The 143,427-nt window shown below is 49.0% G+C and overlaps 1 protein-coding gene across 3 annotated transcripts; it reads left to right on the forward strand.

The window, feature by feature from the left end:
• Positions 1-11,339: 11,339 nt before the first annotated feature.
• Positions 11,340-119,415, forward strand: GRIK3 (glutamate ionotropic receptor kainate type subunit 3). 3 transcript variants are annotated; one of them, XM_058856649.1, is made up of 16 exons: positions 11,340-11,723; positions 70,193-70,369; positions 71,125-71,382; positions 72,940-73,121; positions 76,938-76,991; positions 80,770-80,943; positions 82,721-82,864; positions 86,100-86,207; positions 89,804-89,917; positions 93,531-93,734; positions 102,010-102,233; positions 107,271-107,389; positions 109,235-109,452; positions 116,712-116,934; positions 117,142-117,392; positions 118,714-119,415. In XM_058856649.1, the coding sequence occupies exons 1-16, from the start codon at positions 11,609-11,611 to the stop codon at positions 118,906-118,908; spliced, it is 2,760 nt and encodes a 919-aa protein (XP_058712632.1). In that variant the 5' UTR covers positions 11,340-11,608; the 3' UTR covers positions 118,909-119,415. The 3 variants fall into 3 exon arrangements, with proteins under 3 accessions (XP_058712632.1, XP_058712634.1, XP_058712635.1); XM_058856652.1 differs by lacking the exon at positions 11,340-11,723 and adding an exon at positions 21,151-21,218; XM_058856651.1 differs by lacking the exon at positions 76,938-76,991 and having other exon boundaries at positions 11,341-11,723.
• The last annotated feature ends 24,012 nt before the right edge of the window (positions 119,416-143,427 follow it).

Genomic DNA, 143,427 nt, shown 5'->3' on the forward strand with positions numbered 1-143,427 from the left:
ACCATGCCCAAAGCGAGGAGAACGCTTCCCTTCTATTCCCTCTGGTCTGCAGCACAGCACCCCAAGTGCCTCCCATGGGCTGGGTTTCCTCAGGGTGTACAAAAAGAGATGAGGATTTGGAGAACAGGACGTGGTGGCTGCTGCTGGACAGAGGGGAAGCGCTGGTGGGACTTTGCTCAAGTGCTTTGTAATTTCCAATAATTGCCAAAAAGTGAGAGGTGAGGCCTTGGCCACTGTGCTTTGCCAGGTGGAAAAAATAAATTCTTGATGTGAATAAGGGAGGACGAGTAGAGCCCTCGAGGCTGCCTGCAGGCACCTGTGCACTCAGAGGAACCTGAGTTAGGAACAGCACAAACAAGATTACTGCAAGTTAAAGGAAGCAGGAAGGATTCCTCACCGAGGCAGGACATGGAAAGCCATGGCCGTAAGGAGAAGAAGAGCACGGATGCTGTGGGACAAAGCTCCTGCACCAGAAGCCAACCAAATCACTTCTTGGATGTGAGTCATCCTGGCACCCAAAGAAGACCACGTATGTGCAGCCAGTCCTGCCCTGCTCCAACAGCAGAGAGGATGAAGTGCTTAGGAAAGTAACACAGCCCTTCTTGGGAGAGGGGAAACAAGAGCATCAGTGCTTTTGCTTATTAATGGCTTGTGATCTGGAGCATGTGATGTGTGCATGCAATGGTGGCCTGGAGAAGGAATGAGAGAGAGAAATTCCCTGAAGCCATTTCTGCTTGTCCTCCTCCTTGCTTTTGGAGCATCCTCAGGGATTGCCCTTCTCACAGAGGAGTAGCTTTGGAGGGGAAAGAGGGTGACACATTCTCAAGGAGCTTATTTACAAGTGCTCTTTTCTAAAGATCAATGTGTTGAGCCTGGTGAAGAATGATTTCAATTTTGCCTTGAAAACTTGGATCAAACACTGCTGACGATGCAAACTTCCCTGCCATCCAGAGATTAAACTTGTTCTGCTGTTTTTAATGGGGGCCTGAGTGCTTTGCCTGCCAGCGGCTCTCAGCACCGTGCTCCCTCTTGGAGCAGATTCTGCGAGCACCCTGCAGAAATAATCCAGTTGTGTCTGCGTGTTGCTCAGGAGGCGCCTGATGCGTCAGCACCGAGCTGGAGCCGGGAGCTCCCCACAGGACACGACGGAAAAGCATTCAGAAAACTGGGAAAACTGTGTGCAAAGACAAGACAAAAAATGCAGCAGTCAAACAAATTTGATTTAATTCTAGATCACTACGGGCTCTCCTTATGACCTTGAAGAACAGACAGTGATTGAGAGCACGATGGCAGAGCGAGGACACAAGTGTCCTGTGCAGTGCCTGAGTTTACAAGAGGTCTATATTCAAACATCCAAAGCAATTTATAGACAGAGGTACCCTTGGCACACAACATCTCCTGGGAGCTGACTGTCTGGCTGAGGCTGATCACCCTTGACTTCACCTCGAGCTGCTCACTCCCTGAGCCAGCAATCAATCCCGCAGGCTGCTGGCCCCGGAGGCTCGGCTGCTGGAAGCTAGCGCACAGGAAAAGCAAGAGGCTGCTGCTGGGAGTACATGACCTGTCTTACCTCATGGCACTGCAGCTGCCCTGAAAGGTCCATCTCCCACCAGGGTAACATGTGATTCCCAAGCTGTGCCCAGTGCAGACCTGTCTGGCATCACACCTGGGGATGTCCCTTCACGCCTGCTCCAAAGCCCAGCACTAAAAGGACGGCTACGCCTCAGACAAGTCCTGCACTAACAAACCTGAGTATTGCAAAGAAAATACATCTCAGTGTCTTCCTCCCTCTCGGTGGCTCTGAGCCCTGGGCAGGGGCTGTCTGCCCTAGGATGGTTCAGGGTAGTCACTGCTCCTCACTGCAGCACAAAGAATCAGCCAGCAAAGCTCTGAGCTTTGTCCCTAAATCCCAGATGCCCTCGGCATTCCTCTCCTCCATGCAGGAGGCCCAGCCCAAGCCCGGTGCCTACATGACGGTGATGTCTCTTTTGGGTTACCTAAAAACAGAGGCCAGACAGAATTCAGGGAATAAAAAGCAGTTCTATTTATTGAAAGGCCTCCAGGAACATTTCAGGCAGACAAAGCCCCCCAGGAGCTGCACCCAAAATGGACCACGGGTCACGGGTTTCACACTTTTATAAGTTTGGGCCATTTGCATATTGGGGTTAATCTCCCAATTCCAGCTTCAGGTAATGAAGTCATTTACCCCAAGTTTGCTGCCCCAACTCAAAAAACAACTTTTGTTTCAATCTCTGGGGGCCTGAGGCAGTGAGGTGTCCTTGATTGCCAGGCCTGGAGAGGAATTGCTGTGTCTGACCCAAATGGGAAAGCAGCAGCTCACACTGTGTGTGGAGTTTGGAGTTACACACTAAAGAACTGCAGGGGTACAAATATATCTGAAGAATACAAAAAATATGAAAATTATAAAAGCTAAAATTCCTAAGGTATTGTGGGGAGCCCTGGGGGTCACAATGCCCACCCCCCAATCCCTTCCTGAGTCCCTCTCCACCACCTTCAGCCAGTGGGTGTGCTGCTCTCTCTTTGCTTGCTCTTCATTCAGCCTCTCAAATGTAAAGCGTTATTAAACTTGTCCTCAGTCCCTCCAGAGTGGCAGACGAGGTTGCCACGCTCCGCCAGCTGCTGATTTATTAGTCAGTTCTGCAAGACTTTAATCTACTCAGAGGGTTTTTCCTTCTCTTTTCTCAATTCATAAATGGGTATCTTTATATTTAATCTCTAGTCAAACTGCTCTGTACTTGATCTTTAAACTGCCACATGAAGGTGTGTAATTGCCTCTCTCCAGGCCACATCTGCCCGCAGGAAGTGGCTGAACCCCAGGAGGGCAGAGCTGGGATATTTTGCTCACCTCCACTTTCAGGCTCACTGAAATATGAGAATTGTGATGGCTTTCCTGGAAAGACATATTTTTGCTTCCAGTCCATGCAGAAAGGCACCTGACTCCCCTGGTGTCTTAGCTGGGATGTAGAAATAAGTGCTAAGGGATGAATTATATGAGATTTTACCCTTCATTTATTAAAAAATGGCTACTCAGCCCAGTCCAGCATCAACCTCCCCCTGTCCTGGACAGAGTGGGCATCACACCCCCAGTCGAGTCCTGGATACACTGAAATGCCTTGGGGATAAAAAAATAAAATTAAAATTGTGCTGAACACATATAATTTTGGCAAGACCTTTCTCTCCCTTCCCCCAGGGAATGCTTATAAACCAAAAATAGTTATGCAAAATTGTGCTTTTTTTCTTTTTTCTTTTATACTGTAAAAAGCCAACACAAAGTGCTTCTCTGTGTACAAATACTTTAAATATTGGATGCTTACTGGACACAAATCTGACTTTTCCTTTACATTTGAAAAAAACCAAACGCCTCTCATGGAAAAATTATGGAAATAAACTAGGAAGAGCGGCTCGTTATTTTTCCAAAGGATTTTCACGCCAAGTTTCAGTATGCAAGTCACACTCCCACCACGGAAGGCTGTGCACAGATACAATCTAGTGAAGATTTTGTGTACACTGTGTAAAATAAAGCCACATCAGCTTCATTTTGCTTGCGCTGAGAGCCGCTTAAATGTATTATTCTTCTACCTCATCACCAAACAGAAACAACACATAGGAACAGCAGCAAAAAATTAAGGGATTTAGCTTCCAATTTAGAGCCACGAGAAGAAAATGTCCTGTATGAGGCCTCCAGAGCCTCTGCTGGGGGATCTTTGAGCCCTGCATCTGCTGCACTGCCATAAGGAACCGTCTGGAAATGGTTTCCAAAAAAAGCCACCCTCAGCTTGCCCTGAGGCACATCATCTTCCAGCCTCTACTCCGTGGGGATGTCAGCAGCTGCCCAGGGTGCTCAGTGGCAGTGTTGGAGGGAAAGGTGTCTCCCTTCAGCAGCAGCCATCCCTGGCAGCATGTCAATCCCCAGATCACTGCTGTGACTTGGGAGAAGCAGGAAAAGCAGAGTGCAGCACATTTTTACAAACTGGTTTGTTTTCCATCTCTTGAAATTAATTTTCTCTGTTTTCGTACCACCATTAAAATGCCAAATAAACATCAGATTAAAAATAAAATTAAAACCAGCATTATTTTTATTCCTGTGAATTGTAATACACATGGGAAGCCTCCCACACTCCCCTTTCAATCTACAAATCCCCACATGCTGCACAATCTCCTTCCCATGGGAAAGGACGTGAACATGTTCATTGCTTGCTAAGCTGAAAAACACCAAAATTAACCTGGTGCCCAGACGCTGGCAACTGGGAATAAAAGAGATTTAACTGATACAATGGTCTGATTTAGGAGTCTCACAGCAGCTTAAAACAAGGCCACTGGAAATCCACGCTCCAGAGGCTCCTCACATCGCATGATCTGAGCGGGGAGGGAAGCGCTGGTGGTGCTGCCCGATGGAGAGGTTCTCCCTCCATGCAGGCATGCTGCCAGAGTGGCCCCATGCGTTCACTGGACACAGTTTGGCCATGAACAAGCCTTGAAAAAGCAAGCAGGGATTTATTTGAGGGTGGTTTTCTGCACTGCCCCCAGGCCTGCCGGCACCGGGCTCGTCCCTGCCCACTGCAGCAGGGAGCAGGGCACAGCCAGGAGCTGTGAACCTGTGAACCTGTGAACTGCTCTGCCCTTACCCAGGCAGGACAGCAGGCAAAGTGGGCTTTGCAAACCTTACAGAGACTGGGGTTTGGGGCTGAGATTGTGGGAGATGCTTGGGGGTGGTTTCAGATAACGACACGGAGCAGGAGCCAGATGAACACAAGGACAATCCCAGCCCCCTGTGTCACCTCAGGGCAGGACACGGCTCCCCCTCCTGCTCTCCCACACCCCTGCCCAAAGATGGGATCCCTCCTTAGCTCAGGGTCAGGTCATTTTCCTCCAGCAAACACGTAATTTTTGCCTCCACACGTTTAACACTCCTCAGGCTTGCACAGCATCCCCTGTAGCCAGCACCCACTGCCACAGGAGAAATGCTCTCTGCAGACCCCCACTCCCATCCCCAGGCAGGGATCCCCCTTGTCCCTGCACATCAGGCTGGATTTTGTTCCCAGTAGGTACACCCAGATCCACCCCCAGCTTCTCACCCAACACTTAAACTTCCTTTGAATGTGCTGGAACAACCAAGAAATTTGCTGTGAATAGGACACATGCCAGAATTCACAGGGATTGGGCAAAACAACTGGCTGCAGCTGGCCAAATTAATTCCCAGCATAATTCCACTGAAGTGGAATTTATCAGGCATTTGAAATAATGTGATCTTTTCTTGCCCTTTGCATGTGCAGAAGGGAAAAAAAAAAAGAAAAAAAAAAAAGATATTAACAGCTCACTCCCAGTCTTTGCATGGGTAATTAGCCATGTGGGGAGCAAAGAGCCCTGTGCACTCCCGGGCTGGCAGGTGCCCAACCTTCTGCTCTGCCAGTTGGTACCTTTGTTGACGAGAAAAAGGAGCTGCCCTGGCTGGATCCCTACAATGGACCACAGGCTGAGGCTGACAGGTCACAAACATGTCACGTGAGAGTTGAGCAGAGCCCCATGGAGCGTACCAAGTTTCTTTGTAAACTGGTTCCATGCAAAGATAATAGCGAGCAGAGGCTAATTCTGCAGTCTCTAATTTTCTTGTCTGACTAAGCAGGCATAATTTACACCCATCAGTTGCAAATGGCTTCTCCCACCAATCCTAAAGATAGAGGACTTTTCTTTTTTTTTAAGGGGAAAAAAAAAGAAAAAAGATGATTTCCTACCTCTGCAGAAAGAGGATGAAAAACACATGTAAAGGCTGTCTGACACAAATATGTATTTTCACGCAGCTAGTTCAAAGAGATCATCTTGCAGCCCAGAAAAAGTAGACCATGATGGAACAACTGGCCAAAACAGTTTTTTCTGTCAGATATGAACACAGGGGGTGATAAAGACAATAATTTTAACTGGTCTTACTTAGTCATTTGCTCCCTGTTGCCCTTTTCAGCCCGTATGACACACTGCAATTGTACAAATTCAGCTGCTGCTGCACGAGGCTGACAATCAGCTGGGATGCACATGGCTCTATTCCACAATCCCAGGGGTCTGTCACCTCTCAGGTGCCAGGACAAGCTCCATCCCTGCTCACAGCCACCACATCACATCCAAAAAGTCCGGGCAGGTCTCTGCATCCTGCCATATTCACCTTCCTGGCGTGACTCTTTCCATTGGGAAGTGTCTGCTCCGGACTCCTGGAGCACCAGCCCATCTCCAGGTCCAGACCAGGATCCCTTTGAAGGAAGGACCTGACCAAAGGGGCCCTGCCAGGGGTGCCCAGGGCTCCACAGGATCTGTGCAAGAGCTGGCAGGGATGGAGCTGCCCTAGTGCCAGAGCCAGGGTGGCTGAACCATCTCCACAAAGTCCCACCTCCCTGCACAACCCAAGGGCCCCACGTCCCCACTGTGTCCTGCCAGGCGGGAGCAGCAGGGTCTGACATCCCTGGTGGCAAGTGTGTTACACTCTGAGCTTGCAGGGCACCCCCGGGCAGCGCAAACTGCTGCGTGACTGATTAAAAATAATAACAAGATTCACACCCTTCATTATCGTCTCCTTCAGAGAGGCTCCACGAGCCTCAGCAGCTCCAGGCAGGAAGGTCTGGTAAACCTCTCCAGGCGCTGTTTGAAGGGTCGCGTACTCCCAGCACAGTCCTTGTCTCACCCCCACGTCTGCTCAGCCAGAAAGGGGCAGTGGAAAAAATTGGTGCTGCAAATACCACGGTGGGGAGGAAGAGCCAATTCACATCTCCTGCCTGTCTCAAAGCCTCGTCCCTGGACCCGCCAGGTCCCAGCTCCCGCTGCTGCGGGCGGGGTGATGCCAGCTGCTCCCGAGAGCAGCACCAGCCCTTCTGATGTGCTCGGGCTCCGATCGAGCTCCCCGCAGCCAGCCCGGGCAGCGCAGCGCTCGCTCCCGGTCCCTTCCCTCCCTCCCGCTTCCTGCGAGGCATCGCCGCTCCCGGTTTGACAGGAGCTCGCGTTCTCCCATCCTGACTCGCACAATAATATATTCAGCAGAACTGGATACATTTCAAACCAGCTATTATACCACAGTATGTTCCAACACAAATATATGCGGTGTAGTGCAGCAACAATTCTTCCGCGAGAATCTCAGATTGCAGAAACCTCGCATTTCCCTGCCCCGGACAGAGCAGCCACGCCGTCACAGCGGGAATTAATTAGAGAATTAACATAGTAAAAATCTAAGTGGGAAACCTCCCCAGTTTCAAATCAGTTACAACGCCTCTCCCTTCCACATGGAATGCCGAGGGGAAATTTCTCCTCTTCCCCCCGCCCCACAGCAAGCAAAATGTAACACAAATTGCAGTGGGTTTGAGGGGGGAAATGCAGATAGCTGGGGTTTGCTTTTGCAAGAGCTGCTGGAGCGCGGCGGCAGCATCACCTCATCCCGGCTGTTGTTCGGAATTAGTGGGAGTTAATAGGAATTAATGGGAGTTGATGGGAATTAATGCGTCTCCCGGGAAAAGGCATCGAGCAGACCCCAAACTCCTCGGGCAAAGCCGGCTTCTCCCTGCAGCACTGCCGTGCCCAGCCCTCGATGCCATCGCAGCTCCCAGATGATTACAGCCAAAGGAACGCTCCTTACAGTAGCTAAACCTGCCATTAAACCCGGGAAATCTGCTGGGGCAGAGCTGCAGGAGCCAGAATTAACCCGACTGTTGGAGTGCGGAATGAGACCGGGGAGGACGAAAAGGAGGGATCCTTCATAATGGATCTGTGAATCGCAGGCTTCAATTCAATTTAGCAACCCATCAATCAAGTTGTGGGTGTCAGGGAAGGGCCGGAGCCGGGACGGTTTCAGTAGAGGGCACTCAAGCCCCAGAAATCTGCATTTCCCAGGTATATTCCCTCTGATGTTTTAGGAGCCGACTTCGGCACATGAATCTCCGTAATGCGAGCACTGAGCCTCATAACTCAGATTGATGGTGGTTCTATTAGACCTGATGCATATAAATCTAAACAAAACACATGTGGATGGAGCTAATTCGAACGAACCAGTTTAGATACCATTACAGAAATAAAGAGAAGCCTCTTTTTCTTCATTAGTATTGAAAAATGCTATAGCTATAGAAATGCATATGTCTCTTTCTGCCAGGTTCATAGTTCTGCTGCTGCTCTAAAGCATTGGTCTGATTTGAAAATGTCCTTCAATCAGCATTTTCCTCTAGATATTAATAATCTCAACACTATTTTCCATTTTTGCAAGTGATTCCCTTTCATATTCAAAAATAAGAAGCCTTACATCAGTGACATGAGAACACCCGTAAACCTACAGCTTTATTTGTAGGTGAGAGGTCCGAAATTTTTATGCCTATAAAACCCCCATAAGATGTACACAATTTCGAATCTGACCTGTGTAATACCTGGAGCTCTAAATACCACACATATTCATGGCAGCACAAAAAAATAACATCCAAATATATTCACAACAAACTCAAAATAAGAAATCGACTTCTCCTCACTGGTACACTATGTTCACAAGTTATAAATACACCAGAGTTTGCATTAATTGATACACTCTTAAATGATGAATTACCACATTAAAGCTATTTTCACAGCACTTATGGACTGGGCAAATATCTTGTATTTTTAGCATCACTGTAACAAGTTGTCCAAAACCAAAGCCCTTCTGCTACCTTTGATCATCCTTCAAGGCACAGCCAAAGGATCCTGAGGAAAGTCCTGACTCAGCCTGGTATAAATCCCACTCCCAAGGCCCAGCACCCCACTAGGCAGCACTCACCTGTGCAGCAGCACTGAGCCAGAGCTCTGGGCCCAGCAGGAGCTCTATCAGCCTTCCAGGTACTTCTTTCTCTTGTGCAGCCATCCTGTGCATGCTGTAGTTATCCCTCACGACCTGACTGCTGCTGCACTGGGCAGCTGAAGGTCACTGCTCACAGGTCTGGCCTCATGCAGCCCCTCCATGGGCATCAGGTAAAACTGAGTCTTTGTAGGGGGCAAAAAAGCCCCAAGCGGCTATGGTGCAGCACCTAAGAGAAGTTTTCAACTTCAATTTGTAATCCTGCCACAGAGCAGCCCTGGGATCCCCAGGGTGCAGCCCAGAGAGAAGAGCATTGCCAAGCTAAACGTGAGAGATGGGTTGGGGACAGTGTGGGAATCTGGGAGTACAAAAGAAGGGAGACACAGCCATGGTGGGCAGTTCTGCTGAACACCCTCAGCTTGCTTTGGGAAGTAGAAGCCATGCAAAGCTGGAGTGCTCCTCTGCCTGTGCCCAAGCTCGACTGCTGTGGTAATTTCTGCTACAGGACTTTTCCTGTCCTTCCTTTCTGACCTACATATATGGGATGAGGATTGTCCATGACCTCCGTACACCCATCTGTCACCAATCAAATAATTTAATACAAAATAAACTATTTCTGCTGGCCCTGCGGTAGGATACAGTGGCTGAAGCTGAGGTTAGAGCCTAATCAGTTCCTGGTACTGACAGAAAGGCAGGAAGCCACATCCCAAACTAACAGAATATTTCCTCCCAGCTACAGTTTAATTTCAACACTCTACAAAATCAGACCTCTTCTCCATGTGCTGGAGTCTGCAAAGAACAGCCACAGCCAAAACGGCCCTTTTTACCTGCTCCCTCCCAATAGCTTTGTGGGGCTTTTTTATCTCCAGGAGCAAAGAGTCCCCAGGTTGTGACATTTAATTTTATAACAAGTTCATAGAAACAGCTGTCCCTCGCTTAAGCAATATGTAAAGAAATTTTCTTCCATGCCCTTTTGCTAAATCTTATCCATTTTGGTGTCAGGAGGGATAAAAATATCCCTAACAGGAGCCTCTCTTTTCTGTAACCATCTTTGGCACAGGCAGGAGCCGGAGCCTTGGCCCTGCCCACAATCAACACCAACAACCTCCTCCTGTGAGACCGAGCCTGTGCGCGGCTCTTGGGGGAGGCTGAGCCACCTCGGCCTGTGTGACTCGATGCTGAGCTGGGAATGAGCCGTCCCCTCCACCATGGCACAGTGCTGAGACCCCAGGGCGCCTCAGGGCGCCTTCCCAGCGAGCCACCACGGCCCAGGGAGGCACCGCAACATCTCTGCGAGGGGCTGCTCCTGCCCCTGGCGTGTCGATCTGCCATAGAGAGTTCCAGCTTTTCCTTGATTCCGTGTTGATGACGGCTGTCACATTCCCCGGCCAATCGCCCACTGCTGCTGCTGTACAAACAGCGAGAGCCCAGCAGTGGGCACGCAGGGAATCCCCCTCGTGTCTCTCTGCAGCGGTCCCGCACTCGCTTCCTGCGACACCCAGCAACTTCTCTTTGAGTTGTACATCAATAATGACTCGCAGCGTTCCTCCTCCAGTCCATACCCCCCGGCTGCTCCGGGATGGGTCTCTGGAACAGGGTGCAGGACGGCGATCAGCATTTCTCCCAGCACGGAGCACGCCGAGCTTGCTGCTGGGGAAAGCGACGGGCAAGGAAAATTAAAAAGATGAACCGATACAGAGTAATAGTATGTTTGTAAGAAAATTAAATATCTGCTCTTCAGCTGTTCCAGGCTGGATTTAGCAGACAGCTGGCAAATGGGAACGATTGGAAATGATGGAATAGATCAAATTATATAAATGAGGAAAAAAAGGGAATTAGCCCTAGCCTGGCCCAGCACGTTGACAAAGCAGCTCCCGGTCCGCGGCACGGGCAGCCCTTTGTCTCTGTCACCGAGGTCATTAAACTCCCGGCTGTGGAGTGCGGGCCGGGCGCGGTTCCGCCGCTGCAGCGGCCCCGGCCCCAAACCCCCCCGCCCCAAACCCCCTGCCCCAGAACCCCTTTCCCCAACCTCCCCTGCCCCAGAACCCCCTTGCCCCAAACCCCCCTGCCCCAAACCCTCCTGTCCCGCCTCTCCCGGCGCCCGGTGGCGACACCGGGACCCCCGGGGTGATACGGGACCCCCGAGAGCTTGGGGGACACCGGGAACGCCGCGATCTGCGGGACAAGGGCCCATCGGGGGCAGAGGGAACAGGAACATCCAGCGCTGTCGGGACCCCCGGGACCCCTGCGCCATCTCCCCCGCCCCGCGGTGCCCTCCGAGGGTCCCCTTGGCGTCCCGCCCCGCGCCCGCCGCCGGCGCTGCCCCGGCCCCGGGGGAGCGGGCGGGTGCCGGTGAGTGCCGGGCTGCTTGTCGGGGTGTCGGCGGTGTGTTAGTGTGTCGGGGTGTGTGTCGGGGGTGTGTGTCAGGGGGTGTGAGCGTGTCGGTGTGTGCACGCTCCACTCCGGGGCTTTGCGCGAGCAGCGCATCAGCGGTAGGAGGGGACAGAGCCGCTCCTGGGGCGCACCGGCAGCCCCGGCTCTGCAGGTGCCGCCCGACCGGCACCGGCACCGCACGGCTCGGCCCGGAGCGGAACGGCCCGGCTCGGCTCGGCTCGGCGCGGAAGGGAGCGGCCGGAGCTGTGGCTGCCGCGGGACGGGCCGGAGCGGCCGCTCTAAGATGTGCCATGAGCCGCCCGGCCCCGGCGCCGAGCGGCCGCTCCGCCTGAGCCCCGGGCAGCAGCCGCCCGAGTCCCCGCTGCCCCTGGGGCCCTAGGGCCGCGCCGGCCCGCGCCCTCCCCAACGATGCCCCATCTCTGGCCGGCGCTCCGCCGCGTCCTCTGGGAATACTGGGCAGCGCTCCTGGTCGGCGGCTTCTGGGGACAGAGCTCGCACGGGATGCCGCATGTCATCCGGATCGGTAAGGGCCGCCGGCGGCGGCAGAACTTCGGCGCCGGGGCGGAGAACGCGCTGCCCGGGGCCGCGGCGGGGGATGCGGTACCCGGGGCCGCGGGATGCGCTGTCCGATGCCGGGGCGGAGGTTCCCCCGGCGGAGAGTGCCCTGGCCGGGGTTGGGGACGCGCTCCTGCTGCCGGGGCGGAAGGTGCCGGCGGGGCGGTGAGGCGGGGGCTGTGTCCCGGAACGGAGCGGGCAGCGCTCTCGGTGAGAGCAGCCGCCCCGGGCGAGGTGCGATGGGGGTGCCGGGCACCTTGCGAGGAGGAGAAGAGAATGCTGTCCCTCTGGGGAGTGGGGTGCTGATTCCCCGGGGGAGGGGAACGTTTTGCTCTCGGAGAGGACGAATGCTTTGCCTGTGGAGAGGGAGGATGCTGAGCCCCCAAAGACGGGGGTTGCCGAGCACCCAGACAGGGGGGATGTTGATTCCCTGGAGAAGGAGGATTTTTGCTCACAGAGATGGGGGATGCCGAGCCCCCGGAGAGGAGGGATGCGTTGTGACGACGAGGGCTTCGGTGCCCGGTGCGAGGAGGGCTGTGGAGCCTGCGGCAATGGGGTGCTGTGCAGAGGTGCTTTGACCCAGGGCTGGATGTGCCCAGCACAAGGGACAGACAGCCCAGGGGGGCCCGCGGCACCGAGTCCCGCTGCCTGGAGGATGCCAGTGGGCTGGCTCTGCTGCAGCTGCTGCTGAGGACCAGGCTTGTTTCATTAAATTGCTGAGGTTCTGGGGAAAATTAATTTTTAATAATGTTACATAAAGTAATTGCACAGATAACATCCTGGGAATGAGTCTGCGATCTTTCTTTTTCTAATTAAACGAGATACTTGTTTTAATCATGTCATGTAAAAACGGCGCTGATTTCTGTTACATCCCATGCACTTTGCCATTGGTACATATTCCTAGGGATTTGCTGTCTGCCCACTAAAAATTACAAGGACGGGTTTACCTGCCTTTTAAGGGTTCAAATTTTTACTCAGAGAAACCAGTGAAAACTGAATAGATTTGTGAATAATTTTAGCTGGAAAAAAAATTGGTCTTACTTATACCAGTGCAACTGCACAGCAGAAATATGAAAGCCAGAAAGAGAAACATGCTGGTCTTGAGGGACAGGTGATTTTTGAAGTGAGACACTGTCACCTCCAGCAGGGCTTGGAGTGGCTGCATGGCCCAGATCGTCTCATGGACAAGGGCTTGATTCCTGCAGGGTGAGCATCTGGTCTCCCCCAGACTTCTGTGAATGGGGCGCTCCACGCAGATGTTATCCCGTGCACATTGTAGTGCCAGAAATATTGGTGGAAAAGGTTAATGGGTCTGCCTCCGGGGCCTGGGGCCCTGGCGGCTGCTGAACTTTCAGCAGAGCCAAGCTGCTTAGTATGCTCAGCCTCCGCCCGGAACAGCTGGAAATGTTTTGTGCCAAACAAACCCACTCCCAGGAAGGATCCGTTGCTGCTGACAGGACACGCTGGGCTCCGCCAGTCCCACTGCAGGAGCTGGGAGGAGGCGTCCTGCTGGTGTGAGCCCCCCCGGCTGTCAGCAGCCTGTGCCCACCGAGAGCACCGCAGTGTCGTGGTGGAGTTTCCCTCCCCGACGGGTCCCAGGGCTCGGATCCCCTTTGGGACCGGCGGCCGTGTGCGGAGGTGCTGTCGCAGCTGGGCTGCCGGGCTGGCAGCTCCTCCTGCCTTCGGCTTGGCAGCAGCGGGCCTGATTCTTGGTGGCCAGAGCCGGCTGCTGCCAGGCTGCCGCTCCGAGGAGACGGGCGAGGGGCAGCCGCAGCTGTGGCAGATGCTCGTGGGGAGCTGAGGCCGCTGGGGATGGCGGGTGCTGAAACTCCAGGGAATACTCGCCTGGCTCATGGGGGATATTCAGGCTCAGGAGTATCCCTGGGGGCTCTGTGGAGATGTTTAGTCTCGACTCTCAGTGCCTCAGTTGTCCTGAAAACGGATTTTCTAGGCTCAAAGCAATTGCGCAAAAGGACAGAGGAGGTTTCAATGCAGAGACTGCTGCCGGCCCTCCACGAAAGCATTTGGGTCTGCTGCAGCTCTGCTCCCCTTCACCGGGCAGGCAGGGAGGCAGGAAGACAGGGATGGAGACAGGGAGGCAGGCAGGAAGGCAGGGATGGAGGCAGGAAGGAAGTGATGGAGGCAGGGATGGAGGCAGGGATGGAGGCAGGCAGGGAAGGATGGAGGCAGGCGGGCAGGAAGGGAGCACAGCTGTGCCACTGCCTGCACTGCCGTGCCTTCCATAGGAACAATCCCTCTTTACCTGCTGAGAAATCCCACTACAGTCAGCCCCTCATCAAGCCACTTTTTTGATCAGTAAAATAAGAAACTGAAAAGATCAGAAAAAGGCTTTAATCGGGGCTGCAGGGAGATCTATGTTTACTTTCTCTCTCAGCTAAAACTGGCATCATTTTGTGACCTCTTTTTCAGCCCACTGGAAAGCTGCAGCTTCTTGCCCTGCATTAATTTGTGCAAAGCTGCCCTGGCTTTCAAGTAATTATTTTAATTATTAGGTTATGCCAAGAAGTGGAGAACACCTAAGTAACTATTGGTTTAGCACTGAAAATCAAACCAGAGAGAAAGCAGGTAACTTCTGAAAGCTCTCTTTTATCCCTGTGAAGCTGACTCTTAAAATAAATACAGAGAGAGACACTTAAGAAAGGAAAGGAAAAGCCAAAAGCACCCTTTTTCTCGCCAGTAAAATATAAATATTTAATCTACACATCTAAACATAATCTATACATGCACCCGTACAAAGAAAATCCATGCCTTGTTACTGGATGGGTTTTTTGAAGCAGGAGTTTCTATCTGAAGCTTATTCAACATCTGCTTGGTTATTACGCAATCTGTTAAATATTTGAAAATGCCGTATCAGAAAACACCATCCGGAGCTGCTCCAAGTGCTCAGTTGAGCTCTGAGTGACTCTGGAGTGGAGACAGAGAAGGGTGGCGGTGTGAGGAGCTGCCCCGAGTTTAGCCACGGTGAGGGATGCTGAGCTGCTGCCAGCCCTCACTGCGGCTGAGCTGGAGATCCCACCTGGCACCCAGAGCTGCACGGGGCTCCTGCGGCTTTGCAGCACCGTGCCCGTTGTAGCTAAAAGGAGCGAGAGCTCGCTGGTCAAGGTACCGTAGAGATCCCATTTGTCTAACCTTTCACTTGGATTAAAAAGCAGTTTGACGCGCCAGGCGAGCACTCGATGCCATTTTAGAACATGATGATGATGATGGCACCAGCGCTGACAAAGCCGGGCGGGATGAGCGAAATGGGTGGCGCAGGTGAAGCAGGACTGGAGGCTCCAGCACACCCGTTCCAGCCTGCTTTGCTGAAGCATCATCAGAAATTCCTCAGAGCGATTATTTTGAGGGATGATGTGTTGGTGAGACACACGTGTGGGTCAGATGCCAAAGGGATTGGTAAATTGTAAAGAACAGAGCCCCCAGCACTGGGCAGGCAGCGGGAGCTGCATCTGGGGATTCCTGAGTGGGTTTGCACCCTGGTGCTGCTGAGAAGGTGACACTGTAACCATCACTGTCCTCGGCCACCCTGCTCCTGCCAGGAGTGCCCTGCCCAGGGGGACAGGCAGGGTCCCAGCCCACCCTGCCCTTGGGTCACCCCAACCCCAGCTGTGTGCTCACCCTGCCCCTCTGCAGGACGAGGTAATTTTCCCATGAGCCAGGGAATGGGGTCATTTTTCTTGCTACTTTTTAAAAGGCATTACCTCCACTTCTGGGTCCTCACTCTTTTTTTTTTTTTTTGCCAGATTTTTCACTAAGGTTCTATTCCTGCTGATATTTGTGGCAATAATCCCACCTCAAGCATGTCTGACAGTCCCAGTCCTGTATCTCTGAAGTGGCTGTGAGCAGGATCAATCTCCAGCAAAGCTTTTAAACAAACAACCCCGCATGAGGAATTTATCGGATTTTATTTCTTGTAGTGTCTTTCTAAGCTGTGTTTGCATAGAGAAGGGGTCAGGGCATTGATTGTTTGTATGATTTGCAAGTTATACAGAAAATACAATCAAACTGGAGCCCATGTGAGAAAAATATCATTGATTATTTTATACAAATACATAGAAAACAAGTTCTGTGGATAATTATCCTGCTCTGTGTGATTGGCTTTTCTGAGGCTTATTATGCCTGTCAGGAATTTTATTTTGAAACCACCTTCCCACACTCTGCAAATGAAGTTGTATTTTTAAAAATAAAGGCAGAAACAGGCTTTTCCAGGCTGAAACAGCAGCGCCCGAGGGCTGGGAGCTGCACAATCATGGGGGACATGAATGCTGGAGTGGAGTCCTCAGAAAGGCAGCTTGAGGGTTTTTCTGCTCAGCTTGTGTCTGGTGACCAGAGTGGCCAGTGTTCTTTGGTGATGCTGGCAGGGGATGGCACCAGGGTGTTTTTCAATCACTGTTTCCTTTGTGGCTTCTCCTGCATTCCCTTGGGCACTGCTGTGACTGTGCACCCACTGCTCAAGCATTTAATGGTTGATAAAGTTATTTCAGGTCATGAGATGCTTTGTGTGTCAGATAACACATTCTGGTAATTTCAGCAGGATAGGAGGGCGGCAGTGTAAATTGTTTGGTGGTAAATGAATTCTGAATACATTTGAATAACAATGTTAACTCTTTATCGCAAAATAGTGTAATTATTTGATCTTGGCATTCTCTCGAGAACTTCATACAGGAAATTAAGATCAAACCACATACCAGAAAAGAATAGACTCCCATTTATCACAAGGCAGAAGAGACACCAAAGCAGACAGCTCAGTGCTGGGCTGCTGCCTCGGGGCACTTGGACAGGCTCGGGCTGGAGGCAGCAGGGGGTGGAAGAGCCTTGTGTGGGCACAGAGAGAGGTGGATGCACATAACCTGACACCGGTTCACACAGACACACCCCGGGACACACTGACACACACCCCGGGACACATCCTAGGACACACTGACACACCCCGGGACACACTGAAACACCCTGGGACACACAGACGCACTCCAGGACACACTGACACACCCCGGGACACACAGACACGCGCCTGTGGCATGACAGCTGCCTCTCGTGCTGCAGTGTCACGTCTGGATTTATCAGCGGCCGGTGCAAACCCGCCCCCTCTGAATCCATCTCACCTGTGCTGTGTTTATTGATGACAGGCAGGGATAGAGACAGGCATTGATTGACAGGCTTATTTATGACAGGCAGCGATAGACAGGCATTTATTGACAGGTTTATTGATGACAGGTAGAGGCTGCTGTTAGCAGAAGCTTCCCGTGAAGCCCGCACGGCGCAGCCACGCACGGAGCGACTTTAGAGTCGTTCTGTCTCGGGCAAAGCCGGCTCCCTTTTCCCCGGGGACACGAAGCGCTCCTGGGGTACGGAGCAGCAGTTCCAGGGAGTTAGCACTCCTAAAGGAAGCCAGCTCCCCGCCTGTCCAGATATGCCCCGCATCGGCAGAGGGCACTGCCCGGCCGCGGCTCCCGCAGCCTCCAGCACGGAGCTCCCGGCGCTGGCTCGGAGCCGCCGCGGTGCTGGAGCCTCTCGTGGGGGAGACACGGCATCAAAGGCAGCACGAAGCCTCCTAATCCCGTGCAATGTGCGTCTCCACCAGTTTCGCCATCTCCTTCCCCTCCTCTTGGCTGCAGCTTTAGCGCGACGCTGCCTGGGCGGCTTTTCCCTCTGCACAGCAGAGGACGGGCGGGGAAGTCTCTGGGAAAGGCAGATAGCGAGTTGAAAGCACCAGAAGCACGGGCGAGGATGGATAGAGGCAAATGTTGAGATGAACCGAGGGCTGAACGGAAGGATAAGAGCTGCTGGAGGGAATAGGAGTGGAACGGGAGAGATGTGCCCCTTAGAGAATCCAGCCTGGTTCGCCAGGCAGGGATTGGCGCAGTACGGGCCGATGCAGAGTGGATTCATTTGGGATGGGGGTTGATTCGTTGACACGCTGATTCGTGTTATAAACAGCGAAAACAGGGATGATGTGCTGCTATTTACCACTTGTAATAACGACTGAAATAGATGCAGGTCCTTAGCACAAGAGAGAGCTCTTAAAGCAGGTGGAGGGCTCAGCTCATTGCTTTGTCTTTGCTCCTGCACCAGCTTTTCTTTGTGGTTGCATTTGTTAACCCTTTGTGGCTCCTCTCACCCCCTGTTGCTGGGCTGCCCCCGGGGAATCCACAGCTTCAGTTCTCGGGTTTGCACTGCGAGGCTCTCACCACGCCAGCGTTACCTGGCTCCTCGTGCCTTCAGTCTGCAGCGAGACACAGAGCATAAACACACAGATACGGGTGTGACTGCTCTGTTATTTCTGGCAGGAGAACTTGGTTCAGCTGCGAGCGGCTGAGGAGAGCGTGGGGTACCCCTGCGTCAGAGGCAACCCCAGCGCTGCTCTGAGCTTCCCCCACGCTGCTCAGCTCTGCAGCACTGGCAGGAGGAGAGGGAAGCAGACACCAGCCTCGGCCACCACACTGTATCTGTATAATTTAATAATTTAATACTTTAGTCCAGGGACCTTGTTAGACTTCAGCTTTTTTTGATGTGCCCCAGCCAATAGGCAGCACAGCCCTGCGTGGGGTCAGATTCATAGAATAAAAATCAAAATTGGGAAGTAGTAAGGGAACAGCTGGCACATTCTATATCAGCTCGTTGTGCCTGGGACATTCAGCACAGCAGTGTGACCTGGAAAGCAGCAGGAAGGATTTGGCTTCCAAAGGCACGGACCATGTGGGTACGTTTGGAGAAGTTTTTAAACAGACAGATAAACTAGCTAATGCCAAAGGCACAAACCAAAGACTTAAAGTTACGTAAATGTTCAGATGAATTCTTGAATTTGGGCCTTGCCCTTTGCTCATTGCTCTGTAAACTGGGCACTGGAGATCCCCTCTAAGGGGTACCCAGCTCCCTGGGACTGGAGCACTCAGTGTTACACAGGCTTTTGAGACAGATTCCAATTTCATCCTGCAAGCAGCAGCTTCAGGAGCACCAGTGGTGCCCCTGCAACAGCTGGGTGGAAATGGTGGTTCCCACCTCCAGAAAGGACTGGGATGAGGCCACTGACTGCTCTGACAGAGGCCACTGGGCATTCATTAGCTAGCAATGCCATCTGATGGCTACGGCATGTCCTTTGTTCACACTGGGGACTTGGAGGTGAACAGACCAGATCACTGAACTCACCAGCTCCCAGGTGAGTAGGAACGTACGTCATTCCTAAAATAACAGAGCTGGTACTGCAGAATCCAAACTTGATTAGAGCCATAGAAGAGTACGGGGAGAGAACCAGCGTTGCCGTGGGCGGCTTCCCCCCACTCTAATGAATAGACGGCTGTCAGCTCGCACTTTTCTCCCAGGATGAAACAGTAAATAAAATCTGGTATAACCCACAAATTTAGCTGAGTTACGGCTGTCTATTGGGACTGAAGTGTTAGACTTGTTGGTTAGTTTTCCAGTGAATTCAGAGCACTCTGAGGGAAGTCACTGCAGTGATTTTAAATTCCACCCTCTGTGAGATACCATGCCTGCCCAGGCACATGGGCTGAGGGGGCTTTTTCCTGGCTGCAGAAGAAGTTCTGTGTTGGGAACAGGGTGGATTTTGTTCTGAATGGAACAAACAGCCACAGCACCTGCTCAGCAGAGGATATAAGGCTGGATGTCATAGAATCTCAGAGTGGTTTGGGTTGGAAGGGACATCAAAGCTCATCTCATTCCACCCCTCCTGTCACAAGCAGGGACAACTTCCACTAACCCAGGTTGCTCCAAGCCCTGTCCAACCTGGCCTTGAACACTCTCAGGGATGGGGCTGCTGTAGCCTGGGGACTCTGTCAGGTCTCCCTGCCCGCTGCTGGCATGCAGGAACAGCCCCTCAGCCACTCCAGGGGGGGGACAGACACCAGTCCTTTAGCAGTGCACAACTCCAAGGTGTTCTTTTATCAGATGTGCAGCAAAAGGTACATCATGATTAACCTTAAAAGCTTAAGCTTTTTCTTTGCCTGTATGAGACAGATTTATAATATTTTCTCTTTCTTTTTTAACACTAGATTCTTAGTGCAGACAGTGATTTATTGAATAATCAATTTCCTTCTCTACGTAACACATTCAGGTGATCCATCAGTGCCAGGTAATCAATCCAGCTCAGAATTTTAAGTGTATATATGTATACTTGTATATATATTTTCCTCCTGTACTGTTGTCAGGCCAAGTAACATCTCCCTTTCTTTGCTCCTTTCCCAGTGACTTTTGTTTATGGTGTGTAAAAGAAACCCCCGACATTATATTACACCTTGTAAGTTTTACGGTACTTGAGAGGTTTATGTGCTATGAATGTAAAGGGCAATGCAATAACGCAAAGGGCAGTGAGACATTTTTAAGCGCAGAAGGATATACACGGAGCTGAGGAGATAAATCTGGGCGGATAATCATCCCACTGTGTCTTTCCTATTTATGAGAGGAAAAGACATTCATTGCAAATCATGCTTCAGGTCACTCGTGCCCTGGTCTCTGCTCCGTGCTGCATTATTGGCTGCTTTAACTGCTCTTAATCTGCTTTGGGATCCCTGTCCTGGTTTGGAGCCGTGGCTGGGCCCAACAGAGCGGGCTCAGCCCAGGTGGGATGTGATTCCCCATCACTGGGGTGGTACATTGGTCCTGTGCAACTCAAGGACTGCGCTAGATGGAATTTGACGTGTCTGTCGGTGAGTTGGGAAAGGGCTTAGCTAGGGAATGAACCGTAGGAGGAAGTAAGAGGAATCACAGTTGCCAAGTCTGAAGCTTGTGGGTGGTTGAGCTGGGAAAGAGGAGGCTGGGTTCAGCCTCCCACAGACTGGGTGTTTGCTGCTGGAGTTTGGGCTGGGCAGGAAACTGTTCTGAGAATAGGTCTGGGAACTTCAGCAAACGCTTCATATGTGGAGAGAAACTTCTTGGGGGCACTCAGATTTCTGAAACAATCAAGCCATGAATCCTTCTCAAATGTGAATATTCAGAATTCAGCATTTGCAATTAGCAGTAGAATTGGAGACAAAATGCCATTACTTTCAGAGGTCAGGATAAGTTGTATACAAAGGTCATTGTTCCATGTGCTTCGTTCAAAATCCAATTTGTTTTGTGGGCTTATGATGGCAGAAACTCTGATGATTTTGCTATTGCCACATGTTAGGTACTTTATGTGCAGGAAAAGATTTTCCCTTAATTACTTTCAGATTTAACTGTCTGGCACAAAGACTGGATTCTCCTGATTTGAACCATCTCATCAAAAGTTGAGAACTTAACTGGGACTGAAAACCTCGTGATGTGGCAGAGCCCCATGGATTTCCCAGGAGCAGGAGCTGATGGCCAGAGTCCTGCTTCCCATCGTGACAGCAGCTCTCCAGAATATCCCTGGGATGGGAGGAGGGGAGAAGAAGCTGCAGGAGAATCCTCTGAATCCATGTCCCTCCCATCCAAACAGTTCTGCAGAGCCCAGCACCTCCTACAGCTCCAGGTGCCATTTGTTTCAGCAGTAATGCCATTACCATTTTAAGCTGAACCAGGGACTTGTAAAAAGGAGGTTCTTGGTTTAAATCTCTGATCCATAAAATCTTAAGGACTTGCTCTTTCTTTATAGGGAAAGAAAACCATTTTCTTCCTCATTTTATGCACTTCTTGCAAATTCTTATTTCTGCAAAAGCAGTTTTTGTCCTCTTTGCTTAGACAAATTCAAAGCAAGACCCTGGATGTTTTGCTTCAGGGTGGTGTCTCAGCTTGGCTCATAATATTTGAATGGAAAGAGGATCTGTAGTTTTCTTTCCTATTCATCTACATCACGGCAAAAGGGTTGTCCAGAGCAGGTGTTGCAAGATCTTAGATGAAGCTGATAATATTTTTTAAAATGTAGGTCTTGTTCCTGCACAGTTTATCAAATTCCCTTTAGGTTAAAGTTACAAATGAAGTGTTGAATATGAGAAATGCTCAGTTCTTTGAGCAGCTACCTTCTACCCTGTGGTGTATTCCAATAGCCAGAACTGACTTTGGATGTGTGCCTATAAAGGATCTGTAAAAAAAAATAGTTAGAGCCATCTTTACTTAATTTTTTAGACATTAATGCAGTGGTTTCTATTTGAGTGGTTTTCTTTCCTGCAGTGTAACTTCATCTATGAAATGTGGCAATTTCAGCTGCCGGTTCCATTTCCTCCAGGGAAGGGAGAGCAATGGCACCCAGAATCCAGCCTGAGCTGCAGATCCCCCTCTTTACACTTTGGATTTGCATTTATTCTAGAATTTTTCAGAGGCAATTCTCACCTAGTTGACTGTCACTCTCTTTCCTTCTCTCTCTTACTCCAAGGATAACACACTTGGTGTGAAGAAACAGCTCATCCTTATGGATGAGCCACAGCCAAAGCCCGTGATCCTTCCCCAGGACTGATCCTGGCAGCTGTGACCTGCCCTGGGCTCCTGCCCAAACCCCAGCCCCTGCCACTGCCACTCCCTCTGTGACTTTCATCTCAAATGCTGAACTCCCCTCCTCATCCCCAGGGATCTTCCCATCCAAAGGGAGGGAAGAGATGAACAGAGTTGAAATCCTGAACAAGCTGTACTTCCTGGTATTTTAAGAAAATGCTGAATTTTAAGAAAATTCAGAGTTTCCTCAGCAGCTGGATGGGATTTTTGTTTATCCCCAGTGCTTGGGAGCAGAACTCTCAGAATGTTCCTGGCTTCCTAAAGATCCTGTAGGTTCCACACTGACCTCACCACCACATGAGTTAAATGGAAGATTCCCCCCAACCTGGTGACCATCGATATTTAGTGTTGGCCCAGGCACCTGGTCTCTATATTCTGTGTTACTAAGGTCATTCTGTGGGGTTACACGACTCTTTGTGCTTTGTGAATGTTTGTGGGGAAACCAATTTCCATATGAATTATGGAAGTTGATACCAACAGAGCTGTAATTCGTAAATTGTTCTGACAGCAACATTTTGTAACAGAACACAGAGAAACCAGGGTAATAAAACTTGCCATTAAGGGAGTGGACTTGTGAGTCCTAGAAAGAAATCTTGTCCAAAGATTATTTATGATCATTGCACACCAAAATGTGCTTTTTGCATTTTTATTGCTAGCAAATTACTTGTAAACCCACCAGGGAGCTAATGATTTTTCCTCTGAGGCCATGCAACTTCGTTTTGGTTTATATGTATCCATTTCTGCGACCAGTTAAGCTGTCACTTTTGATTTATATTAACAATAATTATTTCAAACCAGCCTGGGTGGTAAAGGGTTACCTGTCCTTTGCCTCCAGCTGACAAAATCCACAGGACAGTGATTCCAAAGGAGAACAGAGGTGCCTGGGCAGGTTTTCCCTGGATCATTGTAGTGGTGCTAACTACCTCTAATGGGGAGCACGGATTATTTATGTTCTTCTGCAGCTTCTCATTAATTTTTCAGAGCACTTGCTTGAAGAGTTCCGACTTCTTGGCTCCTTCATTAGTGTTACCTGTTCAACAGTGTGGAGCACTGGAGGTGACACTTCAGAATGGAGCATTTCAGTTCAGGCTTCTTTACAGGGGGACAAGAGGAGCCAAGTAGCTGCTGGCTTGGCTGCAGCCTGAGTGATTGGGGTAGCTGCTGATTTATCTCCCCGCCCCCCTGCCTCTATCTACAGTATCCAGCTATGTGTGATAAGCATATGCCAGGGCCCGGCTTATTGCAATGATCTTCTCTTTAGAGTCATCATGGCACTTCTCTTTCAGGTATTTCCCCACCTCAACTGGGTTCTGAATTTGTTCACATGAAAATTCCCATGCTGGGGGATCAGAAAATTCCTTCAGGGTCCAGCCCATTGTCTCCCATTCTCCACACGATTCAGGATTTTCCACACTTGGGTCTACTCCTGGGTCAGGGGGCTCATCAGCTCCTCTGGACATCTCAGCCCTCACTCCAGAGAAGCTGCAGACCATAGAGAGGAATTACCAGATTAAATACCAGGGTGGTGGTATTTAATTCAGGGGAAACTGAACATTCTCCAAAAGTGACATAGCAGGGTCGAAGGAGGAGAAGGAAAGGAAAGGCTGAAAAGCCTCATCCCCTGCTTCTCCCCTGACAAACTGTATGCAATTACCAATAAACCCCCAAAACACGCTACTGGGACTGGGATGCAGGGTAGGACGAAGAAACTATAAACCAAACATGCCTGGCACAAACTCAAGAGCAGGGAGCTCTGGACAAGAAGATGGGATCAGGGGCAAGATTTTAGTGAGGTTTTCATCTCCCAGCAAGGCTAGCTGGCTCAGGGACTAAGAGGCCCGAGCCTGCCCGGCAGCTCCCATTGCCCAGGGCTGGTTGCCCATGCTGAGCCACCCAGGACACCCTCCAGGGCAGTGCAGCTGTCCTAGCCCTGCATACGGTGGCTTTTCTAGCATCACTGAGGGGTCCCTGTGCCCAGAGCCTGGGTGCAGCCATCCTCCTCCTACCCTGTCAGCTGGACTGAGTTCAGCTGTGCCCCCAAATGGCACGAGGGCCTCTGTGCTACTCTGCAGGACAGCAGCTCTTGGCCACTCGCTCCTCAGGATACTGCAGTCATTCACAGCAGAAACACCCCGGCTGCAGGGAGCAGCAGGGAGCTCCAGACCAGCCGTACAAAGGTTAAGGGAGCACTAAATTATTCCTTGCCATGTCTCCCAGGGTGATGGCACCTCTTTTTTTGTGATTTGCAACCTTGGATAAATTTTCCTGGTGCAACAGAGGCAAGAGCTGTCTCCAGGCATCACTCAGTGGTGCCCATCCACTGTTGTCAGTCCAGCTGGCGTTCCCTGGGCAAAAGCAGCTAATGGATGGAGATGTTTGTTAGGTTCTGGGGGTCATGGGACATTTGTACATTCATTACCAAAATCAGTAATGACTAATTGCGGTTTTGAACGTAACAGAACATTTTGTTAGAGCCGCATTTCCTTTATGGATTTTCAAAGCCTTATTTTTAGAGAAATATTTTTTGATCTGTTGTTGGCTCCTGTTCTGCTCTATTACAGACTCCCTGCATGGCTTTGAACAAATGACTTTGCTCTTCTGTGCCTTAATTCTGTACTTGTAAAATAGGGCTGAGCACACTACCAGCTCCTCTGGGCTGTGGGAATGGGAAAGGTTTAAAGCTTGCAGATGTCAGTAGCCAAGCTTGCCACACCCAGCAGGATCTTTGAGGCAGAACAAACAGATATGAGCAGGCACAACCCTATTACCAGTGAAATACTGAGATTATAACCCAGGACTCTCTGGCTGGAGCAATTCTGGGGAAAAAAAAAGAGAGTATCCTAAATACACTTAACTGCTTATTTAATGTAGATTTTAAAAGTTATTTATCAAAATTTAGCAACTATTTACTCAATCCAGGACTGGAAAGCCTTTAAAACATACTCTTAATAATCCCTTCATATTTAACTAATGTACAATAGTGTGTGCTATTACATCGCAATTACATCCTATTTGAGACACTTAATTAAAAGGGAGGCTGTAATAAGCTCCCAATTGTTTGGCTCCTCAGCCAGACCCACACGATGGAGGATTCTGCCTGTCAGCGGGTGCCAAGCACATCCTGGAATGACACAGTGGCAGTGTGGGGGGGTCCATGTGGGGCTGGGTCTGTGTGGGGCTGGGTCTGTGTGGGGCTGGTCTTTGTGGGGCTCGGTTCATGTGGGGCTGGGTCTGTGTGGGGCTGGGTCTGTGTGGGGCTCGGTTCATGTGGGGCTGGGTCTGTGTGGGGCTGGGTCTTTGTGGGGCTGTGTCTGTGTGGGGCTGGGTTCATGTGGGGCTGGGTCTGTGTGGGGCTGGGTTCATGTGGGGCTGGGTTCATGTGGGGCTGGGTTCATGTGGGACTGGGTCCACGTGGGGCTGGATGTGTTTGAGGCTGGGACTGGGTCAGGCTCTGTCTGGGGCTGGGTTCATATGGGGCTTGGTCTGTGTGGGGCTGGGTCTGTATGAAGCTGGGTCTGTGTGGGGCTGTTCCATGTGTGGGGCTGATCCATGTGTGGGGCTGTTCCATGTGTGGGGCTGGTCCATGTGTGGAGCTGGGTCTGTGTGGGGCTGGTCCATGTGTGGAGCTGGGTCTGTGTGGGGCTGGCCCATGTGTGGGGCTGGGTCTGTGTGGGGCTGGTCCATGTGTGGGGCTGATCCATGTGTGGGGCTGGGCCTGTGTGGAGCTGGGCCTGTGTGGAGCTGGTCCATGTGTGGGTCTGTGTGGGGCTGGGTCTGTGTGGGGCTGGTCCATGTGTGGGTCTGTGTGGGGCTGGGTCTGTGTGGGGCTGGTCCATGTGTGGGGCTGGGTCTGTGTGGGGCTGGTCCATGTGTGGAGCTGGCCCATGTGTGGGTCTGTGTGGGGCTGGATCAGCTGGGCCATGACCCCGCAGGGCTCTCAGGCCTTGGGGGTTGTTCCCACTCTGCACGGGATGGCTGCAATCCCGGGGTGCTCGGGGATTGGAACACAGCTGCTTTGTGCTCCTGTATCCAGAGCTGAATGTCACAGGTCAGAGGTGCTCTTCAGGAGCCCCATCACAGCAGCTCTGGCTTCCTCACTGCCCCGGGACTCAGCACCAGCCCCTTCCCTGCAGGAGCACCTCCAGCTTTGCCCAGAAGTCCTGGTGTGGAAAAGCAGCCTCGGGAGGTGCACCAAGGCCAAAATGCCGTGTGGTGTTCGTGGGAACCTTGGGAACCCTGCTCTGCCGCCTCCCTGCTGGGTGCCTGAGCAGCCCACGGTCCATCCTGCTCTCCCCTGGCCTCTCCCACAGCTGGGATCATAAATCCGGCACACAGACCCGGTGGGGTTACCCTGTGCCAGGCTGTCACAGGCAGGCTCCCTGGAAGAGCTCTCAGACATCTGTCTGCAGCCAGCTGCTTGCCATCCCACCAAGTGTCTGCTCTGCTTCTCTCAAATAAAAAATAATAATCCAAGCCCCCTTTAATTCAAGCCTGATTGAAATCAGAAGTGACAACAGCTTTGTGCTCGCTCCATGGCAGGATATTAAGTTAATTCGTGTAAGTGATTCTTTTGCTTTTAATTTATCAGCCTGAGATTCAAAACTGAGGAACACAGGGACCCCACGAGCCATGCCTGAATCTTTCAGGAGTGGAGCTTGTTTATTCAAGTGCTTAAATATAGCTCTTAATTGTGTGGCTGATCCAACAGCATAGTGCAAGGAAGGCAGGATAAGAGATCCCTCTGCTCCCTGGGTCACTGTCCAGGCCCTCACTGTGGCGCCTGTGCAGCCACTTGGGGTCAAACATAAACCCCAGAGTGAACCAAACACTTCTACAGAGAACTGATAAAACAGGTACAGAGGGATCTGTGTGTGGCAGCTCTTTGGGTTTTGTAGGGGATTTCGAGGCCAGCCTGGGTTTATGAGCTGCTCACGAGCCCAGTGCACACTGTCTCATAAAAATCCTTTTTCCCCCTCTCAGCTCTGCAGTTTTATTGTGTTTTCAGTCCAAATCTAATAAGAGGATCAACGGAGGTTTTGGGAATGGTCCCAGTCCAGGGAGTGGTGACTGATGCAGCCGCGTCTTGGAAATCCAGGGTAGCAGCACTTCCCTCCCAGGCATGAGCTGGAGGAAGCTGTTCCCTGGGATTCTGGTTAGGAAAGGAAGGATGCTTCAAAGTGAAAGGGAAACAGAAACCTCCAGGTGTTTTTTGTTGTTCCAAGTGCTTTAAAATGATGTTTAGATTTCATGTATCGGTAATTACATATACTTGGGTGGTATTTAATGCCAGCCACTGATGGATGCTCTGTAATCCCATAGAGAGAGAACACATTTGTTTTATGGGGCTAACTGCACACAATCTGTTATTGTGTGGTGTTGAATACTTTGAGGGTTGGTGCCTTTCAGCATTGAGCATAAAAGCCAGGCCTCCCCGACAATAACCTCCATTAATGAGGCTTCCCCAGTCCGCAAACCTCGGAGACTGCAATGTCTTCTTTGTAAGCCAAAGCTTGCCAGGATTCCACAGTGAAAAACCTCCCACCGATCTCCCACTCTTTCATTTTTTTCTTTATTTGGTTTAAACGGGAAAATAGCCGCCCAGTACAGCTCCCACTGCTTTAGCTGCATCTCCACACATTTCTTTTAAACTAACCGACAGCTTATGGTGGGAAGGAGAAGCAGCTGCAACTTGCTCGGAGAGGGGGAACTTCACTTCCAGAGGATTCAGCTCCTTTTGTTTTCCACAAGAGCTGTTGAGTGCTGGGAGCTTAAAAAAATACAGCCACTCATTCAGGCTCCTGAAATGTGGATTCAGGGGAGGTGTTCTGCAGGCTCTCCGGAGAGCTGGAAGCAGGAATGAAGATCTCCCAGAGCCCCACTGGTTGCTGTGCTTGGCTACACTTCCACTAACTGCAGCGGCGACGGAAAGGCCGGAGCACCGCGACTTCTCTAGAGAAGCAGCCCTGAAAAGGGCTGGGCCGGAGCGCGTGTGAGCGGCTTCGGGCAGGCGAGTGATTCCAGCTCAGCTCAGCGGCGGCGTACAGGCGACACGGGAAGCAGGGATGAGAAAGCTGGTCCAGCGTTCTGCTAAGCACAAACCTTTATTCAGGCAGAGCTTTGGTGAAGGGAGCCAACAACACCTAATCTCTCGAACAGGGGAAAACCCGGGATATTTATAGGGGAGGAGAGGGGCGGGGGGGAGCCCGAGATACCTGTATTGGGGTGGGACAGCAGGGGGGAACACCAATGAAGCACAACAGTTTAACATAACTAACTCAAAGACCCCTGGGAGCGATACATCTTCTCTCTCTTACAGAGAAGTATCTTGTCTCCAGGGGAGAGCCAGGATCTCAGGCTCGCCGGGCTCCTTCGCACCCACAACTAACTCCCATGGGAACTGAAATTCTGGTGCTTCAGCTCAAGTTTTCATCACTGTTGGAGTCCTCAGTTGTGCTGTTGATATGTCCCAGAGTCCTCGGCTCCTCTGAGTGGATGGGAATGACAGAGGGAGAGGACACAGTCTTAATCTGCACCAAGGGAAGTTTAGGTTGGAAAAAAATTCTTCTCTGAAAGAGCAATTGGGCAATGGAATTGTCTGCCCAGGGAGGGGTGGAGTCACCATCCCTGGAGACGTTTAAAAACAGACTGGACATGTCAGTGCCATGGCTTAGTTGATGAGGAGGTGTCAGATCATTGGCTGGACTAGGTGATCTCAAAGGTCTGTTGCAACATAGTTAATTCTGTGATTCTGTGATTCTGTGATTCTGTGATTCTGTTGTTCTGTGATTCTGTGACTCTGTGATTCTGTGATGCAGGACCACTCCAAAGTGAGCCTGCTTTTCTCGAGGTGCTGAAGTGTGCCAGGGCTTTCAGAGCCACATCCCGAGTGGAATCACTGCAGGGGCAGGGCCGGGCTGAGCTGCGGCACTGAAGGGAATGGGAATTCTGGGCCAGAGAAAACACGACCAGGGGCTGGGGAAGGAGGTGTCGGTCACCTGGCTAAGGAAGGGGGTTTGAGGAGATGGGTGTTCCGGGGTGGCTCATCCTTTTCCTCGAGGGCAGCCCCAGTGGGGACGTGCAGTGTACCAGCTGGGCCAACGCAGCACAGCCGAGCCACTGCGGTCAGCCAGCTGGCCAGATGCCCTCAGGGCAGGAGAGGCCACAGGTTTGTGGTGTTCCTTGGGGAAAAGGGCCCTCCACAACAATTTAAAGCACTTTGGAAAAAGCCAAAACATGCAAGAAAAGCCAACCAAACTTGCACTGCAGCTGGACACTTTGGTCTTGAGCAGTGTGTAACCCTGACCTCATCCAAGCTGTATTTTCTTCCTGATGTCAGTCCCTGCCTGTCCTTGAGGGCAGTTTCTCAATGGAGAAAAGACTCCTCTGAGCTGCCAGCCAAAATAAACCTAATTGTTGCATTGTGTCTGAGCAACTTTGAAGGTTGCCAGTAACAGCTATCTCAGACCATGACAATCAACATAATTTTAGTCTTAATTGCTAAGTATTGCTGTAGAATGACTGGTTGTCTTTCTGCTCCAAGTCCTCACAGTTTCTCTCCCAGGTTTCAAGATGCAGCGAAAGTTTTTGGGTTGGTTTTATTTTTTTTCACACTACGTTTCAAATGCTTCATTGTCAAACTGGTTAAAAGGCCTTATTTATAAAACGTGTGCGTCTCTTTCAGCTTAACTGAAAAGGCATTAAAATAACTGCAGCTGTGGAAAGAATAATTACAGCGAGATTTTGTCAAGGACTCTCTTGTCTGATGTTGCCATCTGTGACATGGTGAATGCAAAGATCATTTGAAACATAGGCAGTTAATGTAGAGAATAATTTCAGAGCTTTCGATATTTATGGTAAATTATTTAACTTTATTGTTTGGTTTTATGGCCTCATTATTCTGTGTCATAAGGATCTCTGCTTTTTGTGTTGTTCTGCACTTCGATTTCCACTTTGTGAAGAAAAGAACCCTGCAGTAAAAGTAACACTTCACACATTTCAGAAATGTTTCAAGGAGACATCATACTAATCAGATTATTTTCATGCACCTCAATATTATCCTTGATGCCTTTAAAAAAAAAAAATCTGCAGAGAAAGATCTTCTTATTGACTAGGTGTTAATAGTCCCTTCAGGCATGGGCAGTGACAGGGACTGGTAAACACTACCTTGTTGCATTAATTTTCTCTTGTCTCCTGGAATATTGTTTCTGAGACTCCCTCTGAGAGGACATTGTTGCATTATTTCCTTCAACAAGCCCTGACCAGCCAAATTAGGAGCAGACTGTTGCACTGGAAATGAGTAATTGGCTGCCAGAGACACAGAAAAGGGGACTTGGCTTCCCCAAGACTGGCAGCTCTGTATGCAGGGCTCGTGCTGGAGCCAAGTTCATGAGCTCCTTAATCGAATGAGGGCATGGCCAGGCTGTGGGGCAGCTCCTGTGTGAGCACTGCCAGGCTCCCCACGCTCCTCCAGATCAGGCTGGCTGTGTCCCATGTCACCTGCACTCCTGCCCCAGAGCAGGATGGGGAAAAAACCCCTGGGATGTTTCCCTCATGTGCCCAGGGTGCAGCTCCTCCACCTGGCTCTGAGCAAGGTGTGAGCAGCTGTGTCCAGGGAGGGTAACTCTGATGGGGTGAGGGTTCTGCCTTTCTGGGACTACCTAAAAACAGAGGCCAGACAAAATTCAGGGAATAAAAAGCAGTTCTATTTATTGAAAGGTCACCAGGGACATTTCAGGCAGACAAAGCCCCCCAGGAGCTGCACCCAAAATGGACCACAGGTCAGGGGTTTCACACTTTTATGTTTGGTCCATTTGCATATTGGGGGTTAATCTCCCAATTCCAGCTTCAGGTAATGAAGTCATTTACCCCAAGTTTGCTGCCCCCAACTCCCTTTTGTTTCCATCTCTGGGGGCCTGAGGCAGTGAGGTGTCCTTGATTGCCAGGCCTGGAGAGGAATTGCTGTGTCTGAGCCAAATGGGAAAGCAGCAGCTCACACTGTGTGTGGAGTTTGGAGTTACACACTAAAGAACTGCAGGGTTACAAATAGATGAAGAATAGAAAAGCTGAAATCCTAAGGCATCAGGGTCACCGTGGGTACAGCACTTTCTGCTCCTGTTCCTCACTGTGGCTGCTCACTGCAAACCATCCCACAGCCTTATTGTGTAGTCCAGGGGATGGTGCTGCTCACAGAGGATGAGGTTTGCTCTTTCTGGGGAACTTCATGTGGCTCCATCTGAAAAGCATCAATCAGCATTTTCCTTGGAGGTGCTGCACAGCACATCCCTAATGCACTGTGAAGTGCAGCCTGTGCCTCCACCAGCCTTCCCTACTCCTGCAGTGCTTCCAGAAGCCCAAGGATAGCTGAGACAGCCCAGCAGGAGTATTTTGTCTGATGTAAATTTCAGTGGATCTGGGATTGTCTTTCTGACAGCCGAGGGCTGCAGCTCCATTGTGTGGTGGCAGCTGCTTTGGAGAACGTGGAACAGAACTTGGGAAGGATTAGGAGCCACCTGTCTGCCCCTGCAGAAGAGTCTCTTCCCACCAGCCTGCCTTCTGCACAGGCTGTGTGTGCCCTCTGCAGCTGCTCAACATCTGGATCTCTGTCTGGCTCTGGCCATGCTAAGGAGGCAGTGGCATCACAGCCCCAACACCCAGAACAACTCCACCTTCTCCACGGATCACTGGGAAAAGGCATGGCTGCTCCAGCTGGGAGCTCTGCCCTGCGGATGCGCTTTTGTCTCCAGGAGAAGGTTGTGGGCAGATCTGAGGGAGCTGAAATGTTGCAGGAGGTGGGAGGGGAGGGTCAGGAGCCCATGGTGCACAGAAGTGCAGCAGCAAGTGTGCAGAAACCTGGGCTTAGTGCAGCCAGCAGGGCAGAGGTGGCAAATCCAGTTGCTGTGGGCTTACTACAAGAGAAACTAAACTGGGACAAATGTATGGGTCAGGGACTAGTAGAGAAGAAGCAGGTAACATTTATTTTCCTATCTATAATACAGCCCTGGGGCAATTCCCTGTTTGCCATCCAGGGGCACAAGAAACCCTCAGGAGGTTCTCCTGAGCCTCACTTCCCACCTCAGGCTGTACAGGAGGCTTTGCCACATTTAGCTCAATCTTTCACATTTCTGTACCTAAAATTAGACACTGTGCTCCATCCCTGCACTCCCGGAGTTCCCAGCTCGAGGGAGGTCGGTGTGCAAACGTCTGCAAGCACATGAAGAAATATTTAAAGAACAACATTTGCAGACCCCTGGAAGCCAGACATTGCCAGGTGTTCCTTTATTTAAAGGAAAAATAACTTTGTGTATGCAGGTGGTTTATGCTACTTAGTAAATTTTGGTAATTTGCCTGTCCATGGTAACTTGCTTTGCAAAACAATGCAGCTCATTCTGGAAACAAACGATGCAAATAGATTCAGAACTGTGTACCTGATGAAACACAGGCAGCAGTCAGGACAAAACAGTTCCCCACTAGCAACTTTTCCTTCTCCCTGAGCAGTGGTGGTTTCTAAACAGTAGCATGTCAGAGAGTGAGAGCTCCCTGTCCAGCTCAGCCCCAGGTGGAGCAGGAACTTGGTCCTGCAGGGCTCACGTCTCACCAGGCTGGGGGGTGGGAGACAAAAAAGTACCAGTGGGAAGAGGAAAACACTGGAGCTCCAAGACAGCCTCAGGTACTGACAGCAGGAGCATCACCTTTGGGATTCCTGATTCCTTAAAGACTGCTTTAGTGATGGGAATGTAAAGGCCACAGAAATCTCTCCATGCAGTGATGTGCTCATCCAATTTGGATTTCTCTTGCTCTGCATTGTTCAGGACATGTGAGGTGAAAGCCTTCCCCATTTGCAAGCGGTTCTCTGGACAGATGGGCACAGGAGCCAGGAGTCAGCCATGGTTCCCCACCCTGAAAGGCTCTTTCCTGCAGCCTCATGGTTTGTGTATATAAGAAAACTCCTGCACAGCGTTTGCTTTGGCCCTGACGAGGTGGAGCAGGAGGGACAGTGGTGAATGCAGGCATCAGGTGAAGCTCGTGGTCGCAAGGGCCAGGTTGGCTCTGTCCAACTCCTGCACGTAGGAGACAAGGTGGGAAACTTTCCTACACTCTCATTTTGCACCTGAGCTGAGGTTTGTTTACAGCCACTGTCTCAGCCCATGAGGCACCACTGGCTGGTTTTACACGACGCTGATAAAGCTCTGAGAGGCAAAGCCTTTCCCCAGGGATCCCAGAGCCTGCCCTGCCGGTCTCTGCCAGCAGCATCTACTCCCTTTGTCCACACGTTTCTTTTCCCTGTGTATAAAGGCACAGATGGCCAAGCCCTGGAGATGGGCACCCGAGGTTTGTGAGGGCACGTGTGAGCTGGGTGTGAGTGCACACTTGTCTGAGCACAGCCCCGAGCCTGCGCTCGCTGCTACCCCTGCAGGAGGTTCTACCCAAAGTGCCAGACCTGGGCCAGCCCACAGGGAGCTTTTCAGCTCAGGCTACCCCTGCAGCAGGAGCTACCCAAAGTGCCAGAGCTGGTGCTGGGCTGGTGCTGACCCACAGCTCACTACAGCTGCAGTGGAAGGTGTGCGCAGAAATCTCTGTGTATGTAGCCAGTACTTATCTCACTCATGGAGGTCCTTGGACCTGAGGGACAGATATGAGGAAAAAGCTTCTGCTCTGCCATTCCTGGCTGTGGCTACACCAGGCCTGCTGGAAACAACAATGAAGGAAGTTAAAACTTTCAGGTATTTCACATCTCACATCTCTCTGGGTGTGATGTTGTAGCTTGACACAATGGGAGCTGTTAGGGCGATGGGATCAGCTCTGAAATAGCCCTTGAAGTACCAGCTGGCCAAAGTGAAGCTCTGCACTACATCCATCTGCAGTGGAACAGGGAGGTGAAGGAGGTGCTTCATTTGTGCCACTCGTGGGCTCAGGCTCTGCCCAAGGACATTCACAGCAGGAGCGCAGGGGATGAGCAGAGACATGGGACTGTCAGAAGCCTGTGCCACCTCTGCCTCCCTGCCCCAGCTGCTGCTCAGCTCTCACACACAGACAGAATTCCCAATGCTACACCATAGTCAGGGAATCCATGCCAGCAGAAACTGGGGCTGCTGGCCCAGTTACCGCCAAAACCAGGCAGGAAAAGCCCTGCACTCACTTGTAAGCAAGGAGTCCTCATGCTCTTTGGTTTCTTTTCTTCTGGCTCTCATACTTGTTAACTCAAATTAACATTCATAATGCAGAAGCCATTGGAACATGCCTTCCAGACTCACAGACATTCCTGTTATGGTCAGGATTAATCACAAGGGATAATTAGAGTATTAAATGAAATAATTATAACATTATGACTCTAATAACCAAATTCATGGATATTAGCTTCTGAGAAAAGACAAATAGAGGAACCAGAGAAGTTTTGATGGATGCCTCTGGCTTAATTTTTTCACTTGGCATTTTTGATTTAAAACTCCCAAACGTCTCCCACACTGAGACAACTCCCTATAATCTGAAAGGGTGAGGTAGGGTTAGAGCCATGGGGTTGGTGGCAAGAGGGGCCCCTGCAGAATGTCCACAATGTTTGCAGCGGCAGAAAGCTGAGCATCCCAGGACTGGGGAGTGGTGAGAACCCTGATTGCTCCTGCACCAAAAAGCTCCAGGGCTGGGCATCCTGGAGAGGAGACAGGGCTGCTGCAGTGGTGGAGCTGGTACTCACAGAGTGATTTGCTTGTGTGGCAGTGCCAGTGCTTCTGCTCTGCTTTCCAGGTTCACCACCTCCTGCCAGCTAGGAAATAACCTGGCAGGTCCAGCTGGAGGCCAGGTTCAAGCTCAGCCAGCTCAGCTCCGTGGGACACCAGGCTCTGGCAGCGTCTCCTGGCCCCAGGCGTTACCTCCTCTGAGAAAATGGAGATTTTCTCCGCCTCGAGGATGTGAGTATCGTATCTGACAGAGCCCTGAGTGCAGCCAGGCTTAGCTTCTCCTACAGGACAGCTGCTGTTCTCCAGGGATCCAAACCCTGGTGGTCAGGAGCCCAGGAGGTTTCTGTGGCACTAATGTATGCTCAGCCAATCTCCTGTATTCTGTGTCGTGCTACAGAGGAATAAATGAATTCATTAAAGAATTATGCAATTGCAAATGTTTAAAAATACCAAGTATGTACATTTCTGGGAGCCTACACAGCACAGCCCTGTGAGGGGCTGGATAGGGATTGGCACATGTTCTCAGGGAAAGGAACGGAAAGTGCTGCTGGGAATGCAAACTTGGGTACTCAGAGCTCTGCATACACTCAGCACAGGCAAGGCACTAAAAATGCAGTGAAATCTAAAATACACAGACTAAGCAATTTCATCTTTCCAACAAGCAATTTTAATTCTAGATAATAAATTTGGATTTTTATCATATGATCCCTGGATGATTTAGAGTACAGCCAGATTTATATTAATATTGAATATTTATATTAATATTGAATATTTTCTCTCTCAGGCAACAAAAGAGAGAGTTCCTTTTGGTACCTGGAAGCAGTTCCCATGATCTGGGGAAGGAATAATCCCAGTGTGAACTACTAATGTGCCATACTCCATATATAACCTGGTATCTGCACTTGCAGTCTAGGTATGCTAGTCAAAGTTTTAGTATCACTCAGTTCCAAAAAAAGATGAGGTTTGGGGAGCAGTTACACATCCAAGCATGCTGCACATGTCTAGGCTCCCATGGGCCACACACCCCATGTCCCTGCACACACACAGGCTCAGTGCACACCCCTGCAACAGTAATGTGCCATTCTTGAGTCCCCTGCCTGAAGAATACATTACACCACTTTAATTCCAGAAATTCTTGGTAATATTAAATGATAATTTTTTTTTTTTGCAGAGTTCTGACAAAGCAGTCAAAATCCAGTTGCAAATGCTCTGCTGTTTATTGATAGCTCCATAATACAGGCGAGGTAGGATGCCAGACAGCTGCATTTCCTGGCATTTAAAAAGAATTCACTGTAATGTATTGTAATACATTAGCATAATAATTGGTAAGCATTCGCAGATGAATAGTTTACTGACTGATAGATTTTGTACAGAAACTGTGAAGGTTACACGGAGGGTGAAAACATTCCACTGTGTCAATGAACATACTTAATTTTTCTGGAAGTGCTATTTGAATTGTGCGGCGCTGGGACATTAGCATAACAAAGACACAACGCACGAGTTTGTGCCGTAATAGGGAACACTGCCCTGCCGGGCTCCGGCAGGTGACCCGTGAAAGATGCGGCTCGGAGCCTTCCCAAACCTGGCCACCGAAACGGGCAGGGGCTCGGCTGGAGCTGCGGCTCCTCCTGTCCTTGTTCTTCTCCCTCCCGTTCCTGCGCGGGTCCCTTTCTGTCCCTGTCCTTCCCTCTTCTGTCCCTGCCCTTGTCCCTCCTGTCTCTGTCCTTCCCTCTCCTGTCCCTGTCCTTCACTCTCATGTCCCTGCCCTTGTCCCTCCTGTCCCTGTCCTTCCCTCTCCTGTCCCCGCCCTGTCCCTCCTGTCCCTGCCCTTGTCCCTCCTGTCCCTGTCCTTCCCTCTCCTGTCCCGGTCTTTCCCTCTCCTGTCCCTGCCCTTGTCCCTCCTGTCCCTGTCTTTCCCTCTCCTGTCCCTGCCCTTCCCTCTCCTGTCCCTGCCCTTGTCCCTCCTGTCCCTGCCCTTCCCTCTCCTGTCCCTGCCCTTGTCCCTCCTGTCCCTACCCTTGTCCCTCCTGTCCCTGCCCTTGTCCCTCCTGTCCCTACCCTTGTCCCTCCTGTCCCTGCCCTTGTCTCTCCTGTCCCTGCCCTTGTCCCTCCTGTCCCTGCCCTTGTCCCTCCTGTCCCTGCCCTTCCCTCTCCTGTCCCTGCCCTTGTCCCTCCTGTCCCTACCCTTGTCCCTCCTGTCCCTGCCCTTGTCTCTCCTGTCCCTGCCCTTGTCCCTCCTGTCCCTGCCCTTGTCCCTCCTGTCCCTGCCCTTCCCTCTCCTGTCCCTGCCCTTGTCCCTCCTGTCCCTGCCCTTGTCCCTCCTGTCCCTGCCCTTGTCCCTCCTGTCTCTGTGTGGTTGCTCTCCTCGCCAGCGCGGGCCAGCTCCCGTGCTTGCTCTGCTTGCCCGGGTGACAGGGTTTGGATCCTCTGGTTTGCTCCAAATCTGATGAGCAGCACCAGAGGGAGCTGGGGGGGTTCAGCCTGGAGAAGAAGAGGCTCAGGGGGGACCTTTCTGCTGTGTAAAACTCCCTGGCAGGAGGGTGGGGCCAGGCGGAGATCAGCCTCTTCTCCAAAGGGACAAGAGACAGGATAACTGGAAAGGGCCTCAAGCTGCTGCAGGGAAGGGTCAGGTTGAATGTCAGGAAGAATTCCGTCATGGAAAGGGTGATCAAGCGTTGGAAGGGGCTGCCCAGGGAAGTGGTGGAGTCCCCATCCCTGGAGGTGTCCAAGGAATGACTGGACATGGCCCTCAGTGCTCTGGACTGGGTGACAAAGTGGGGATCAGTCACTTGGTGGACTCGAGGTTGGACTTGACACTCTTGGAGGGCTTTTCCACCCTCAGTGATTCTGAGATTCTGTACTGTGGCAGTGGCTGGGCAGTGTCCTGTGCTCAGTGGCAACCTGTGGTCCTGACCCCGTGGGTCACCACAGCTCCTGTCCCGTGTCCTCAGAGCCACCAACACTTGTTCTCCAGAGCTGAGATGTGGAGTCCTGAAGCAGGGCGGGTGCAGGACCAGAGTGAGCAGGGGAAGGTGGGCAGCACCAGGAGAGTTTGGGCTCAGGGGAAGAGGAAAGATGCAGAGAAACAGCTTTTAAATATACACAAGTGCTGTGTGTGCATCTGGCCGTTCCTGTCAGGGCACAGGTACAGGGACCTGCTAATGGACAGAATGTCATCTCACACTGGGGCACCTTGAAAGGCTTGCACTGACTCACTCCCAAGTTTTCTCTGGGTCTTCTGAGGTCTTGGGCATGAACAGACATCACCTGGGTGCCCTGGAGAAATGCACATTTCTGAATAATTCACAGCCTTTGGCCTGCTGCCTCGGTCTCCTCCCTGTTGGACCACAGACTATCGCAGTGACAACTCTGCAATTAACTCAGAGAAAACCAAAAGGCCAATTGGAAGGGACAGAGCTGAATTTTTTGGACAGGAAGTTTATGGAAAGCATTTTAAATCAGATTTTCACTTGCCATTATATATGTTAATCCCACTATCATTTAGAACACATTGAGGAAAACAGATGGGAGGAGGAATGAGATATTTCAGCATGGGAGAAGACAAAGATTTCATCTCCACTGGTACCAGGTGCTGGGATACCAGACACACATACAGACCTTGCCTGCTGGGGGATCCCAAACTGTTTTACTACAAAGTTAATGTTCATGTCCAGAGCAGGAATATGGAATTTTCTTAGAATCAAAGGAGCTTTTTGTCCAGGTGATAAACCCAAAAAATCTTCTTCATCGTAACCATATCACCTGTAGTTTCTACCAGAAATAAACAGATTTTTAAGTGTTTTAGGATTTCATCTGAAAGCCTCGTGGACAGGTACAGTTGTACAGGTGCCTCATAAACTGTGGTACAGCTAATTTCTTCCAGAAATGATAGAAAGAGGAATCAAACTTTATTTATAGGGATATTTTATCTTAACATTTGTGGCTTTCATTTTTCCTCCCCAGGAAGTTCCTGTGGCATAAGGGGGGAAGCTGCAAACAGGATTTGTACTTAACTTCAACATTTGCCATCAACAAGATTCCCTTCTGTAGATTTTTAAAACCACCTAAAAACATGAAACACATGGGTTATAAATAATGGATTAAGGAAATCTTCCTAGAGGTAAGAATTTTTAATTTCTAGAAGAGAAAATTACAAGAACAGGAATATTTAGCATTTTGGGGAAAGAAATGATGAGGAGTCTACAGACAGACAGACAGACAGACAAATCCATCCCAACCAGACCCTTTTGTGTCTTCCCTCCAAAAGTCACATTGAACTATTAAACAACTCTTCCTCTTGGTATTTTAACTGTGAATCTTCTTCTTGATGAGCTGTACACAAACATGACCTGTTCGACTCCTTGAGTCTAACTCGAAATAAGGAAATGGAAACGCAGTTTATAGTAACAGATTTCTTCTGACTTTACAGCTGCAATGTGTTTCATTAACACTTCTGCAGCAATTTGCACTATTAGGGACACATTTGCTTCCAGTAAGAGGAGAAGAAATGTACTGGTGTGGGCTGTAAGAATGGTGTCAGCAGCCACTGCCTCCCACGGGCTGCAGCGGGCCTGGGGAGCTGTGGGATGGAGGCCTCTTGGCAGACACGTCATCACTGTGATCCCTCTGATGCTTTGATATTTTTCATCTATTTGTAACCCTGCCATTCTTTAGTGTGTAACTCCAAACTCCACACACAGTGTGAGCTGCTGCTTTCCCATTTGGGTCAGACACAGCAATTCCTCTCCAGGCCTGGCAATCAAGGACACCTCACTGCCTCAGGCCCCCAGAGATGGAAACAAAAGGGAGTTGGGGGGGATAAAACTTGGGGTAAATGACTTCATTACCTGAAGCTGGAATTGGGAGATTAACCCCAATATGCAAATGGGCCAAACTTATAAAAGTGTGAAACCTGTGACCCGTGTTCCATTTTTGGGTGTAGCCCCTTTGGGGGGGGCTTTGTCTGCCTGAAGGCCCCTCAATAAATAGAACTGCTTTTTATTCCTTTAATTTTGTCTGGCCTCTATTTTTTGGTAGTCTCTATCACCAAAAAGGGCAAGAACCTCACAAAACAGGCATGACACTTGCAGGCCAGGTGCAGGATGGAGGTGACACTGGGTCCCAAAGGCACACGCCTCAGCAGAGTTATTTCCAGGCAACATTTCTAGGGGCCTGCCAATAATTACTCTGAGGTAAAATGGAATTATTCTCATTCTTTCTTCCACATTTTCTGTATCTGTTGTATAGCACTGTCATTCCTTCATGTTTCTAAATAATATCGCTACATTTTTGATGTGAGGGAAGGAAAGAAAACACCTTCCCCAGAACACTCCAGAGGAGCACTGCTCCCAGTCCCATCTCTCAAAAGACCCAATGCTATTGTGTCTACCAGGGCAGCACCAGAGGAACTTCAGGCTCCTTGTGCTCAGTAAAGATTTCCAAGGAGTTCAGACACCAGTAGGAATGAGGCCAGGATCTTTTGGGCTGTTTGGAGCTGCTGCCTCGGCCTTGGCCCTACCTGTGGCATTAAATGATACAATATAAATAATTATACTTAATGCTGCACATCACATTTTGAAAGAAAGGGCATAATATTGTGATATGATTTGTAACAGAAACACTCCCTTATTCCTGGATATAGCTTACCGTGAAAGCATGGAATTCATTCACCAGGAAGGGAAATTAGGGAAGTAACTGGAGCTCTTCCAGTCTGGGTTTGCTGAGGCTCTGGGGGAAACTGGGGCCTTCCCAAGGGGCAGGAGGGTTTACAGTTTGCTTGGGAATAGCTATAAAATGGCATTTTTTAGCTGAGGACTGCATTTGGGAAAGGGCTTGATGGCAAATGGAAAAGGAACAGAAGCACATGGCCAAAGGGAGTCTCAGTGTGCTGGAAGCTCAGGATGGCTCAGGATGTGTTCAGGGAACTTTAGAGGGAAAAACACATCCTGACACCAAACACTCATTAAATTTTACTTCTGGTTCTTTAAAGGAAATCTATTATTTATTTCTGTTCAGATATATTTAATAATTAGCTGAAGAGAAAGCTAGCAGCAGATGGAGACATTCCTGGGGACAATTTCAGTGCTGAATGTTTCATGATGTACAAATGGAACTCGCAGCCCTTTGCTTCAGACAGAAGGGGGTTTGCAGAAAATGTGGGAGGTGGCAATATTTTTTTTAAATGCTGTTTGTTTAGCAAATAAATTGTACTTTATTAAAAACACAAATTTTTAAGTCGTTCTGAGGAGTACGCTAAAATCCATGTTAACATCTTCATGTTTTATACCAGATGAAAGCAGATCATTCCAGCAAATGAAAATGATGCTAATCCCTGGATAATGCAGACAAAATCCTGAGTGCAGCTGTGAGTGGGCTTGCCTATGACAGCAGTCCTTCCTCCTCGCAGGAAATCCCTGCAATTTCAGGGGAGTTGACACTTCTGCTAATTTTAAACACAAAGCTCATGATATTTTGCACCCAGATAAAGACCCCTGTTGGTGTGGTCTTTGCTCCAGGCAGGACTCATTCCTGAACAGAAAATATGATTCCAATAATTTTTTATTAGAGGAGGGTGGACTTTGCACAAGCAAGCCTTAGTAAAGATGTCCCCAAATGTCCTTAAACCTAGAAAAAACCCACTATTTTCAGTCCATTGCTTCAGAGTTACTGGGGAATGATATGAAGAGGGAGTTCAGCCTCCTGCAAACTCCCCTCCACACTTTTTTATGAAAATACATGTTTTCTCCCTCAAATTTTAACAGACTTTCCTTCCTCCCCTGTAGCATTAAAATCCCCTCAAAACTGAATTTTTAAAGCTTGAATTCTGTCAATGTTGTGTACTTTGCCAAACCCACTGATGGTCTGTAAATAATACACATAATATGTATATAATATATATAACACACATATATAACATATAACATATAACATATAACATATAACATATAATATATAATATATAATATATAATATATAATATATAATATATAATATATAATAAAATAGAAAGATATTAAGAATAAATAAATAAATAATAAAATATAATATCTATGTATAATAAAGTATAAATAAAAGTGAATTAGGGAGGAGGGAGAAAACTGGGGGTATGTGACTTCATTACCTGAAGCTGTAATTGGAGGATTAACCCCTGATATGCAAATGGACCAAATTTCTATCTATGTGAAAAACTTGTGACCATTGTCAATTTTGGGTGTAGCCCCTTGGGGAGGCTCTGTCTGCCCTTAATGTACTTGAAGGCCCTTCATTAAATATATCTGCTTTTATTCTTTTAATTTTGTCTGGCCTCTGTTCCAAGTAAACCCGAACAAGGCATCAGCACCATCCTCTCCCCAACACGTGCCACACTGGCTGGGGATGAGTTAGTGCCCTCAGCCCTGAGAACATCCTAGAACGGCAGAGTGTGGACTCTGGGAAGCCGTATCGATACTGGATGCTCCGCACAACACACTTCACTGCCCCCATATAAGCTGGGTAATAAATGCCCCCTTGGTAGGAGGAGATGGTATTTCATTGCAAAAGTAAAAAATAATAACAAGGGAAAGTGCTATCTCAGCTTGCTGCATAAACAGCTCAAATAAGCAATATGCAGGCATATCATTTGGAACCCAGATTAATAATTTCTGTTCTGAGTGGTGGTAGCTGGCCTGATTTATCATGGTGATGGTGTTACGGCCTCAGACTTTATCGTCCTTTAAATTATACTGCAGTCTATACAGAAGGCAGACAGGGATCTAAATCAAGTGTTATTGCCTGTAAATTTGGAAACAAATAGTAGTTTTTCCCCCTTTAAATCACAGAGTTTGTGTGTTTTATAAGGTGAACGTTACGACTTTTTATGGGACCGAAGTTTTTTCTTTCCCTGCCTCTCCCTCCTGGAGCGTGGAGCCCATCCCTGGCCCTGGAGGATTCGCAGCCACTGCAACTCTGCCTCCTCTGCATTTCCCTGCAGGGCTCTGAGAGGGGCTGAGTTCTGCATTTTTGGGATTTCTGCTCGAGGAGGTGCTTTTCATCCAGCTCAAAGCCACACACCCACCATGGGCTGGTCGGGTGCTCACTGTGGCTCTCCTGCTGGCAGGTGGCAGGGACCCAACCTCAGCAGCCAGGTACATTAATATTAACACTGATTTTGCATAAAGCAGACCCACTGTGGGTGCCTGCTGGCAGCATGGGCTCAGGGTGCTTGGGGATGCAGCAGCCCAAGGAGTAGGTAACTGGGAAGCAGGTGGGTGAAGCTGAGCCCCCCCCTCAAGCCCCACAATTCACTCCCAGGCGCTGCCGGATGGTTTTGTCACCTCACAGCTGGATGTCAGATCAGACTGTTTCTGCCATGCCTTTGGCCCTGCTAGGTGCACTCAGTGTCCCTGTCTGTTTGCTCCCTGGGAGCACAGAGCAGGGGGAACAGACAGGGACCACCACAGAGACAGTCACTACTCCCAGCACAGGGACAGTGGGCAGCTCTGACAGCAAAAGGACCCTGTCACAGAGGGGCTTTACAAACCCAGGCAAAAGGCAGCCGTGGCTGTGAAGAACTTCTGAATAGCTGAGAGAGAGAAAGGAGGGACAGGCAAAGAGAGGGAGGGTGGGAGCCTGGTGATGCAGATGAAGGGAAGAGTGGCTGGAGTGTGGTTACCAAGGGACAGCATATGGCACATTACAAATCTCTGCTTCCCAAAGCACAGCATCCCAGCTCTCAGTTCAGCACAGAGGGAACTGGGCAGATCTCTCCTTTCTCACCAAGGGACTGAGAGCCCTCTGCTCTGTCCTGTGTGGCAGGAGCCTTGGACAGTTACAGGAACAGGTAGGGCAGGTTCACTTGTAGTCCCCAGCCTGTGGCTGGAGCCATAGGTAGAGGATTAAGAGCATTTTCACACATCATTTATAGCTGTGATGCTGCTTGCAGACCTGGTGATGATGTATTGGCCTGGTCTCCTCTCAGGCAAGAAGAAAAATGGAGTAGGCAAAATGTTTCTGTATCTGTAGGCTTGGAACAAATCACTTTTATGTTACCAGAGCAGCTGTAACCATTAGGGAATCCTGGTGGCCTGAAAGAGCCGCCAAAGGAAACCTTCCCAAGATCCTGTGACACCTTGGTGGAGGTGCTGGGTCTGACCACGGGCTGGCTGGAGTGCTGGGGACCCTGTGGCCATCCTGTAGGGTCAATGCCAGGCACTGGCACTGCAGGAGACGACGAGAGAATCCTCCCTTTCTCCGTGCACTGCTTTCATTAACAAATAGATTTGTAGTAATGCCTCTCCTGTTCAGTGTAGCACAAACCAAAGCCTTGCATGTAAATAAACATGAGAAAAGACTTTACTATCACATTTGCATATTTCAGTTGAGCAAAGGTCTGAGTTACACACAGAGTGAAATGGCCTTAAACTGCAACAAGCAGGTGAAAACCCTGCTCAGTGACCCTTCCTGATCTCTTCAGTGCACTCATGGAAGAGAAACAGCTCTACCTTAACATGTAAAGTTCCTGAGACTTCTGGTATTCGTTGCTCCTGCCATACTTTCAGGCAATTCAGCAGCTTCTCACCCCTGCTGAGCTCTAGCTGAGAAGTGGCTCCAGAGAGCTGAGCAGCCCCCATGAGCTCAGCCATATGCAGAGGCAGCACAGGCAGCTAGCCTACACTTCTCTGTGTTCTGAAGTAGAGATCTCTACTCAAGAGCTGCAAAAAAAAGGTGTAAGATGCCACCTTTCCAAGGAGTCAGTGTCCTAAGCTGTCCTTACACAGGTAAAAACAACGCTAAGAGGCCCCAGCCTTGGATGTGGCTGCCAGTGCTTTGCCTCCCCTCATCTGCCTCTTTGTTCGGGCTCTCAGAACAATGACACAGACACTATCAAGGCTGAACTTGAGATGACAGTCAAGTTTGGAGCCCCTGCTTTTTGAGTGGGTTCATAAATTCAGTGTCACATGATTTACTTTTTCCTTTTGAGATCTATAAAAAGCAGAGTGCACCATGCCCTAGCGGGGCATTGGCACCAGAATGGTGCCATTGTGAGAGCAATCTCCCCTGGCTCCTATTTTTAAACAACCTCCTGGAGTCCCTCTGCCCACGTTCTGGTGAAAGCACTCCACAGCTTAACAGGTTTGACATTTTCATTTCTGTTTTCCTTGAAATCCTTAACATCATCTGATTGAGCATTACAGCTTGTTTGCATCCTGTTGCCTGCGAATATCTATCACAAGCCCTCACACTGGAAGCACGAGGCGTGAGGCTGTGACAGAGATGTCCTGATGAAGTGAATGATGGCAGATGAGCTGCTGCACCCCCTCTCTGAGCTGTGCTCTCCTCACAGACCATTCTGTAGATCATTTTCTCTCTGGCTAATGGCTCCTGGCAGGTAGCACAAGAGCCTGTTCTTATTTCATGAGCTCTGCGAGGCTGCTGCCAGGGCTCCTGGGCTCTGTTCTGCCAGGAACACAACTTTGCACTTTTATTCCATCAGCTGCTGCTTCAAGGGCATTACAGACCCTGTGCTGCTCTGTGTTACCCCTCAGCATCTCATCCATGGGTACAAGCAGCTGGGGAGTGAAATGCAGCTGAGTCCCCGCTGCAGCGTCAGGAGATGGAGCCCATCCCAGGCTGCTGCCAGCTCCCGACTAAAGAGCTGCTGTTCTGTTATTAATACCCCACACATCTACATACTCAGACATTAGCAACCTGCTTCTCACAGCTCTTCTCAGGCCTTGTCCCACGGCTCTGAAACATCCTGTTCCACAAGTCCGCAGATGTAACAGAGCCAGCTGTGGGCTGAGGGGAGCTCCTGTGCCACTGGAGATCCACGTGGCAGGCACAGCACTGCTCCTGCGCCTCTCCAGCCCAGCACTGCCCACAAGGGCTGTCAGGATGGGGACCAGGACAACACCCAGGTGCCTTCAGAGCTGCACCTTGTACCCCAGCCCTCGCGTCCCCCATAAATCCTGTTCTGCTCCCCCTCTGCCTTTGGCTTCAGCAAATCCGTCCCAGACAAAGCCAAGGCCACAGAGTCCACAGCAAGCAAGAAGCTTTTCCAAGCCCCATTATGTGTTCGAAGGTGCTGAACAACAGGACTGTGTGTCCCTTTCATTGCATAGCAACTAATCCAGCCAAAATTATGGCGATGATTGCCCCAGTTTCAGAGCTGTGTGTGCTTCCCCTGGAACAGCAGCATAGCAGAGGAGCAAACAGACCAGGCTGTGTCACCAGGGACAGGGCAGTGTACCCTTCATGGGATGTCTGGTCTGTGTGCCAACACATCCGAGGGATCCATTCACCTTTGATCTCTGTTTTAACTCCTCGTCTTGTGAGCAGAGATTCAGATCTGGGTGTCCTGCCAGGCTTTGCCTGGGTGAGACACTGTGCCCTCAGCGCAGGGGTTTGTAAATGGGCAGCCCCAGCAGGGATGGCACCTCAATGGCTGCTCTCCCTTTTTCTTCCATTTCCTTGGGGGTCCAAAGCACGTCAGGGTTCAAAGGATCCCCAGTGTCACGACAGCATGCCATCATCTCTTGGGAGCATGATTATAGCCAGGACTGAAAATTGCACAAAATATCTCCCCAATGATGAAGATTGCAGGGAGGCTGGAAAATTACCTTTTTCATTATGTCTTAAAAACACTGCAATCTCAGCCTGTGTCTGAGATTCCAGGAACTGGTGTGTTGTTCAGAACAGTGCTGCTGGAGTGGGCTTGCAGAGAGCAAAGCAAATGGAGCCTTCTCTCAGCCAGGTACACCAGGACCCCTGTGACCGCTGTTTTTAAATCCCAATACTCTGAATTTTCCATGGCTGTTGAAAGCTTTCTGCAGCTCCCACTAAATAGCAGGAAATGCTGGAGGAGGTTTAAAAGAGGAGAAATTGGAATCCAACAGATGCTTCTGCAGGCTCTCAGAGGTGCTCCACTGCCCCAGGCTAACCCAGGACTGGGGCTGGAGAGGACTCAGGAGAAAGGATTCCTTTGGAGAAAGAACAGGGAAGAGTCTCACAGCTGGTGGCTCCTTGCTGGGCCCATGTCCCCTCTGGGGTGAAGAGCACTGGGAATCCTGCAATGTGGTGGGATCGTGCAGCAGTTCCTGCAGCAGTGCAGATGAAAGGACCCGTAATTCCCATCAGCAAAAAGCATCTTGTGCCCAGTAGCAGGAGGACACACACTGAGGGGGGAGCACTGTGCTGCCAGACCATGGGTGCTCCCTGCACTGTCCTTGGTCCCCTGAGTCAGGATCTGGCAGCAGCTCTGCCAGCTGCCTCCTCCAAATCCACATATTGATGTCTTGGGATTTTAGCTTTTCTATATTCTTCAATATTTGTAACCCTGCAATTCTTTAGTGTATAACTCCAAACTCCGCACACAGTGTGAGCTGCTGCTTTCCCATTTGGGTCAGACACAGCAATTCCTCTCCAGGCCTGGCAATCAAGGACACCTCACTGCCTCAGGCCCCCAGAGATGGAAACAAAAGGGAGTTGGGGGTAGCAAACTTGGGGTAAATGACTTCATTACCTGAAGCTGGAATTGGGAGATTAACCCCCAATATGCAAATGGGCCAAACTTATAAAAGTGTGAAACCCCTGACCCGTGGTCCATTTTGGGTGCAGCCCCTGGGGGGGCTTTGTCTGCCCAAAATGTCCCTGAAGGCCCCTCAATAAATAGAACTGCTTTTTATTCCCTGAATTTTGTCTGGCCTCTGTTTTTAGGTAACCCAAACAAAAGCATCAAGGGCTGCCTGCTCCATGGGCAAGGGGCAGATGTGCTCTGTGGGCTCCACCCAGGCACAGGCAGAGCACAGAGGTGGGCTGATGAGGGCATGGCCAGGTGAGCATGGCCAGGGCTCAATCACTGTCTGCCTAAAGGAAGAACCTGCTCAGAACTGCCTGGATACGGTGCTTCAGAGCCACAGAGACAACTATTCCTTTGTGCCAGCCAAAGAGCATCTCTCCACTGCCCTGAGCTGTGTTTGGGCTCTGGAGTGAGGGATTGGGCACACCAGGAGGAGATGTTGCCCACAAGGAATTGGAAAGCTTGTCCCTGCAGATTCTCCCAGATCCCCCAGATTCTCCCGTTTCAACATCGCTGTGCTGCCACAGTGGCTCTGGGGACTGAGGTGCAGCTCATCAAGCTGGAGAATCTTTCTGAGTTAACTTTCTGGTCCTGCACAGCTGCTCTGCAGCACTGGCAGCACAGCCCTGGCCAGGAGCTCCCAGACACTGCAGCCCCCCAGCCTTGGGGAATGTACCAGAATGTGGAGATAAATTTTCTTGGGCAAATCGGAGAGGAAGAGAGCTTTGGCTGAGAGCCCACCCTGGCTCATGTCTGAATGGGAGCCAGCAATGAAATAAAAAGGCAGAAACAAACCACAAAAAAGCGTTCGTGAGGAAAAGAAAAAGTTGCAAATTAGTAACAATAAAGATAAATGAGAAGTACAAAATTGGTAAGAAAATCTAAAGGCATCCCAATAGAATATCCAAGGTCAGCAAGGCAGAGGTGAAAACCCTATGAAACTTCCTTGAACGGATAGGACATTATAAGAGGAATATGATGTAATTGTTACCAGTGCAGAGGGAACCAGAATATTCAACCAGATTTCCTGATCTTTACATGGAAAGAAAAGTGGCATCTGGTGCCACTGAGGAAAGCTGAAGTGCATTTCTCCCTGTGGGTATTGGAGAGAGAGCCCAGACTGAGGTTTTAAGGAGAGATTAAAAGCCCAACAGCTGCCCTGAGGCCTGGGCGATGGCCAGGAGCAGCTCTGGGTGCAAGGGCTGATTTCAACAAAATGTGTAAGATCCAGGGAGCTCAAGGAGCTGGGAGAGAGTGCAGTGAAGGAGGGGACAGTGGGGTGAATCTGTTCATGTAGGCTCAGCAGAGCTGACAGGAAAGTCAATTACTGCAGCATTTAGCAGTAGTGTAATGCTGCTGCACACATTTCCATGGAAAACAGTTGTCAAATAAATGTGACTTCACTCTCTGATGAGGTCTGGGAGTCGGGTGATGCAGCCTCTCTTATCCAGTGCTGGAGTTTAGCATTAGAATGAGCCTGGCACAGGTGAGTGGCAGAAATTAGTGTAAGGAGCTGTCTGGGAGATGCTGAAAGGCACAGAAACTGGTGAGGTGCATCTGGAGCAGCCTGCATGGCCAGGCCAGGGGTCTGAATGGGCACTTCAGCATTTCTTGCTTTCCTGTCTAATTTTAAGGGAAAAAAAAATAAAAATCATTGTACCACTATCTCTGAAGCCTCCTTAGAAATGACATCACCTTGGAGCAGTCCAGGTGGAGAGCTCACACAATTCTGGGAGCAAGGGGTGATGTCTCCAGATTTTAGAGTGGGAAGAAAGTGACAGCACCAACCATGGCTTTGGACAGCAGAACAAGAAATTGTATTTGGGCAGAAAAGGCACTCAAAGGCTATTTCTTCTCCACTTTATGCGGTTTAATCATTCTTCTCCCCACCCCAACCGGGAATTAGCACATCCCCTGCACCAAACAATGCGCAGCCTTCAACAGACTGTGAACAAAACAGGAGCAGCACATTTGTGGGGCACTTACTGGTGCTGCTATAAAAAGCACTTCCCATGAAGTGTGCTAGTGTGGCACAGCTGCTTGGGTCACCACTGGTGCTCCAGACACACTTCCTCTGCCTGAATCAATTTTTTGTGTCATTTTTAGCATGCAGTGACTCTTATTTCTTGCAACAGTATTACAGTAGGGCACTAAATAATCACATTAGGGGAGGTGAGAACAGATGCATCTTGTTTTTGAAAACATTATTTCCAATTGAATCAGCCTGGTGAATTCATGCTCAGATATTCTGTGCTGAAAGGACACTTAATAATAAAAAACCACTTGCTTTTCCAGGGCACAAATCTAATATATAACTGTCAAACTCTGGTCACTATTGAATTTACACTGGCTTTTTTCCTGGCTATCAAAAGCAACAAAGTGGCCCAACTTGAGCGATTCCTGGCTGTTTGGAGGAGCCAGAGTTCCCATCTCAGCCAGACACAGCCATGCACATCTGCACTTTGTTTAGAAGGCTTCAATTTGGTTTATGGATGTCAAATTCTTTCAGGCCAAGGGCAAGAACACAGGAGCTGGTTGCTGCCAGACCTCCCAAGGGATGAGGGTCCTGGCTGGAGGAAGGAATGATCAGTGGAGGCCCTTGGCTGGGCAGCACCAGGCAGGACCTGGCGCTGCTCACCAGGCTGCCCACTGGGCTGCTGCTGCCTGGGACCAGTCTCTACAGGGCAAAGTGGTTTTTCCCTCTGTCAGAATGAAGTAAATACCATCCCCCTGGCTGAAGGCACAAGTGGAAAGGCCCATCTCAGACTAACAGGCATAAAAAGCCTTTTTTAGCTGAGTTTCTGAAGACGCGGCATTTGAAGTCGGTGTCTCCGATTAGTCCCGTGGCAGCTGAGCACCTGTGATTACGTGCTTTCATTAGATTTTTGTGTTAATTGAAAATGCTTTTGAAAGCCGTGGAGTGTTGTTGTGCCGCAGCCTCAGTGACCTCAGCGAGGTCTGAAAAAAGGAGCTCTTTCCTTTGAAGCACCCAGGGAAGAGAAGTCTGGCGCCAAGATTCTCAGAAAATTTGTTCTATTATTATTTTAGAAGCAGAACAAACAGAGAGCCTGGCCCAGGTCAGTGTTTCTTGCCTGGGCTTTTTCAATTCCCACAGGATCCTGCACAGGCTCTCCCAGCATTGCCAAGTGCTCAGGGGCTCCAGGTACCCAGAGAGGCACCGTAGCCGCCTCCATTCAGGAAAAGTTCTGACTGGAGCTGAAAGGACTTTAGAAAGAAGATTTCCTCCTTCGTTTTCCCTTCCTGCAGAGCTGCAGTGGGTCCAGCTTACTGAGAGTGATTCAAACCTGGGTTTTACCCTTTCAAACACCTGCATTTCTTTCTTATATAGTGGAATCAATCCAAAAAGAACTCAACAAAGACATGGGGTTTCATGAAGAAATCAACCAAAAGCTATCATGCAATTTTGCTCTGATGGGAGGCAAATACAGAGTAATTTGGGCTGAATTTTCCTTTAAGTTTCTTTGGAAATGAAACCTGAAATGGCGAGGAGCATGAGGGAAATTGCTCCTCTATATCCCTGGGAGCTGAAATTGCTGAGTACTGCAGAGCTTCACCAAATCCCCTTATTCAAGACACACTTTTGCAGCCCTGGTAGACAGGACAGGGCTGAGATTTGAAAATGTCACAAGCAGCACCATGAGCAGGCAGGGGCTCTCTTCTATCCACCATGTGCAAAACAGCCCTGATAGGCAAAACATTTTTGAATAGTCTCAATATAAAACTTTTTTTTTAAAAATGAATCTTCTTACCACATATATGCCGTGCAGATAGATAAGGGATAATGTGTTCAACACAAGGTAATTCTTCATCATGTGAGCTTCTATATTCACAGACAGCCTGCAGCTGAGCAAATGAAGTCTATCAGAAATTTCAGATATCAGATTTTCAGAAAATCAGACCTATTTGGTCATTCAGCAGAGCAGAGAACATGCACAGGGCAATTTCCAAAGAGTTCAGCCCAGAAGGCTGTGAGATGACACGATCAGGGGTCACTGACCATTCCTTCAGCACATTTCCACACTGCCTAGCAGAAAACTGACTCCAGGTCAGCACAACCAAGTTTCTCCTTCCTTAAGACGAGCCCCTGAGCACCAGTGTGGGAAGGCTGTGGTAGATACCCACACACTTCCTCTAGGAAGGCTGTGGTGGGATCCATGGCTCTGATAGGGCTGGGAAGCAAATCCTTGGGTGCTGGCTGCACAAGGTCACTCAAACACACAATATGCATCTGCAGGGCATTTTAAAGAATGTTCTTTAAAAATTAAGACACAAAAGTGCCTGCAAATCTAAGATATGTGTCAGTGGAGTTTGAGAACAGGCTCGACAAATAATGGAGCATCTGTTTGCAAAAACCAGACAAAGGGAATAATCAGGCCTGTGCTTATTTTTATATCATAATTCACTGCTGGAGTGTGAGTGTCTGTGGCTGGACTCCTGATAAGCAGCAGCCAGGCAGGACGTGGTGACCAGCTGGTGCTGCTGGCAGAGCTGCCTGCACTGCATCAGGGCTGGAGCCTGGCAGCACGGAGCGGACAGGAGGGGAAACCACAGCAATGCCGTGGCAGAGGAGGGAAGGGGCAGGCACTGAGTCAGAGCCCTGGAGCACAGCTGGTGTCACTGTGACACTCTATGGGTGGTGGTGGAGCCCACAGTGCTGCACCACACAATGCCATGGCAATTTTTGCCTTTTCTTTGATATACCTTTGATGAATTCTCAGTGCCCTTAACATGCATACTTGTAATTCCTTAAGTCTAATAACTTAACAGAGTCCTAATTTTCTGTTAGGCCTGAAACATCCTAAAGGCCTCAGAGCTGGAGACTGGAAAGCTCTACACTATCTTGAAAAGCCAAGGTCCCCTCTAAAATACATCCTATAAACTAGGATTAGGCCCATCCAGGAAGGAATACTCTGAAATAGGAGGACATCACACTATTCATTCAAGCCTCTCATTGGGGCATCTTTGTTAGATATGCTAATTTACAAGGTCTATAAAATTATGTACGCGATCTATCGAGTGTGTGCATTTCAGAGCGCTCCACCTTGTTGAAGTGGTGCACCCTAAAGATCCTTATTAGGCACCAAGAGAAAAACCCTTTATCCCTTAACCATGTCTGGCTCTTAATTTTAGGGCCAAGGGAAAGGTATGACCCACACTGCTGTGCCCCACACTGGGCCCCGAGCCATGCCAGGCCCCTCCATGCTGAGGGCACACAGGAAACTAAAGAGCCAGAAAAGCAAAGTACTGCCAGAGAGAAGAAAAACGACCCAAATGTAAGTGACAAGTGTTGTTTGAATAGGAAACAGTGTCTCGCTGAACTCTGCACATAAAATGAGTGGAGAGAGTGGAAAATGTCTGAAGCAATTTGCAGGAGTTTATTGAATCCCCACAGGGAGCTCCAGATGGTTTGTGTGGCCAGTGTGGCTTTTGTTGCTCATGCAAAAGCTGCCCTGAGTTTTTGGGAGCGTTTGTGATGGCAACAGTGCTTGCTTTCCTCTCTCCCTCCCAGCACAGACACGGAAATTCTCTCCCCACTGAAGCTCTAGGGGGGTCCCCTCTGTCCCCCCTACTGCCACCACCAGCACTGGACAAGAGGGACAAGGGTTGTCCCTGTGCAGCACTTTGGTGTTACTCCCCTTTTTCCATGTTCTTTGCAAGTCAGAGGCTCGTCCTCAGAGCTGCACTTCTGTTTTTTATGATGCTTAAAGATGTTTTTGTGGGTTCTGTAATGAGACAATCTGTTGTCATCAGGCTGTTCCAACGGGTTTGTAGGCATGATAATGTTCTGGCACAGCATTTCCCCGGGGGATGAGATCCATAGGGATGCTCCTGACTCTTGCTACAGCTTCCTGTGACAACCCCACTTCAGGTACAAGCCTCCCCCCTGTCCCCCTGTTGCATCTCCCACAAGTTTAAAGGCATCAGGTCTAAACCAACAAGATTCCCACACAGTGCTGTCATGTAAAGCACAGCCATCCCCTGCTTAACCCTTCCCTGGGCTCCATTTCCCCTGTCCCTGAACCTCAGGCTGGAGCACCAGAGCCAGACATTCAGCTTGGGAGCAAATTGCTCCCAAGACTGGGGGAGGCAGAGCTCTGGGGCAGCCTGTGACTTTGCAAGCCGCCTCCAAGCAGAGAGAAGTCCTGAATCAATTATACATCCAAGCTATTCTTTCCTTCCAGTCTCTGACTGGCCCCACCATATGCTGTGCTCTCACTGCATTCTACCTAAAGGAGGAAGAAAAGTATTTGAGGTTTGGATTTTTTTCAGTCGTGCATTTTTAATTGGACTATAAATTTCTCTTTGTTGTGTTCTAGAATGTTATTTTTATTTTCCAATAGAACTGTCTCTTCTTTGATGAGGGCAGAGATTTATTACCCAATTTCCAGCTTTATGTCTCCCTTTTGGTCTGTTGTTTTAGCTGTTTCCTAGTTATACAGACAATCCCTTTTCCCCATCTTTTTATAGTTGTATTTCCTCAAGTCCTTGTTTCTGCACCACTCATTAATACCCACTTCTTTTACTCAGTCTCCTCAGGATTCATCCTGGATCCATCCACAGACCTACATTTCCATTTTATATCTTCTTGAGGATGTCTCTGAGCCTCCCATAATTAGACAAGATATTGTCATTGAGCAGTGTGATGTTACAGTGATTTTATGGCTGTGTTTATGCTCTGTCCCCCTGCCCAAGCCCTGCACTGAATTACTGAAAGGCCATTGCATGTGTTTATTTTTATACACCCACGGAGAATGTCACATCACAACCTTCAGTCCTCTGGTTGTTGGTAGGTGAAGCCACAGCCCCTCTTTCCCAGGACCCTGCCAGGAGGCTGCACCAGGTGTTTTACCTGAGTTTGTGCAATGGAAGGAAAACGAAGCCAAAGTTAATTTAAGCACAAATACCCTGTAACCTGCTAATTAAAACAACTCCCTGGCACTCTGCCCTAAAATACCTCCTCATTAATAGGCATGGGCAGCTGGGACATGAGTAGGACACAGCTGTGCCTTGGCAGAGGGGTCTCCTGCCTTGGGCCCTCCCAGCCCAGCGTGGGGCAGGCATGGGGACCTCGAGTACCTGCTGGGCACACCTGGAGAGCTTAAGTGCCCCTGCACCATGGGCACAGCTCTGCCTGGTCCCCAGGAGCCATAGCAAAGCCCAACCAAGGACAAAGCCCAGCAGATGTTGGGTGCTGGCCACACTGCAGCCAAAATCCAGCCCAGGGCAGGTCTGGTGTGGTGAGGTGACTCCAAGGGGCAATTCAGGTTTTAATTCCAATGCCTGCACTGGCTACGGGGCTCAGATTCTAACCTTTCTCTGTGTGATCGCTGTGTTTATCTAAGCAAAGCCTTTTTTGCTTCTAAACTAAAGAACCAACACACATCCTTCACTATTATTTCAGTCTATTTATACAAAGTGTAGTTCTGTGCAGACTTGAAAGGTCACAGGAAAACCCAGGGAGTGAATTGGCCCCATTGGTTCTAATACTGCTTTGACATTGGGAAGATTCCCTGTATTAAGCCAGGAAAAGGCACAGATTACTGTCTGATTCCACTTTAAAAATGAAAATTTGCAGAAAGATTCATAAAAGTCTCCCCTTTCCTGTGGAAAAGTGCTTCCAGTGGGGGAGGGTGAGCAGCAAGAGGAGGAGAAAAGTTCAGAAAGGCATTTGTGTTTATCCCTTTAGCTCCACAGACAGCCCCCATGCTCCTCTGTGACCTTTCACTTGCACTCATCCCGCAGAGCCAGACCTTTGTGTATCTTTGTTTCAGCATTTCAAAGCAGGGATTATTTGAAGAACACTCAAGGAAAAAAATAAGTTTCTAATATTCATGCAATATACCCTGTAAGAATATGTTTCAAAATATGCTTGAGCAAGTTGAACAATCCCTGTTTTGATGAGTTCTGGGACAGAAAGCTAAAAATAACATTATTAACAGTAAAATCTGTGAAGGACAAAGCAACACATCAGCACACACATGGCTGATGACCGTGGCCCTCCCTCAGCTCACAGCCCATTTCTGGGACTGCCACCTCTCTGAGCAGAGCCAACAGCCCATGGGGATGTGTCTTGGTGTCCCCAGCAGAGCCAGGAGTGGGACAGGAGAGCCACAACATCCTCAACAGCCAAAGCCATGTGTGACACAGGAGCTGCAGCACCCTTGACAGCCAAAGCCACCTGTCCCCAAACCCCCAAGATGAGCTGTGGGTGCTGCCAGCCATCCCCTCCCTGAAGGGCAAAGGAATGAGGGTGGGGTCATCTCTGACCAACTCAAATATTCACACTCCCAATGGATTCTACTGACTGCACTTGCCAAAGAGATTAACCTGGCTGCCCCTGGGGTTTGTGTCTGGACTACTCTACTAGAGGAAATAGAGTTGTGGGTTTCCTTAGGTGAGGGGAGAAGGGAAAGATGAAACTGAGGTGTGAAGCCCATTCAGTTTTTTAGCAGCACATTGATGAATGAAGTTCAGAGCAGCTCTAGCAAGCAGAGGAAGCCCAGTTGGAATAAACAGTTCCACATGCTAATCCAGTCAGGGTTTCTGTCTTCACCTCCAAGGGGACTGCGGGATCATTACTGCATTAAGGCTCAGCTAAACAAAGCAGGAGGAACAGAGGTTGAAGCTGTGGGATTTTTGGTTTCATCAAGCCTGACATCTCTGAGATAACACTTCATTTTCATCTCCATTTGAAAACATTAATAAGAATTTGTTAGTTCAGCATGAATGTTTTGGGAAGAGCCTTCCAAATCCACAAAACTGAACAAAAAGCTCAAATGCACTGAAATTAACTATTGTTTATTGGGGTAAAAGCATTTTTTTGCTGCAAGATGGGAAAGGATCATGCCTGGAGCTCCAGCCAGCACTGGAGAGGCTGGAGCCAGGAGAGAGAGGATTCACACTGAGCCAGGGTACCCAAGATCACTGCTGATCTTGAGCAGAGAATCATCTTCCTGGGCCTTAATCCTACCGCCTGCAAGCTCTAAAAGTCACATCCCTTCTCCCCTTGCCTTCTAGCTGGTGTCTGGTTTTATTCTTTGCACTATAAAGCTGGAGGATTCTCTTTCTATTACAAAGCTGAGCAAAGCTCCAAGCGGGCTGGGTTATCCCAAGTCGTTGTCTGGTGAGACATGACTTAGGTCAGGCCTTGAAGTATTTCCATAAATGGTATTTAAGAAGTGAAATAATTCACACTGCACTTCTTGCAAATGTTTGCCAGAGAGGGGCCTGAGCAAAGCCTGGAGATGCACAGTGCTCCCTGCTCAGGGAAGGCAAGGTCACCTCCATGACTGGGGCACCCCTGAAGCAGCTCACCTGCTCCATGGACAAGGGTGGCAGTGAGGGCTGCAAGGACAGACCCTGTCTCACTTCATGGTTTAGTTTCAGATCTTTTCTGCATTGTTGCTACATTTCAGCAGCAAGGCCCACCACAGGAGCAGGAATACCAGCACTGATTCCCAGCGCTGCCTCATGCATCCTCATCATTACTGATGCCTTTTTCACACTTACCTAAAAACAGAGAGATAGAATTAAGAGAATAAAAGCAGATATATTTAATGAAGGACCTTCAGGTACATTTAGGGAAGATGAAGCCTCCATGAGGGGCTACACCCAAGATGGACAATGGTCATGAGTTTTTCACACAGATAGAAATTTGGTCCATTTCCATATCAGGGGTTAATCCTCCAATTACAACTTCAGGCAATGAAGTCACATACCCCCAGTTTGCTCCCACCTCAATTCACTTTTGTTTATACTTTTAGGGTCTGAGGCTGTAGGGTGTCCTTGGATCTCAGTCATGAAGGGATTGTTTTGTCTGACCAAAATGTGAAGACAATAACTAACTCTACATGGAGTTTAGAGTTATGCACTAATGCAGTGAATTGAAAAATATAGGATTTGCAAATACAGGATTTGAAAAATATAAAAGCTAAAATCCTAAGGCATCATTTCAGCCCCAAGATGTTACCAGTGGATTTTAGCTAAGGGAATCCCACAAAGTGGGGAAACTGCACACGCTCACCCTGGCAGAGTGGCTGAGGTCAAGAGCAGCTGTAGGAGAACATGGATCAGGGCAAGAGGATGCAACCTGTGCCCCCTGTCCAGCCCCCTTGCTGGGATTTTCCTGGGACTCATGTGTTTGCAGCAGCTTAATTCTGGATGTTGCAGAGGACAAGTGGCAGTGACCCGACACTTCATCTAATCAGATTCACGTGCTGCTGCCCAGCACAGTCCCACTTACTGCTGGCCCAGAAGATGCTAGAAGCATCTTTTCCAAATAGCCTTTAAATATATTACACGCCTCAAGAAGAAAGTGCTGCATGAACCAGCGGCTTGGCACTGCAGCAAGGGGTGTCTGCAGCATCCTCTCTGCATTTGCTTTCACATGGACAGCTCCACTTGTTAATCTTGGGTTTTGTCACTTAACTCTGAAACTGAAGATATTGCTCAAGTTCTGCAGCAGTTCCCTGTAAATGAGAGGAAATTCAGGGACACTGTCCCTGATTCCAATCCACGGTCCAGGCATGGAGCAGTGACCCCCATGGGGCTGTTCCCTGGCTGCTCATCCCACACGTGGGAGGAAGAGGAGGAGGATTGTTTTGCCCACCTTCATGTGGTTTCCCCCCAGACAATCTGCTTACTGTACAGCCCTTGTGAGAGGAGGATGCCAGCTTGTGTTCACTGATTTATAAATAGGGTGGGAAATAGGAACCCTTCGCTCCTCAGTTTTCCTGTCAGAAATCTCTTCCTTCAATATGCTTTTTAATTAAAGTAAAATTCAGCTCAACTGCATGCTCAGCTCCTTTTGCAGCTCCCACTCACCAGTATCCCATTTTCTTAAGCTGCTTCAAACCATTTTTCCATTGAATTCATGCTGCCCCCAGTTTACAGCTCCCAGTTTACACCATTACGAAGGAGACACTGACCCACCTAAAATGTAAGAAATGGCAGGAAAAACAAAGAAGTTTCACTTCAATCAGTAGATCCATTAACCCTTCCAGAGACCTGCCTGCTCCCTGGAGCAGTTTGCTCATTGGTGCCAACAAGGCATGAGTTATTGCTCATGTTTATGATAGGTTGATGCATCCCATTAATTAGCTCGCATGAATCAATGGAAGCCACTGAGCACATAATCCTTGGTAATTCATAACGCTGGAGTAGAGGAAACAGTGTCCTTAGCATTAAATAAACAGTGATTATGATGATGAATCTCAGAATTCCACAAAACATCAAGGCTCCGGTCTTGGTGTGAGCAGTTCCAGGGTGTGGTCAGTGCTGAGCTGCCAGGGGCACGGTGACATCCACTGTCACCAGTTACAAAGGGCTGTGTGAAGCGCTGCACAATGACTAACACTCCATTTTAGCTTCATTTGGGTCTCTTAATAAAGCTTTCCTCTTCCACTTCTCTAGAATTGGAACATTTTTCTAATTTCCCCTTTTCTCATCTACCAACTAATAATTTACCCATTTACATTTGTGATTCACAATGTTTAGTCATAATAATGAATATTCAGCTTCATTAGCAGATACTTGGTTCAGTTCCTACTGAGACACTCAGCTCTGCCAGTGTAGCAGCTAATCCCTCTGGCAGTGGGGTCACTGGCAGTGGATCCCTTTGGCAGTGGATCCCTCTGGCAGTGCGATCATTGGCAGGGGAACCCTCTTGCAGTGGATTCCTGTGATAGTGGATCCCTGTGGCAGTGTGACCGCTGGCAGTGGATCCCTGTGACAGTAGGATCTCCCTTTGGAGCAATGGCCCCCAGTCCTCTGCAGAATTGTGGTGCTGATGGCACTGTCACCATGCCCTTGGCACTGTCACCGTGCCTGTGGCACTGTCACAGTGCCCATGGCACTGTTGTGGTGCCGATGGCACTGTCACCATGCCCGTGGCACTGTCACCGTGCCTGTGGCACTGTCACCATGCCCGTGGCACTGTCACCGTGCCTGTGGCACTGTCACTGTGCCTGTGGCACTGTTGTGGTGCCCATGGCACTGTTGCGGTGCCCATGGCACTGTCACCATGCCCATGGCACTGTCGCAGTACCGGTGGCACTGTCACTGTGTCCCTGGCACTGTCACCGTGCCCATGGCACGTGTGCTGGTCCCCTCCCTGGAGCAGGGTGCCTACAGTGGCACGCTAGGCTCCCCAGAGCTGCGTGGGGCAGCTGTAGCCCCACAGGGTGTCTGGCTCCGGGTCCCTCCCGTGGCACAATCCAAAGGCCTTTTCCCAGGGGAGCAGAGCTCAGCAGGGGTGGGACCAGGGCCTCGTTCTGCTGTGAACAACCAGCTCTGCAAGGGCATGTGCTAAGCCCCAACCCTGGGCAGAGAGGCAAGAGAAGCCAGGGGCAGGCTGGCAGTGTGGCTGGGAGCAGGCAGGGCACCCACCACGGTGACAGAGACCCCCCAGCCCTGAGCTCGGGCCACGGCACCAGCACAGCCCCATGCCAGCTGCTCCTCCATGGGCAGCTGCTCCTCTGTGACACAGAATAGGTTTTTAAAAGCTGATTTTGATCATTTAGAGAATGTGGAATTCCTTTGGAGCCCGGCTGCCGGGCAGGTCCAGCACGTCCCTTTGCATCCCCTGTTCTGTGTGTGGCTGTTTGTAAACCAAGAATACAGATGACAGGAAAATAATGAAAGCATTTTTCAGAGCAGATCCTTTTGTCATTCCCTTTTTTTTTTTTTCTTTCATTCCCAGGAATAAAGTGCTGCTTTTAAGCCAGCAAATCTTTCAGCTGTAATTACCCTGGGCATTCAGGATTGAAAATTAAGAAATGGGGGGAAGGATTAAAACAAAGGGAGGGAAAATAACCATTCATAAAATATATTGAAGATTGTAGGTTTCAAAAATGTCCTCTCCAGGCAGATCTTTCCCACCATAAAAGATTTCAGTCAAGCTATATGGGAAAGAATTTGTAAAAAATGGTGAGCTTTTATTCTCACAGGTCCTAGAGTGGGCCCCTGCGTTGCCCCCAGCTCCCATGCCCAGCAAGTGCCACATCCTAGCAAAGTCTGTTTTTTCCCTCTGCTTAACAACACTAAAACATTAAAATAGGAAGAGGAGAAGGCAAAATCAGTCTCTGAATCTCCAAATTGCACCTTTGGCTGCCCCAAGCACCAGCAGGTTTAACCAAGGGCAGGTTAATCCCATAGAGCCCCACATTCCCTCTGCATTCTGCACTTCCTGGAGACCTGTTACAGGTCCTTGAAATCTATTACAGACCTTTGATCTCTTCCTATAAAAAGGATTTTCTGAGGAGAGGAGATGGGATTAAGCAGAAACAATTTTCCCACAAAAACTCTGTGTTTGGGTTTTTCCCCCTTCTCTGCTTTCTTTTAAACAGAAGATGCCAACAGCAAAGATCCTCACAAGGCTTTGGGACTGTCAGCTCCTGAATGGAATCCATTTCATCAGTCAAATTTAGCATCTATCAGGAGCAAATACTCAGCATGTGGCACAAAAATCTTGTAAAATGGAACTGTTAAATATTTAGGGCAGACGACAAACAATGTGTCATAATATTTGCAGAACTGCATTTGCCATTCAATGCCTCGTCTTAGTCAAGGCCCCAGTTTTTGGAAGCATCAATGCAAGAGTGAGAAACAAGTTGACTGTTGTTGTTTGGCTACACTGTGGATGGAAAACAGGATTTAATGTAGGTTTCTTAAGTCTAATATATGCTACATGCCAGGTGGGTATTAACACTTACTAGCTGCGTCTTAGCAATGAATATTGGAGAAGAATTTAATTAACATGCAATAATTGGGATTTTAATTCAGCTTGGCAGGTCTGTGTGTGGCCAATGGGCACTCCCAGTACAGAGCTTAAAGATTTGTTGAACCCAGTTTACCTGGGAGGACAATTTCTTTTTCCCCAAATAAGTGGTTTTGGTTTCCAACACCCTGCATTCTGTTTACAGTGAATTTTCACAAATGAACCAGCCAGACCCAGTTTGCACTGGGATAAATGGGAAGAACAGTCACCTGCTCTGCTGGGTGGGGAGCTCCAAACTGGGGAATGGTGCAGGGGAACACAGCCCTCAGCTTTCCAGCACACAGTAAAGAGAAATCCAGAGTATTTTATCACCCTGCAGGTTTGTTAGAAGCCTGGTCAGTCCTGGCACGAGGTGGGATTTATGTTTCAGTGTGGCCTCACTCCCTGCTCCGTGCCTCACCCGAGCCTTGCCCCAATGGACACCCCAGACCCCTCCACAGGGCAATAAAACACCACAGAAAATACACTTCCATCTGCACCCTGAACCCTGTACTACACATCTGCAATAATTCAAAGCTTTCAAACCCCTTTTTCCCCCCATATATTACAGTGTAACACGTGATCTCAGACGAAAGCACTGCCATAAAAGTGATTCGAGTGTGCCTGATTCATCCAGCTGTCGGTGATTCCCAGGACTCATCTGCTGAGTTTAGGCTGCTTCAGTGAGGTTTTGGGGAAGGGGAGAAGGGATGGGCATGGAGGGGACTGTCCAGTCCAGTCCAGTCCAGCTGGCAGTGCAGTGGCTGAGAGTGGAGGCTGGAATTGACACCATGGTTTCATTCAGCTCACACACAAATGTGAGCTGCTAAATAATCCCAGGGAGCCCAGATACCTGCTGAGGTGTCCCATAGTGAGAACAAGACAAGCACAAGTAGCCCAAAGCTGCCAGATCTCCCTTTTGCAGAGAAATTAACCACTTAGAGCCTGTGGGAGCCTTTCCCAGCTAGGGTGGAGGGCAGTGGTGGGACTGGGTGTCCTCCTAGGGTCCTCAGGGTTCAGCCCCACACTCACTTTGGGAGATTTGCATTTCCTGTGTGCTGAACATTGGGCAAATTGAAAGTTTCACAGTATTTTCCTTGCCTTTATCTTGATGGGAATCTGTCCCTCTGAGATTATGATGCTGCTTTCTTTTCTTTTTTTTTTTTTAATTAATTGAGCCTGCTTAAAAAAAAAAAAGCCCATTTCATTTTAATCATGTATTATGCAAATTAGAAATTTAAATATCATTAAGAAATCTGTTGCTAACTTAATTTATTTCTGCTGTAGCACCACTGAAGGCTTTTGATCTCAGATTAGCGCTTTGATCTGCTCCCTTGGTCGGGGTTACGCTCTGCCGCTGCGGTAAACGCTCTTCCTCAGATGTCAAACGTGCAACACCAGAACAGCTTGTTCAAAGCATGGCAGAGGAAACGCAGCCAATTAGGCCAGATGAGGAGGGTTTGCAATGAGGAGAAGTTTGTTTCTAGGAGCCACAGCCTGTTGTGCCGTGCCCCGGCCGTGCCCCAGCCCGTGGGGACAAGCGGTGCCGGCGTCCAGCCAAGGATGCAACAGGTCATCCCTAGGAGCAGTGGCAAACCTTTCCAGACCTTCTCTATCTACTGTTCATTAAAAACACAACCTGCCATGTTCCATTTATTCCTCATTTAGTGCGAGTAAAGTGCTGATACATACGTTTTAGCTCCAGTGGTTTTAATCGGTTAATTTAACCAGAAGCATTAATAATGTATTGCTTTGCCACTTGACTGCTCATCTGTTAAGCAGCTTATACATAGAAGAATGTCACCCCCTGTGACATGAAGTGCCTAATTCAGAGCAAATGAAATAGGATTTTGCATATTCAATACCAAAATGAGAAAAGAAGGAGACACCGTCTCCTGGGAATGGATCAACCTGCTGTGATGGGATTTCTGTCCTGGCAGGCAGGAAATCCCTCCTTGTGGGACACACTCACACTTTCTGTATCTGATTTTCTGGTTGAATTCATTTTCTTGGCATTACTCAGCAAGTACCTGGCTCTGCCTCCTGCTGCATCTTGTGGTGGAATCAGAGGCACTGGGAATGCATGTCTGTCCATCAGCTCCTCTACCAGCCACCGAGGGGCCCCAGGGACACCCCAGAGTGACCAGCATGGGGGGCTGTGGCAGGGAGGTGACAGTAGCACTGTTCCCACTCAGGTCTGGCTCCACGGTGCAGGGTCACAGCAGCTGAAATATAAACGTTCCTGGTCACGTTTGAGGTGTTGGGGACAGCGAGCTCCTGGAGACTGGGGGGGAATCGGCCACTCCACTGTGCTTGTCTGTCCTCTGAGCTCACAGGGGATTCAAGCTCCAAGTCCTGCCTCTTCCCAAGGATGTCAGGCAGCAAATCCAGTCAGGTGTGCTGGGGAGTTCAGGAACACCCAAACCCAAGTCCAGAGGGGCTACACTCACCACATTTCCCTGTAGGGTATCGTGGACACGGGAAGACTCCTGGGTGGGCAGGTATGTCATGGGCTTCATCAGCCCCATGAAACTGGGGTCCTCAGCAAAAGCAGGTGGAAATGCCTTGGACCTGAGAGCCAGGGAAGCTGCCAGGGTGGGAGCAGCTCAGGGGACAGGCTGGTGACTTTTTAATTTGCACAAAAGAGACGCACAGTGAGCGCAGGCAGCGTGTGAGTGTAAGTGATGCAGACACACCGGCTCTGAGGTTAATCCTCTCCCCACGTTCCAGGCAGATCCTGCTCCTGGGTTTTTAGCAATCAGCATCCAGAGCGAGGAGCTCCCGTGGGCAGGGGCAGCTTGGCCCCTGAGCCGCCAAGCCCTGCACAGGGGCTCTCTTGTGCGATGCATGTTGATGGAGCCTGAAATTGCTTTGGATCCGTGGCCGTGCTGCATCACATTAAGCAGTGCCACGCTGAAGTGACAGGGCCAGTGCATGATCAGCAGCAGTTGAAGGGGACAGGGACTCAGATCCTGCCGCTCTGTCAAAACCAAGAGCCCACTGACAGAGCGCAGGAATTATTTTCAGCTCCTTCCCAGAAGGTTTGTTTCAATCAGTTTGCAAGTTGTGCTCACTGCCTTGGCATGGAGCGGCTCTGTGATGCTGCCACAGGGCACATCCCAGGATGCTGCCATCTGACACAGGGCTGGGTGGGAGCCTGTGGAGGGTTGGGGGATCCACTGCACCTCTCTGGCAGCAAGGGCTTCCCAAGGGTAACAAGGGCTCTGGAAGGGTGGGAGCCCCCAGTGCTCCTGGCACTACTTTCCTCACTCATCCCTTTATTGGGTGGGTTTGTTTCTGTTAGGGGACCAGCTGGCATCAGCAGCAGATCTTGCGGTTCTGCTCCATGGCAAGCTGACACAGGACCAGCTCCTTGGAGCACACTCGTGGATCATTTCACTGTAGCAGCTCCCTGGGGGAAGGTGCAAGGAGAGATTTCTTGTGAATTCTGCCACTGTTTTCCCTTTTTGTTTTCCTGGTATTTATTGCCTTCTGGATTTCCCTGCTTTCTCTGCAGCCTTATTATTACACCTGAGACTGTCACAGTCCCCCAGGATGGGCAGGCTCTGGGAGCTGAAGCCCCATTCCCAGCCACAACCTCATGCTCCAGGGAACTTTCTTTCACTTCCCAACAGTGTTATCTCATTTCTCTATATAATGCTGCTGTATAAACTGCAGCTCTCAGGGGACCTGGGCCATGACAGTGAGGTTCTCCCCACTGGCCTTGTCAGCCAAGCAGCAGTGTCAGGTTCTCCAAGCCTCTGAGAGGAAGCCTCTCCCCAGACTCTCCATTCTCTGCCTCAGGGACCTGTGGAGCAGCATCCCGCAGGAAAAGGCACTAAATTCTGTGTACCTGTCCTCATCAACCCATTTGCTAGTACTGTTCCCAAAACAGAGTGATTTGTCCTCAGAAGATGGCAAATCCCATGCCTCAGAAGGCAACAGCAAAAACATTTTATATCCTCAGAGAAAAAAAAAAACCACAAGAAATACAGCTCTGGGCATGGAAGGGCTGTGAGAGGGAACAGGAGCTCCCATGTCCCTGTAAGAGACACTTCAGGGTGGTGGATGGTCTGAGACACGGTAGAGACCTCTATAATCAAGTTAGATGTTAGTAGTTTATTTCAGGGTGTGGGAGAGAGAGAGAGCCTGCTATGAGCCAGCAGATAGAGCTCAAAGCAGGCTCAGAGAGAACAATACAAAAGGGGGTAAAATATGAATATGTGAGTTCAAGACTTAAGATTGCTAAGAAAGAGAGTAACAGAACAGAAGTGAGAGAGCCAGGGAAAGAGAGAATAAAGAAGACCAGGAACGAGCAGGAAAAAGAGAGCAGCAAGAGTGTAGAAAGCATGAGGCAAGAAGGCTGAGAGAGAGCTCTCTTTTACAATTACTTATATAATCTATACATTGAATATTCTATTGCTTCACTAACCAATCTTTCTAAGTATACTAATACAGTAACATTTGTGTGCGACCTATAGAAATCGTTGCTTTTGCATATTTTTAGTTATCTCAGGGTCCTTCAGACCTTTCCTTATAAGGGTGGGGAGAGGGGTCTCAGCTTGGTTTTATTGGGGGAAAGAATGTGTTCTGTCATACCAGACCAGTTTCTTTGAATTATTCAAACCGTGCTTTCATTTGTATTTCTTCCTTAGCCTTTCTGGCTAAAGAGTCACATTTATAATTTCTTTCTAATTCTACCTTCCGAACAGTCCCTGAGGAGCTCTGTTAGCTCCATCCTTGGTAAGAGCTGTCTCGAACCAGGTATTTCTTCCTGGATGTCACATGGAAAGAGGCTGTCAGAGCTGTCTAAATGTGTGAACAACACTATCAGCGGGGGAGAGAAAAGTGTTATCAGAAATAGTTGTTCTTCAAAGCTAAATAACTCCATGATTTATAAGGAGTAAAAGATAAGAGATCACGCCACACGCTGAGGGCTGTTGGAATTTTCTTGCTGAGAATGAAGCTGTTTGTTTTGGTAAAAAGGAAAAGAGGGGAGAAATTAAAACCTAAAATACTTTGACTTTTTTGACTTAGCTCTTGACAAAGCTAAAAATAACTACAATGGCTCTGAGCCCATGTCCCAAGATCACTGGGGTAGTGGAGGAGGGTTCCCAGCCCATGGTCCAGGTGTCTTTCCAACTCCATCCTGGGGCCATTCCCAACATCTTCCCACACCATCCCTGGGGACAGAAGGATGCAGTGCAGTCTTGCTGGATGCAGACAGACCTGGGCTTGTTCTGATTGCCATCAATGGGATTTTAGGTGTTCTGTGTGATGCAGGTTTTGCCCTGAAGAGAGGCTCAAGTTCTGCTACTCCGAGTGAAACACTCTGTGTGGTTTTCAGGCAAATATTCCCTTGTGCCAGGGAGGCTCCTCCTGCCTGCCCAGCCCCACTATTGCTCCTCTGGTCTAGACCCAAAGGGAGTTTCAGGCATTTGTTCTGGAATCTCATTTCAGATTTTGAAAACTCCTCACCTTAGCAGAAATGTCAAGGTCATCAAATAAAATAACATAAAGCAGTCAGACATGAAGTTGATTGTAATTAGTGTGTTTTCCCATACACTGGCTGACATTCTCCAGAGAGCAATTAGTCTGCTTTAAGAGTAAAAGACAACTGAATAATTATTTAACTTGCCTGGGATTGATTTTAAAATCCAAGAAGTCAGATCTAATAATGGATTACTTCATCAAAAAATATGTAAAATAAGTGATAAGTGTTGAAAGCCTTCATCAACAGCTTGTGTGAGGCATCTCCTACAAGGCTGACTCCCAGTCCCAGATCGCACTGCACCAAAGGTGCATGGCATAATAAGAAGGTTTCCAGGGAAAAACTTTGATTGACCTGGAATAGATACTACGCAAACAAAGTCAACCCGAATTGATAAACTTCAGCGTGTGTTGAGTGATGCATGGGTCTGCAGTGGGGAGTCCTTGGGCTCTATTGACTGGCCAAGGAACAGCACACAAATATCAGGGAGCAAATCCTCTCACCAACCTCAGGAGGATGTCACAAAGCATGACAGACCTTGCCACAACCATCTTTTATCTCTCTGCCAAGCCACGGGAGGGGAAGAAAGAAGGAATGAGGAGCTGAGAACTGCACAGACAGGAAATAGAGGGAAAGGCCACGAGCACCACAGAGCATCCAGTGATCTCCAAGACATTTGAACTAGCTCCCAAAACAGGGCAGAGGTTTAGAGAGGGACAGCAGCCCTGAAGGAGCTTCAGTTTTACTCTCTTGGGTGGGATTTGTCGATAGGTGGTGTACAAAACTGGAGACTGATTTGTTGTGGACTTTTCACACCCATGGACTCTTGTCTCTGAGACTGATGAGGTTTCTGCCCAAGGCCCCTGTGGGATCACTTGCAGAGGAGCTGCCCACAACTGTCCAGCCCCCAGCAGGAGATTGCCCAGCCCTGTTCTTTCATGTCTCCTGCTGAGGCTTGCAGGGAACCCCTGGGGCCCCCCAGCCTGGCCATCAGCCAGCTGATGTCACATCCCTTGTGCTCTCAATGCCACGAGCTGAGCGTCTCCACTTTGCTCAAATGGAAGAACTGCAACAATTATTTTCATAATTAGCTGGCTTTGCAAATTAATGCCAGTTATGCTGTGTAATCATGATGAAGATTATGCATTAATCAGCTGTTTCAAGCCAGTTATTAGGCTCTTTAAATAATGATGGGAATGAACGTCTCTGAAGGAGCGGCACACAGCCAAGAGGGATGTGAATATCCAACAGGATGTGCCATGTATCCATGCACAGATCTGACATCAGGTGCTCCCAGGCTCTCCAGTTTCTGAGCAGAGACCAGCCTGGGGCACGTGGTGGCTGCCCTCAGCACCTCAACAGCCAGTGTCCCAGAGTATTCCAGGTGTGTTCCCAGCAACGGGAAATACACAGAAATCCATCCCTGCCGCTGTCAGCTCTCTCATCACCTGGCCCTGAGCCCAAGGTACTGGGTGGCTGCACAGAAAAGTCTTCCCTTTCAAAAAACCTGTTATATCCAGTTGGATGTCTGGAATGGGAATTTATTTAGGATCAAGCACCAGTAATCCACATAGCCAGCCCTTCTATATCCTCTCATAGTAAGATGTGCTCCAACACAACCCTGAAAGTGCTGGGCTGAGAGAAAACCTAATGCCAGCTAGTGGATAATCAATGTAATATTAACCAGTTATCACTTCAGGATGATGCTAGAGAAAAAAAAAAATCCCTGGCTAAGCAGTCTGGACAGTGAAGCTTTGAACAGAAAGATAGGATGAATCTCACACTCACTTTAGTTTCGTTTATTGTGTCGGATGTAATATTGTAGATGAACTTTCCTCTGCCCTAAGAAACTTAAACTGAGCTGCCAGTATATGCAAATTTTGATGTGGATGAATAATTTTCTTTGCACCAGTCAAAACCCAAATGTTTTGGCATAATCCAGTAAGAATGAGGCACGTGGACAATTCTGCTACATTCCTGCCTATAATGCTCAGCATTCTGGATTGAAAACCTGCCCATGAGTGACTGGCTGAAAATCACGTGAGACTGAAATTACACTCCATAATGAGCATTCAGCTTCCTTTTTTCTTTATTCTTCTGCTTATTGCCAAGATTAGCACTGAGTTCAGTGTTTTTTTCTAGCAGAGACATACAGGGAACAGCTCAAACTTTTTTCATGTCTGTGAATGTAAATGAATTCCCACATTCATTTGTGGATGTGGATGTACAAAGACTGCAGAGGAAGAGGAGGAAAGGGACTTGTCACAATCAGGGGGAGCAGAAAGTCAGAGGCCTTTTGCAAGTCCTTCTGTTTCCTTGCTGAGAACATCTCCAAATATCACTCCTGTGCTTCACCCAGTCCATGGCTGTGGTTGCATTCCCAGGAGGACACCCAGAGCGTGGCCATCAGCAAAGCTGTCAGCTTGGCTCTGGCCAAACTGGAACTCCTGGCTAACACCAAACTGCCACAGAACTATAGAAAATGTGCTCTGGCTGCTGGAAAAGGATTCCTGGCATTGCCTGAAAGCCAGGAGGGCTGAGCAGACATCTGTTGTCTACAACAAAACATTTGAGGACTATCTTAAATTGAAGAGGAAGATTTTCCTTCTGCTAATGAACCCTGAGACCATCTGTTACCAATTGTACTTGCTTATTTCGCTCATCCATTAATTATTTTGGTTTACTTTTGAATAAGTAAGAACAAGCTTTGTGTCTTTCCATGGTTCTGCGAGGGCACAGAGTGGCTCCTGCATCTTGGAGACAAGGACACATCATTACATAACCCATGCCTGCACCAAGTCACTCCAATTAGAGTGGCTGTCAGTGGGAGATGAGGACAAGACTCACAGACACGGAGCCAAGAAACCCAGCCATGCTGTGACATGAGCTTGTTGCCCTTGGGGAGGTGTAATGGCATTAACAACTTCTGAACACAGGAAAGCTGCATCAGAGATGTGCATTACTGAGCAGAGGAGCTGTAGGGTAGGCAAATCCAGAAATCTCTGCTGGTCTGAATTAAAAACTTGGAGAAATAAACCTGAGGAGCAATAAAAAAGGAGAAGGGGACTGAAAATGGCACTGAAAATAGCCAGCAGCAGCACTGGCCTGCCTGACTCCTGTGAGAGGACCAGAGGTGAGTGACAAGGCAGGAGGATTTTGAGAGGAGGACAGTGCCAGTTTTGTACCCAGTAACTCCTCAGAGCACAGACCTAGAGCCTCCCTGCACTTCCTGTCCACTTCCCATGGTCTGGTCCTAAAGTTTTATGGGAAGCCACTTTTCTGGCTCATAAAAATATTCCAAGACTTTAAACCACCTCTTACTGCCCCACAAAGCTGCCACCCTGAACATTCTAGTAGACCAGGATATAAAAAACCACAAATCTTCATGTCTTCATTTCAGTACAGGACAGGTCCTCAAGCAAACCCTGCTCCACCTGCAAACGTTCCAAGAGTTTCCTCATCCTTGCTGCATAAGTTTGTGAAACAAACTGTGGCTCAGAGGTGGATTTTTTTTGTCTTGCAGGGGGAATCTTTGAGTACGCAGATGGCCCAAACACGCAGGTGATGAGTGCTGAGGAACAAGCCTTCCGCTTCTCTGCCAACATCATTAACAGGAACAGAACTTTGTTGCCCAACACAACCCTAACCTATGACATCCAGAGGATACACTTCCACGACAGCTTTGAAGCAACTAAGAAAGGTAAGAGCAGAGCAAACTTCTGAGCAGCTTTGTGGCCATTTATTCAGCGTAAGAACGGTCTGGTTTCCAGACCAGCAGCTTGTTCTGTCCTGCTCTCACCACTGATCTGGATGAGAGCTCCTGCCGAAGCTGACCTTCCAGAGGCATTTTAATACAAGGGGAACAACTACTTTTTTTCCTTCTGAAACCTCACAAAACTCCTTTCAGTGTTTGCTCTAATCCTGAGCGGAGGTCTGGAGGCCATGCCTGTGTTTGTGTCACTGCATCCCTGGCAGTGTTCACATCCATCACATGGATGTTCTGCTCTCTTAATAACAGTCACTTTTGATTACTGGATAACAGCAGCACACTTGAACTGCTGAAAGGAAGGGACTGCACAGCAAAGGCTGTGAGCTGGTGACCTGCAGGCTCGTGCAGTTTGATTCTGGCTGAAGAGAAAGAAAACCTGCTGCCTGAGCTGGCGGCTATTGGAGAGACATCACCAGGAGGGGGCTATCTGCTCCCAGCCAGCCCAGTGACCCCTGTCCCTTTTCAGATGGTTTTGTGGTAGAGGCTCCCTCAGAGGAGCTTGGCACTCCTCTGTGCCTCAGACCCACCTGGCATAACTCGTGCTCTTTCTCTGTGCCTCATCACTGTTGTAATTACCCAATATCAGAGCTGGGTCAGTGCCCAGAAATGTCTGGGCTGTGCCCAGGGCTGTCCCACGCATATCCCCTGCCCAAGACTTTGCTGACATCCCTCCCTTCCCCCTCCAGCCTGTGACCAGCTCGCTCTGGGGGTTGTTGCAATATTTGGACCCTCCCAAGGCTCCTGCACCAACGCTGTCCAGTCTATCTGCAATGCCCTGGAAGTCCCCCACATACAGCTCCGATGGAAGCATCACCCTTTGGATAACAAGGACACTTTCTATGTCAACCTGTATCCTGACTATGCTTCCCTGAGCCACGCCATCCTGGACCTCGTGCAGTACCTGAAGTGGAGGTCAGCCACAGTGGTGTACGATGACAGCACAGGTGGGTAAAGGAGGGGCTCAGAGAAGGAATCCTGCAGATTTTCTGTCCTGGGTCTCTTCAGGAACTTTTCCATGAACCCTCCTGAGAGCCAAATGGTGCCCCGTGCCATGACAGATTCCCAGGAGTTGTAGACAGTGCTGTGGGAGGGCCTGCGAGCTTTCTAAGCATTTCATTTACAAAACACTCAGCAAGTGGGGCCATGAGCTGGCAAAGGGTCATGGGGGGGTTCATTGACATGGGGTGACCATCTCAGCCTGGCTCTTTTGGCATTGTGGTTCCCTTTGCAACAGAAGAGCCCCTGTCCACAGCTGCTGTGGAGGAAGCAGTTCCCAGCTAAAACCAAAAGCAGTTCTGGAAAGTTTTTTGTTTTCTGGGTAATTCTGTAACACTGAGCTGGCAAAGTTCTTCATGTAAGGAAAGCTGCTGATGGTTAAACAAAGCAAAGCGCTGCACAGCTCTAGATATAGACCCCCCCAAAAAACAAAAGCCACATTGGATAGCCTGTCCAACCTAATTTCACTAAACCAAATGGTTTCTTTAGGGGAGGGCTGATGAGAACACAGTTTGACATTCCTGTTTTGCAAATGTGGGTCACAGTATGTTCCCTTCGTGGCATATTCTAATGTGTTCCTTCTACGCAGAGGGACACGCTTCTCTCTTCCCCCTTGCAATAGGCATCTGCTAAAATTCTCCTTGCAACACCAGATTCCAGTCATTCCCATTCAGCTGTATCCACCATAGCTCTTTGCTTTGTGCAGTGTCAAAAACAGAAATTAATTCTGAGGGTAGTAGGAAGTTACGAGTTGTGATTAAGTGACCATTACGATGTATGCGACTCATAAATCCAAGCGCATATTCATTTTTTCCTTTTGCTGCTGTGCATGGTAAATATGCAGATTTTCATTTGTTGTGTAGCTGATTATCACATGCTGTCCTTTCTCAAGGGCACATCTGCTTAAGGAAATTTTCTGTGATCCCAGAGGTGACTGAGGTTACGGCCAACCTGCTGTTCTCCTCTTCCTACTGGGTGCAGGGACCCCTCCAGCTCTACTGGCTGCAGTGGTGGCAGAGAACCACCAGGAAAAGCCATCCTGTCCTAGAACAGCTCCTCTGGGGTTAATGGCTGGCATGTGACACCTTGGCCATGATAACCTTTAGCAATGGCCATTTGAGAGAGGGAGGGATGGATGGATGGATGGATGGATGGATGGATGGATGGATGGATGATGGATGGATGGATGGATGGATGATGGATGGATGGATGGATGGATGGATGGATGGATGATGGATGGATGGATGGATGGATGGATGGATGGATGGATGGATGATGGATGGATGGATGGATGGATGGATGGATGGATGGATGATGGATGGATGGATGGATGGATGGATGGATGGATGGATGGATGGATGATGGATGGATGGATGATGAATGGATGTGGGATGAATGGATGGATGGAGGTTCTGATCTCATTCCATAGAGAACAGGGGAAGCGCTGAGCCCGTGGGGAAGGCAGACCTGTAACGCTATGGGTTTGTCTCTGTGTGACCCTAAAGGCCTCATACGGCTGCAGGAGCTCATCATGGCCCCATCCCGCTACAACATCCGCCTGAAGATCCGCCAGCTCCCACTGGACACCGACGACGCCCGGCCGCTGCTCAAGGAGATGAAGCGGGGCAGGGAATTTCGCATCATCTTTGACTGCAGCCACCTGATGGCAGCTCAGATCCTCAAGCAGGTGAGAGGGGGGTGAGCAGGAAAACAAAGTGACTGCTGAGGAGCCCAGGGGTCTGGGGTGGCCGTAAAGAGTGACCCCGCTCTAGGGTGCAGCTTTGCCTTGGGCCACAATCCACAGCCACACTAAAAGCTACAGCATGTCCATTCTTCAAGGACGCTGCAGGATTTCTACAGAAAATGTCATTTTCACAGCTTTTTGGAAGTACCAAAAAGTGGCCGTGGGTGAGAACAAACAAATGTTACAGGAGGAGAAGGGGCTGCGTTGAATGCAGCGCCAGGCTCAGGCTGGTGCGGGACAATTCTGTAGCTCTCCCTGCAGCTGCACAGCCCCAGCCTTTTTCCCTCTTCCCTCTTTTCCCTCCATCCAGACTGGCTCTCGCAGCCAGACCCAGCCAGGAGGGATGGCATTCTCTGTCCCTTTCCCAGCACCATCTGCAATTCTTGGACTTTAAGCCAGATGTCAGTGATTTTCCATTCATTTGGGCTCCCTCTTTTCTTCCTCCACAAGTTCCTCCACTGACATTCTTGCTGCTCGCCCCAGCTCCTCACTCCTGAGTGCCTTTGGGTTTCAGAGTCAATATGAGGCAGAGGAAAAGGCTCTCACAGAGATGCTAAAAACCAGCCAGTGGAAGTGTTGCTCCTATCAGCATGACACCACCACACAGATTAAATAAATCCCCATAGGGATGAGAAAGTGAGCACAAAGCAAGAGACTTCTCCTGCAGCCTGCTTGGTGCAAAATGAAGGGAAGTGCTCAGAGAACTTGGAAAGCCTGGGAGGGATTATTATGGGAAGCAGTAGAAGGGGCTCATTGTCTCTTGCCAGTTATTTTCCTGTGCTGGTTGTGTTTGGTGCTCCTCACTTATTATGCAGTTTATTATAGTTTATTGTGCCATCTGCTCAGCTCATCATCACCAGTGCAGAGTGAGGAAGATGGAGGAGAGGGGGGACTAGGGGAGACAAGTCTCTCTAAGTCCTTCTGGCTGGGTTTGTGTGTGTGTGTCAGGGTTTTGTCAGGACCTGAAGCCATGGATTTCAGCTTAGCAATTGTATTTTTACTCAACAAAATACTGAAGTATTTTCAGAGTCTGGGAAGTTGCACAAACCCAAACCACAGTCTGACTGGTTTCTGCATGCCAGGCCACTCTGGCTTGTAACATCAGGCAGGTCCAGAGCAGTGCACCATGACCTGCAGGTCACCCGCATCTGCTGAAGGTTAGGAGGCTTAGAAACTTCATATTTTCCTCACTTTTCTACCTGTAGCAAGAAATGCATGTCTAGAGGTGCCACCTTCATTTGGGAAACAGATCTTTTCCACTGAAAGTAGGAGCCAGGCAAAGCCATCTCCTGGAGGAGGGGAGTCTGCTTCTTTTTGTAGCAGTAAAAGAAAAATGCACAGAACAAATAATGGACTGCAAAAAAAACCCAGGGAGGAAGCTCCAACATTCTGTTTATGCCAGAATCAGTAATAATCATATTTTATTGCTATTATGTGCTTTTTGTAACATTTTGATCACTACACCAGTCAGCTCTGCAGACATTTGGCTGAATGGAGACCCCAGAGTCTCTTGGCCCTGCTGCACCCTCATGGATGGCAACAAGGCAAGACTTGTGCTAATATTTCCACTCCTTGACGTTGATTTTCCTTGCACATTTTCAGAAAACACAGAAGGTTGGAGCACCTACAGCCTGTTCTGGCTGAGGCAGCTCTGACTGAGCAGTCCACACATCATCGTGTCAGTCAGGAATCACCCCAGAGATTCAAGGCTCCATGCTCCCACAGCACAGCATTGATCGTCTGGGCAGTTTCTTAAACTGGAGAAGTGAAAAAACCCATGGATTAGTAATCCATGAGTAACACCACATGAGCCAGCACTGTACAGATGAGACTGTCACCTGCTGCTCCAGCCTGTGTCACTTGGGATGACCACACATCAAACCACCCATTATTTTGCCCTCTTTGAGAACAAATAATTGTAAAAACCTATCAGAGAGTGAGTCCTGCCTGTGAGGCTTTCCCATTCTACCCCAGATTCTCCAGCCTTCCGCAGTTTTGGTCCCTTGTTATCACTCCAGGTCTATTCCTAGGGCTCCCCACGCTGTCCCGAGCAGCCGCTGAGCTCCACAGGGCACAGCTGTGCCTGTCAGCTCTGACAGAGCTCCTGCACTCATCCTGCCCACTGCCTGTGGCTTATCCACCAGGATCATCATTTATTCATTTTCCCACAAACCCAGATGCATCCTGCCCCAGGCTGCCAGTGCTGGGAAGCTGGAACTTCCTTCTGACAGCAGGTCTGGGCTCCTCAGCTATGTCCAGAATGATCCAGCTGTAGAACACGAACTGGGATCTCATTATTTGCTCTAGACTGGCTCCCCATCACTAACTGATGCTTCCCATGCTGAGGTACCATTCCCTGCTTCAGCTCTTTGAACCAGGGTGTGCAGGAGGGAGAGAACTACACTGCAGCCCTTGGACCCACTGACCAGGCAGGGACTGGGGGACAGTGGCCACAGGGACACCCCCCAGACTTTCTAAAAGCTACTTCCAGAGCAGGGAACCTGAGGTGAAATCACACTCTAGAGTCACAATAGCTTGCAATCCAGATTCTTTCCTTTTCTCTTGTTTTTTGACATCTCACTTCTTTTCAGACTGTCACTTCCTTCCTCGGAGGTAAATTCCGCCCTAGTAATTTTAGCAAAAAACCAAGGGAAGCAAACATTTCCTGGGGGGGACTTGAAGTTGCTTTTCCATCAGTGGGGATTTTAAAGTGCTCTTGCATGTGTTTCCTCCAGAAAACACACTCACACAGCCAGCATCCCAGCCAAACCCACGGGAAGCTTCCTGTCACGAGGCACCAGCTCCAAGGTGACCTTTCTCATAGATTGAAATGTGCTCCCCCCATGTTGTGAAGGGCCTGGACATGCTCATCCAGCCAAGGCCCCTTCAGCCCATGGCTGTCCTCTGAAAGGGCTTCCAGTAGGAGCCTGTTCTTTCAGTGCTCAGTTATGCAAATCCCAGCAATCTGCAGGAGCCATCCTCCGTGTAGGGGCTGGCAGGGAATCTCAAGCTGTGCTGGCCAAGGGCTCTCAGGACTGTGATCTCCAAAAGCTGAGGGACAGGGGATATTCCCACTCACCATCCTTATGCCTCCACCTTCACTGATCCACTTGTAAACCAGGCGCTAAGTTAGGATCTGATTGTTGTGCTCAGGAAGGAGGGACAGAGGCAGGAGCTTCATGAACTCACTGCACAAATGGGACTGAAGGTGGGGATGCAGAGCCCCAGAATAACGCATATCAGAAATCAAAACCCTTTCAGCTGGCCTCTTCACCACTACATGGCCGTGTAACTGTAAGACCAGGCCATTTATGGTCAATCTGCACAGGTTTATGTGAGGTTGCTCATTATTTGGTATTTGAGAAGGAAAGGTGACCCCTTTCCCACAGCTGTGCCCACAGAGCCTGTGGCCCTGGAGGATCCTGCACCCAGGAGCAGAGTGCCACAGTACCCTGGCACACCCAGGCACACCCAGTGTCACCCAGAAATGCCACCAGCCCTCATGGGAGCTGGACACTGAGGCTTTGCCACGGTTTCAGAATGGTTTGAGGACCACAGCTCCTCTAAACTCAGCACTAGAGCATGTGCCTCTTGCTGACTGAGCCTGGCTTAACTGCTCCATGACCTCAATCCTGAATCCAGCCCCAGCGTTTCAGGGTCTCTCCTGCCACATTTACCTATGAGCTCTGAGGTTTTTGTTGCATGGCTGCTGATATATTCTTGTATCCCTTTACTAACCCCTTTTCCCTACTCTTTAAGGCTATGGCAATGGGGATGATGACAGAATATTACCACTTCATCTTCACCACTCTGGTAAAGTATCTGCCTGTGCTTCCCCCCTTGCACACTTACTGATGGGGGTGGGATGTGAGGGGGCAGCTGGAGCCCAGGTGGGATGGGTGTCTGATCCTGGTGTGCACTGCCCTGCCATGGGATGGGAAATCCAAAGAAATGGGAGACCTGGCACCCTACCAGGAGGGGAGGGCAGGGCTTGGCTGCAGGTCAGGGTTGGAGCCCGGGGACGTGGCTCCAACTCCTCTGCTCTGCAGCACTGCCCAGGTGTTCACCCTGAGAGATGTCAACTCTTCCTTCCCCTGCCCTTGGACAGGTCACTGCTTTGGAGTGCATAGATGTGGATTCTGGTTCTGTTTTCCCTCCCAGTCATTTTGATTTCAGTGGAACTCCCCACTGACAATGAGCACAGGGTGAGTGCAAGGCTGCAGCCCCCATCCAGGATTTGGTGGGATCCTGATTCAGCAGGAGCTGGGGATGAGCACCCAGAACCCTCTCTGGAGCCAGGAGCAGCCCTGCAGGTTTATTTTGCAGGAGGGGAGCTCAGCCTGACATTATTTCCCCTCTATTAAACACAGGCCAGTTCCTCTTTGACTCTGGGAAGTGTTTGGCTTTCCTGGAAGGGTCACTTTTGTCTCCATTTAAGATGCTATTGTCTAGTCTACTGTTGAATTTTGTGTGATTTTGAAAATCCATTTTATCTTTTTGCCTTTAGGAAAGAAACAGACTAAACTAACCCTTAAAAAGTACAAAATTTATTTTTCAAATGCAAAAGACATTTTAATTACCCCTGCTGCCATTATCTATTCCAGGCAGCTTTAAGCATTTCCCAGATAACCTCCTATTAATCAGCCCCAGCTGAGCCTGGAGTACATTTCATGTGTAGGTACAGCCTGGAGGTGGGAAAAGAGGAATTATAATAAATTAATAGATAAGCAATCACAATTAATGCCATTTTCCTGAAATAACAGTTATATCATGGGAAAGATATTTTAATCTGTCATTCCTTAAGGCAATGTTTTCCTAGCTTGCAATGCCTGTGCTTCAGCTTCCCCAGTACGAGACCCATGGGGTGCTAATGAATTAGTCTATTATGTTATACTGAATGTTTCTAAAAGGTCCCCAGTCAATACTGAGCACAGTGTATCAACACTTGGCATGAAATGCTTCAACATTTTGCTCAGCAGCACGACTACAGTTCACTGACTCCAGCATGAAGAGCCCCATCAGCCTTTTCCACTGCAGGAAGAGGAGGAGGAGCAGGAGGAGGATCTCTGATGAGTGCTGCTCCTCTCTGTCACATGCAGATTTTACATCCAAAGCCCCTTCAAGGAGAACTCCAGAGCTCCATTCCTGTGGGTGTGTCTCAGCAGTCTGTAAAACGGGGCTCTGCAGACATGGCCAAGCCCTGCCAGATCCCAGGGCATAGCTGTGGACACACCTCACCCACGGGCAGCAGAAGACAGGGATGCCCTTCCTGGACCTTTCCAGTTTCCCACTGAGGATGTGGGATGCACTGAGGATCAGTCCTCAGCATTGCTGCCACCACTGAGGAGTCCAAGCTGGGTGAACTGAGGAAGGGGGAGAGCGTCACAAGAACACTGAGAATAAAATTGAGGATGGAGGGGAGAATTAATCTGCAGTACAGAAAATAATGAGTGAAAGGGAATGCAGATGAGGTGGAAAATAGAACCAGATGTTTCAATTTGTAGCTGTGCAGGAGCAGAAAATCCAGAAGAAACTGATCTGATGATTCCCATCCACACCTCCCTGCGTCCTGACACTCGGCTGGTGTTCTGAATTATCCTCTGATTCCAGGAGGTGATAAATCAGGCTGCAACTGAGATTTAAACTGGAATCAAGGAGGGGGCCTGATGGGAGGTTGGTTTCTATAGGAACCTGGTGAAAGGAAGGGTCAGTGGGGAGCAGCAGGGCAGGGACAACACCCAAAATACCAGTGGGATGTGAGAGGTGGCCAGGGCTGGTAGTTTGACAGATGGGCAACAGAGACCATGGGGTCTGGAGCTCAGGGGATCTGATTTGTCACACCCGGTCACATTCTGAGGGGGAAATCATCGGCTTTTGCAACCAAAAATTATTTCCTCACAACAATTTCTGGAATACAAACTGAAGCGTCTGATTAAAAATGAATCTTGGAAAAGCAGTCCCATTCCAGCAGGTCAGGCACAGAACTGCTGTCCCCCACTCCAGCCAGGGACCTGAGCACCTGTCTGAGGTCAAACCACTGTATTTGCCCTCAGCTTCCTTAAGTAATTTAAAAGTCAACACTGTGGCCTGGTTTTCACAGTGCCCTTTAACACAACGTGCAGGTTTGCACTTGCAGTTTTTCAGGGTTAAAAAACAACCCAAAAACCCAGGTCCCGACTGCCACTGTAGGGTGATTAATGATTTGGTCCCTGCTGCACCTGCAGATTTGAGCACTGCATCCATCAGCAGTGAGCCCTGGGGCTGCAGAGGCTGGGCCAAGGCTGAAAAGATCAAACCCCCAAAGCTTATTAAAGCAAAACAGCCATAAGAACCCTCAATCCCCCACAGAGAATGATGTCTCAGTTGCTGGGAAGTGCTGCTGCTGTTCTGCTTTGCTTAGGGCAGCACGTGTGGGGCTTTACCAGCCCCCTGTGGGCAGATGGGTGCTGTAGCTGCGTGTAGCTGTGTCCCACCAGCACAGCCCCATCACACAACACAGAACAGCCCCAGCCACAGCATCTCATCCCATATTGAACCTCTTTCTGGTAAGCCCTTGTGAGAGCAGTAAATGTCGCATGTTCACCCCCACACTCCATTATAGAAGACTTGTGGTGTTGTCTCTCCTCCCCCCCGCATTTATACTGCCACAAAATACTGGCACAAATCGTTCAGGATAAAGGCTGATGACATATGTCCTACCCAACAAATGGTTCCCATTAACCAGGCCACCCCTGGCTGCCATCTCACCCCGCTCCCTCACCCACCCCTCGGGTGAGCTGCTTGGCTTCAGGGAGCAGAGCAGCTGCCACATGCTCCTGACATCCTGTCTAACCCCAAACTCATATCATGAAGCTGATATTCAGGCACATGGAGAGTCAAGAGCTGCACACAGCAGTGCCCCCAGTTCCCCCCAGTACCCCCAGTGCCCCCCAGTTCCCCCAGTGCCCCTGGCTGCCTGCTAAGCAATGCTTGCAGGCTGGCAGCCAGCAGAGCTGAGCACTGCTTTCCACATTGTATAAAGGCCACCCTCATTCATCTGCAGACTGTGTAGGCTGGTCCGAATGTCAAGAAATGCGTCTTAGTTTCTCTTTGATAATCTGAAAATTGGTGTTTTGCATTCAGAGTGACTCTGTCATCCGCAGTGCCCTGTGGGGCCCAGCACTGCCAGCAAATCCTCAGTGGAAAGGCCCATGGGAGCTTCAGATACAGAAACTCTGCCTTGTCCCCACTCCTGGGTCACAAGTCTCTTTTTTCAGGGTCACAGGCAGTGATTCTGTTTTTCTCCCCACAATCCACTCACCTGTTTCATGCTGAGAGCAAGTTCTTTGGCTCTTTGGTAGGAGCTCCCTTCTGCTGCATGTGGGGGAACCTGCACATACGGCACCCAAATTCCACCAACACCTACAGGCCTCTGCAAGCAGCGACTGACGGCAGCAGACAGCACAATTCTCTCAATTCCTGAGGGATAAGTACTCCCTCCCTCCTTCTGTGGGCTCTGCTGTCTCACTCCAAACACAGACACGAACCAACGCAGAAAACTCAAGCAAAACAAAGCTAAGCAAAATGTTTAAACCAGTTTCTCTCTTTTAAGGATCTTTATGCATTAGACCTAGAACCATATCGCTACTCTGGGGTGAACCTGACCGGCTTCCGGATCCTCAACGTGGAGAACCCACACGTGTCCTCCATCATTGAGAAGTGGTCCATGGAGCGGCTGCAGTCGGCACCCAAGGCAGAGCTGGGGCTCCTTGATGGTGTGATGATGGTACGGGCAGTTTAAACAGGACACAGGGGTCTGGGGAGCAGCACAGGCTGGTGAGGAAGGCAGGAGCAGTCATTGAGGCCTAAATGTTACTTTTACTGCTTCTTGACAACAGGAGTAAAAACTCATCCCAGGCATCTGCTCTGATTCTGCTTGCATTCTTTAACAGATCTCCCTCAAAATCTGGGGTGAAGCCCACGCTCTGCTGCTGTGGTGATGCTCCTGCTCGGGCCCAGCTGCCAGCAGATTTGCCAGCAGACAAGGCTGGTACCAGGATATGTCCCAAAGGGCTCCAGCTGCCCCAAGAGCAGCGGGATGCTGGCTCCCATGGCTGGGAACACACGGCCAGGCTGGGCCAGGCACTTTGCCAAGATTGAGGCAGGGGGAGAGCACCAAAGGAATGCCCAGAGATGGGCAATGCTGCAGCTTTGATGACTCCTTTTAGGGTCTGATGGCAGCTCTGCTCTGCTGAGTTACTGCTCGGAAGGTACAGCACCTGCTCGCCCATCTGTCTTCCCTGCAAGGCTGTCTCCGACCCCCGGAATTGCTGACTGGCTCCCTCCTTCCCTCTCCCTTTAGATCTGCCAGAACCAGCCTGCAAAATGGCAAAGCCTCCCAGACTTTCACCTTGAAAAGGCTCCTCGGATCCCTCCTGTTGTGTTTGTTGTTAGGGGAGAGACTCCCACTCTCTTGCAGGCTCTTGCCTGTCTCCAGGCTGCCCACAGCTGAGCTCAGTCCCCAGCGTTGCCTCTCCTCCCAGTCCCTCTTTGCTTTCTCAGAGGGATCCTGCCTTTGATTCCTGTTTGCCAGGTCTCTATCCAGTGGGGCCCTGGACTCAGCTGGGCATTGCAGTCTGTAATTCACCATGAAATTGCATGGACATATCCTTGCCCCCCTTTCCTCCAGCCCCAAACTCACAAACCTCTAACTGCTGTGGTCCATACCCGCCCACGGATGCAGGTAGGGCTCCTGTTCTTCATGCTTGGTTGCTGAGGCAAGGGAAGGTCACAGGGATGGCTGCCAAGGCTGGAGGATTTTCTCCATGGCTACGTCCTGTTAGATGTTTGCTCAGTTATTTGGTGTATTATTTTGTTTTATTGTGGTTTATTACGCTGCTCCTACACTCACATCTGTTTCGTGGCTCTGTCAAGCCAGCAAATAATGTATTTTCACTAGGAGGTCTTACCACATCAGAGTGAAAAATAAATCCAATTCTCTTGATCAGTGTTTGGATGTGAGATGGAGCATCTCAAATTGAATCTAAAATCATCGCATTATATGGGGGAAAAAAGTTCTCCCTAGTTCAGATCACTGAAATGCTAGAATATGTTACAAAGCCATGAGGTCCTGATTTTGGTGACAGCTTGTGTAGTTTTTGGAAAACTGTGGGCCCACAAACATTTCTGTTACTTATTTTCCCATGTATAAAATAGTGTGGGAAATATGTTCTCGTATATTTTTTTTTCTTTACACTCAGACAAAACAGACTCAATAAGAAAACTCTGTTACTACCTTCTACATTTAGAAGTCATTGCCTCCCTCTTTGACACCACAGCAGGAAATGTGCAAGAAACAACCCGAGTAGTCACTCACAGACAAACAACACTCCCAGAATCACTGATTTCACACAGAACCCCGAGCTTTCAGTCGAAAGAGCCAAGGAACGCTCAGCAGGGAAGGCGGACAGACAAACCCTGAGGCTGGTGGCGGGAGCTCAGGGTGGGTTCCACCATTTCCTACGACTCCCCAGGGCCACCAACACTGTCCCCCTTCCCTTTAGACAGACGCTGCCCTGTTGTACGACGCGGTGCACGTGGTGTCCGTGTGCTACCAGCGCGCGCCGCAGATGACCGTGAACTCCCTGCAGTGCCACCGCCACAAGGCCTGGAGGTTCGGCGGCCGCTTCATGAACTTCATTAAAGAGGTAAAAGTGTGATTTTTCTTTTTTTTTTTATTTTTTGACCATAAACATTCCCCAGGAGGAGCATGTTCCTAGGGGAAGGGGGTGGAGGCTTGGCAGGTCCAGGGTTAGAAGTCATCCCCTTGTACAGGCAGGTACAACTGGAGAGAAGCACAGACACACACCAGGCTGGGAGTGCACACAGAAAGGGAAAATCCCACCTTTGCCTTCAAAATAACACCTGTGCAGCCAAGCCAGAATATCCATGAGGAGCTGAAACCTCCCATGTGTCCCTAAGACTGGCTCTGGCCTCTCCAAAAGCTGGACCACTCCACTCAAGGTCATTTCATACCTGAGCAACAGCCATTTGTCTCCTATTGAAGCAGTTTTTGGCATCCACAAAGGACACTTGGTGCCTCAACCCCAGGGATGAGCTGGGGTTGTCCCTGCCTGAGTGCCAGGGAATGGTGTTGGCCAAGGGGCGGTTCAGCAGGTGGGGGCCAGGGAATGAGAGGGCAGCTTCTCCCCCTCTCTGATTTCAGGCATTACCATTTCTCTGTTCAGCCCATGGAGCTGTTGGCTTAGAGCCCCAAGCTGGCTCAGAACGGAGTGTCAGGAGCAGTGGGTGCTTCAAGGGAGTACGGCACAGGGACCAGCCCTCCCAAAGAGCCCCCAGCCCACACCCCTGCACCCACCCTAGGGTTTTGCTGTCCGCAAAAAAGGAGCCATTCCCAAGGAAAAACTGAAGCACAGCTTTAGGGAGACACTGCACTGTTTGTCTTTGTGACAAACCTCTTACTTGCCCCAAGTCCCTGTGGGTCTTCCCATGGCAAGTCATGGAAGAGCCATGTTTAAAGTTGGTTATAAAATCCCCAAAAGTTTTCAAGCAGAGGTGTAGAGCACTTTGTTAATTGTTACTATGGTCAGTGCTGCTGTGTCACCTGCTGACCCCAGCAGATCCATCCATGAGGTGAGGCTGTGCCCACCTGGCAATGCCCGAGCTGCACGGAGCACGTGGATCCGCAGGAGGAGAGCGGGATAGTGATTTCCACTGCAGACAGAGAATGAACTTTTCTCTCTGCTCCGAGGATGTAATCTCTCCCCTCTCTGCCTATCTCTCCTTCCTCATGCTTTGTTCCCTTGTGCAGAGCACCGCTCCAGCTGATTGCCAAAACAGAGTGTAAATAATTTGTTTGCTTGGCTCTTTCTGCACATCACCCGTGCCTCACACCCCAGCTCCTCTGCCTGTTGTTTTGCTCTGGCAGCACCGTGTTAGCCCAGTGGAGGGATCAGCTTCTCTGTGCTGCAACTAGAACAGAGGAATTGCTCTCTCCAAACTCCTGTAAACTCAGAGCAGCACCAAGGGATGTGCTGGCGCCCTGGACAGGGAGCTGTGCAGCCCCTTGGTATTCCCACTGATACCTTAGGATTTTAGCTTTTCTATTCTTCATCTGTTTGTAACCCTGCAATTCTTTAGTGTGTAACTCCAAACTCCACACACAGTGTGAGCTGCTGCTCTCCCATTTGGGTCAGACACAGCAATTCCTCTCCAGGCCTGGCAATCAAGGACACCTCACTGCCTCAGGCCCCCAGAGATGGAAACAAAAGGGAGCTGGGGAGGAACAAACTTGGGGTAAATGGTTTCTTTCATTCTTCTGACTTCTGACTTCTGAAAGCTGTAATTGGAAGATTAACCCTCAATATGCAAATGAACCCAACTTATAAAAGTTTATGAAAACCCATGACCTGTTGTCCATTTTGGGTGCAGGCCCTGGGGGGCTTCATCTGCCTGAAATGTACCCGAAGGCCCCTCAACACATAACTGCTTTTATTCCCTGAATTCTGTCTGGCCTGTTTTTAGGTAGCCCAAAAAGGCATCAGCACCACAGCCCGCGGGAGCTGCAGGGCTCAGCACGCAGCTGTGTTTGCTCCAGCTGGGCACATCAAACATTCTGTGTTTTCCCTGGCTCCCGGGGGGCTCCGCGGGCTGCGCGTCCCACAGGCAAACCACCTGCACGCCCAAATGAGCAAACACCAGCCTCCCCAGGACTCCAGGGCGTCAAGGCTGGGAGCAGGCTGTCACTGCTCCTCAGGAATTAATGAGGGAGAGCCAGAGGAGCATATTTACCGGGAGAAATGCCACTTATTCCCCCTGAGAATACATTATGCCACCTTGATCACACTGGAATATTTCAAGCTCCCCCGCCCATAAAGGAAACACATTTCCCTGTGAGCAGCCTGCACGGAGCTGCTCAGGAGAGAGAGCCCAAGGCTCAGCAGCTCCCCAGTGCTGGGATGCGATTGCTGAGCAGCAAACTGTGGCAGAAGCCTGGCATTCCTGCTGGAGCATCCTCCTCAGGACAGTGCCACAGCACATCCATCCCTGTCCCAGGCACCAGACACCTTGCTGTCCCCCAGCTCCTGCTCTGCTGGCACAGAGCACCTGGCACTGGAGCATCTGTCACCTCCTAAATCAGAGAGATTCATTCTAGGGGTGTTGCAAAGTGAACAGTGGGACAGAAATTGAATTACAGGGGCTTTTTTTGTAGAATTGAATTGAGGCATCTCTAGCCCAAGCTCCTGGTTGCAGTCAGACCAGGCTGTTCAGGACCTCACTCAGCCAAGCACTGAAAAATCTCTGGGAATGGGATGTCCCCAGTCCCAGTGAGCACCTGCCCCATCCTTATGCTGCCAGAAACTGAAGCAGGGCTCCAGCAGCACCCAGTGCCCCCAGACTCCTGTGCCTGTTCCCAAACCTCAGATCTTGCTTGCATGAGCACGTTCTTGGCCTCTTCTGCTCCACTTTCCCTCTGGAAGGACAGAGGGAAGCATTCCCGACATTTAATCTTACATTTAATCTTGGAAGCACAAGGAAGTTCGTTCACAAAGGGATTCCTTGTGACCAGAGCTGTCCCAGAGCCGGCTCCCTGCAGCCGGCGTTTATCAGCACTACAAGGATAAACGCAGCACACAAGGATGCCGTGATAAATGCAGGTCGTTTTCTACTGAGTCATCACGTCCTGCAACAGCTGGTGAACACAAAAGGTGCGAACAGAAATTGTAGCAAGGACTGCAAGAGAGTTAAAGAAATCTCCGGCTCCGTCTGCAGCCTGAGCAGTGACGGAGGGATTATTAATTAATCAGGCTCTTTAGGGAGAAAGAACCAGCATAAGGACTAATTAAAAGAACATACAGTGGAGGGCAAAAGATTATTTATGATACTAAGTAACAGCCCTGCTACTTTTTCTCCCTTGCACAGGCCCAGTGGGAAGGATTAACAGGACGCATTGTCTTTAATAAAACCAGTGGTTTACGGACGGATTTTGATTTGGATATCATCAGTCTCAAAGAAGATGGCCTTGAAAAGGTAGGCAGGGTTTGTTTTATCTGCATGTGGCTGAGGATAACGCTGGTGCTCAGCAACAGAGAAGTGGTTGGTGTTGTATTGACTCCAGGTTTCTGGGGTTTATATAAAAGGATATTCACTTTGTGGGATTTCTCAGATCCTTTTCCATGCTCAACCATGACTCACTCGCCCTGAAGCCAGTGCGTGGGATTACAGATTGCAGAAGTGCTCGCGGCACTTTCCTGGGATAGTGGAGGCAAAAGAAACTTTCTGAGCATCCATTAACCCCTCCGTGCCCTAAGCAGGCAGGAATGATGCCAGCCCCACTCCCTTTTGCTGGCCTGGCTCACAAACCCTCAGTTCTTCTCTGAGGAGAGCGTAGCTCTGAGATCACCATCTGGAGTCATTTCCCACTATGAAATTGCCCAAGGCTGGGAACAGCCCCAGTTTATTACAGCCTAGAATTCGCAGGAGGATGCACTGGGTATTTTGTTTATTATCTAAGGAACAATAAGGAAAAAAGCAAAGTGTGGCCTTGCCTGCCTGGCTGGGGGTGTCATGAGGGTCGAGGGCTTGAAAGCTGCAGATTTTGGTCCTCCAAATTAGTGCAGATCTCCTCTGGGCACAGTAAAAGCATGCTGATGTGCAAATCTGATCCCAGGTGTGCCTGGGGACTTAATTTCCTTCTCTTCAATTGCATAAAAACCCCAAACTTAAAATAAAAAGGCAATACATGCAGCCTTAAAGCCCTTATAACGCAGGTTTCAAGGTGAGATCAGTTGATGACAAACAGAGCAGCAAGTGGCTGGAGCACAGGGAGCTGTGATTTCCAAGAAATTCCATGATCCTGACTACTCTGTGAGCAGCTCTGTGTCCCTGCTCTGCTACAGGTGTCTATCACCTGTACAGGAGGAATTTGGCAGGGCAGCAAGGCCCTTTCTAGAGCACAGTCTGCTTTCCGACAGGTACCAGGTGCCCGTGGCAGCCAGGCAAGGTGCTGGCTCTGTCCCTCTGGGCAGGGTGACAGGTTCAGAGCCCACGGGACACCCAGCTGCCAGCAGGGAGGGATTTCAATTCCCAGTGCCCCAGAGCACGGGAGACTCGTCCAGGGAATTAATCACTTGGCAGAGGGAGGCAGCCCCAGGGCCGGAGGCAGCTGTGGATCAATGCTCCGTTTGGAGGGGATGGATCCTGCACCGTGAGGCTCCCGGGATCTGCCAGCCCGCGCCCCATCCCCCTTCCTCACCGTCTGTTTTTCCTGGTTTTGTTTGTTTGAAACGAATGGCTGCCACACTTCTCCACCGCAGCAGCAGCTCGGTGCCTCAGGTAACACAGCTCAAGGTCAGCACAGCCCTCTCCTGCTGGGGAGGTTTCAGTGTCAAGTATGGAATAAAGAAAATATTTCAAATCAACCCAGGGACCTCCAGTCTCGCTGCGGTCCAGAAAGGAGGCAGGACGGAGCTGGGGAAGGTGCTGGTGCCTCTCAAGAACTGAGCAGCAGCTGACCTGTGTAGCCTTACTTTTTTACAAAATATTTTGTTTACAGAGCCTAACCCAAAAATAACAACATGTCTTTTTGAAGTCCAGCAGCACTGACGCACTCCTGGAGAGCTGCGTTGGGCAGGTAATAGAAAATGTGCCAGCCTTTGATAGCACACGAATCCAAATATTTAAGCACAGCCACAGCATCACCTGTCAAACCAACACCCCTCAGGTGTGCTGAGCAGAGCTGGCACCAGCTGCAGTTATCGCAGCTCTCTGTCACATCAAGCCCACTGGAAGCTGCCAATCCTCGGTGCATCCCCTGTACACCCCATCAACTTTTGTCTCCAATAATTCAGAGATTTCACAGTTCCCACCATTATTCTTCTTAAAGCTTCATGTCAGCTCCAGAGGGGTTTTAAAGTATCGATGTCAAATCTCTGTTGAAGCCGTAATTCTGTCAATAGTTAATCTGAAGTAACAAAATGCCAAACTACAAACAAATCCCAGCTGGATTGTGCATTATGTATCACAGCTTATGTTTGTTGAGCTTTAGGATTGAACCCCTGATCCTCATACCTCCTGGATGTTCCAGGGATTGCAGGAGTATTACCAAATCCTAATTACATATAGTTTGACTATCTGACTCACACAGTTCTCTTAAAGTACTTTTTCCTTTTTCTTCCTTTTCTAATATTTTAAACTGATTAATTCAGTCTTAAGTGCCATGCATTTAATTTTCTTAAAGAAAATGTAGCAAGGCTCCAATTTGATTGGAGCTGCAGTGCAGCAAGCTGGGGCCTCTCAGACTTGCTTTTTCCCCATCCACAATAATAATAATTTTTCACATTGCAGCTGTTGTGTGATCCAAGGCAGAGATGGGCGATCGCTTCGGTTTTACCTGAAATATTTAAAACCTTTCACAAAGTTCATGGAAACTCTTCTAGAATTTATGACAATTTTTTTTGCCAGGCAGCATTGCTCATTACAAAGTCTCTTTTTGGGGATGCAGTAAAACCAAGTTCTCCCCTTGGACTGCTGAAGAGGCTGAAGAATCTTAAAAACAGCAATAAATAAAAGATGGGAAGCTGCTGGCTCCCTGGTGGATTGAGCTGGCTGCCTTTGGCTTCTCTCCGAGTCCCACCTTGCAGTTTGACCCTACAGATGGATCGTTCTGTTCCCATTTCCAGGTGGGGTTTGTTTTTTTTCTCACTGTCAAGCTGGCTCCGTGGCCACCCTGCTCCATTTGCTAGCAGTACTCCCATTTTCCTCCAGCTTTCCTGACATTTTATCTCAGTGTCACAGTTCTTTAGCCACTCCTGCCTTCAAAGTTAGTCCCAAAGCCTCCCCTGCACCGTGGAGATCAGGTTAACAGGCTTAGCCTCGCCCAGATGACTTCCTTAAATAGAGACATGCTTTGCCATTTCTGGATCAATAGACTTCATTAAAGTCTAATAATTTATTAAATTTGACAGCTTGAGAAAACAGAGCACCTGAAATAGAGCTGATGTGCCTGTGCCACCCCCTCCTTCAGGTTTGCAGACAGGACTGAGATCCCTCTACTGCAGGGATTTCCCAAAGGGGGGCCCAGGGCCCTGCCAAGAGCTGTGTTAGAAACCTCCAGCTGATTTCCCGCAGCACAAAGAGCAGGAATGGTCCCTATCAGGGATCTGCAGAGCTGGTTGAGCCATTTTTAATCCTCCCCAGCAAAGCAAATTCGTGGGGAAATGGAAAAGAAATAAAGTGAGCTCAGATTTGTGGTTATTTTTCTTTTGTTGTGCTTTATCCTTGCCCAGATTTGACTCTTTAGCGTGGTTTGATTGTTGCTCTATGTGGTGCCTTTGCAAATTGTTCATTCATTCAGCCCCTAAATCCCAGTCCCCACGGTCTTCATCCAGTGCAGCATCCCAGGGATGGTGGGACTGTGCCATGGAGTGACCTGCAGGTGAAGAGTTAGTACATGGTAATTCCAGCTTTGCTGCTGTTTGCTACAGACAAGAGAAGGAAGTTCCCATTTTACAGGCCAGTAGGATGCTGGAAGCAAGTGAGGAATGCAAGGAAGGTATTAAGGAATGAAGGTAGGGATTGAGGAATTTGAGATGGGGGGTTCACTGTGTTACTTTGCTTCCTTTCAGGTTGGAGCATGGAGCCCCTCTGATGGTTTGAACATCACAGAAATCTCCAAAGGACGAGGGCCCAACGTCACGGACTCGCTGAGCAACAGATCTCTGATTGTCACCACTGTGCTGGTAGGAGACTGTTAGCCTGTCATTGTCCTTCCCCACGAATCCCAGGGATATCCCAGGGGTATCCAATATCTCTGACAGCTCACAGCACCCTGGTGCAGGCCTGCTGGAAGAGGCCCTGTGTCACTGTTGGACACGATGTAGAAGTGTGGGTTCACAGCACGCACTAAAAGAGTTGTTAGGAAAAGGGGTTTTTATTTTCTGAACTTGTCAGTTCTTACAGGGTTTTATGCTACAGGGTTAACATGATTGGTTAAAGGAACACTACCTCTTTGTCTTTTTTTTGACAAGAGAAAAACACGCTATCTACAGTTATGCAAAACTGTTTTGAGAAAGCAAGATGATTTACAAATTTTGTCCTTGAGTGTGAGATCTCTCAAGAAACTTTACCTTGGGAACAAATCAGCCACTGACAGCCTGTAATTCTCTCAGGTTCAGAGAAAATCAGGTCCACAGCCCTGCACATGGGCAGGCTCATGGGGCACCCAGTGCCTGTGTCCCTGCACAGAGATGAACTGCAGCATCCCCGATGCCACCACCCCTGAGCAGGCTGCCAGCCCCCATGTGGTGGCCATCGAGGCTGGCACGGGCCAGTGGGAGCCACAGCTGTTGGTCCTGGCTGAGCTCCTCCACTTCAGCTGCTCAGCCCTGCCCTGTCCTCCTCCCCTTGGCTGCTCCTCCTGCCTAGGAAGCTGCTGCTCATCCTGGCTGAGCTCTTCTGCTTCCTCTGCCCAGCCAGGTCCCTGTTCTTTGTCTATCCCCTCATGCTGGAGAGTTCCCTATGTGTCCCCCTCCTGAGCACACGCTGCTGAAGTTTGGACTGGTGCTGTTACCCAGCTCTTCTCCCAAGTGTTGTGCTGCATTTCATTCTCCTGTTCACTCTGGGATCTGACAGCAGGTGTTGGATCCTGATGAGTTTTTATGGTCTGGTCCATTGATCTGGTGGCATTGGTTCCTGCATGGCTCCACAGCACAGGCTCGTGGTATGGCACCAGGAAGCAACCAAACAAATCAGCCCTTAGCCAACCTGCCCCAAACTGGGCCCGAGTTATGGTTTTGCCATGGGGAATTTCCTGGCCCTTTTGTGTTCTGTGTTTTCAGGGAATGTAAAGGTGCAGATGGAGAAGAGCCAGCTGGGGATGCATTCCCCAGTCTGGAGCAGTGGGAACCCTTGTGATGTTCTTCCCTTCCCAAAAGGGTGTGACTTGATGTAGTGTGGGTTTCTATCATAAAAGGTACGGGACCAAGGTGCCCAGAGGGGAGCAGAGAAAGGGTACACTTGGTCTAGGGCAGAAGAGGGGCTGGCATCAAAGGTCTTGTATCCCTCAGCAAGGGTTAGCAGGGTGGAAGCAGAACATAAGCCACAGACAGATGCTGCAGCAGCTTTCCATGCAAATCAGCCAGCCCTCCTAACGAATTTCCCATCCAGCACATGACATTTTTTCCCATTAATAATTTCCAAGGCTGTGGAATTGTCTGGGTCCAGTCCATGGTACCCACCATACCTCAAAGGCCATGGTGTAATGCAGAACGATGGAGCCAGGAGGGGACTGTCAGCCATCTGCTGTTGACAGGGTTTTTTCAGGCAACATTTCCATCCCATGCTCTGCGAGCATGTACGAATTACATAAGGCACAGGGTGATATCAGTTCCCATTAATTGTGCCACTCCACAGGCCTGCACACGTGCCGTGGGGTTTCTACCTTGGAGCCGTGGCTGTGCTGGATCCCTGTGCCCAGGGGAGGAGGGAATGTGCTCAGACCTGAGTTCTTCAGTAATTGCACTGCGCATGCTGGAGTCTAAAACATAAAACACAACCCTAGATGTTATTTGCATTTGCAACACCCCTTTGTAGTTCTGCACTGCTGTAAATGATGAGAGAAGAGCCATAGGAGGAGCCTTTAAAAGAAAAAGCATGAAGGGTTGCTTTTTTTTCCCCTTTTGCTCATATTGCAGTGACTTGTTGGAAGAGAAATATTACCCCAGCAGCCAGTGCCGCTCTCCCCAAGCAATATGGGAGCTGTGAAGTTATGAAATTGAGGGCACCTTCACTGAGAAATCGATTAGCAAACTGAGAGAGCTTGTGAATTGGATGTCTGGCTATTTTCAGTAATAAATTGTGAAATAGTCCGTGAATAAGTGGTTCACAGAGTTCAGAATTACCCCCTAGGAAATGTTTGAGACCTGGAGATACATTACTGAAGCGAGTGGCGTCCTAATGTTCAGTGCTTCAGCTGTTAAATATGTATGTAATCCCTACAGCGCTTCCCAAAATTAATAGTGCTTTATGGCTGCTTTGGAGCTGGTGTATTTATATGGAGATCCATAGATTCAGTTGATTCACAAACAAAGCACTAATTCCAGAGCAGAAAGCTGAGGAGGCGTTGGGGGAGCACAGGATTGAGCTGAGCCAAGTTAAACTCCAGAGGCGTGATGTGATCAGCTGGGCTTTGGAGCTCTGCAAATGGGGCTTCATGTGCTGCCACATCCCCTCCTGATCCTGCTGCTGGGCCAAAGGAGCACCCCCTGCCCCTCTGTGTGAGCACAGAGCCCAAAGGAGCACCCCCTTCCCCCTGTGTGAGCAAAGAGCCCCAGTGCAGTGCTGGGGGCTGGCAGGTGGGCACAGGGGGCACCTGAGCCCCCTCCTCAGAGCACCAATGCCCTGCCAAACCAGACACAGGGCTCTAATGAGGGCTCCAGACCTACCCTCCCACCTTTTCAAGCCCCCCGTGCACCTGAGCAAAATCACAGAGGGTGTTTGCCAGCACAAAGCATAGCCTGCTCTCACCCTCCCTTGCTGGCCACCCCACAGTGAGGACAGGAGCCCTGCAGACACCCCCAGTGTGAGCCAGGGACTCGCTGTAGGGACCTCACCCTCCTCTTGCCCTCCAGCTCTTGCCTGCTGCCCACCACCTTTTTTCCACCTTCCTCCACATGTTTTTCCCTCAGGGTCCCCAGTGTTCCTCGTCCTCAGTGGCTGCCCAAGCCTGAGAGGCACCAAAGGATGCTGGACTTTGCTGTGTGACTTCACCTGCCAGCCCCTGCTCGAGGGGAGGGATGCACAGGTCACTGCATTAGCTGCTGTCCCCTGTGCTGCTGCTCAGCTCTGCTATGGCTCAGCCAGAAGTGCAGCACAAAGTTTCCCTGGGCAGTAGCAGGGCCCCTTGTCCATAAGGTAGTGCCAGCACAGAGGAGAGCCACTGAGCTGAGTGGGGAGGTTTTGGGGTGGCCCCAGCCACTTTCAGCTCCCTCGCCCTGAATTTCACCCCCCTGCTGGCTGTGCTGAATGGCAGGTGCCAGGGCTCAGGGGTGAGTTCTTCCTCCCCCTCTTTTACTGTGTCTAACACTTCATTTTCAGAGCATGAAATGGTTATTTTTCTCCCTGAAATCCTACCAAATGGAAAACAGTTGGCTGCTCAGAAGAGACAAAATTAAATTTTGTGGGGTAAACAAGGTTGCTAATTAGCTGATGTGCTGTGCAAAGTAAATTTATTCCCAACATGTCACAGTGCCAGCCCTGCCTGGAGAGCCGGTGCCTGGCGGCTCGGGCTGACCCACAGAGGTGGCCCTGCCTCCAGCTGACCCCGAACAAGGACTTTTTGCTTTCCCTGTGCAGGAGGAGCCCTTTGTCATGTTCCGTAAGTCCGACACTGCCCTGTTTGGGAATGACCGCTTTGAGGGCTACTGCATCGACCTCCTGAAGGAGCTGGCCATAATCCTGGGCTTCTCCTACGAGATCCGTCTGGTGGAGGACGGCAAATACGGGGCACAGGACGAGAAGGGGCAGTGGAATGGCATGATCAAGGAACTCATCGACCACGTAAGTGAGCCTGTGGGTGGCTGCTGAGGGTTGACTGTGCCGGGCAGTGCCAGGCTATCCCTGGAATTGTCCTGGAGTTGTCCTGGAGCTGCCCCTGGAGCTGTCCCTGGGCTGGCTCTCTGGGGTGGGACAGGTTCCATTTCTGTGGGCTCACAATACCCACAGCGAGCTCCTGACCCCGCCTGGCTCCTTGTCACACGGGTTGCCAGAAGAATATCCCTGTTTCTGGCTCTTGCAAATATTCATTTGAAATTCCTGCAAGTGGCCGTTCTCCCAGCACAGCAATGGACTCTGGCTGCAGGCACAGCCTCTCCCACACTGCGACAGACTGGGGCACACTGGCTGTCCTGGGCTGGCAGCACAAGCTGCTCTCACCCCCGGGGACAAACATGGGCAAGGGCACAACAGCTTGGGGACCCCAGGCATGTTCCAGACACAGCCCAGGCCAGAGGAGCTATCCAGACTGAGGGAGCAGGTGTGCACTGGACAGTTTCATTTTTTATTTTCTGTAAGAGCAACTTATTTTCTAAAATCTCCTGGGACACAGAGCTCCCTCTGTCACTCAGCAGCTGTGCTTCTCCTTCCATGGCCACTTCCAGAAGCCCATTAAAGCCCAGGGAACCTGTTGCAGCAGCTTTGCTCCCGCAGCCGACAAAGCGTCACTGAGTCTGAAACTGCCACTTGTGGCCAGAGGTTGCTCAGTTTCCTAATTAGATATCTTGCCTCCAGCACATCCTGTGATCCCAAGGGCCCAGTTATGGAGGTGAGGAAAGCTGGTGTTTTCATGAATATCTGATTCCCAGAGAAGGCCTCTGGAAGAAAAGCTAAGGACAAAAAGAATCCCTGCTCTCTGCAGCACAGGCAGCAGTGCAGGCAGTGCAGAGAGCTCTCCTCCTGAATGTCCTGTTCAAGTGGGGCAGCCCTTGACCACTTCCAGGTCCTGCCTGCATTCTGAATCCACGGCCTAAGCAGGAAAGACACCAAAAAATCCCCTGTAGAGCTGTGATGCTCTTACCATTAATGGGAGAAGGATGAGTTTGCTGGGTGAGTCACTGTGGTGTGTGGAGAGTCAAGCACTGGCTGGGACTGATGAGTGGCTCAGGAGCTGGGCTGGGCTTCCAGATCTGCCTTCTCCCCCCTAATGACATTGGACAAGTTGCTTCTGTGCACTCTTCCTGCATCTGTGAAATGCAGATGATAATGATTATGTCCCTTATAGGGACAAAGTGAATCTTAATCAGTTTGCAGCAGGCGCTGCAGCCCTCAGCTGCCTTGGCCCAGGGAGCAGGACAGCAGCAAGGGCAGGCCAGGACAGCTCTGGGGAGGAGGACACCATCTCATGGGGGAGCATACCACCAGCTCCACAAACCTGCCTTGGTGCTTTTCCTTCTGGAAAACTCCATGCAGCTCAAAATACAGATTTTAGAGCCTCTTACACAACAGCCTTGCCAAGTTAGATGAGTGGCAGTGTCCCAGCGGAACAGGCTTCCCAGCAGAAAGCGCCGGTGCTTTGCTGCTCCGAGTGATATGTGTGACACAGATCAGAACTGACACCAAGTGGCAGCTGTGCCCCTCGGCACAGGCCCCTGGGACACAGCTCCTCTGCCCAGCCCTGCTGCTGGGAATGGGCTCTGGAGCTCTCCCACTGCTGGGAATGGGCTCTGGAGCTCACCCACTGCTGGGAATGGGCTCTGGAGCTCTCCCACTTATGGGAGAGGCTCTGGAGCTCACCCACTGCTGGGAATGGGCTCTGGAGCTCACCCACTGCTGGGAAAGGCTCTGGAGCTCACCCACTGCTGGGAATGGGCTCTGGAGCTCACCCACTTATGGGAAGAGGGTCTGGAGCTCTCCCACTTATGGGAAGAGGGTCTGGAGCTCTCACTGCACTGCAGGGCTCACAGGGAGCAAATTCCTTCAAAGGGAATAGAGGCCAGATGGTCATTCAGCCCAAACCATGTCACTTCCAGTGTCCTGCAAGACACCACAAGGCTCCCAGGAGGCTTCAGCCATTCCCAAAGCTGTAAGCTAACTGAGATAGACAAGAAGGAGATTTGGGGAGCATCCTCATTAAATAATACAAAATTCATGGTCAAACCTGCATTGTAGTATTTCTTCAATAACTATTTAAAATTTAACTATTAAATGAACACACAGCAGCAGGAAAGGGCCAAACCTCCTCTTCTTGCAAGTTGTGTTCTTAACACTGAGGTGCAGATCTGTGCTCTGTCCTGCATGGCTGGACTTGTGTCTGCCCAGGCCCCACATGAAGCCATGAGCTCCTTTATCTGTATCCTTTATAACAGTGTTTACATAAAGCCTCAGAAAGTGAAATTACAACCAGATGGTCCCTTTCTCAGCAGCATCTTTCCATGGTGTGGGGAAAGGCACAACCCATGGACACTGCAACAGGCAAGATCAAATTTATTTCACAGCCAGGAGGAAAAGCATTAGAGACAGCATTCAAATCAAGTTGTAGTGCTGAAAACAGGGCTGCCCACATCCAGAGTTTGATATCTGAGCTGGCTTTCCTCTGTGTTCAGTGTCTCCTTCTCATAAACAAACGGAATCATTCAGGTGGGAGCATGAAGCAGGAAGGATTTTGCGAGGTCCAAATACCCAGGCTAGGATTAATTCAGTGCAGAAAGTCATTGCATTGCTCAAGACCCCTTAGCTCAGGAGCTGGAGCCCCCCAGGGTGCTGTGACACAGGTGGGCTGAGCTGGTGTGGACTCCCTGACTGACCTGTGCAGAGCAGGGGGTGCTCCTGGGGTGAAGTGAGAGGCTAAAATGGTAATTACTGTAGCTCAGAGGGCTTGGGAGCTGTGAAAGCAGCAGATTCTGCACAAGGAATTGGCCAACTCAGCCTGAGCTGGGGCTGAAATTTGGAGAGGAGGAGATGGGCAAAGCAAGGGGCACCTGTCCCTTGGGATGGCCTTCACTGGGCTGGTGATGCCCCTCAGAGGAGCTGGGTGAGGCTGGTCCAGGTGGGTGCCTGTCAGCAGTGTCTGGGGACAAAGGTGCTGTCACCAAAGGGGTAAATCCCCAAAAGTCAGTGCCCCAAAGGTGAATCAGGTGCTGAGACAGGTGTTTACACAGTGAGCACTCTGGGCCTGATGCAGTCACGAATCCTCCCCCTCCACTCTCTCTGATCCAGACACGTCTGGCCACAGGCAGGGATGCCTTGGGCTATAATCCTTTGTAAAATCCCTGTGTTTCTAGTCTGGCCTTAAGCATAAACAGGAAAAGCAACAGCAATCAGAGCAGCCACAGCACGACCCTGTCCTCCAGGTCCCCAGTAGCAGATCCAGAGACAACAGCCTCATGCAGCTGAATGCAACAGCCCTGCCCTGCTGCCTTTCATCTGCTGCTCATCCTCAGCACAAAAAGTCCCTGTTTGGAGGAGTTCAGTTCATTCCCTGGAGAAGTAGCCTCTCTCCTCACCACAGTCCACTGCTTATTGTCACCCCTCTGGCCATTCCCGCAGAGAAGCCTTGATCAGAAGGGCCATGAGAGCTGAACTCAGGTATTCAGGGAGGTCTGGGGAACCCAGGTGATGCAGAGAAGCTCCTGAGCCCTTTATTCATAACAAACAGGGAGCCTGACAACTGGCAAACCTCCTCCTTTCAGCAGCAGTGAACTGCTATTGATGTTTATTCATAGAAATTATTACTGATACAAGCAAAGCTCCACTGCACACCGTGGACCATCCGTTCTGATTTATAAATTCCAGTTGTCTGGCAAAGCAACGCCTGCAAATCTTCCCTATTGTTTGTGGGCAGAATCCCATAAAGCCAGCAAAATGAATTGTTCTGGACATTTTGCACAAGCTTGTTCACAAATAAAACTTGTCTTCTGCTGCAACAGTACACATCACATTGCCATTCAATCTGCAGCTTCAGGTGGGAATAAAAGATGTGGCAAATACTGGGGTTTCTAATGGAAATCCCTGCCAATGGTAACTGTAGAGGAGTTGTAATATCCATCCTTAGGGACGATTCCTGACAGTTGATTTAACAATTCCACAATAAGTGGGCATTTACTGACAGTATATTCTGGCAGAAATACATATTGCACTGCACTGCCTGCTCCCCATTAATGCTCCTGCACTGGTGGACGTTTTATCTCAAGCATCATGAACTGGGGCTAAACAATTTCATTGGATGAAGTATCCTCCACCTTTTGGTTAGACACTCAGTGCTAGGAATGGGATGGAAATAAGCCAGAATGAAAAGAAAAGCTTTTCTTTTTGTGCTCAGATCATTACTGGATGAATGGTGGATTCATAACTGGGTGGCACTCAGGGATCCAGGTGAAGGATGTGTATATTGGGAGCCCCGAGTTCTTTGTGTGCCTCAGCAGGTGTCTCTGCCCCTTGCTGGCAGGTTCACCTGCCAGGAATCCATAGGACAGGGCTTGTCTCTCAAAGTAGTGCCAGTCTCACACTGGAATCCTCCAGCCTTCACATCCCTCAGGTACAATTAATGGCAGGTCCAATACTGGAGATCTCCCTTAAAGTGAAAATTATAAAAGCCCCAACAGGACCTCATAGCCCTCATTCCTCCCTCTCAGTTCACAGCTAGGTTTTTCCTGCTGACATCTGTTCTTAATTCATCCCAGATATTGAATAAATCCATTGACAAAAATTATGTCTAAATCAGGAGTGAGATTGGAAGAGCAGCCGTTAAGAGCTGGAGTCAGACAGTTAGCACTGACCCTGCCCTCCCTGAGCATCCCTGCTGCCAGTGAGAGCTCCCCTGCCCCTGGGCAGGTACAGGGCTCTCCCAGAGAGCACTCCCTCACCTGCCCCAGCAGCAGCCTCTCCTCTCTGAGCCTTGAGCTGCCTCAGCCGTGCCTGGCCCCTCATCCCACACAGGACACTGCTGTGCTGCAGGGAAAGGTGTGGGGAGATGCAGGTGTGAGCCAGGCAGACCATGGGGACAGGGAGCGGGAGCAGGGCACAGCAGTCAAGCAAGGAGAGGAGGAAGCAGAGAGAGGAGCCAAGGCAGAAGCCCCAGCGTGGCAGTGGCAAGAGAGACCAAGGGATGACAGCACCAGGCCTGGGTAAGAATTAAATCAGTGAAACACACACACTATTTCTGTCTCTCAGGCTACACACATATGACTAGTTTAGGTAAATACCTTACTCAGATTGGCAAAATAAGCACAGAGGCAGCTTATTTTCCTGAATAAATATTTATCTTGGTGCTTATGCTGTTGGTGGGCTCTGCCATGACCAGCCACTGCCCGCGGGTTGGCTCTGGCCGAGGTCAGGCACTGCAGGATTCCCACAGTGCCCATGGCGGCACAAGAGCTGTCCTGACCCACAGGCCACATCTCCCTGATAACTGAGAACTTGGAGAGAAGATTTCTCTCTCAAAAAATGTGGCGTTTTCTGATGGAAGCCAAATATCTCTGCAGTGAATACGATCATCCCTGTCCTGAACGCCCGGTGAACCCACAGCTGTTCCAGGCAAGTGGAATGCTGTAACTGGGTGAACGAGGAGATCCAAACCCTTGGAGGTGTGTTGCAGAAGTGTCTGCATTTGATGTGTAGCTGCCTTGGCAGAATTCATCTTTTTGGCCTCAATTCAGCAGAACACTTAAGAACAGGCACAAGACTTGGAAGACGTGTGAGCGCCAGTAAAACAGAGGCGCAGGCTTAAGTGGTTTTGCTGGACATGGGTCTTTAAGCCACTGGCACTTGCTCTAAATCCTCATCTTTAATAAAACCCACTTGACTGTGCAACAGCACAAGAGTCAGGGCTGAGTAAAGGAAGCAGAGTCTGGTAATTGACTGCCCAGTTTGGAATGTCAGAGCATGACAAATCAAAGCTTCACCCTTGGTGGGTTTGATTTAGATCCTCTCTGTCAGCAAACCCTTAATTAGAAGCCACCTTCAGAAAAATCTGCATTGATAAAAAGGATATGGAAGTGCAGCACTGTGCTGCCTCCAATTGCTCAGGACACACCCCATCCCAGGCTCCTGAATATGTGCTCTGTCCTGCCTGAATGTGACATTCCCTGGGAGGACGCAGCACTGGGAACACATCACAGGAGCTGCTGGAATGGCACAGTTAAATTTTATTCCTATGCTAAAAGCAGTTGGATCCCTGGGTATCCATGCAGATTTCTCTCTCTTCATTTTCTGTGGCAAAGCACAAGCTCCAGGCCGTTTTTTAGCTCACTGTATCATTCTGACAAATTTGGATGAGGATCCCTCATCATGGCCATTGCCAGCGAGCTCTGACCACAGAATATTTGCTCCCTCCTTCAGAAAAACCCATAGCCAAATCCTTCAACATCTTCTTTGCTTTTCCCTGGTGAGTCAGGACACCCACACAGAAGTGATGGAGAAGGGAAAATGCTGCATTTCTTTTGCCATTTCTGCCTTGTGACTGTGGGGAGCACTCAGCCAAAATTTCCAGGTGTGCTGTAAGGTGGTGGGAACAGCCAAGCTCCAAACCTGCCAGGAAGGTCCCAAGGATGCAGAACATCCCCACCTCAGGCTGGGCAGCCACCAATGCCCATCCACTTGCAACCCCCTTCAGCTTCTGTCCATGTCACCACAACCACAGCTGGCACAATGGGCTCCCTGGGAAAATATTGTTCCCATTTTCCACAAGTTTTGACAAATGCCAGTGACTGAAATGGGCTCTTCCTGTACCAGGCTGATGTAAAAATGTATTTCCATTTGCAAAGTGAGAAGGAAAAGAAACCAACCAGGGTGCTGCTGGAGAACCACTTTAGAACAAAAAATACATCATTTTTACCCTTGTTATATAATTCCTGAAGGCCTCTGTTAAGGAGCTGTAGGGCTGCACTTCTTGGAGGGGTCCCTTACACACACAAACACACACAAACACACACTTGTGTAAATGGACAAAAGCTCATCTAGAGACTCTTCCTAAAGTAAAAGACTCAGATTCCACTATTTGTAATATTGCACTGACTTTCATCAAAGATTGGCAAGGTCAAATGGAACCATTAGTACAAGCTTAACCCCCAGCACAGGCCAGGGATCTGCTCTGGTTCCTACACTGAACCCCCAGTTCCTGCTGAAGCAAAGTATGTCCCAGCCAGTATTGATTTAAAGTTCATGAATAATGACAAATCTACTGTATCTCTAGGTAATTATCACTCGTGGGTAATTTAGAATTTTAATTTTCAGAACCAGATGTTAAATAAATCTCGCCCAGGCTCCTGGCATGGGGGGAGGTTCTGCTTAACTTCAGAGCTGTAATTTAAGTGTCTGTGTTTCCTCAAAAGTTCACAATCCCAAAGAATGATTTGCAAAGCTCAAGCAAGTTGGGTGATATTAAGGAAACTTTGGATGTATTTATGTGTGGCTTTTAAGAACCTGGATGAATGTGTAGTGAGAGGAATGAATGCAGCTTTTAACCAACAGAAAGAGGGTATATATAGTCACTTGTTGAATTAGCACAGAAATTAATAAATAACAGAAATAATAGAAGCAAACACAATTAATATAAGATGTCAGGATAAAGAATATGTTCAGCTGAAATTCTTCATGGAGCTCAGACCACTCCAGCAGGATGGGCTGAGGAGTCCATCATTAAATAGTGTTTCCTCAGAGGGTCTCCCCTCCACACAGTGCAGGCACTGAGCATTCCTGCCTCAGACTGAGCCTCTCAAGATGTATCGTGAAATGACCGAGGGAAAAGGAATTGAATTTTTTACTTCACCTCATCTCCATCCAGAGCAGCCTTCCTCCACACCCTCCTATTCTCTTGCATCAGTGTGAAAGGCAGAACAAATGAACAGAAGGACAACAATAACAACCACAATAACAACAACAACAAACCACCGCTGCCACTGGCAGGGTCTGCACGCAGCCTACTCACTGTTGTAGAGTCTTGTGGCAAGGAGCAAGCACAACAAGGGTCACTGACACTTTAGAACACTGTAAAATCAGATTTTTCTGACCATTTCAGAGGAGCTCATTACATTGGGGCACAAGCTGCAGACGCTGTAACGCCTCCATTTGGTTGTGCTGTATTTTATAGTGTATTTTATGTATTTTATTTTAACGTTATACCCCCAGCATCTGTATTTCACAGCAAACTCTGTTCCCCAACATCTGTATTTAACAGCAAATGTCAATCATGTGTGCAACAAGAGCAGGGAACCCCAGAGCTGCACTTTGGGGGTTTTTTTTGGAGTCTGTTTCTGCTGTGGTGTCTCCAAGGGGATGGAAACACCTAGGTTTGTAACTCCTTTCTCCCTGCCTGTGTGCCCTCCCTCTGTGCTGTTTGCAGAAAGCTGACCTGGCCGTGGCTCCTCTGACCATCACTCATGTCCGGGAGAAAGCCATTGACTTCTCCAAGCCCTTCATGACCCTGGGGGTCAGCATCCTGTACAGGAAGCCCAACGGGACCAACCCCAGCGTGTTCTCCTTCCTCAACCCTCTCTCTCCCGACATCTGGATGTACATTCTCCTCGCCTACCTGGGGGTCAGCTGTGTGCTCTTTGTCATAGCCAGGTAAGGGGACGCTGGTCCTTGCTGGGAGCTGCAGCATCAAACCCTTGTCCCCACTGGATCCCCTTTGCCCCATCACCATTGGCTGCCTGCTCACTTTCACGCACTCACAGTCTGAAAGAATTTTAAAATGGACTTTCTTCCATGGTTTTAGAAATTTTGCAGCCTTTCCATCCCGTCAGCACCTCCTGGTGTACAAAGAGTAGTTCTGCCCTCTATCATTGTCCATTCATGCACTGCTCACACCCTTCCCCAGCCTCTCCTGGCTCCTGAGCTCCCACCTCCTGTTCCATTTTCCACTGATGTCTCTGATCCCTCCACCAGTGAAGCTCACATAAACCCCTCCCTATATCAAAAGAATGGAGAAGCCGTTGCTATGGATCAGACAATGTGTCTGTTTACAAAATTAATATGCATCTAATTAGCATGTTTAAATCCTCAATGTTTAAATGCAGAATTTGCATACATTTGCATGTCTTGTTAATTCCACAGGGCCTTTGATGAGATACAGTCCAGGGTTGCTCTCAATCCATGATCTCACCTTTCCAAATCAAAACAAAGCACTTGCCCCCTCCTGCAGGCAGATGCCCTCCGTGACCACACACAGCCCTCGATGGAGTATTTTGCATAAACACCATATCCAGGAAAGATTCTGCAGTTTGATGCTCATTTCTCATTATTTCCTGTTGAATTTATACCAGTAGGGATTTCAGAACCCTCCCTGCTGCCTGGGTCCATGCAGACCCTCTTCCCCAAGCTCTGCTGTGCTTCCTTCCTGGGAGCATCCAGCACAAACCTTCCTCCCTCATCCACTGACACTAGAGATTCAAAGGAAAGATCAGACACAGAACTGGAACAAGCAGCTTCCATTAACCCTGACCATACAAAAAAATCTACAATTTTCAGCATCCCTCAGATCCAGGGGAGCATTTAGAGCAGATTTCCTGCGCTCACTCTGTCATATCCTAATTACACAGAGCAGCAGAGTGAGCTGGGCACCTGCAGTGCTTACATTAGGAGCTTGTTTTATCCAGCTCATATTGGCCAGATCCAGCCTGAATTGTCCAGACCCCACTTCCAAAGCACATTAAATGTGCATGGCAAGGCAGGTACGTCCTTTGGTCCCTCCTCTGCACAGGGGCAGAGCTAGGCATTGTGTTTTCCTCTCACAGGACATGATCCAGATTGCAGCTGCAATTGCAATTCCTCCCTTGTCTCTGCCATGCTTCCTCACCCAAGGGTGCCAGAGAGAACCAGGTGCTCTCAGCAGCACAAGACTCTCCCCCAGGAAAATGGACCCAGGGTAACCACAAGCAGGAAAATGCTGTGAAAGCTGCTAGAAAGCCCTTCCGAGCTACCCCTGTCATTCAGGCAGGGCACAGCTGAGTGGGCTCTGCTCCCACAGCGCTGCTGCCTTCCATGGCACCAGCACCAGACTGCTCGTGTGGCCTACAGCGACAATTCATACACAATTTTACATTTATGAGCTTATTTTTCCCAGCTCATAACGACCAGATCCAGCCCAAATTGTCCAGATCCCATTTTCAAAGCATGTTAAATGTGAAAATTGTATCTGCATGTGAAACTCTGCAGAAAGGCTGAAGGAAATGCTGAGACAGGCTCTGATGTGAAGTCCCTCAGTCACTACTTTATACAAACAGGGATTTCTGTCCTAGCACAGCAGTGTTGCCTGACCTGGGCATTTGGCTGATGGTGAGGGATGAAAACCTGAAGAGCTGTGGCTTATGTCTCAGGTTTTATTCTGAAATGAGCCTCAGCATGTCCCTGCATCACATCATTATGATGTAATAGAACAATTTTTCCCTATCAGGCTAGTTTTTGGACTAAATTCGACACATAAAATATTGCAATTTCAGCTTCATTTTCATGTTTTGCTCCTGATATTTTTCATGTCATTCCATTTTTTCAAAGAACACCACATATTTGGGGTAATTAAAATTCTTCAGGAATGGTCTTTTAACACATAGAGAAGGAAAGCAAGAGATTTCACAGGGAAAATATTTATTGCATTCAGAAGTAATGAAAACAATATCTGCTTTTGACCCCTGCAAGACCTCTGAAATCCAGTTCTCAGAAGAAAACCACAATCAAAATAGAAAAGCCTTAATTCACAGACATGAGTCTTCTGAACTAGGCACCAGAGCCCTCTGCTCATCTTATAACCATAGGTCAATGCCACTTAAAACAGATTCAGGAACCATTTAGAGTCAGGCAGAGGATGGATTTGGCCCATCTGTCATTTTAATCAGTCTTTCTTCGCTATTGATGGAGCCCCTGCTCCCACCCCCAATCCCCAGAGAGCCTCCAACACTGGCTGTGCCCACAGCTCCGTGGGATGATGTGTCTGGGAGCTGTGGTGCCAGGCTGGCCTGAACTGCTACCTGTCCTCAGGCTCCCACAGCCTCCAAATTACACCAATCCCCTCTGGCCGTGTGGCAGGGTGGCTGGGTTTAATCTTCATCCTAACCACAGCAAGGACTGGATTGTCCATTGAAAATTTATCTAGAGACTCCGTTTAGACTCAAAGGTATCTTCTGTTAGATCTTTTAAACTTCTTCAAAATGCTTCAATTTCCCTGCCAAAAAGCTGGAAGGAGATTAATCCTAGTTTTTGATGAAATATTTCTCAGAGCCCACTGTGCACATGAGGATGAGGGAAGCCAGCCACAGAGAATCCTGAGTTCCCCCATTGATTTGAGCTCTGGCTGTACGGGGTCAACGAGCTACTCTCCCTCCTTCCTTCATTACCTCCTGCTTCCACTAATGGTTTCTCTGCTGAAGCACTGGAGGCTGCTGCTGCTTTGCAGATTTCTGAATATTTCTCTGTCATTTGAGCTGCACCAGTAGGTTTTCGCTCAGACCTTGAAGCTCTCCAGCGTGTCATCTTGCCAGGCTCATTGATCTTACCCATTCCCTTTCTTATTCTTAGTCTTTCATTGGCAGCCCAAGAAAGTTTTAATCTAATTCCTGAACTTTGGCTTTATCCAACAGAAAGGACCAAGACACCATTCTTTATCCACCTCTGGTGTGAATCCATAGTCAGGAATAAGCAGCATACAAAGCCAGGTCTGAGTTCAGCCTGGTTCTTGTTTCCTTGCTGATTTCCTCTGATTTAGAGAGCAGAGGAGGGTGAGCAGCAAGGACAGCCCAGCCATCCCCTGGATGAACAAGCAGCAATGTCAGGATGCAGCCTGAGCAGGACCTGTGGTTCCACACCCCAAACCCAGCCTAGGGAACAGCCCCCATTGCAGGAAGGTGAGATAAACCAGGGAGGAAAGGAGAGGTCATCAGGCTGTACCTTGAAGGTGGAAAACAGAAGCAAAAAGTGGGACAGCTGTGCCCAGGGTAATCTCTAAAGCCACGAGAGCTGTGCCTTGCCCATCCTCAGTGATGGTTTTCCCCACAGACCCCCGCGTGCCAGGACCACAGCCCCGCACTGACACGTGCCCAGGGCAGGTTTCAGTGCCAGGAGGGTCCTGGCAGGGAGCTGGGGCCCCTCTCCAAACACATCCAACTGTCTGAGCAAGGGCACCCCTGGAATTGAGCCATGAGCTGTCTCCTTGGGTGGTGGCGCATCTGGTGGAGAACTACAGAGGGAAACATCTCCTGATACAGGCTGTGGGCTGGGCTTTGAGAAGGGGCTGTTGTGAATCTCCAGGGATTCCAGAAGGAAGCGGAGATGATAATTAATGCCTGGTTCAAAAGCAATTATACCAATTATGTTTTTAATTTAATCTCTGCAAAATTTGGGACTCTCAGAAAATGTAAATAAACAGCTCTAAAAATATTAACGTCTCTCCTGTTGAGCATCCTCCCCAGATTCTGGCTAAACGAGCTCATTCCCAGTGGTGCTTTCCTGCCAATCTTAGGCAGAATTTGCAAAAATATTCCTAGAAAATTCCTTCATTTTTACTCAAGAACTGCAGGACTATCCATGGAAATACATCCCCACAGGGAGTTTCTCCCACTACCCACCACAGGGCCAAGTGACACAGCAATCCACAGCAAAATGTCATCACATTCTGCCAGTGCCCTGGCTGGGCCAAATTCCTGCTTGTCAGGATGGTGGAAGGTTCTACTTCTCAGTGACCTAAATCCCACCCTGATTCCCATGTGCATTGGTGGGAGAATGTCCTGAAACACCAGTTTGTCCCTGTTGCTGCTGCAGAATGACTGAGGTTCCTCCCCTCAGTCAATCAAAAATTATATTTTTTCCCATGTTTTCAAACTGTTACACACAAGAGGTTATATGTCTGGACCCCATCCCACCCCATCACGTGCTCCAGGGTGCTGTTGTAGGACAAAGTACTGAAGAGAAGATCCAAAGTGACCAAAGGCTCCGGGGAAGCCACCTGAGACACCCCAGGATGACTTGGCTTCCCAGGTCTCTGCTTTCCAGAATGCAGGACACAGAGCTATCTGAAGCTGAATTTGCCTTTTTCTCTATAAAGCTGTGCACCAGAGGGTTGGCAACCCCTGTACAGCAGCACCGGAGGCATTTAGACTCCTTTTTTCCAGTTACTTTAGGGTCTTGTCCTGCCATCTATCTAACTGATGCCTTAAGATTTTAGCCTTTATATCATTCAGATCCTGTACGGCATTAATGCACAGCTTCAAACTCCATATAAAGTGTTAGTTACTGTCTTCACATTTGGTCAGACAAAACAATTCCTCTGGGCCTGAGATCCAAGGACACCCTACAGCCTCAGACCCTAAAAGTATAAACAAAAGTGAATCAGGGAATGGGGAGCGAACTGGGGGTATGTGACTTCATTACCCGAAGCTGTAATTGGAGAATTAACCTCTGATAAGCAAGCAGACCAAACTTAATCTGTCTGAAAATCTCCTGACCATTGTCCAGTTTGGGTGCAGCCTCTGCTAGGCTTCTGACTGCCCAAGGTGTATCTATGGAAGGCCTTTAGTAAATACCCACTTTTATTCTCTAATTCTTGTCTAGGCTCTGTTTCAGGCAGCCACTCCAAGGCACCGTAACAAGCTCTCATTTCCGTGTGTGCTGCAGGTTCAGCCCCTATGAGTGGTACGACGCCCACCCCTGCAACCCGGGCTCGGACATTGTGGAGAACAACTTCACTCTCTTGAACAGCTTCTGGTTTGGGATGGGAGCGCTGATGCAGCAAGGTATGGCAGCAGGGTAACCTGCTGTTAGGGTTTTTTAAATTGAAAATTGGGTTTGGTTGCAACCTCCCAGCACCTCCTGGCCCCTGCAGCGCTGAGCACACACCCACCGTGCTCCAAGGAGGAGTCTTCTTCTCCCTCTGCTGCTTCATTCACCCACATCCCACAGACTGCAAATTCCTGTTTCTGTTAATTCAAACCATTTGTTCAGTTCCAGGATCTCTGACCTGGCTCTCTCTCTGTTCTAAATCAACTTTCACAGCAGACAGGGTGTCTTGCCCTCCACTCCATCCCCATTTTCCCCCTCCCCAGTAGTCCTGGGCAGTGTGAGATGTCCTGAAGCTCCCCCAGCCCAGGGCAAAGCCGAGGAGCTGCCATGGGAGCCTCTGCCCAGCCCCTCAGGAGAGCTGTCAGTGGCACTGGTGTGAGCCACCACAGTCACAGGGACCTCAGAAATGGGATATGGATGGGATTACATTCCTGTGTATGAATGGAATAGAGAGATGGAATGAATAGAATAAATCTATTCAGAAAGCAGCGGGGGGGGGGGGGAGCTTGGGAGCAGCTCTGAATAAGGAACAAAATTCAGCTGTGATCTAATTGCAGAAAATCCAGGAATAGAAATAAGTGGAAAATGTCAAACATTTGTCACACTTTAATTTACCGTGTATCAGTGGTTATATCCAGAGAGCAAAAGAAGCACAGCCTTGGCTCAGTGGCAGGCACAGAGCTCCTGCTCTGAGCTCCACTGCTGCCTGTAATAGACATTCCTCCTGGATCTCGGCTGCCCTCATGGACAGTGACAGCTCCCAGCAAGACGGTTTAGCGGGATGAATCATCCCTCTTATCAGATGCTGATAAATGAAAAGAGCTATATTCTTTTTAACTCAATTCTGCATCTGAGAAGAAAAATATTTCAAAGCCAGACTGATGTCACAGCATCCAATGCATCAAAGGGCCGGAGATGGAAGAGGGAAGAAGCAGGATCTTGAGGAGAGCCAAAGCACCCTCAGTATCCAGGACTCCTCCTCTTCCTGATGTCTCCTTGCTGCACTCTGAAGGGAGGAAAACTACACCCCATGCTCTGCTTTGATGCCACGCTGCCTAAAATTGCTTTGCAAAGCCCAATCTTTGTTGCACGTTCCAGGCTGATAAATCCTCTGAGCACAGCTGTTTCAAACCCAAAGCTCTTGCCTGGCTTTAAAAGGTGTTTTGGGTGATTACAAAAATAGCACAACCCATTTAGCCCTTCATGTCTGCTCAATAAAAGTCATTGCAGACCCACTACACCTTTTATGCTGTAACATCTCCTGCCTCCCCCCTTCTGACTGGCATTCAAAGCCCAGGACCCTGATAGTTCCTTTCTCTCGCTGTTTGATTTTTTTTTTAAACCTTGTGTATTTGAACACATTCCCCAGAGTGAGTCTTTTGAAAATAATCTGTATAAAAGCAAAGCCTTTTTAAATGGCAGAACAAAACACTCATAAAAGTTCATAAATAGCTTGCTATTTAAATTTCATAAAAGCAGCCCAGTTAATTACTTCAGTTTGGATGTTTCCTGTAAATTGGGCACTGTACCCAAGGTCAGTAATCAAGGAAGAGTGTTTTTCTGCAAATGCTACAAAAACCCCACTGATGTCCTCACATGCAAGATGTCTGGATAATTTGCCTCAAAACCAGTTGGCTTTAATTGCATACCTGTAACAGTGTTGACAGTGCTACCTGATCTTTTCTAAATATATATATATATATATATATGTATGTATGTATATAAAATGTACATATGGATACACAAAATGGGTTCTTTCCCTCTATTTCCTCTCCCCTCCTTGCTCTCTCCCACACCAGGCTCAGAGCTGATGCCCAAAGCCCTGTCTACACGGATCATTGGTGGCATATGGTGGTTCTTCACCCTAATTATCATCTCGTCCTACACGGCCAACCTTGCGGCCTTCCTGACAGTGGAGAGGATGGAATCCCCCATCGACTCGGCAGATGACTTGGCAAAGCAGACAAAAATAGAGTATGGAGCAGTGAAGGATGGAGCTACCATGACCTTCTTCAAGGTGAGACCAGGCAGAGGCTTTCTACCTTCCAGGCAGAGATGCCAACGGGAGCCAGGACAAAGATCCAAAGACAGAACACCTCCCAAGCTGCCCCTGCTGCGCCTTCCACACAGCTTCTTTCAGTCTCACATCTTGCCCAGACTGAGATTGTCGCTCACCTGAGTCCCACCAAGGCTAAATCCCCCTCCCTGTTGTTAACTAAAGTCACAGTTACAAAATTAAACTGATTTTACAGTTTTTTCAGGCTCTACCCGATATTGGCTCAGACATTCTAAAATGTAGCATGTGCCAAAGTGCAGCTTTGCACTGCAGAAAAATCTGCATTCCCTAAAACATCTTCCCAATTTCCACATCTGACCCATCCAGCTTCTTCCCTGCCTCTGCCAGCACAGCCCCATGGGGCCCCCAGGCTGAATCTTCAGGGACAGAGGAGAGCCCAAATGAAACCCGCAGCTGGACAGATGTTGCAAAGTGCCCCCCTGACCAGTATTTTTTACAGCTGAAATATCTTTCTTGTCCTTCAGGTATTCATAACAATGTAATCCAGTTTTATTAACCTCTGAGATCCAGGGCAAGGTAACACTACCAGCACATCACAATTCAATTGCATTAATTTCTTCTATTTAAAGCATAATTAAATTCAGAAGTCAGTCAGATTCCACTGTAGCCTCAAAAATAGAAAGAAACCAAGAGATATAAAATGACCTTTAAAAGCACTGCTGGCCTGTAAGAACCCAGTTTAAAAAGAGAGAGAATAAAGGGATAGAAATGAGGGGTGATTAAGGAATTATCACCCTGGCAAGGAAAGAGGCCCAAGGGAAGATCCCAGGCTTTGGCTCAGGAATGGGAGCTGGCTCCCCTGCACCTCTGGCTCCTTCCCCCTCCACCACCCTAATGCAGAAGGAAATACAAGTAACTAACACAGTTCAGGCTTTATCAAGCCTGTGGCTGCAGGATTTGAGCAGGCACAGGCTGATGGTAGCTTGATGAGGCCTCAGCAATATAATTGGCAAGACTCATTAAAGAAAGCCAATATGCTGGATTTTAATACTAGAGAGAGCATTGCTCCTGTGCAACTTCTTTTGGCTCTGATCTGGCTGAGAAGCCACTGTCCTCCCTGAATCTGTGTCCTGACTCTGACAGGCAGCAGCAGAGGTTGATAAAGAGCCATGGAGGGGTTGGTTTGATCCTTAACGACTCTGGGAATGCTCAGTTTGCCTCCTGCCATGGAGCTGGTCCATGCAGTTCTGTCCATGGCACAGCCAGATGTGTGGTGGTGTCTTCCAAAGCCGTATAAACCTGGAACAGCCAGCAGGGAAAGGCTGTCTGTAACTGTGTGCTCTAACTGCGCTCTCCAATACGACTTTTATAAGGGAATAAAAGGGAAGCGTCTCTTTTAACAATCATCAGGACACAGTATATTTATTACTTCATATCATTATCCATCAGAATCATACTTCAGGCTTCTAACGGCCTTGGCATGGTTTATTGATGCAGCGTATTTTCCTTTTCCTTTTTATTATCACTGGTGTATGGAGATGAATTCTCAGGAATGTCCCTTCTGACAAGCATTTCCACTGCTGGAGCAGCGGGAGTGCCCACGTGTGATGCTCTGTTCACTTGTCCTTCCTGTACAGAGGGATGTGGGATTTCTCCCAGCTCCCAGCAAGGTCTGTGTCCTTGACTGAGTGGTTTCTGTGCTGGTTTTGGTTCAGCTGCTCTGTCAGTGCCACCTCCATGGGGATACCTGGCACATCTCCAGGTGCCAGCTGAGGATCCCCACTCCCTCAGATGGGTGGCACTGGAAGAACAGCACATGGCTTCTTTCCCCTTCCTCTGCTCTGCTCTGCTCCAGGGGGCACCAGTAGAGGCAGCCCACGCCAGCCACGGCTCCTGAAGCACTCCTGCAGCTCCTGAGCACTCCAGCAGCTCTGAACACACTGTCACGGTGGGACAAAGCTCTGATGGCAGCACACAAACGAGGATCTCACCGGCTCTGTGGATTATACTTGGCCCAAATTGCTGCCTGGCTCCTTGTATGGCTGCTCCCCAAAGTCCTTCCCCTCACATCAGGGTCTCACTCCTTCATTCCTCCCCGTGAAATCAGCTGCAAGCTGCACACACCAACCATGAGCACACCTGGGCCCTGCAGCCCTGCTGTCTGTGCCCATCCTGGCCCATTCCCAGGAATGCAGGAGGAAAGCAACACCCTGGGGCTGATCCTGGGGACCAGTGGATGATGGGAGGAAGAGGAAGAGGAAGAGGAAGAGGAAGAGGAAGAGGAAGAGGAAGAGGAAGAGGAAGAGGAAGAGGAAGAGGAAGAGGAAGAGGAAGAGGAAGAGGAAGAGGAAGAGGAAGAGGAAGAGGAAGAGGAAGAGGAAGAGGAAGAGGAAGAGGAAGAGGAAGAGGAAGAGGAAGAGGAAGAGGAAGAGGAAGAGGAAGAGGAAGAGGAAGAGGAAGAGGAAGGCAGACGCTTTGCATGCTGTTTCATGAGATGGTTCCATGACCAGTTCTGTGTTCAGGCTGCCCAAGAGCTTGTGCAGAGCTCACCAGGGCCAAGGCAGAAGGTCCCAAAAGTCCCAAAGGAACCAAGACACCTCTGGGACAGTGCCACCGTGAGGGATGCTGCTCCCACAAAATTTGGCCCCATGCAGCTGAGCAAACCAGCCACAGCAAATGGGAAGGAGAGAGAGCTTTACCAACCATATTGGAAGATTTTGTCTTCATGAAAAGAACTTTTGAGAAGCTGTTTACTCCCTGGCAATGCAGACTGAGTTACAGCAATAAACACAGATCAATTAATTTAGGAACAGCATCTAGAGTTCATTGTAACTCATAAATCCTTCCCATCCTGCAGAGGATGCTGCCTCTCTGAATGGAAGGCCAGGTCTGACGTGCAGTTTGGAGTCTGGGTGTGAGTGTGTGTATGTGTGTACATAGATACTCACTCATCCAGAAACGTTAAATCCTCAAGACTAAGTATCTTCAGTTGGTGGAAATCAATTTATTTTTTCATACAGGCTGGAATTGAAAATCTTAAGCCTGAAAGTTCCTTTCTTGCCAATTTGGCTGATAAAAAAGCGTATATGTCTTGGCAAGATGCCTCGTAGGGGCTCCTCTAAACGATTCCATTAATTGATTTGGGTGACTGGCCCTGCAGAACTGCTTATTAAAGGTGGCTTCTGAGCTGTGACTCTGAAGAATGAACTCGGAGGCGTTCTCGGTGTCGCTGTGATCGCTGCGTTTGGAGGAGTTGGCACTCGGCTTTCACACACACATCTCATTTAGCACTATCACGGGGTGATTAAGATGCAGAGCACAGCAGACCAGATTCTGGTGTTATTTATCCTGAACAAATCAAGGAGAAGCTCCACTCGCATGAGTCGGAGGGAGAGATGTGAGCAGGAGTGAGACTCGACCCTGCCATGAGAGCCATGGCTGCAGCACCAGCCCTTGATAATTAGCAATATCTCCATCATTCCTAACATCTCAGGGATTCTGACATGGGAACTGCTCTGCCAGGAAGAAGCCAGTGTCAGGCCATTTATCTTAATGCTTCAGAGCACCCAAGCAGCTCCTCCTCATCTACCTTTGGCAGCAAAGTTGTCACTGAGGGGAACCTGGGAACCCTCTGGAGGATGTGGGGGCACAGGAGGGTCCCTTTACCCACAACCAACAGAGATACACTTCTTTTAAGAAGCCCATAAACGTAAATGGTGAATTTCTTAAGAAATTAGCACCCAGCCACAGCACAAAAAATGCCAGATCAGACCAGTAACTAACCCCAGCAAGGATTTTTTAAGGTAAACTATGCTCAAATCAGGGATCCAGCATAATAAAATGTACACTCAAATAAAGAACACAGGAAAAACATCAACAAAATAATCACAATTTAAGGCACTCTTTATTACTTAAGTACTACTAAGATCGTTTTATTTATTTCTGTGGTGCGGTCCTGGCTGACAACATCCAAATTCCAATCAATAAGCAATGCCTTTGCAGCGTGGCCCAAGTATTTGAGAGGAGGAAGTGGAGAAATTAACTTTTCCTTCAGCTACAAAACCTGTTCTGTGGTTTAATTGGGTGTGAGCTGGAGCAGGGATGCTCCTGCCCTCGCTGCTCCTGCGATTTGGGATCGATGACCAACATCTCTCTCACAGCTCTAGCAAACTATCAACCTGTGAGGGCTGTGCTGGGAATTACAGCTGGGGAATTTTCCCTTGAAAAAGTAGTTTTCTCATTAGGTTTTAGAGCCTGAGATTTGCCTGACCAGAGCTGGGTGTGCCAGCACCAAAGGCCTGGCCTCCCTCCTGGAGGGATCCCCAGCTCACCTTGCCTGCCAGGTCTCAGCCCAGCACCCAGATCTCTGTTCAGCTGCTTGGTGGGCACAAGTGAGCAGTGACCAGCAGTGACCAGCAGCTCCATCCTCGTGGCCAGCCCATACCCAGGCGTGCCCCAGCTGCAGGAGCCAGCAGGAGCCCCGGCAGGGCTGGAGCTGGGCTCAAAGCAGCACAGTGAGCGCAGACAGATCTGGGCTCTTCCCCACATCCCAAACACAATTAAGTCCTTTCAAGATGGTCAGGAGCAGTGATTTAAGAGGAGAAGAGAAAAGTGGTTTTTCTCTTCCAGGGAGCCCTGTCTCATGTAATTTCAGTTGCCTGAAGAGGTCCAGTGCCTCATGCAAGTCCCATTTGCCTCACTAAATGCAGCCTATTGATTTTTTGCCAGTTTATTTTGCTCTGTGCTCTAAACTGGGAGAACACTGGTGTTAAAAGCTCTGTGTCAACACCCAAGGAGCATTAAATGCAGAAAGAGAAAAAGAGAGAGGGAGAACCTAGGAATCCAGAGGCCTCTGATGTGAACTACATAAATGTTAAACAAGTCCTTATCAGCCAGCCAAGCACACGATTCATTTCAATTACCCATTGTTATGTACAGATATTTAATAATCCTTTTGGAGGCTACATTTCTTGCTGCTCTTTGAGGTTTGATAGATGCCACAAATCTACCTTACAGGCACTGGTCCAGATTTTCAAGTGAGGGAGATTATCCTGCCTCTTGAATGAAGTTTGCTCCAGCACATCCACTGCTGTGCATTCATCAAGTGGATTATAACGAGCACGAGCTTTAATGGAGAAGAAATGAATCCCTGAGTATTTCAATCAGGAGAAGGGGCCCACAGGGTTAAAAGAAGAGGAACAACCCTTCTTTGAACAGCACTGCACTACCCAGCTTTGGGGTGATGAGCTTTTGTTTAACTTTTGCTAAACATGCTGGAATAAAGAAGGTGGATGAGCAAAGCATTTGAAATACGAAGCATGACAAGGGACTTTCAGCTACCTCACCATTATTTATTACGGTTTTATCAGAAGAACCTATGCGGGAATATTTTGAGTGATGCTGAAAAATTGAGGGGGAGCTGTGGCAGCAGCAGTTGGGCTGGGGCTCCATCTCCTGCTTCCTCATGGAAGGACAGAGACCTGTGGAGAGATAAATGACAGCTGAAGTCACAGCTCTGCCGCAGCCACTCCTCGTGCAGCAACTGCTGAGAGGCCACCCTTATTCCAGGCACAGCACTGGGTCTTATCTGCCCTCTGAGTTATCTGCCAGCTCCAGGCTCGCCGAGGAGCACAGTGAGGGAGAAGGTTTGCCTGACTAAGCTGCCTCTTATGAAATAAGAAGGCAAAAACAGATGTAGGAAAAATAATAAATTGAGCAGAAAAGAAGAACGGTGCATAAAGGAGCTGGCAGCAGTGGGAACACAAGCCTCAGTGTCCAAGTGCTGCTCCAGGGCTGGTCTGAGGGAGAAGCACTGACCCACAGGAGCACTGGGACCAGCAAAGAGGCATGAGGACACTGCTCTGCCTGGCTGGGAAATCCTCCTAAACTAAAGCCAGTTCTGACCAGCAGTCTGGTCTAGTGGAAGGTGTCCCTGCCCATGGCAGGGGTGGGAGGGAACAGGATGAGCTTCAAGGTCTTTTCCAACCCAGACCACTCTGGGATTCTGTGACTTTTGTGATGATTGACAGAGACAACTCAGAAGGTGCTCGTAGATAAATGGTACTTTTCAAATGTTATGGCAAGATGTAAAATAACCGTATTTTTTCTCACTCAACACATTTTCTAGAAGAAAAAAACATTCACATGAATAACAAGCTAGAAAACATATTCCTTCCTTTGCAACAGAATGTCTGCTGATAGTGAAAGAATATCCATGTTTATTTTTAGCCGTAAGACAATCTTCTTGAATATCTCTGTGCTTCTGTTTACGTGGGTACGTTAAATCTGTTTGGCAGTTGCACATATCTCAGAGGAGTCATGTTTCCTTGCCATGCTTGAGGAAAGACAAAAATATCATAAAGCGTGTGTAGAGACAACTACGTCCTCCAAAACTCTCTCTGTTCTCTCTGCATGCAGAAACATTACGGGGTAAACAAATCCTGGGTAGGAAGTGAACACATTTAAGCAGATCTGCCAATGGCTTGGGAGAGGAGAGGGCTTGCAGGTCTTTGGCAGGGTCTCAGTTCCACCTCAGGACCTGAAGCACATGCACAGTGGGATGTTTGCTGCAACCCTTGTCTTTCTTTAAGGCAACATAAATCCAAACAATGTTGTGAAGGCATTTAAGACAAAGTCAAATTCTTGGTTGCTCCATTGTGTGATCTGTTTTCAACTATTATTATTATTGTCAGGAAAATTAATGCACAAACACCAGAGGTTCATGTCCAAAAAGGAGACAGAGGAGTCCTTTTACTTTATTCCAATAAAAGGAGAGGCCATGGGGCATTCCCCTGGGGTCTCTCCAATTTTTGGAGGATGCACCCTCCTTTCTATCCTAATTTTCCTCTCTCTTTCCCCGCTGGCTGAGCTGCTTGAGAGGTACAGACTTCCCAGAGTGCCTGATACCTAAGATTCCCCTCTAATGTATAACCCCCACTCTCAATTTTTAATTCTTATGGAATTTATGGTGTTTCCCCATTGTCTCTTTCATCTTTCAATATCCAATTTCATTTACCAGCAAACCTACAGTTTGTTTGTAAAGGCTTTGTAATCTTTTTCCATTCATCAATCAGTGGAATCCATCCCATTGTTTCTTTTATCTCTCAGTGTTAGTTTTATTTACCAGCAGACCCACAGCTTGTTTGTAGAGACAAATCTGTCATTCCTCTCGTTATTAACTGAAAAGATACCAGCTTTCAGCAAATGGAGAATTCATTCTTATTTTGGGGCTGGGGGCGGGGCGGGTATCGTTTTTCCAGAAATCAAAAATTTCCACATTTGAAAAAATGTGGGCTTTCATGAGCAGCAAACCCACGGCACTGGTTAAAAACAACGAGGAGGGGATCCAGAGAACCTTGACGGCTGATTACGCACTGCTGATGGAGTCCACCACCATCGAGTACATCACCCAGAGGAACTGCAACCTCACCCAGATCGGGGGGCTCATTGACACCAAAGGCTACGGGATTGGGACGCCCATGGGTAAGTGACAGTTCTGCAGGTACCCCGAGAGGGGCTGGTTGCCACAAACACAGCACAGAGGTGATTAAGATAATCAGCAGCAAATTTCCAAATACCAAACTTCACACTGTTGCAGAAAAGTCTGAACTGCTCTGTTTAACACCTTCCCTGCTTGGTGGGATTTTTGTCCCACTTTCCCTCTGTGTATAACGGTGTTCCCATCCCCAGGGTCACCGTACAGGGACAAGATCACCATCGCTATCCTGCAGCTCCAGGAGGAGGACAAGCTCCACGTCATGAAGGAGAAGTGGTGGCGGGGGAATGGCTGCCCTGAGGATGAGAACAAGGAAGCCAGTGCCCTGGGCATCCAGAACATTGGAGGGATCTTCATCGTCCTGGCAGCAGGCCTGGTGCTGTCCGTCTTCGTGGCCATGGTGGAGTTCATCTACAAGCTGCGCAAAACGGCGGAGCGCGAGCAGGTACTGACTGATTCCCTCTGAGCCTCTGCACTGCCCTTAACCCAGCCGTGGAGGGCTGTGCATGTTGACCCCAGGGACAGGCAGGGAGGGGACAGAGGGATCCAGCCTGGCAGCCCTCAAACACCATCCCCAGAGGCTCACTGGTCTGTCCCTCTGACGGCCTCCACTCTGGGCAAAGTCACGTCTGCTCTGATCAGGGTCCTCTGCTGCTGCAGCAGCCAGCCCAGGACACACTGGAACGGTAGTTTAGAGCAAGCTGATGAATAAATCATTAAAATATAGACAGAAGTCCCTAGGAGGGGCCTTTCTCAGCTGTTACATCCACTTGAAATCACCTGTCACATTCCAGGTGTGACTATCCCTGCCTTCTCCCCAGTCCCATTCAAAGAGGAACAAGTCAGGGCCCAGCAGGAAGCCTCACACTCTTATCAACCCTGCCACACTCACAGGCTGATCAGTGCCTGATCAGTGTTCAGGAAACAACAGAACTGCTTTTTTGTTTCTCCTCTTCCGTGGCTGTCCCGGTGCAGTAAGTGGAACGTGCACTTGTGTGCATGACCAGAAATTAAAGTGAGCTGCCCTCACAAAGGACTAGACAGAGAAAGGAAAGCTTCCCAGGAGCAGGAGGGTCAGACCCATCCAAGCACCAGACCTCCAGCTCTGCCTTTTTGCAGGATTGTCACAGGTACAGTCCTTGCAGGGGAGAGGGGTCAGCCAGATGCCCACACAGCCCCACAGAGCACAGCTGATGCCTGAAACAGACCCAAACCTCGTGCTCACCCTCTGCTGAGCCCTTCCAGCCCTGCTGCTCCCCACTGGAGGAGTAGAACCCTGCAGCAGTAATGGAGCATTTTGTCCCTGATGCCTTGGAGTGGCTACCTGAAACAGAGACAAGACAAGAATAAGAGAATGAAAGCAGGTTTTTATTGAAGGTCTTCTATAGATTCACCTTAGGCAGTCAAAAGCCTCCCAGGGGCTACACACAAGATAGACAATGGTCATGAGTTTTTTACACAGATATAAATTTGGGCCATTTACGTATCAGGAGTTAATCATCCAATTTCAGCTTCAGGCAATGAAGTAATTTACCCCCAGTTTGCTCCCCCCCAATTCACTTCTGTTTTTAGTTTTTGGGGCCTGAGACAGTGAGGTGTCCTTGAGTCCCAGGCCTAGAGAGGAATTGTGTTGTCTCAATAAAATGGGAGAACAGTAGCTGACAGGCTATGGAGCTTTACAATCACACACTAAAGAACTGCAGGATTACAAATATATGAAAAATATAAAAGCTAAAATCCTAAGGCATCATCCCCGCTGTCCCCAGCGCTCCTTCTGCAGCGCCATGGCCGACGAGATCCGGCTGTCGCTCACCTGCCAGCGCCGGGTCAAGCACAAGCCCCAGCCCCCCGTGATGGTGAAGACGGATGCGGTGATCAACATGCACACCTTCAACGACCGACGGCTGCCCGGCAAGGACAACATGACCTGCAACACCGGATTGGCACCTGTGTTTCCCTAGGGAATGGCAGTGGGGGGGTGGGAGGGAAGGAATTGCGGCAGACAAGGCTGGATACACCCTTAACTAGGGAAGGATGGATTAAAAAAATGAGAAAAAAAAAGAAAAAAAAAAAAAAAGCCTGGTTTGTTCATTTCAAGAACAAGGCCTTTGCAACTCAGCTGAATCCATCACCACAGTGGAGCCGGAACTTCCAACCACAGACAGTAATGTGGGTCTTGGGGCTTTCTGCGTTTGTTTTGTTACTTTTCATTCCTTTTCTTTTCAATGCTTCGATCCTCCAGGCCTCATGGAGTCCAACCACCACCCAGGAGTCTGATGTTTACACACCGAAAACACGCGGAGGTGAAGCAGAATTGAGCCAACCCCAAGCGGGTGAGGAGGAGTCCCGAGTGTGGCTCCATCAGCAAGGCAATAAACAGGAACACTGGGTCAGGTGTGAGCACCTGATCCACACCGACACACAGAGCACATTTTGGATACACTGCCCGGAAAAGGGAGAGGTACCTGGGAAGCAGCGGGACGGTTGAGGCCATGCCTGCCCTCAGAGCAGCTCGTGGTGGCCCTCACTCGCGGCTGTGCTGGCTGCAGCCATGCAGAACGCGATGTCTACATGGGAGTGCGGTGGCAGAAGGTGACACGTTCCTCCGCAGATCCAGGGCGCTGGGAAGGGGAAGGTGAGTCTGAAATGGAGCCAAGCTGCGGGCCAGGGAGGGCACAGCGTGACATGCACAGGACCTTCTGCACCTCCGAGTGACAGCACCCACACCCCCTGTGCCAAGCCCCAGCCTGAGCCCCAAGGGTGATCTCCAGCTCCTCAGCTCTGTCTCTGCTCTTCCTGCAAAGCTCAGTCTCTCCTGCAGTGAAGCATGGGAAGCAACCAGGTCCACAGGCTCCAGCAGGAGCAAAGCTGCTTCCAAGAGCCAAAAGTGCCAATCTCCATGAAATTCAGCAGTGCTGAGCTGCAACTCCACACTGGGAAGGGACTGTGGGCCTGGTTTAGGACTAAGTGCTCTCAATGGCATCAAGGACCTGAAGGATTAATCTCAGCCAGGGCTGACCTGGGAAGAGCAGAGCCAAGCCTGGGATCCCTCCTGCTCTGACCACGAACTGCCACTCCTCAGGCAGCCTCTCTGTGGGATTTAAGCAAACACACACTAAAATGTTTTTAGGAAATCTTCCATGAATTGTCTTCTTATTTTCAGGTTGCTTAACCCAGAAAGTTGGTCCTGCAGATGAATTTAGGCAGAATTACCAAAGAACCCTCTGCTGACCTAAGGTAACACTTGAGTAATGTCCCTCAGCTCCATCCCTGCCAGGGGACCTGCAGGCAGCCAGAGGGACATTGTGGATTCACTCATAAAATTAAACAAATGGAAATTCCTCCACCCACTGTAGCCCATAATGTCACATATGTGATGCAAAGGTGCTTAAAAGCTCTGATTTAAACACTGGTGGTGTAGAAAACAGCAACTCCCATCCCCTGCAGGGGGAGGAGGGACAGGACCCCACATGTGCCCACCTGTGCGGATGGGGCAGGGATGGAGCAGGCAGTGCCCAGGTTCTGCAGCCCCAGCCTCACTCTGTGCCATGTGCTGAGGCCACCACACCAAACAGCCACTGAACTGACCCCGTTCACCCTCCTGAGCTGCACGGCCATGCTGGAAAGGTTATCCTCACCCAAAGGAACAAACCTGTCTGTAGCTGATTTCAGGTTTTTCCCCACCTGTTCCTCTCCGTGCTCAGTCGGGAAGGCTGTCTTGAGCTGAGCAGAATTAGCAGATTAGCTCAAGGGGGAAGAGCTGCTCCCCCACCCCATCACGGAACATAGTTTGTCCTTATTTTGGTTTTTCCATGATGTACAGAAACAACAGAGAGACCCCAAACAAAACCAGGTGATTTGTCACAATTTGACTCAAGCAAAGATATGCAAAGAATTTACATTCATTTTCACCTTTTCACAGAAACCATGAAAAATTAGGGATGAAAGCTGCCAATGCAATGGGCATCAGATTCTTAATAGTTCGCTGACCAAATACCTTGAGCAAAGGACAGACTGAAGTGTGGGGCAGCTTCCCAAAGCTAATGACATGCTTTCTGTATTCTTTTGCAAATCCTTAGGCTTGTCAGAGTAGTAGATTTTATGTTTTCCTTGCAGATTTCTAAGCTCTAAAAAAAAAAAGCAGAGATGAAGACAAAGCCTGAAACCAGTTAAATGTCCAGAGAGTAAAATGCCACAGAAATCAGCATTCGTTTTGCTTCTTGGCAGATTTTTAAAAAATAAATAAATATTGCTAATACCACAAACCCCATTTATTTATTGATACCAGCCTGATTTGGTTTTACTCACAAATGTGACAGGTGAACATCTGGAATTACTGGTGCAATGCCAGCCAGGTCAAACCCTGCAGATGAACCTTTTCCTTCCATCCCTACACCCCTAAACCAGCCAGAAGCTGCAGACAAATTCCTTCATCTACAAATTCCTGCATCCGTGATGGCTTTGTGTTGAAGTTTTGATCGTTGGAAGACTTGACATCCAATAAGGGAATGTTCTGCAGCTCCCAAAACAATTCAGAGGAGCTGCAGGGACCCCAGCCCAGCGTGGACCCTTCCCCCTGGCTCCCGCTCACTGTGACCTGAGTGGACAATGTCAGCCCTCAGCCTTCCTGCGGGGCCAGGGGCAGCTCACCCAGGAGAGCTCCCAGAGCCTCTCTTATGCCTCCCTGTGTGCTCCTGGCCCCGGAGCCCAAAGCCATGTGTGTTCATGCCAGAGGCAGAGCAGCCAGCCCAATGCCTCACAGCCTCGTGTTGGGAGACTTGGGAGGGACAGACCTGATGACAAAGCCTCAAAGCCTTCGTAAGCGCATCTGTGACCTGGTTAGGACTAGTGACAACTCACATCTGAATTCATCTGACTTCCAATGCTGTTCGACTCGGTTCTTTTCGTCCCTTGGGCAGAGGGGCTGGAAAACTGAGGAGGAAATACAGAAAAAGCAGGTTTGGGTTATTAAACTGTATCTAAACTGTTGTCACCTCGGCTCACCGTCCCCTTAGCACTTGCTTTTTCCCTCCAACTCTCCCGTGAGGCAGAGCAGGGACAACCAGCAGCTTCCCTGGGGTGGATTTTCTGTTTGGAGTCAACCAACAGCACGTGTCAGGTCTGATGCCAAGGGGACAGACCCACAGAGAGGTGGAATATGCAAAGAGGAACCAGCTCCAGCTCTGGGCACCCACTGCTCCACCTCGGTGCTGGGAGCAGGACTTGGCTGGGTGCCGAGCAGAGGCTCTCTGGGCAGGTCAATGCAAAGGGACACGTTGGATCCTTGGTGGCTTCACCCGGTGTTCACCCCAGCACCCAGTGCCCGTGGGGTACAACAATCCCCAGAGCACTCCGAGCTGGCAGGGCAGGGGCGTTCCCAGGCGCTGGCATCATGAGCCCTCTGCTCTGTACCTTACTTTGACATGTTTCTCAAAAAAAAAAAAAAAAAAAAAAAAAAAAAAATAAAAAAACAAAACAGAAAAGAGTGGGAAAAAGGAAAAAATAGTCTCCGTGACATTCAGGGGATTTTCCTTTGTGGACATGCAGAATTTCTATGAATATAGTTTTTTGTAAACATTTTGTAACAATTTTGGTTTCATAGTAACTGTGTTACTTGCTGATCATTCTAGGCTGATGTAAATACAATTTCCAAAAAATAAAAAAAAAAAAAAAGAAAAAATTCTGATTATTTTACTTTTTAAGACACTGTGATATATCAAAGTGCACAGTTTGCTGTATGAAGTAATATGGTTTTAAATTTTAAATAAATAATTTCTAGAAAATAATGAAGTTTATGCCTGTTTATACTCAACATCTCCCTTCCTTCTTGCTCAGATTCTGTCCCAAACTCACACTGCTTAACGACATCCCAACTTTATCAGCCATAAAGCCAAAGTGATGATAAAACCAGTTCCCAGCTGAACCCAAACACCTGGGAGATGCTGCTGGTGCTGCTCACCAAGGAGGGTGTGGCACATTTGGGGCAATGGTGATGGTCTCAAGCACCTGGAGAGGAAAGGGAAGGTCCCAGTTTTAGCCAGAGGGAGGAAAGACACAATGAGGCTTAGACTGTGCAGTTCTCCCTGCTCTCACATACATCCCACAGCTTGATATCAGACAAGTAATTAAACCTGGATATTCCATGAAGAGCCATCCACAGGAGCTCTCTCCCATTATGGTTTGCCTGGAGCTTTTCATCACAGAGAGGTGCTGGAGCCTGAGAGCCCTGACAAGGCCATCAGGTTCATAAAAGCTCTGTTTGCCTCTTCCCTTCCCTGTAAGTCAAAAATCTTATTAGCCCGATAAAAGCTGAGAGCACCCTAAAGGCCAGCGTTTATTAGTTGAAATCTTTATGACTCTGCTTTATTATATCAAGGCAGGGGGGAAACCTCTGTGTTCTCTGGGATGGGAGCAGCAAGCATGGTTGGAGCTGTGCCCTTCCTGCAGCGATAAAACAAAACCCAAAAGTGGAGGCACAGCCCTGGGGGTGCCTCTGGGCTTCAGTGGCACAGCCCACCCTGCACACTGAGAAATAAAGACAATTCCTTCCCATTTTAATTATTTTTAAGGGTCACCCTCAAAAATTTTTCACATCTCTATTTGCTGGAGTCCGCAGAAAACCAAAGCTTTGACACTGGCGCCAAGGGGGGATCGGCAGAGCAGAGCCCAGCCTCACTTTTATGCTCTGAACCCTGATCAATATGCAGAGAACATACCAAAAAGAAGTAGGAAAAAAGGCAAAAGTGGCAAAGCTGCTTCTGCATCACTTAGCATGAGAGATATTCTCTGGGAAAAAAATCCCTTCCCACGTGCTGAGGGAACAGCCGCTCCCAGCTGCCGAGGACAGCGGGGCAGGAGGGGACAGTGCTGGCTGACCCTGCATGACAAACCTCCAGCTGCACCAGGAACACTAGGAATTGTCAACATAAATCGTTATCAGCAATAACACGAGGCAGCAATTAACCTTGTCAGTCAGCAGCTCACCCTTTACTGACTGTGACCCACCGCCTTGAAGATGCCAATCACCTCTGAATGAATAATGAATGAGACAACAGATTTCACTCATAAAACAGAAGTTCAGTTCCCTTTAAGCACCAATTAATCCCTCTGGGCAAAATATGGAGAAAATCGGGAAATGGTGAGAGGTGTCTGCTCACCCTCCCATCTCCCGGTCCCAGCCAGGCACCTTCAGACATTTTAGATTTTCAGCTCTGCAGAGAATAATTTTTAACCTGGATTTCTTCCAGCAAAATCCCATTTCAAAGCAGTAATTGCAAATCTGTGAGCAGGTGTTTTGCTGACCCTGGGTGTCAGTGCTCTGATACATCCCTGTGCCCTCTCACAGGGACAGGCAGCCGACGTGGGCCACCGTGACTCCTCCGTGAACTCTGTGAACACCAGCTCCTTCCTTCTCCCCAAACCAAACCAGACAAAATCTCTGCCCCTCGGGGAGGACTCAGATAAGTTTGGACCTGAATGTTTTCACAGGTAAAATACACTGGATTTCCTTAATGGAAAAATGGATGGGGATGGAACAGGGGCAACGATGGCAGCAGGAAATCCATTGTCTCCTCTAGTGCCTGCCAGGGTGGGTTGGGCAGGACAGTCCCTGCACGGTACAAGAAATGTGTTTGCTTCACTATTACGAGGCCCAAACAACCATGGAATAAAAACCTGCATATAATAACCTTTCATTTAATAACACTGTCTGTCTGGTACCAGAAGCCTTTCAGAATCTTCCTGAGATTTTCACAAGTGGTATTATCTCATCCCAACCCAGCTTACTGAGCATGACAGGTTGATCCCAGCTCATGCCACTTCCATCTCTGGCTCCACAGATGAAATTGAAGCGACTTGCAGCACAACCAGGAGCTGTGGAGCCTCCTCCAGAGACCCCTCCATTACTCCCCCTTCCAGGAGGAACAGAACAGGGTCAGCTGGGCCCTGCAGAAGCAGGGCGTGATGCCACTGAGAAGTGGAGCCCAGCAGAAAGGTGAATAGCACAAAAAATACCCTGCCCTGAGCCTCCAGATACACAGCCTGAATCCAAACTGGATTGTGATGTTTGGAAGAATTTGGTGACATCTCCCTTCAAGAATTTCTGTGCAACTTCTGCATCTGATATTTTCCACCAGAAACTGAAATACCTGACGAACCATGGGGCTTTGTTGTGCTCTATTAGGAGCAGCAGAAGCACAGCACAGACTCTCTAGATGGGTTGCACAAGAGAGCAAGTTTTATTATTCCAGATCTTCTTTTATAGACAGTTACAAGAAGGTCCAAGAAGTAAAACTCTCATTGGTCATTACACCAACACATCACCATCACTGGACAAGTAAGAACACCACCCCTTGACCTTTTCTTCCAAGTAAACAACAAGGATCCAAACAACACCTGCAGAGGTTGTTTTCCCTCTCCAAGGACTGTTTGGATTCCTCTTTATGATTTCCCAGGCCACACTTCTCAGGCCAGTCTGAGAAAGTTGTGTGACTTGGTTTCATACAGGCTCAAGCTAATGCCTGAAGCCAAAAATCTCTTATTTGACCATTGTCAGTTCCCATAGGACTGGAGTTGTGCACTAATTTTATGTTTTTAACTAGAAAAAGCAGAGCCTCTGGCTTCGACAGCTGTGCCCAGGTGAACAGGGAAAGATACAAAACACCAAGAAACTGAAAGATTTGTCCAGCACAGAGAGGCAAGGAAAGGGAGGAGAGCAGGAGCCTGGTCCATCAGCAGAAGGGCCCTGTCAGCTCTGTACAGTGATGGGAACATTCCAGGGGTGCAGCTGCCCTGGGGGACAGGGACAGGCTCTCTGTGGGCTCTGCACGCCCCGGAGCTGCTCCTCACACAGCTGGGTAGCGCCAGCAGCTGCAGACAGGCACCCCTGGCTTTCCTTGGGAACCCCAGACATTAAGAGCATTAAAAACCCTAAAAGTGTGCCATCCTTCTCCAAACCAAGAAGTGCCTTGCTGTTGCAGCCCTAAGATCTGCTCCTGGGGAGATGGGGCACAGGAGAGTGGCAGGGATGGAGCAGAGCAGGAGCAGGCAGTGGCAGGAGCAGCTCAGCCCGAGGTGTCAGTGCTCAGGGACATTTCAGAGCTGAAAGCGCTGAGCAACCTGCAGGGGCAGACAAGGTGCTGACACCTTTTATTTTAAGTAGTATCGATGGTGCTATTTAGCACACTCTGAGCACGCTGAAAGCATCAGCTTAGTAAACAAGAACTCTTTTGGCAGCGGTGAGGTGACATATGGGCTCTGGATATAATGTGCCTTGAAATGGTTGTCATAAATTAGCAAAGTGATGGTGACACAGGTAACACCTCACAGCCCAGAGACTGCACGGGCTGAGGGGGGGGCAGATCTGAAGAGGTTTCTTTCCATGGGCTTGAAAGGGAGGCAGGAGGAACCAGAGCAGGTCCCCAGCAGAAGGGCAAAGGGCACCATCAGAGGAGGGAAGGGGGCAGAGGACAGGGTCGGAGAATCGCTGCAGAAAATACAACAACGTGCTGCTGAAAGATTTCAGTCACAGACCATTTCAGTCTCTGAGGCTCTTTACCCTTCAGCACTAGTTGTCTTATTTCCATCCTCCCCTGCTGCCCACAATCTCTCTCCCTGTTCTCCATGCATGCTGTGCGCTCACATAATGGCTTTTTTTCCATTAATGTGTTTATCTTGCTCCCTGTGCTTTGTTGGATGTGCCATTTGCTGCTTTTTTATAGTAAAGTGTCTGCAGCACCACGGGAGCCAGTTTTGCTCGGGGAAGTTGAGGCTGGTACCCACACTGTGCCACTGAAGGGCCGTGAACCATGGAAATTGGCACCATTTTTACAACTCCCATAGGACAGCACAAGGAAAGGTGGCTCCCAGCACCCCAGGGCCTACAGCCCACACCACCCCACCTCCAGGACGGTGACCTGCTTGGCAGCACTCACCTGTCCCCTCTCAGGACCTGAAACAGGCAAGATTTGTGCCAGGAAAAAGCCAAATGCTTTCATTTCAACGAAGTGGAAAGTCTTTCACTTAGAGATGTTGTGGAAAAAGAATGAGTTTTATTCCAAGTATTTCAGGAATACTGCTCTCCCTTTCTGTGGCCTTGGAGAGACATAATTGAAGTGTTTAAGAAGCATCTGTCATTATTAAAACAAAGTTGCTTTGCAATTTTACTATTTCACTGCAGTTTCATTATCTCATGCAAATGAGCTGCTCTTCCCCTCTGTGGCAGGGCTAGAGGGAGAGGAGCTCCAGTGAAGGAATTTATTACCAGTTTCTCACTCTTGAGATTATCAATTGAAAATGAAGGAGCATAAATACATCTTCTTTAGCTGCTTATTCCACATTAAGAAATGTGCTCCAAGCTAATGGCTTTGCCACTTTTGTATCCTCACTCAGGAGCAGAGCATGGGGGGACACACAATTCCTTTGGCTCACAGCAACATTAGAGAGGCTGGAGGAGCCAGGGGTTGCTCAGCAGGTTGTTACTACACCACTAATCCCAATCCATCCTGCAGATCATGCAGCTATAATAGGCAATACAACTGGGATAGCTGGGATAATACAGGGATTCTGGTCCCCTGATGATCAGCAACATAAACACCCCTCCAGCCCTGCTCACACTTCAGGCTTAAAAGTCTATCCATACACGTGTCTAATTTTCAGCTTCCCTTCCTGTACTGGTGTGTCCATGACACAGAACTCTATCCTCAAACCTCCCTGAAGCTGTCCCTGGATGGGAAGAGACTCCCAAGCCCATGGAGCAAGCCTGTGGGGAGCAGAAAGAGGCCCTTCTCCACTCCTGGCTGGCAATGCAGTGGCAGCATCCCTGTGTGCGTGGGGCTGGCAGAGTCCAGCAGCTCTGGCCAGGAACCCTTGGGCACCCTTGGCATCATCACCCAGCCTGCTGCTGGGCTGAGCAGCCCTGGGGAAGCTGGAACAAGGAGGTGTGGCTGCTGCAGACACAGAGCCACACAAGAGCACCAATTACCCACTTCAGGGAGCCTTCACAGGGCTGGGCTCAGGCACAACAGGACTGAGCCATGCCCTACACTCACACCCTCAAACCACAGCCACTATTCGTCATTCCCCAGCCTCCCCCTGGAGAACCAAGTGGGGAGCTGTCATTGTCAGACAGGAAATGTTTATTTTTTCTTCCAGTTTATTTGTTCTTTCAGTATTTATAGGTTTGCGACAATGACCAGGGATTGGATAGTCAAGTTAACACCTTCCCAACCACACTGGCTGTGAGAGACATCCATCAAAAGTCATATCTTTAATGGAATGTATAAACAGCTATGTTTATAATTACTTTTTGGGAAAATGGCTAAAAATTATGAAAACAATATCAAAAGGCTTGATTCTCAGAGCGACAGGGAACAGCCCCTGAGGTGCTGCACAAGGCAGTACAGGAGCTCCTGTTGTTGTCACCATGTCTGTGGCAGGGCCCAGCTCCAGCAATCCTCATTTAACACCGGTGAAGAGACAATTCCCAAGTGGCCTGACACAGCAGAACGCTCTCACCAGTGGGGCTTTGGCCAGACTGCCACTGCCCAGGGCCCACAGGGTGTGCCAGGCTTGTCCCCAGCATCGCTGTGGGTTCCCTCCATCTGCACAGCTTTCCACCAACGCTGGAATTGCATTTTCTTCAGAGCATTTCTATCAGAGTGGCTGATCCCATGCAATCCAGAGCTGGCAGCCTGCACTCAGCCATCCATCAGGAGTGGGTAATTGATGCTATCAAGGGCCAGTTTATTCCAATCCATGCAGCACTCGGCACATCGGCATTCACCGCGGCCCGCTCCCCTGCCAGAGGGTGAGAAAACGTTATTATCTAGACAAACCCCTAATTCCAACAAATTCGATTACCCAGGCAAATGGAAATAACACAAACAAAACCATCTGAGGTTCTGAGGGCTGAATCACTAGTTTGTGGGCTCAGTTATTTATTTCCAACAGGATTTACAGCACGCGGTGGTCTCGGTTAGGGGCAGTTTGGACAGAGCAGCCTTTGGCACCTGCTCACCCAAACACGAGCCCTAATTATCCTAAAGCCTGTGCTCCAAATGCTCCTCAGAGGACCTGTCCCTTCCAGACTGGCTGCAAGAGGCTTTTCCTCTGACTCCCATCGCCTCCAGCTTGGCTGCAAAGACAGAGCAGTTGTGTGGGTCCGAGTGCGCCAGCTGGGACCGAAAAACTATTAAAATTATCATGAATGTTAAATACAAGATTTGGAAACCTTTTGAGTTTATTCTTACTCCTTTGAGGTTTTTTTTCCCAGGAGATGCTGATCACTGGAAAGGCCCTGTAAACAAGTGCAATTCTGAATGTTTTCTATCACAGTGTGATTGAGGTGGATGCTGCAGAACAGTCTCAGAAAATAAAGCTGGAATTTTTATTCCCCTGAAAGTCTTGATCTGATGAGGCAGTCTAGACCAGCTCACTGATGGACACAGGCCAGGTGACTTCTGTAGACAAGGACAAGAACTGAAATTTCAATTTTCGTTCCCAAGCAAGCAGTCAGGGCACTCCTATGAATTGAGCTCCTGAGCAAGGATGATGGATGAAGTAAACAACAGAGCTATGTGGAAAGGGCAATGTTCTTGCTTGGGGTGGGAATCACTTTCATTACAAGCCCTCCAGAGAAAATTTAAAAACAATCTCAAATTGTTTAGATTTTCTACAAATGTAGTAGTTAGAGAAGTTCCACTTTCCCTGGCAGGGCATGGACTCACAGACCCCCAGCTCAGCCTCTCAATGCAATCTCCTACCCCAAAAAGACACAGATCCCACAGAAAACCGTGGAACAGCATTCCTGCTGGCCAGCCGGGGCTTGGCACACTGCCTCTGCCCTCTGGCTTTCCCTGCACTCACCAGTTCCATGTCCCCAGCTCCCTGGCTGGGCTCCTGCAATCCCAGCTATCAGTCCCAGCCACCGGAGCTCCCAGCCTTCCAGCAGGATCATCTGGAAATGCCCAGTTTATGTTCCACACTGGGATATGTACAAAGTCCCTCCTGGGCCAGTGGCAGTGCTCTAATGAGCCCATCAATAAACCAGAGCAGCTGCTCTGAAAGAATTCAGCTGTTCCAAGATGGAAAAGTCCATTAAGTTTATTGCATGAAATGCTGGACAGGGTCTAGACAGAGGATCACTGCCAGATTATATAAACTCCCAAAGATCTGCCAAGGGAAGTGAAGGCAGGACAGGGAGTTTCAACCCATCATTACCCCCAGAGGGAAGGGAACATGCATTTACCTCCAAGAAGCAACAAGCTGGATGAGATTTGTGGGGCCAGTGCTGCCATTCTTTGGCTGGGTTTGAAGAGTGGAGCTTTGAGAGGAAAGGGAAGGAGTAAACACTTCTTAAAAGGTCACTCATGTGGGCAAAGGGACCTCAGAGAGCAGCCTCACAGGGACCGTGGCTCTGAAAGTGTTCAGAGAAAAATATGGAAATTGGAGTTAATTTGCAATATGACATGAAAATACACAAAGTGAAGCAGAACTAGAAAACCAACATCCAGTTAGCTCGTACCACAGGGATATCAATTAATGACTAACTACTTTGGTAACTGGGAAGTTTGAAATGTGATGATTTAACAAGCCACACAAAAGGCTTAAATGTTCTCAAGACATCAGTGAGGGAAAGTTCTACTTCATCTGCTCATAAACATGAGAAACCATACAGAGGATTAATTAGCAGCAATTAGGAATAAATGAGTTCTTCTCTTAATGCTTCAGGAAAGGAACAGGTGCATTTACAAGATCTCAGCCCATAGCTGGCTTGGAGTGGAACAGCCCAAACCACTGTCCCAGGAATAATTCCCCCAATTTGCCTTAGTGCCTCAATCCTTCAGGAGAGCAGTGAGCAGGAGACATGCTGAGAGATGCTTGGTTAAATAAAACACAAGTGGAAAACTCTGTGGGGTAAGTTGATACACGTTCCAAGCTTGGGGACAGAGCTGGCCCAACAGTGGGGATCGCCCAGACACCCCCAAATTGGTTCTGGCCTGGAGCAGGAGCCCAGCGTGCACTGGACAATGTCTGCTCTCACCTCCAGTTTCCCCAGCCTCACCGAGGCAATTCCTAGAAATCCTGCTGCCTGAAATCTGGCACCACAGGAAACTTGGAGCAGTGAGCCAAGACAGTGCCTGGGGCAAGGAAGAGGAGGAGGAAGAGGGTAAAAAGGAGGGGAGTGAAGAGGAAATTGTTCCAGCCACTGAGGCACATCATCCATCTGCAGGAACAGAGGAGCTGCAGAGATCCAGAAGGCTGCAGAGAGGTACCCGAGCACAATTCAGCTGCCCCAGCAGCTGCTTGATGATGGAATAAAGGCAGGAAAAAAGGGGAAAAAAACTTAAAACGGCTCAAAGAAGTCCTATTTTTAGGAAAAGCTGAGCCCTCACCCTTGGAGATGTCTGCCTGGTGATGCTGGTGGCTGGGCACTCAGACCACCAGGTGTTTCAGCTCCAGAACAGCCCTGCCTGTGCTGGGAAACCCTGCACTGGCAGCTCCAGCTCCACTGCAGGAAGGAGCCAGGCATTTTCAGCAACTACTTTTTATAACTAGCAAGATTCATCCATGGGGTAAAGATTCCCATCAAAACTAATAAATAAAATCAAGCCTACATCTTATCAAAAAATCCTTTTCTTTCCGCTCTGGGCCTGTAAATTCTCACAAAGCCAAGAAAAGAGAGAGCAATTTTTAAATGCTGCTCTGGCAATAAAATCCTGATCTCTCACAAATGGAATGCGGAACACACAACATGGGGCTATACATTATCCTGCCCAAAAACTCCCTCAGGGGAAATGAGGTTATCAAAATTTGGAGAACCTAATGCAAACGCTGATCCTTCTCCAGTGCAAATGAACACGACGGCAGGTACTGGAATGGTATTTTCCTTTACTGAAAGGAGGTTGGTTGGAATTTGAACTTGCTGAAATAGCCCCATCGCCTCTGATTTTTCATTCCTGCTGCAGGTGCTCCCCAGCACACAGCATTTATTTATGGAAAGGTTCTTTCCATGCCGTGCTGCCCTTCCCATTACAACACAAATTACTGCAGAGTTCACGGGCAAGGTTCACAGAAACACTCGAGTTAAATTTGAAAATAATTCATAATACTGCAGGGGATTGGGAAGGATAATCCAAAACCTGGAGGCTTGCAAATGAAATTCCCTCTCAAGGGAGTTTTCAGGAGCGTGGCAGGGAGGAAAGTAGCAGCCGGGGGATGCCCTGGATCCATATCCAGTGGAAGATGAGCTGGCAATGCATGGGCAGGACGCTCTCAAGAGCCACAGCCAGTCCAGCAACACTGCAAAGTGACAATTTAATACATTTTAAGATTAGAATTTAGAATTATGCTTTTTCTGCAGGTTTTTATCTGGTTTCCCACTGGAGGCTGACCTTGGTCTGACCAGAGTCTCTCCAGAGAACACCCAAGGCCTGACATATACCATCACTCCTGCCTGTGCCCATGCAGCCACTGACCCTCCGCATTTCCATGTCTCCAGTGGCTGCCAGGACCACGTCAGGACTGTCCTTAAGCAGCTGTATTTTCAATTAGGGTCAGTTTTGCTTCTCCCTGCTCAATGTCTGCTGGAAATGCCATGTCTCTCTCCAGGGTGCCACAGCCAACTGACACAGCACTGGAATATTTATTTTCATCAGCCAGGACACAATTTTACCACATTCAGCAAGAGGAAACTCAGAGAAACACAACGGAATGAGCAGGACCCTAGCTGTAATTCGAGAAGGAGGTTTCACCTCACTACCCAGCCCTGGGTGCACCCAGGGTTTCACTGACAGGGACTGCTGGATTTGCACTAAATCACTCAGAACTTCCCTGAGCTCTGCCTTGAGCAAAGGAAAAGACACAGCAATCAGAGGTGCTTATTCTCAGATAATTGTCATGGAAATCATCAGTTATAAGCTGATATATCAGCTTATATCAGTTATCTGCTGAGGAGAAAATCTGAGGATGCTAGGAACACTAGAAAAATGAGAAGGAATGAAAAATACTTATCAAAGGAAATTATTAATTCCTCGTATTCCGCAACAAAAGGAGACCCAAGAATTGTCTGACGTGACATTTCTAGACTGAAACATTATCAGGATGTTTCCCAGGTTCAAAGACTGGTTACAGCATTAAGCCTGTCTGGATTTAATCAGAGAAAACTGAGAACCCCCCCATAAATGGGTTCCCGTGAGCAAAGGGATTCAGTAACTCCTCCACCCCAGGAATTATTTTGTAGATTGACTTGTCAACAGTTTGTAACTCAACCAAAAACCCAGAGAGTATTTACATGGCTTCCCTTCCCCAGAACATCATGAAAAAAGTTTTATAGACATGCTAAATATCTGATTTAAATTATTATGAAGTGCAGTAAAGCACCATAAAACCATCAGTCACCAGTGGGAAATGAACTAAATTAAAGCTGTTTACGATTTACAGTCCAAGTTCCTGTCCAGCTGTTTAGCATTTGTTGTATCCCAAAATTAAGTGTGGAGGAAAGCCAAATTTCAGGTGTAAGAGAAGGAATACCAGTAGCACAGATTTCTTGAGCAACAGAAACAGCACAAGGGAGTCCCCATAATAGTGCCAGGGGTGAAAAAATGAAGATAAGGGAGGGGTTTTAAAAGCCAGTCCATTCCTAAACCTTTCTTGAATTTATTTTAGCCAGGAAACATACACAGATTTTTTTAGGAGCCCCATGAAAACACTCATGAAAATCTGTGTTTCAGAGAAAATTAATAGCAAATTACATTTGTCAAGCTTTACTTCTTTGTGTTGTTCACAATTAATGAGGCCTCGTGTTAGCCCTAAAATGTGGAATGATTTCTTCTGAGATCTCATGAGACATGTGAGACTTTTGGAATATCAGTCCAATTCCTGCCTTCCTGAGACTTTAAATTAATCACACTGATTACAGCTTTATTTACTCACCAAGGCCTGCTTAGTCCCTCCTTTGTTGCTGTAAAAAGCTTGTTACTCTCTTTAATTGAGCTGCTTTAGTAAACCACAAGCATTCACACTAATTATTTTCCTTGATGAGAGTGGAGTTCCTAATTACTAAAGCTCCCCAAAATCTGTCATCTGACGAGGAACATTACAGTGGCAGGTGGGGCAGTTCTGGGGTAGGAGACACGGAGCAGATGGTGCAGAAGGGAACAAGGAGCCAGCCCAGAGCTACGTGGAACCAGGAACAAGAACTCCACCAAAACCCCTGCATTTCCAGAATACACAAATGTGAATGTTATTATATTTATAGTCTTCAAATGAAAGATTAATTTGATAAAGTGTTTCATGTATATCGAAATTATTTAATCGCTCACGTTGCTTTGTTGAAGACATTTGCCTTTTAAATTTAAATTTAGAGTAAAAACTTTTTCAATTAACATTTTTTTATTTCAATGAGATACTTTTGAGCTAATTTCTCTCAACCCAATTCTAATGCAGCATTAAAAGAAAAAACCAGAAACAGTTGTTTTAACTAACAGAAAATAAAGTGCCATTTGGTCAAAAAGTCTGGGCTAGAAATAAGTGGAACATTCCAAGTGGATACACATAGTTTTTAAGTTCAACTAGTAAAATAGATACACTTATTTGCATGAAAATAATTGTATTAAAACCAGATTTAACAGGAATCTGTTTCCTGTTGGACATCCCACAGCCCAAGAATGAGGTGGTGGACAGACAGAAGGACATCAGGAAGAACCCTGGGCATGGAACTCTCATCAATCTGGAGGCACAAAAAAACTCCCCAATAGTTTGCAAATCAAACTGGTAACAAGTAAATCCAGGGAACAGAGGGAAGGTGCACTGGGGCCTGACATGAGAGTGATACAGGCAGGGCAAGAATTAGGAGCTCTAGGAGCTCCTGGATTTCTCATCCAAGTACAGACTCAGCCCAGTCTTGTTTAACTCAGGAGAACAGGCAAGTTCCCAGTTTGCAGCCACTCCGAAGCACTGTCAGGAGCTGTGAATACGTTGTTCTTGCTTGTTCACATTATTTGTGTGTTTATTCTTCTTCCTGGCAGTTACACGGGTTTTGGGTCAGTCAGAGCGCTGTAAGTGCTTGGTGAATGGGATAAAACAGCCTCTGTCGCTAGTCACACATGCATAAAATACCAATATCTCATTTTTAGCTGAACACATTAGCCAGGTCTCTTGCAGAATGGATCTGCTAACCAGATTAGATGCCATTTGAAATCTCTGGAGAGCACTCCTAAATACATTACGGGATTTGCATAACAACAGCCAATTTAAATAGCACACAGAAGGAACAGATGATGATCCACAAAACAAATCTGCATGTCTGAAAACTCCCTGCTCGCTGGCATTCATCCTGCACAGCATCACCCTCAAATTCTGCACGACGCCATCCCACATCCCAGCAAGCTAGCAGCATCCTCTGACTTCATCTCAGTGGTGCAACAATAATCTTAAATAATGGCTCTTCCGGATTAATCAGCAGGGATGGGAGCCCAGACCTCCTCTGCACAGCCCAGGCTGACACCACGAGCATCTGCAGTGTTTGGTGGTGGACAAGGAGGTGGGATCTGTCAGCAGATGTGTGTCACACTGCCCTGTGTTGATGGAGAGGGCAGAGGTGCAGGCAACAGCAGAACAGCACATCTGGTGGGTGCCTCTGAAGAACTGATGCCTTTGGAGGATACTAGGACAGTTGACATGACCAGGCTGTAACAGACTGGAGACTCAGGAGGAGCTCATCATGCCCTGTGAGATGCAAAGATGTGTCAGGTCCATTCTGCATCTTCTCTCAGTGTTATATGCCTTCAAGGACCTTATGGAAGGTTCATTTTGTTGGTGCAGAGAATGCTGTGATCCCCTCACAGCCACTTTAAAAAACCTTTGTTGGTTCTGGAGGCGGACCCTGAGCGTTGTGCCGTGGACAAGTGCCAAGGTGCAGGAGGTCCCGAGCCAGCAGCAGGTCCCAGCACAGAGCAGTAGGTGAGCAGCAGAACTGGAAAATGCATGGGGAAACAAGGGTCAGGCATCAGACAGTGGCAAGGGGCCCCAGAGCAGCTGCACGGTGTGCTGAGACTGAGCAGAATTTGAACAGAGCTGGGGAAAGTGCCCCAGATTTTATCTGACTGTCACAGTTCCACAAACACTACAATTATCTCCTCATCCTAAGGTACAGCCTTCTTTTCAAGGGTAATCCTACTAGGGAAGACAGTTTCACTGTGACAAATGACCATTTGCATGCAATTGCACATCTGTCCCTTTCCAGATGTGGCTGGGAAATGATACACTCAGCTCAGGGCCACAGCTGGGTGCCATCTCCAGCCCCACATCCTCCAGGACTAACGAGAGCTGTGAAGAGTGAGGCTTTGATAGCTCAGAGCATCCCACAAAGAGGCTCAGGTCGTGCTTACAGCCGGGAACATTTAAATGAGACGAGTCCTGTTTCAGCACCCGGCTGCCTAAGTGGAGAGCTGCTATTTTGGGTAGACCCAGAGGAGTCCCCGGTGTATGGAGAGCATTAAGAGGGCTGTGGTGACGGGGGAGTTCAGCTGCAGAGCTCTTTACACAGATGTTTCACCAGCACAGAGAGCTGCAGGCTTCACATCAGGACCTTCTGATGGATGCAGGCCCAATTATCTACGAAATGCTCTTCAGCTTTCCTCTGACTAGAGCTAATGGACCCACTTACAGCTACACATAAAAACTGGTCAGCGTTAAACTGGAAAAAATACCTCTCACTGCATATGTGCGTGGGGGCAGGGCTGGGCTGGAAGAGCAGAGGGACAAAAGGAGCAGCAGGACTCGGCTGGATTGGCAGGGCATAAAGGAATGAAATGTGAGAACACTGCAAAAGCCACACTTGAAGTGACTATCAAACCGTGTTTACCAGGAAAACTGTGCAAGAGCTCCGGAACGCCCTTCCCCAACAAGCACCCACGCAGCGCTGCAGGCGAACAAAGCAGAGACAGAAAACAGATGGAGAAATCAGCAATGAAAGGGAGCGTTTCCATCTCCCCCTCGCAGCCTGAATAAGCACGTACAGGGACACGGTTCATTGTGCCAAACAGCCCAAACCGAAGCTAACGCCTGCTAGAGCTCTCTGTGGTTATTCCAGCACTGCCTCGGGCTAGAACAGCGAGCAGAGCTGTTGGATAATGTAGGATGCATTCACAGCCCTCTGCGGGAAGGTTCCTGCTGGCAGCGTGGCCTTCCCTGCTGCAGGTACCCGTGCCCAGGTGACACAGGGCACACCGCATCCCCCCACTCATCTCGGTCCAGAGGGCAGGGCCCTGACCGAACCTTTCTTTTTCTTTCTCTGAATTTTGTTTGGGATCTTCTTTCTGAGTATTTTGCTCACTTCTGATTTTGCATAAACTGGTTCTTTGTTTTCTGTTTGTCAGGAAAATTAATCCACAAACACCAGAGGTTTACATCCAAAAAGGAGACAGAAGAGTCCTTTTACTTTATCCCAATAAAGGGAGAGTCCATGGGGCATTCCCCTGGGGTCATTTTTGGAGGGCACAGCCTCCTTTTTACCCCAATTTCTTGGCCTTATGTCCCTTCTCCCTTTCCCCATAGGCCGAGGTACTTGAGAGTATTATAGATACATATTATATTACTGGCTTTTTGCAAATATTAAAATGAATGATATATGTATAAGGTTAGAAATCTTTGTTATATTAATATAGTTCCTTCTATTTCTGTTATTGAAGAAACTTAGAAATAATGGTATAATAAACATAAATGTTGAGCTACGGCATAGTATTAAAACAAAAACTACTTTTGTTTGTATAACCCAAAGACTGAAAAAGATAGTTAGAGACTCCCCTCCATTCTTACATTATCTTATCCAGATGAAGACAGCAGTGACCAGAGCTCTGGGGGAGGAATTTATTGCATTTCTCTTACAGGGAATGTGAAACTCCGTGGAGCCAAGAAGATTGATTTATTGGGAAGGGGGCAAGTCAAAAACTAAACAAAGAAACATCCAAAACTTAAGAAGAATGTTTGAATCATGCATAAGAATTTATGAATATGCAGTAAGGTTCTGTTTTTAAGGGACAATCCTTTGTTAGTAAGGTGTGCTCTCTTGGCTGAATGCAGAGACACCCAGCCATATCTGTATACTTTACCTTATTTTTATCTCCTAATTGTCTTTCTATTAAACTTTTAAATTCTATAAAAAAATATGTGAACCTTGTTTTTCACAGTTGTTTTCTGTTCCACCTGTGTTTCCCCCCTCACCTGGGCCCGGGGCCTCTGCCGTTCCCTCTCTGGTGCTGCACTTCCTCGCATCCAATCCTTTGCACAATGTTCTGGAGTTTCAGATTTCCCTGTTTGCCTCCTCATTCACATGACTGGAACACTTCCACGACAGTATGTCAAACTCTACAAAATCATCAGGATTTTGTGCACGTTGTTCCTCTAGTGCCGGGCCCAAAGGGGCCGAGTCTGTACCAGCCCCTGCAGGAGCAGTAATGATGAGGAAAGAGGCTGCTAAAGAGAAAGTGCTTGTTCTGACAGTGCTTTAGACAACTGCCTCTTGCCAAATAATCCCACGTTGTTTTCCTGAAGTGCTTTTAAAACTGAAATAGCATTGAGTTAGAAAGCTCACAAATGGTATTTGAGACGTAAAGGGATGGAAATTAGCAGCTGATATGAATTTCCTGCGAGCAGTTCACAGAATCAGATTTGACAGAACTTCTAATTCGTAAGATAAGTGTGTTCATGAACATTTCAGCTGCCAGGTCATGTCACAGCAGAGAAATAGGAATGCAGCAGGGTTTGAAATGAGCCAACTTTTGTTCAGGAGTCGGGACAAGTGCAATAAGCAGCCAGAGTTTAGTGAATAATGAATCATTTACTCGGGAACTGTCAGTTCGTTTTCTTCTCCAAATTGTCCTGGCTTCCTCCAGTTTATTCCTTACCAGAATAATGTGTGTGATGAAGTATCAGCTGTGATTCACTGAGGAGCAGTCCCCTGGCATCACAAACAGTTGGGTCCAGAGGCCATGAGATCCATCATTTCTCTGGCTGAATGGACACAACCTCGTGGCCCTCGGTTTCAAGCCCAGGAGTCGTCCTGTGCTCTGGGTGGGAGGAGGCTTTCATTCATCAGACCCCTCATCACATCTCTGGAGCCCAAACCTCAGGGGGCAGGGGGAGCAGAGGAACCCAATGAGCCACCTCCTCAAAAAGCCAGTTTCCCACCACTCTCCCATTCATGGGAATCACAGAATCCCAGAATCACTGGGGTTGCAAAAGGATCATCGAGTCCAACCTGTGCCCGAAGCCCCCCTTGTCACTCAGACCACATCACAGAGTGCAGTGTGCAGTTGTTCCTTGGTCACCTCCAGGGATGGAGATTCCAAACCTCCCTGGGCAGCCCATTCCAGTGCCTGACAGCCCTTTCTGTGAAGAAACACTGGTGGGACAGGGAGCCTCCCAGGAGAAGTGATCTAGCCTTGGTCCAGCACTCCACCACAGACAGAGGAGCTGACCATGGCAGCTGACCTGCCATCAACAGCAAAAGCTTCCTCCCACCACTGCTGCTGTACCTGAGGTGCTCACTGATCTGATCACTTTATTATCAGCTCTGGGTGCCCTATGAGTGCAATGCAGAATTCCACCCCACGTATTTATAGCTGGCTAATCACAGCTTAATTACCAAGGCTCAGCAGGCTCTTGTATGAACACCGAGGCTGAGGCAGTTCCACCAGGAAACTTTTTATGAGATAAGCAGAAGCATCAAATTATTCAAGATGTGTGAGAAAAACCTATTTAGTGTTAATTGGGACAATTACCTTTTCCCCTAATTTGCATGTGTCATGAATATTAAAGCCATGATAAAAAAGAAACCCCTGTCACTGGCAAACTGCTGCCCAAAGACATGGGCTGTGGGGAGGAGGGGATGGTGCCAGGCTGAGGGGAAGGCACAGGGGCAGTGATGGCCAGTAGCCTGCAGCAGCCTCAGGGCATCTCTGCTGGGCAGGTAAAAAACTCATGAGAACAAAAAAAAAAAAACCACAGGGAAAACCAGCAGCACTCACAAATGTTGGGGATGTTGATGGGACCAGGGGGTGTCTACTGGAGCAACTGGTTTAGTGGAAGGGGGTTAGAACATGATGGGCTTTAAGGTCCCTTCCAACCCAAACTGTTCTATGATTCTACCCCATGCATCTTCTGTGCCAGATGGATCCCCATGAGCCCCAGCAGTTCACACAGAAAGGGACAGATGCCTCGAAAAGCTGCTGCTCCTCGAACTGCAGCCCTGCCTGGTGACTGTCCTGTGCAACAGTGACAGGCTTATCCCCTGAAATTCAGCTCCCTGCTCCCTGCACAGCCCCAGTAACCCATTCTGGGTTAGCAGCCCTGTCTCTGTTGGGGTGGAGAGGAGCAGGAGCTTCCCCAGCACTCTGGCTTCTCAGCCAGGAACCCCTTCCCCACAGAAGCAGGCAGCTCCTGGTTCTTGCAAGCTCACTTGCAAGAACTTGGCTGACATTCGGCAGATATTAAGTTCTGTTAAGCCAAACATCAAGCTGTATTGACCCAGAGTTAAATATTGACAGAGGTGATGCTGGCACCATCCCACTGGCTGCAGCAGGACTTCAGGGAAAACTCTTTATCAGCTTCTGTGAGCCCTCAGATGCTGGAGTTTGCACATGTGATTGGACTGAGAAATGCCTGCCTGACCTTCAAGGAGTGATGCAGAGCAGGATTTCCTAATTCCTTCTGACTTTCAGGCAAAGAACCCTGCAATATTGTTTTCTTCTCACCGATATGTTGCTGCTGTAAACACAGCTGGGTTACTCCAGTAACCCCAGCCCAGACCTCAGGCCTTTCCAGAAAGGGAGGAAAATACCAGTGTTTTCCAAATTACCTGAGTACATTCTAGAAAAAAACTTCTCCTGCAGATAATTGCATTCAGTGACATGGAAACAGACCATAAATATGACAGGTATTTAAACGGTTTTAAAAGCCTCATTTATAAGCCTCAGTGATGTTTCTAAAAACATGTCTTATAAAATGAGAAAGGGACAAGACACATCTGAGGCACTGCCACAGGTGTCCAGAAAAGTTACAGATGCCTCACCCCTTGGGCATCCTTGTTCCTGATCCCTCTTCCAGGCCAGGATGGATGGCCTGGAACAACCTGGGCTAGTGAAAGCCTGTGGCATCTGTGATTCTACTAAATTCATTCCCATGAAGCCATGAGCAAAGATATCACAGAATCATAGTATGGCTTGGGTTGGGAGACACCTTAGAGTTGTCTCATTCCATCCCCTTCCATGGCAGGGACACCTCCCACTATCCCAGGCTGCTCCAAGCCCTGTCCAGCCTGGACATCCCTTGTCCCCTTGGACATCCAGGGGCAGCCACAGCTTCTCTGGGTACCTTGTGCCAGGGCCTTCCCACCCTCACAGGGAACAATTTCTTCCCAATATCCCATCTAACCCTGCCCTGTGGCAGTGGGAAGCTATTCCCTGCTCTGTCACAGCCTCCTGTCAGCTCCCCCAGGGCCAGGTGGGGCTGGTGGGGCTCTGGGCTGCAGACCAGCCCACCCCACTGTCCCCCCACCCCATGCCATAATTCACTCCTACTAAAGAATCACAACAGAGCTATTTACAGCAGCCATTAAATAAGACAATATTTCAGCATTGATTTTGTGTCCTTCCCACTAGTGCACACAGCTTTTGATAACTCAAACCTTATGGATTTTTCTATAAACAAAAAATTATTCCCCTGCAGCAGGTGGGAGCGTTGGCTGGTTACAGCAGGGACAGACCCTGCCCGTGGGGCTCAATGGGGCAGCACAGACACAACTCCTGCACTTGTGGCTTCTCTGTCTGGGATTAACAAGGAGCCAGAAAAGGATGTTTGAGAATGAGCAATGATATGGTGTGATCTCTGCCAACCTTTCAGCTGCCCATGAAACACTCTTTGTTTACTTTATTTATTTCTAGTAATTTTTATTTACAAGAGAATGCAGTGACAGGACAAGGGCCAAAAGCTTCAAACTGACAGAGGGCAGGGTTAGATGGGATATTAGGAAGAAATTGTTCCTTGTGAGGGTGGAGAGGCCCTGGCACAGGTTGTCCTGAGAAGATGCCCCATCCCTGGCAGTGTTCCAGGCCAGGTTCACAGGATTTGGAGCAGCCTGGGATAGTGGAAGGTGTTCCTGCTATGAACAAAATGAGCTCTGAGGTCCTTCTAACCCGAGCCATTCCATGATTCTGTGGTTCTGTGAAATTCTGACTCTACACAGGAGACAGCAGCTTAGTGCCCAAGGGCCCAGGCATTCCAACGGGCTCTCTTTGGGCAGGAGGACCCCGTGGATGAAGAGGGAAGCAAAGATCCTCCTTTAATGAGAAATCCCAAACTCCCTCCATCCCTCCCCTGCTGTGAGCCACAATGTGCCAACACCTATTTCCACAGTGTGCAAGGGTTGTAGGAGCCTTGTTCTGACTTCCTACACAAAACACCCCAGGAGTCCTCACAAATACACAGCCAGAGCATGAAAAAGGGACTGCAAAATCAAAAACTCATGTACAGCCAAGTGAGGGGGGGGGAGGCTGTGGTTTTTAGGGGGGGTGTCTGGGGCTCAGCCATGACTCCATGTGGTGACAGACCAGAAGACTGGTGGCATCTGAAGGCACTCTCCATCCCTCTGCATCAACTCACAATCCTTCAGCTTTTTGCTGCATTACACCAAGAACACATGAGAAAATTCCCTTTTCTGTGCCTAGCTGGAGCCTTCCCATTTTAATCACCTGAGCTCCTGAACAGCATCATTCACTCTGGGGGGGGCAGAAACCAGCTCCCAGTCCATGGGCACTGGTGCAGGAAATTAAGATGAATTCGGTGGCTGCACACAGGGAGTGGGAAGAAAATTATACAGCTTGGTCTCATCTCATGTGTCCGTGGAATATTAAATAAATAAAGAGGTGAACACCCACACCCTCCAGCCAGAAATGTTAGAGAAACCCTTGATGCACAGAGCAGGGGGAGGATTGGCAGGAGGGGCAGCAGTTTTGTTATGCTGGCAGTGGGCTCCTCCCCTCCCTTCCCAAAGGCATCATTTCCAAACCTCCTGGGACCCTTTATGTCCCACTCACAGTAAATCAGAGGCTCTGAGGGGGGACTGAACCGTGTCCAGCCCTGCAGGACCCTCAGCATCCAAGAATGTCCCCCCACCATGGGGCTGGCAGCAGAGACACCAACAGTGCACGTACAGCATTGAGCTCTGACCTGTTAATGTTCCTGTTTGGGTGTATGCAGATTTGTTTGGGTTTTTGGCGGCTGGCTTGGATCACAAATCCCTGACTGTGACAGGAATGAGTGCTGAAAGAACAGTGAGATAAAATTAATAAAACAATAGTAAATTATAAAGCAGCTTTGCTGGGTGATTTTATAAAGACAAAGGGGTCAGGGAAGTGATTGTTCTGGTCACAGTAAATATTTTTCTGGGTGATTACATTTGTGGACTGAATTTATTCCAAAAT

Source organism: Poecile atricapillus, chromosome 24, assembly GCF_030490865.1.
Source record: "Poecile atricapillus isolate bPoeAtr1 chromosome 24, bPoeAtr1.hap1, whole genome shotgun sequence".
Lineage (NCBI taxonomy): Eukaryota > Metazoa > Chordata > Aves > Passeriformes > Paridae > Poecile > Poecile atricapillus.

Bases quoted from the DNA above. Each gene is read 5' to 3' on its own strand.
- GRIK3 (XM_058856649.1), top strand. From the start codon at position 11,609: ATGCCCCATCTCTGGCCGGCGCTCCGCCGCGTCCTCTGGGAATACTGG. The intron at 11,724-70,192 runs GTAAGGGCCGCC...TTTGTCTTGCAG, and splicing joins GCCGCATGTCATCCGGATCG to GGGGAATCTTTGAGTACGCA. The intron at 109,453-116,711 runs GTGAGACCAGGC...TCGTTTTTCCAG, and splicing joins CTACCATGACCTTCTTCAAG to AAATCAAAAATTTCCACATT.